Source organism: Suncus etruscus, chromosome 15 (assembly GCF_024139225.1).
Source record: "Suncus etruscus isolate mSunEtr1 chromosome 15, mSunEtr1.pri.cur, whole genome shotgun sequence".
In the NCBI taxonomy this organism is placed as follows: domain Eukaryota; kingdom Metazoa; phylum Chordata; class Mammalia; order Eulipotyphla; family Soricidae; genus Suncus; species Suncus etruscus.
In genome coordinates this window covers 79,583,459-79,727,637 of record NC_064862.1, presented here as the reverse complement: position 1 = coordinate 79,727,637, position 144,179 = coordinate 79,583,459, and the positions used below count along the sequence as shown (strand labels likewise).

Genomic DNA, 144,179 nt, shown 5'->3' with positions numbered 1-144,179 from the left:
AAATAGAAATGCCAGAGGATCGAACTGCGTTCTGTCTTATGCATGTCAGCACATGAAAGGCAAATGCCCTACCGAGTGAGCCACCGCTCCGGCCACTCAGAAAATTTGTTTCTGGGGCAGGAGAGATAGCATGGAGGTAAGGCATTTGCCTTGCATGAAGAAGGACAGTGGTTCGAATCCCCATATAAGCCCCTGAGCCTCCTGCCAGGAACGATTTCTGAGCATAGAGCCAGAGTATCCCCTGAGCACTGCCGGGTGTGAACCAAAATTTTTATTTCTGTAAGTTTAAAGCATTGACAAGTGAGTGCAACACAAAGCTCAAGTGGATTTTTCCAATCCTCCCAATATATTCTTCCTTTGCTGTAAGCTGATTTAGTATATGAAAATGACATGCATTCACTGCACCTATGCTGCAGTCTCAACCAGGTTTTATTCAACTAAGTCTTTCTTGTTGTTTTTTTGCCTTTGGTGTTTGGGCTATACCTGGAGGTGCTTAGGGGTTACTCCCCGCATTGTGCTCAGATATTATTCCTGGCAGGCTCAGGAGATCATATAGAATCTAGGTATCAAACCTGGGTTGGCTGCATGCAAAGCAAATGCTCTCTCCACTGTGCTATTGCTCCAGCCCCATCAGTCATTTAATTCTTACATTACATATTTTATTTTATTTATTTATTTATTTTTATTTTTTTTTTTTTTTTTTTTTTTTTTTTGTAGCTTTTGGGTCACACCCGGCAGTGCTCGGGGGTTACTCCTGGCTCCATGCTCAGAAATTGCTCCTGGCAGGCACAGGGGACCATATGGGACACCGGGATTTGAACTGATGACCTTCTGCATGAAAGGCAAACGCCTTACCTCCATGCTATCTCTCCGGCCCCTATTTATTTATTTTTAATATAGCCAAGTTGATTTGATTTTAGAATGTGGACCTCATCTATGGTCTCTGCTCTGTTGCGAGGATCCAGAGCCCAGTGTGGGGACAAGTTGCCCTTTAATCTCACCTGAATTCTAAAGTGAATTCAATAACTTCAATTATCATTAACTTCAATCTAAAGAAATTAAGAATGTTTCACATAAAAAGGAAAGACTAAGTTTTGTGGGGAATGGTGGGAAGAAATACGATATTGGTGTGATAAAATATAAGCTCAAATTTTGTTCAAACTGGCTCATTTCTGGCGCTGGATGTAAATTGCAGTGGGAAGTTCTCTTGCTGTGCATCATGATAGAAACCTGGGTTTTGGGGCCGGAGAGATAGCATGGAGGTAGTGCATTTGCCTTGCTTGCAGACGAACATTGGTTCGAATCCCAGCATCCCATATGGTCCCCCGAGTCTGCCAGGAGCGATTTCTGAGCATAGAGCCAGGAGTAACCCCTGATCGCTGACGGGTGTGACCCCCCCCAAAAAAAAGGGGGCCGGGCGGTGGCACTAGAGGTAAGGTGCCTGCCTTGCCTGTGCTAGCCTTGGACGGACCGTGGTTTGATCCCCAGGCGTCCCATATTGTCCCCCAAGCCAGGAGCAACTTCTGAGCGCATAGCCAGGAGTAACCCCTGAGCGTTACTGGGTGTGGCCCCCCCCCAAAAAAAAAAGAAAGAAAAAAACCTAGGTTTCATTCCCACAACTATACATGTGTCTCTGAACTCCACAAAGAATGACACAGCAGAGCACACAGCTCTGAGTAAATGAGCGTCTCCTGGTGGGAATCCCCAAAAAGTATATAGAAACAAATGAAAAGAAAAACTCATTGATGTTTGAGAGGATTATGCTTATAGTGAGCATTTTAATTTATATTTTGTTTGGTTTGTTTGGGGCCATACCTAATGTTGAAGCTCAGGGGTGCTTCCTGAATGCAAACTCAGGGATCACTCCTGCTAGTTTGGGATGCCTGGGATTGATACAGGGTCAGCTGCTTGCAGGGAAAGTGGTCGCTCCACTGTCCTATGGCTTAACCTTAAAGAGATATTTCAAATGGCCACCCCCAAAATCTGTTAGCATATCACAGCATTTTTCCTGTGACCCAGAATGGGAGTCCAGAAGCAGGGAAGTCTTTCCATTATCACAACACAGAGTGTCTTGCCTTTGATCTTCTCCTGGTCCTCTGCAGAAACTGGGTCAGATACAGAAAAGAGGAATCCAGAGAGGAGGCCCTGACTCACCTGTAATGAGCAAAACAAACTCTCTTCCCATAGTGATCAAGTTTCATTCACAATTAAGGAGACAGACACTCATTTCAATATTCTGGGGAGTGTCAGATGCTATCCCAGTGATGTCAGTACTGCTACTCCATTATACCCTACCATCCCCGCTACTGCCTGCTACCTTGAGAGGCACAGGACAAAGTTTGGAGGGTGCAGTTTAGATGTCATGTTCTTAGTGTTGTGGGGTCTGTGCTTTGAATTGAGAGTTACACGTACCCTCTCCCACATCACCAGGAAAACAAACCATAGCTTCAGGTTTTCCATCACTGCTCTTGCTCAACTCCTATCCCGCTTAGATTTCTTTCCTTTTCTGTCCTACTGCTTAAGCTCTGGGGTCAAGGGTGAGGCAGGCATGTAGACTATGCCAACACACATGTTCAAATATCATTTAGAAGACCCACGCTTTCCACCAATTGGTGAATTCCATTCTGAGCCCTTTTTCTTATGTACTATTATGTTCTTGTCATTGCATGTTGCTAATCACACAGAGCACACACCGTGCTTTAATTCCCTTTCACACGGAGTGGTTTCGCTGGCACAGAGTTCACACCTTCCTTTCCCCTAAAACAGGGGTTTCAAACTCAATTTACCTGGGGGCCGCAGGAGGCAAAGTCGGGGTGAGGCAGGGCCGCATAAGGGATTTCGCTTACCGAATATTCGCAATAAAAATCGCATAATCGCGGATACTGCGCTATTTGAAGGCCGGCCAGGGGCCACAAAATGTACGGAGGGCCGCAAACGGCCCGCGGGCCGCGAGTTTGAGACCCCTGCCCTAAAATAAAGTGAGTCATTCTCCAGAAGTGGCTGGTGGCTGCTTCTTTGTGGGAGAGCCCTATTTACCGGGACCCAGGACGTCTACATATTGGCATCTGACCTCATCAGTGAGGATTACAACTGTAGTATTTGTACAAGCGTCCCTAGAAGAATGCTTATTTGGGGGGGGTGCTTTTGTGCCACACCCTGCGGTGTTCGGGGTCTACTCCTGGCTCTCTGCTCAGGCTCAGCAATCATTTCTGGCAGGCTCAGGGGACCCTATGGATGCCAGTAATTGAAGTACAGTCTGGTCTGTCCTGGGTATGCCCTGTGCCAGGCAAACACCCCCAACTGCGGTGCTCCCTTGCCAGCCCCGAGACTGCTGCATTTATGAATAAAAAAAAAAATACTCTGTCCACCTCATGTCATCTGATTGTGGGGGGAGGTCAAACCCCTTTTTGATGGTCTCCAAGTCTAAGAATGACTCCCAGAAAGATAAATTGAATCCCATTCTTCCGTCCCCCCTTTTGGGGGAGACTTTGATAATAATATCCGGAGTAAATAATCAACGAATGCAAAAGATTAGGGGGACCAAAGGTTCAGCAAAGAAAGTCTTTTGTCAGTTGCAGCCAGCTCCAAAACGCAAACCGAACAAGCCGTCAGGTCAGTTCTGGCAAAAGAGCTCCCTATGCCTCCCCAACAAGCTATTTCTTTCTTTCCTTAATCACCCCCACCTGGAAGATCCAGGTGGGATGACAGGCAAAAACAATATTACAACAACAATTACTCAACATCTGAGCACCACCCCACTCTCATTTCCAGGGTTTGGAGAACCACAGCGATTTGGATCACCGGATCAGAGACACCAGGATCCACCCTCAGCCGGCCAGCAACTGCCTGGGGGTGTAGCTGCGTTCTGGCCCTCTAAGACGTCAGGGGGCAGGCTTGTGACGTCACAAGCCCGCCCCTTTCTGGCGCAGAACTGGCTGCAGCCTCTTTCGCCACGGCTGGAGAGCCGGCTTAGCGGTCCCCGGGATTCGGATCCTCTGCAGGGACGTTTCCGCCGTTCGGAGCGCCCGGAGCCGCAGGGTCCCGGCCAGGTGAGCGCGGGTCCCGGGGAGAATCGGGGTGGCGGCCAGAGACGGAGACGGGCGGACCAGGACGGGGTGACCCGAGGGCCTGGATTGCGCATGGGGGAGCGAGTTCGTGCCCCAAGCCCCGAAGTTAAATGGGGGATGGCGGGAGAACCCGGGTCGAGCAGACTCACGCCAAGAGTCTTAGAAATGACAGTCAAGAACCAAACGAGCTGGTGCCTGGGGTTGGGGGTTTCGGGGCTCCAGACTTGGGGGGACCAGGCCGCAGCCCCGGGAGGGAATCTGCCCCTTTCGCCCTCCCCGGGGGATCCAGGACTTGGGTTTGGGGAAAGTTGGGCCTAGACAGCGAGGGGGGCGACCAGGGTCCAAGCAGGCACCCCAGGGGGCCCACTAGGAGTGACCCCTGAGTGCAGAGTCAGGACTGGAGTTCTCAAACATCACTGGGAGAAGCAAGAGTCTTTTCCCTAGAGAGAGCTCAGGCTTCTCCAAAGGCAGAGCTCACCCCAATAACAGAGGGAAAGACTGGAAGCCTGAAAGTCCCCAGGTCAAAGGTAAATGCTCCCCACCAGGTCCCCAAGGTTCAAGTGGTCTGTTTCAAATGGGCTTTTATAGGGTTTTTCCTACCTGCCCTCCCCCCCAACCCCACTTTCCACCTAGTTAAGGTGTGTTAGCAGGATGATCACCTGGGGCAGAGTTGGGGGTTAATCCTCTTCCAGGCTTAGTTCCAGCTGGAGCCTCTCTGGGGTGGGGTGGGTCCAACCTTTTTAAGTCTTCAATCCCATCTCTGGGTTTCTGTGCATCTGAAGACTTCATTGTCGTGGGGGTCCTGCCCTGCCTGTTTCGTTCCAAATCTAGGGGCGAAATTTTAGTAGCCCCCCCCCCCCCCAAGGAGAGGCTGAAGCTAGCACGGCTGCCTTGTAAGCAGCCAACCCAGAACTGGTGGTTCAATTCCTGCCATCCCATATGCGCCCCCAGGTTGCTAGGAGTGATTTCTGAGTGCAGAGCAAGGGGTAACCCCTGAACGCCATAAGGGTGTGACCCATCCCCCCAAAAAAAGTCCCCCATGTGGAGCTCAGGAGTTTTAACTGGCTGTGTACTCAGAAATCTCTCCTGGCCTCCTATGGGGTGTTGATGACCTAAAACTGTGAACTTTATTCAATTCAAATGCCTTGTCCTTGTGCTTTTAGTCTCAAGCCCTGGGGGGTGGAGGGTTCTTTTTTGTTTGCTTAATTTCTCACCCATATTTGTTGAGGGCTGTTCAATTTAAATGCACTGCCCTTGTGTTTTCAATCACCCCTTGGTAGGAGGGAGGTGCTTTTTGGTTTGCTTGATTTTGTGCCTCACCCATTTTTGCTGAGGGTTGATTCCTGACTCTATGCTGAATAAATGGGATACAAAGATCCAAATCAAGATGCTTGCTTGTGGGCCCGGAGAGATAGCACAGCTGCTTTTGTCTTGCAAGCAGCCGATCCAGGACCGAAGGTGGTTGGTTCGAATCCCGGTGTCCCATATGCCAGGAGCTATTTCTGAACAGACAGCCAGGAGTAACCCCTGAGCACTGCCGGGTGTGGCCCAAAAACAAAAACAAACAAAAAGATGCCTGCTTGTAAGACAAAAGCCTTTCTTAGTGTACTATTCCTTTGCACCTGGACCATGAATACCTGGCATGGTGTGAGCACTGAAGAATCAATTGTGCTGATCAGGATTAGTTTAAAGCAGGAACCAGGGAGTTCAGGCCAGCAGAAGGAGCTGGGACAGTTTTTGTGTTCACCGTGGCCCTGGGTCCTGGATGGATGCACCCTGGTCCGTGTCCCCACCTGCCAGACAGGAGGGCAGAAGAGGGTTTCTAAAGCCTGAGTCCCTATGTTTTGTTACTTCTGGGTTATGTGCTGGGAGTGGTGCTGCTGCTGGCCTGGAAAGGGCATTGGTGTGAAGGTCCTGCCCCAGAGCCCTGTCCTAGGCTCCTAGGGTATGTGGGGCTCAGGGAGGATGCAGGACTCAGGACAGCAGTTTCATCTTTGTAGATCCCAACATGCTTCTGTGTCTCCAGGAAAGGAAGGAGCTTCAGGTGATGTCTCCTCATTGGGTCTGAGCTGGTGCCTGGCAGTGTGGCCTCAATGGCCCATCAGGGCCTTTCCACTCCAGTCCAGGCACTGTGTCCTCCTGGCAGGGAGTTGTACTTTTTTTGGTGCTCGTGGATGTGACTTTTCTCCAGGGCTTCTGCAAAGGGCCTTGCTGTTCTTTAGGAATAATCCAGAAGGAAGAAAATGAGTCCACACCATATGACATCCTGTCCCCAAGTAGTAGGTGAGTGTGGACTCTAAGAGGGACAGGGTGGATAGACAGGAGACTGCAGCCCCAAGGGTAGGGGTCCCCAGGGAGGAATCCTGAGTGTTGGGTGTGACTTTCTATAGGAACAAAAAGTCAGCTGTTTAAGTTTTTTTGTCTTTGTTGTGTTTAGTCTGTGGGCCCTATCTAGTGGTGCTCAGAATCTACTCCTTGCTCTGTGTTCTTGGAATTCCCCTGGTAGGTCTCAGACCCTATGGAAAGCTGAGATCTAGGGTTGATCTCCTGATAATATGGACCTGATATTGGTAAAAAAAATGAGTCCTTGATCTAAGATTGTTGCCATGAAACCTCATTTCTGTCTCGTCTGAGGAAAAAGGTCTTTCATCTTTCATTCTGCAGAATTGTGCCTTCTCCCTACAGCCACATTTCTCCTCAGGAATCAGGTTCCACTTTCAAAGCCTCCTCATCTGCAGTCACCTGTCTTTGTGGCTCTGAGAAAAAGGAGGGGAAAGAATCTTTCGAGAAGGCATGGAGGTTGGGAATCCTATCACTTCTCTGCCCCAGGAGGGATTTGTTTGGGGTGAACCAGGAGTGGTGATTTGGACAATGAGAGCTTTAAGTCACTCACTAGACCCTGGATTTTCCTACTTTTCCTACTACCAAGGGCATAGAGGGGCTTTGGGGATGGATTGGGCTGGTGTGGACTAAGCCTTGTGAGCCACTCCAGAGTTGATTTTTCAGCTTCTTATGGTTCTGTGCTCAGGTATTAACTCCTGACAATGTTCAGTGGACTGAGTGGTGCAGATACTGGCCCCAAGGTGTCTGTGTGTAAGGCAGCACCTCCAAGAAATTTCTAGAATAGTGATCCAGCTTCCTAGAGTGATGTTTGGGGCTCATCCCCACAGGAAGGCAAATCGATGCTGGTTCCTACCATGGAAAGAAGGAAGAGGACTGAGTCCTTCTTGGTTTATAAGGGGTCCTGTCCTCACCCTAGGACCCAGGGTGTCACTGTGCTCTGATGCCTTCCACTGTGTGCAGGTTCGGGACATGGTGACCTTCCCTGACGTGGCTGTGAGCTTCACCTCAGAGGAGTGGCCGTGCCTGGATGCCTCTCAGAGGAAGCTCTACAGAGATGTGATGCTGGAGACCTACCAGCACCTGTTGGCCATAGGTGAGAGCTGCCCAGGGGGAGCCTGTGTGGGCCACACCTGTGGGTGTCTGCTGGGAATAGACCAGAGATCTGGGCTCAACTGTGAGTGAAACTGCTCCAAGGACAAACTTCGTTTGTTGTTCTAACTGCCTACTTCCTAACTTGATTGCTTAGATGCGTACAATTTTGTATTTTTCAGTGTCATTTTACAGTTCTGAGAGATGGTACATTGTGTTATGTGTAGGTTCCTGGGCTCCACATTGGTCCTACTTTCTCAGATATTCTTGGGCCTTGGCAGTGCTTGAATTTAACTCCTGGCTCTGCACTTAGTACCCACTCCTGGGGGGACTCAGAAAACTACAGAGAATGCTGAGATTAGATGCACATTGGTCAAGTGCAAGGCCAGTGCTCTACTATTGCTTCCCCACTGGATTATCTGGCCTCATTCACTTAAACCTGGTCTTGCGCCAGAGCAATAGCACTGTTGTGAGAGCGTTTGTGTTCCTCACGACTAACTCGACCCAGGTTCGATATCTAGTTTCTTTTCTTTTTTTTCTTTTTTTTTTTTTTTTTTAGTTTTTGGGTCATACCCGGCGGTGCTCAGGGGTTACTCCTGGCTGTCTGCTCAGAAATAGCTCCTGGCAGGCAAGGGGGACCATATGTGACACCGGAATTCGAACCAACCACCTTTGGTCCTGAATCGGCTGCTTGCAAGGCAAACAGCACTGTGCTATCTCTCCGGGCCCCGATATCTAGTTTCTTATATGGTGCCCATAATTGTTCAGATATATCTCAGTGCACAGCCAGGAGTGCTCCTGAGTGCACCACATGTTGGCTCCCACTGGCACATAAAGAAACAAACAAACAAACAAAACTGGTCTCACCTGTGATCACCAATGTGGATATGGAGAGAAGAAATTCTGTTCTTCATCCCTTTCATGATTTTGTCACTTTCATTAGGGACCCAGACTCATACGCAGGGGGTGGTGTTCCCCTCCCTCTCTCTCTAACCAATGAATTGTTTCTTTGGGACAGGCCATGGAGGGGTGAAGCCTGCCTTGATCTCCTGTTTAGAAGGTGAGTCCTGGGAGGCTGCAGGGAGAAGTGTTTGCGGGTGAGTGTGGGAAGTGTCCTTTCCTAAGTTCATGCAGTGAGGCGGGTGTGGAGCCTTGTGGCACATGTGAAGTTCGGTGCTGGGTATTGGTTGCCATGTTCCCAAGTCAGTGTGCGGGGCGTCCACAATTCCATTCACTGCACTTGAGTCCTGGAATGATTTTGGATTTTTGTTGTTTTGGCTATGCTCTTTCAGGTTCCCTGTGTGGGTATTTAGAACAGAGCCTGAGATATCTGAGCCTTTATCCCCCACCATTCTTGCTCTTGGCCTAGCTGCACAGCCCCATGACTGGATGCCCCTCTTTCCTGTCTATCTCCACTTGCCATTTTCCTTGGCTAATTAGTGTGTTTTTGAGTTTCAAAAAGGCTTTTTAACATTTTTTATCTTTTTTTTTTTTTTTTTTTTTTTGGTTTTGGGGCCACACCTGGCAATGGTTAGGGGTTACTCCTGGCTGTCTGCTCAGAAATAGCTCCTGGCAGGCACAGGGGACCATATGGGACACCGGGATTCGAACCAACCACCTTTGGTCCTGGATAGGCTGCTTGCAAGGCAAACACCACTGTGCTATCTCTCCGAGCCCAAAATTTTTTTATCTTTTAATTAATTTTTGTTTGAGGCCCATTTGGGTGTTGCTCAAGACTTTCTTTTGCACCACTATTTCAGGAATCACTCCTCTTGGGTTCTGGGACCCTATGTAAAGGCCCATCACTTAGAACTCAATGTTCCTCACTGAAATTTGGCTCTGGACAATTTTTGATAATATGAAGAATTTTTTTTTAGGTTCTAGGACCATCCAGAAGGCTCTGTACTCAAGAATTACAGTTGCAGTTCCTGGGGAGTGGGAAGTATTGGGATGCAGGGAATTGAACTCAAGTCAGTCATGTGCAAGTCAAACACTTCCCTGCTGTACTCTCTCTCATGATTTTAATTTTTCAAATTTAGAAATAAATTGTATTATTTCATGGTTTAACATTGATGAATGAGCACATCACAGACTTAAGTTGGATTTTGCCATGATCCTAACCACAAACCTCCCAATCTGTCTTTCCTTGCCTTTAGGTTGATTTAGTACGTGAACACAACATGTACTCACTCCACCTATTTTACCTCATTTGGCCTTGGTTCATTTAACTGATTCTTACATTGCATATTTTGTTTGATTTCAGAGTGCAGACTACATGTTGAGGATGTGACATTTCAACAATTAGCCTTTGGATTGGGATCTCCAAAGAGGATCGAGATGGTAAGAGTTGCAAGTTAAAATCAGTATTACTATTGTGGTGGTGGGATAGGTCATTGTGCAAGCTCATAGTATTTGTAAAGTGGGGCCCTAGGTTCCATCCCCCTCACTGCATCTCTGGTCTTTGCAGTGCTGGGTGGGTAATAGCCTGGTGTTGGAAGAAGATGCCTGCCTGTTCAGTTTACCTGAGTTCTAACATAAGTTTGTTCAGTAATCTTTCCAACCTAAAGAAATTCATAATATTTTTCACATCCAAGGGAACTACTTTTGGTAAAGGCCGAAAAGGAATAATGTTTTTTTTTATTTCATAAAATGTAAGCTTGTGTTGTTTGAACTCATTTCTCAACTAGATCCATATCCTTCCTAACACTAGGAAGGTCCCTTGCTGTGTTTTGCAATGGCAAACTGGTTGTCGTTCCCACCAGTCTATATGGGCCACTGTACCCCAAGAGATTGCCTCAGAGAGCACATAGCTATGAATAAACTTTGAGAACCACCTGATTAGGTCTCCCCAGAAGTAAATAAGATGGAATGCATAAGAAAAAAATTCATTGATGTTTGGGTGGTATATATTTTAATCCAGATATTTTTTTTTTTTTTTGTGGTTTTTGGGTCACACCCGGCAGTGCTCAGGGATTATTCCTGGCTCCAGGCTCAGAAATTGTTCCTGGCAGGCACGGGGGACCATATGGGACGCCGGGATTCGAACCGATGACCTCCTGCATGAAAGGCAAACGCCTTACCTCCATGCTATCTCTCCGGCCCCATTAATCCAGATATTTTTCTTTCCTTTTTTTTTTTTGTGGGGCCTTCACATACTTATGTGTAAGGAATCCTCAGCAGTGTAAATTTAAGGATCACTGTGGCAGGCTCAGCCACCATGGCGATTCTGGATAGTGAAGATCAGTTTACAGTGTGATAGACGAGCTCCTTACTGCTGTTCATTCACTCAAAGCCTACTCACATACATTTTTGTTCTTTTTTAAATTTTTTTGGCCACACCCTGTGGCTTTCAAGGTTTACTCTTGGCTCTGGGCTTAGATTACTACTGGTAGGCTCTGGAGTCCATATGGGATGCTAGTGATTAAGTCCAGTGAACACAGCCCCCTCCAAGAGGACCTTCTCTATGGGGACAGTAATTGTTCACTTAGGCTCTTTGTTCTTCTGTTACCTAACTAAGGACATTTCTTTTTTTTTTTTGGTTTTTCGAGCCACACCCATTTGATGCTCACGAGTTACTTCTGGCTAAGCGCTCAGAAATTGCCCCTGGCTTGGGGGCACCATATGGGGCACCAGGGGATCGAACCGTGGTCGTGATCTTTTCTTGGCTAGCGCTTGCAAGGCAGACACCTTACCTCTAGCGTCACCTCGCCGGCCCCCTAAGGATATTTCTTTAGAGGATATCTGCATGCATCCATAGACAGTCACATGTTAAAATTTGTGTTTCTTTAATGGAAATATCCATACATGGATGGATTTAAACATGGAGACGACTATCGCAGGAGAGAAAAGTAATAGGACTAACCGTCTGCTGTTCCACAGGGAAGAAGCAAGTCTCCCTGGGATGGGGTTGATTCTGTGCTATTGGACACAGTATGGAGAGAACCGCCCTGCCCACATTCCCACGGGAGTGAAGATTCGGGGAACATCTGTTCTGGAACGGGGCAGAGTGACAAGAGCGTCATTTCTGCAGCACCACAATCCACTAGTGTTGCTCCCAAATCTGCTTCGCCCTATTTCTGGACAAAGACGCTCACTGTGGGGCCTCCCTGGGCCACACGAGCAACAATGTTTGCTCCTAGACCCTCACATCGACAGGCTCACAACCAATTACTCCATGGAGTGGCACCACCTGACTGTACGCAGTGTGGGAGTGCTTTTCCTTGTGCTCTGCACCCGGATGTGCCCTTGAAAACCCCCAGTACACAGGATCCCTCTAATTGTCAGCAAGGTGGACATGCTCTGGGTCAACTCTCACAGCCATGTGACCCTAAGGAAGTCTGTAAACGAAAGAAATGTCATATATGTCCCAAATCTGGGACGGCCTTCCCATCCAGTTCAGTCATTACTGTGCATATGAATACTAATAATGGAAAGAAGCCTTACATATGTAAGGAGTGTGGGAAGGCTGTCTCTCAGTCTTCCAACTTTATTCGCCACTTCATGAGTCATACTAAAGAGAAACCTCATATATGTAATGAGTGTGGGAAGGCCTTCAAATTAATTTCAAATCTTAGTAAACATAGGAAAAGTCATTGTGGAGAGAAACCTTATGCATGTGAGGAGTGTGGGAAGACCTTCCCTATTGCCTCACGCCTTATTAGACACTTGGTAGTACATAGTAGTGAGAAAATATGTAAGAAATGTGGGATTACCTTCCGTCGATTTTCAAGCCTTAAGGTCCACTGGAAAATTCATAGAGGAGAGAAACCATACACATGTCAGGAGTGTGGGAAGGGCTTCACTCAGTTGTCAAGCCTTTATGTGCACAAGAGAATTCATACAGAAGAGAGGCCTTATTCATGTCAGGAGTGTGGGAAGGCTTTCACTACTTCCTCAACCCTGTATGTGCACAAGAGAATTCATACAGGAGAGAAACCTTATTCATGTCAGCAGTGTGGGAAGGCCTTCACTCATTCCTCAGCCCTTTCTATACACAAGAGAATTCATACAGGAGAGAAGCCTTATACATGTCAGGAGTGCGGGAAGGCCTTCAGTTCTTCCGCAGCCCTTTCTCTGCACAAGAGAATTCATACAGGAGAGAAGCCTTATTCATGTCAGCAGTGTGGGAAGGCTTTCCGTCAATCCTCAGCCCTTTCTGTGCACAAGAGAGTTCATACAGGAAAGAAGTCTTAATTATATCAAGAGTGTGGAAAGGGTTTTGTTTATCCTTTGCTTTTCTAAACATAAGAAAGTTCATTCTGTAGAGCCATGTTAGGTGCCTAAGGAGTGTGGGAAGTCCTTCATTCCTGTTAAACCCTATTTTGAAATATGAAAATGAATACTGGATCGTCTGAGCAGTTAACATGGTTGGCATTGGCCATGCACACCACTGCCGGAGTTTGATCGCTGGTATCCTACAGTATTGCCAAAGCTCACCAAGAAGGAATCCTGAGTGGAGAGCCTGGAAGAGTTTTGTACCACCCCCAAATAAAGAGAAATAAATTTTAAACTGGTGAACATTCTTGACTTATGTTGGGATTGTGGGAAGCATTGTATATTTCTAAATATACTGCATAAAAATATATTTGCAGCTATAGCGATAGTATAGTGAGTAGGGCATTTGCTTATTTTTTTTTTTTTTGTGGTTTTTGGGTCACACCCGGCAGTGCTCAGGGATTATTCCTGGCTCCAGGCTCAGAAATTGCTCCTGGCAGGCACGGGGGACCATATGGGACGCCGGGATTCGAACCGATGACCTCCTGCATGAAAGGCAAACGTCTTACCTCCATGCTATCTCTCCGGCCCCAGGGCATTTGCTTTTAAGTAAGCCACCCAGGCTGATTCCCCAGCACCCCAGAAGGTCACCAGACTTTGCCAGGTGTAATATCTGAGTGCAGAAACAGGAGTATTTCCTGAGCACCATCTAGTGAGGTCTAAGGACAAAGAAAAAACATACTAGAGAGAAACTTATATAAAAGGATGTATACACTGTATGCATACATAATACAGTATTATTGTATGTATATGAGATTTCATACTGCAAAGACATATTGATTCAAAGCCTGGTTTTCTTTACAACTTATCCAACATAGTAATGACTAAGAAATCTTATAAATGTAATGCTTTTAGAAAGACCTTTCATTTATCCTTAAGTTTTCTATAGATTAAATCTTTCATTCTGCATTAAGTGTATATGGTATGACGGAAGGGCTTCAGTTCTCCTTAAATTATTAGACATAGCACAGTTCTACAGCAGAGAAGCCTGATTTGTGTAAGGAATGAAGGAAGTTCTTCACTGGATCCACAACCCTTTCTATGTAAAAGAAAATTCATTTTTGACAGATGTAAGAAATGTGGGAACATCAATCCTCAAGCTTGACGGTACATAAGAGCATTCATACTATTCAGACCTAAAGTCCAGTTAGTTGAGTGTTTGCTTTGCATGTGACTAACAGACTTTGATGTGTAGCATCCCACTCAGTCCTTCATGCACCAGCAGGATTGATTCCTGAGTTCGGAGCCAAGAGTAACTCCTGAATGTTGCCAAGTGGGGAAAAAGCAAATATAGTAGAGAGAATCCTTTGTAATCATGGAAGGAATGTGGGAAGGCCTTTGCTGAATGTGCAGACCGTAGTAATTATAGCAGAATTCACATTGGTGTGAAGCCCCACTCATTTGAAAAAAATCTAATGCTTGTTGGTCCTTTTGAGTTAAACACTGGAGCTATTTAAATCTATATTTCCTTCTGTGTGTGTGTGTGTGTGTGTGTGTGTGTTTTTGTCACACCCGGCAGTGCTCAGGGGTTACTCGTGGCTTTAAGCTGCGAAATTGCTCCTGGCAGGCTCGGGGGACCATACAGGATGCTGGGATTCGAACCACTGTCCTGCATGCAAGGCAAATGCCTTACCTCCGGCCCCTATATTTCCTTCTAAAGTATTAAATAAGATGCTGCGTTCTGACTTTGGAATCCAACGGGAGGGACAGATCCAAATTTTATTACCTAAGAGTATTTGAAAATCATCAAGAGTACTTAGATTTTTTTCAGATAAATAGAAATATTTTGGGGATACACTGAAGTATGCTCCACTACAAAGCCCAAGTATTGAAATGAGCACTAAGTATGGATATTTTACTGTGGCTTTTCTTTTTTTTTTCTTTTTTTTTTTTAAATTTATTTAAACACCTTAATTACATACATGATTGTGTTTGGGTTTCAGTCATGTAAAGAACACCACCCATCACCAGTGCAACATTCCCATCACCAATGTCCCAAGTCTCCCTCCTCCCCACCCGACCCCCGCCTGTACTCTAGACAGGCTCTCCATTTTCCTCATACATTCTCGTTATTAGGACAGTTCAAAATGTAGTTATTTCCCTAACTAAACTCATCACTATTTGTGGTGAGCTTCCTGAGGTGAGCTGGAACTTCCAGCTCTTTTCTCTTTTGTGTCTGAAAATTATTATTACAAGGGTGTCTTTCATTTTTCTTAAAACCCATAGATGAGTGAGACCATTCTGCGTTTTTCTCTCTCTCTCTGACTTATTTCTTTTTTTTTTTTTTGGGTCACACCCGGCAGTGCTCAGGGGTTATTCCTGGCTCCAGGCTCAGAAATTGCTCCTGGCAGGCACAGGGGACCATATGGGGCGCCGGGATTCGAACCAATGACCTCCTGCATGAAAGGCAAACGCCTTACCTCCATGCTATCTCTCCGGCCCCCTCTCTGACTTATTTCACTCAGCATAATAGATTCCGTGTACATCCATGTATAGGAAAATTTCATGACTTCATCTCTCCTGACAGCTGCATAATATTCCATTGTGTATATGTACCACAGTTTCTTTAGCCATTCGTCTGTTGAAGGGCATCTTGGTTCTTTCCAGAGTCTTGCTATGGTAAATAGTGCTTACTGTGGCTTTTCTTAAGCAGGAACCTGCAAGTATCTGATGGCAAATTCATTAACACATTGTAATTCTCTGAGTAGGACTGCCCATTTTAATGTCATCCATGCAATGAATCAAATATGACTGGGGGAAACTTTATGAGCTGAGCGTTAAACTGCATTAGCAAATTATTTACACATGGTGGGTGAGTTTCTCATGTCCCAAGGCATACCTGAAATTACTGCAAAGGGACCTTATAATTGAGAAAAGGATCAGAAAGGCAAAGCCCTTTCTATCTTTTGGGGAATAGGAATGTTATAAAAACAATCGTTTTAGTTGATTACTATCAAAAGCCAGTCTTTGAGGATGGCTACTGGTGAAAGCGAGCCATTCTGTAACTTTCCCATAGAAACAATTGAGAGATTTACAATTCTTTTTTTTTTGGGGGGGGGGGTCACACCCAGCAGTGCTCAGGGGTTATTCCTGGATCCAGGCTCAGAAATTGCTCCTGGCAGGCACGGGGGACCATATGGGATGCCGGGATTCGAACTGATGACCTCCTGCATGAAAGGCAAACGCCTTACCTCCATGCTATCTCTCCGGCCCCATGAGATTTACAATTCTTAAATCATATAAAAGTCTCCCAGATACCTAATTTTTTATTACAAATATTGGCAAGTTCCATTCAGGAACTGCATTCAGGAGGTTTCAATGTGTCCCAGTCTCAGGTCTTTGTTAAGTGAGTTTTTAAGCATCATTAGATTTGTGCTGTGAATGTGCCACTGGAGAATCCAGATTGGAATATCAATATTTTACTCAATAGTAATGGATTCTATGTGCTTTAACCCTAGTGGCCCCAAGTTAAATGGCAAAATCTCTGAGTTAATATACTGGGAGGTGTTTGGGTGAAAAGTTGTCATACACTGCTTCACACTTCTTAGGCAAACCATATTCATAGGTTCATAGAAACTGGAGCTCCATATATTAGAATTACAGTTTTTTGATTCTGTGATCCTACATACTTCAAATACCAAGCAGCATGATAAATAGAAATTCGAGTCAAGACCTCTCTCCCTTATAAGCTCTTTTGAATTTCTTGTAGGGCCCAATACAGGGCCAATCTTAAAGAAATCAGATTCTTCTGTGCCAGATTCAGACATTTCTTCAAACTTCCTGCCCTGAATTTCAAAAGTTAACATTGGATTTTTTTTTGTTTTTTTTTTGTTTTTTTTTGGGGCCACACCCGGCGGTGCTCAGGGGTTACTCCTGGCTCCAGGCTCAGAAATTGCTCCTGGCAGGCACGGGGGACAATATGGGACACCGGGATTCGAACCAACCACCTTTGGTCCTGGATCGGCTGCTTGCAAGGCAAACGCCGCTGTGCTATCTCTCCGGGCCCAGATTTTCTTCTTTAAGCTTAGCCTCAGGATTTGTATTTTCCACACACACTTCCCCAATGAGTTCTGATTTGCCAGGCAAAATATCAGAAAGTGGGGCCGGCGAGGTGGCACTAGAGGTAAGGTGTCTGCCTTGCAAGCGCTAGCCAAGGAAGAACTGTGGTTCGATGCCTTGGCATTTCATATGGTCCCCCCAAGCCAGGGGCAATTTCTGAGCCTTAGCCAGGAGTAACCCCTGAGCATCAAATGGGTGTGGCCCAAAAAACCAAATCAAAAAACCCTAAAATATCAGGAAGTAATAAAATTTGAGCTATGTTTTCACCTTTCCTGAGGCAAGAATTTTTATTTCCCTTACATGGTCAGCATCTATAATCCCTGGGTGAATTACTATTTGAGCATTAAACTGCTTCTTCCTAAAATCATCCCTAAAGTCCTTGAAGGGATTGCCCTGTTATGTCAGATCTAATTTTATAAGGGCATTGAGCTGGAAGGCCAGTAAAGTCCTCTGGATGGGATATCTAAACCATAGATTCCTGAAGTTCAGGCTTTAATGAGCTTAAACTGCAGAGTTCTTTTGGTCTGAGCTGGGAAGCTGAACTATTGATGAAAAGGGTCTCTGATTTTGAGGGGCAGGGATTTGTTCCTGATCCAGTTTCCTGAGATAGGTTAAGTCTTGGCCTTGAGGAGGGGTGTCATTGAGCAGAACAAAAAGAGGTTATGATCTGCTCTGTTTTCGTATTTGCCCCATATTGCCACAGTTAAAGCATCTGCCCTGACCTTGCAACATAGATTTTGGATCCCTCCCCCAGTTTCTGGGGAGATGGTGAAGAAATAAACTACAGTCTATTGACCAATGAAATCACTTTTACACCTCAAGCAACGACCAGGTGATTTCCTTGGGTAAAAAACTCACAATTTGATTCCCTAGAGTTTACATTTCAACAGCACGTAAACATTTTAAAGATGCAGTGTTGGGGGCTGGGTAGATAATTGTGAGTTCCAGCTTTCTACAAGCATATAGAAATTTCATGACATCTTCTCTCTCTCCCTAATTGGGCGGAAAATAGCCTGACAATGTTCATTGGCACTTTTAAACTCTAAGGTTTTGATCAGGAGTTTTTGAGTTTCCATATCTCTAACCTGCCTCTGTCAATTGCCTCACAAATATCTACCTATGGTTCTTTAGCTCCCTGAAAAATCTTTGTATAACTACTCTTATACTCAGTTTCTAACTCAATTTTTTTCCCCAAGATGTCAATGAAAATTTCCTGAGAAGTCTCAAAGCAGCACAGGATATTGTGCCTGTTTATTTACTTTTGTGAACTCCCCTTCTCCTATCAGTGTCTCATGAGACAATGTACTCTTACAACCATCCTTCCAGAATGATCAGAGCTATTCATTTTATTCTTAGAATTTTCAGAAATCCACAGTATCCACTGTAAATATTAAAAAGGGCTCAAACAGGTCTTTGCTACACTGTTGAATTCCTGGTGGCATCAATGTGCACCATGAATTTAGGTACCAAATTATTCAACACAAAACAGAAACAAAGCACCATATTCCTAGCACGCTTTCTTTTCTTTCCTTTTCTAATTTTTGGGCCACACCCGGTGAGGCTCATGGGTTAATCCTGGCTATGCACTCAGAACTCGCTTCTGGCTTGGGGGACCATATAGGATGCCGAGGATCAAATTTAATTCTGTCCTGGGTTAGATGCCAGCAAAGCAAAAATCCATATTTAAACCTCTATAGATTGAAATTTTGTTGTTTTCTTGATAGGGAGAATTTGTTTCTGATTCTGTGTTAGTACCAATTTCACTTGTGGGGGTGGTGGGTTCATTCCATACTGTCTAAAAATCTGTGGCCAGGGTTAGGTGAGAAACTACAGATTCGCCTTCTGATCGGCCCATTTTAATATCATTTGATTTGCTTTGTAAGCCAATATCATCATGTGAAACCACTCTACTGTCCTAGCACCAGTAGAGGGTGGCAGAACACAAACCTTAGGACTTTGGTCTTGACCATGTGTGATCACCAGAAATGCCTTTCTAATTTTTGGCTTTAAAAGCTTTTCAGAAACATTAGAAAACACTTCAGAAGCTTTTAGTGCAATCTTAGTGCATTCTGCACACGTTTCAGAAACTATTTTTTCTTTTTACGTTTTAGAAACTTTTCGTGTGAGGTTAGAGTAATTAGCGTCTCAAATTTTTTGCGTCTCAAAATTCATATTTAATTAAAAATTAAAGCCACCAGTAATTTTTATGTGAGGAAAAGCCAGGTTCAATGAAGTCCCACGCCATTGTCACCACTTAGAACCAAGTAGATGTAAGCTAAAAACAACCCAGAACTGTGAAATGCAATTAATAACCCACAAAATTAGCATCTCACTAATCACCAGCAGAGTGCTATTACAGGTCCCTCTTCAGGCATCATCTGTGAGGGAAGCCTCAGGCTCAAAACTAGGACCTGAAGAGACATGGGTCTGCAAAGAAACATCGACACAGGAAATAATCCACAGTGAAAGGGTACTAGAATGGGTTCAGGAACTCCTACACTTAAGCCAGGAACCTCACCACACAAGCCTTCTGATCCTAAGAAGGAAAGCTGCTTTGGTGGAGGAAGTTCAAAGAACGAGCCCCTGCCTTCCTGAAACCCGGGCTATTATTAGCAAGAATCAGGCCACATCCTAGGGTGGAGAAGGAATATTAAGTAGGAGGGACCAATCACCATATCACACCCTAGGGTGAAGTATAAATACTGAGTAGGGTAAGATCTAGGAATCCAACACACCAGGAGTGATTCCTGAAACATGAGCCGAGAGAATGCCTTGAGTATCACAAATGAGATCTTAAAAATAGATAGAAAAGGAAATAAAAAAAATCGAAATCTCGGGCTGGAGAGATAGCATGGAGTTTATGCCTTATATGCAGAAGGACGGTGATTTGAATCCCTGCATCCCACATGGTGCCCCGAGCCTGCCAGGAGCGATTTCTGAGCTTAGAGCCATGAGTAACCCCTAAGCGCCACCGGGTGTGACCCAAAAACCAAGTAGGGTTTCAAATCTCTGTCCCCAAAGATGGGCTTCATTGCCATCCTGGACATGAATGGAAAATGTACTTCATCTCGCCTGCTGGACAGCCTTTCTAGCATCTCTTTAAAGGTTCTCTGTCTTTGGATTACAGTTGAATGTTTTGATTACTTCTTGAGATCTCCCTAATTTACTAGATCTTTGGTCCTTGTATTCTGGCTACATCACTCGATCTTCTAAGGAAGAACCTATTTTGAATTCTTCAGCTTGTATGTCATGGATCGTAGATCTATCTTTTCTGGATCTTACAGTTGACCATTTGTCTCATATTTCTATTTATGGACACCCTGCTTTTAGGTTTAGAAGTTTTTCTTTACTTCTCCCTTGTGAAGCGCTTATGCAAACATCTGCTCCTTTCTTGTTTGCATAGTCTTTCCCTTTGTACTTATACGGCCTATTACTTAATTTTTGCAACTTATTAGTGTTGCTTTTACTTAAGAAGGTGGAATTGTTATATATGAAAGCATTTCCATAAGATTATCATCTCTGCATGTTGTCCCACCTCCTATCTTCCAGGTGGCGGCGCTGTTGAGAGCCTAATAGTTTGGGAGCGAGCTGCGGGTAGAATTTACTAGGTATTTTTGGAGCGGTTGGCAGGCTAACAAAGGACTCTGCATCTGATCTTCTTACCCCTTTACCCTTCTTTATGTGTAGATTATTTGCTGTGGGTAAATATTACAAGTATCTCCTCCCCCCAAGGGAATAGGGGAATTAAAATCATTTCCTCATTCTGGGAGCTCTTAGATGATCTATTGATAACAAATCAAGGTCTAAACGGGACCCAACAAATTCCCAAAGTAGCAGAATCTTGGGGCTGGAGTGATAACACAACAGGTTGGATATTTGTCTTGCATGCGGTCAACCCTTGATCAAGCCCTGGCATCCCATGATACTCCCAAGACTGTCAGAAGATATTTCTGAGTGTACAGCCAGGAGTATCCCCTGAACAACATTGGTAGTGACCAAAAACGAACAAAAATAAAAGCATATCAGGATCTGTTCTAAACACCTATAGATAGGGAACTCAAAAGAGCAAAGCCAAGACAGCAAAGATCCAGATCATCCTGGGACTTAACATCAAAGGCAGTGAACGTGAGTGGGACAGGTCTGCACCCCTGATCTAGAAAGCTGAAGCCCCACACCCAGCACCCACATTTTATATGTGCTCACTCTGCTTTGACTTGTGTTGACTGAGGATGTATAAAGAATCAGAGGCTGGCCCGGAGAGATAGCACAGTGGTGTTTGCCTTGCAATCAGCCGATCCAGGACCTAAGGTGGTTGGTTCGAATCCCAGTGTCCCATATGGTCCTCCGTGCCTGCCAGGAGCTATTTCTGAGTAGACAGTCAGGAGTAACCCCTGAGCACCGCCGGGTGTGGCCCAAAAACCAAAAAAAAAAAAAAAAAAAAAAAAGAATCAGGGGCACTTTTGGCCCCTGGTCAGCCATAAGTGTTACTGTCCCATTAAGGGAGATGGTGTCAGTTACCAGAAGCCCACCCATCTGCCCCAAGATGGCAACTGGCCAGAGGGTAAATAAAGCCCCTGGTTGAAGCACTAGAATGGGGGGGGCAGGAGACTCTGCACTCTGGTTTCTGCCTGATTGCTGGAGAAACTGTTTGCCGAACTCAGCTTCTGCTGCTTTTTGCCTTCTCTTCTACTGTGCTGGGTCTAACATTAACAGTTGGCACCTGAAATTGGTTGAGTAATGATCCTCTGGGTAATCTGAATTGTGGTTCTGTGAATAAAAGCCATGATTTCTTTGTGGATCAAAACCCTAATCCAGGGGCCAGAGAGATAGCATGGAGATAAGGCGTTTGCCTTGCATGCAGAAAGACAGTGATTGAAATCCCAGCATCCCATATGGTCCCTTGACCCTGCCAGGAGCGATTTCTGAGCGTAGCCCAGAAGTAACCCCTGAGCACTGCCAGGTGTGACCCAAAAAACAAAACAACAACAACAAAACAACCTAATCCAGTGGTGGATTAAATGTATGCTAGTCTCTTATATATTTAATGAAAGTCTTTTTCCCCATTCCATGTCTTTCAAAGATATATTGTTATTCCTGTTATTAGGGGTGATGACATGCTGAAATTTATATCTCCAAATAAAAAAAAAAACAATACAGAAGGGGCCTGCGAGGTGGCGCTAGAGGTAAGGTGTCTGCCTTTCCAGCGCTAGCCAAGGAAAGATTGCAACCGCAGTTCGATCCCCCGGCGTCCCATATGGTCCCCTCAAGCCAGGGGCAATTTCTGAGCGCTTAGCCAGGAGTAACCCCTGAGCATCAAACGGGTGTGGCCTGAAAAACCAAAAAAAAAAAAAAAAAAAAAAGAAAAAAGAAACAATACAGGGGCCGGAGTGATAGCGCATCTGTAGGCCATTTGTCTTGTATATGGATGAACCAGGAGAAACTGGGTTTGATCCCTGGTACCCCATATGGTCCACCAAGCCAGAATCGACTTCTGAGCGCATAACCAGGAGTAAACCCTGAGCATCACCGAGTGTGGTCCAAAAACCAAAAGTAAAATAAAAAAAAAACATAAATATAGGGGCCAGAGAGATAGCCAAAGTAGTAGGATATTTACCTTGCATGCGGTAGACCCAGGATGAATATGAGTTTGAGTCCCAGCATCCCATATGGTCACCTGAGCGACTTCTGAGTTCAGTTAAGAGAAAAAGGAAAAAAAGGACGGAAGGAAGGAAACACGGAAGGAAGGAAGGAAACACGGAAGGAAGGAAGGAAGGAAGGAAGGAAGGAAGGAAGGAAGGAAGGAAGGAAGGAAGGAAGGAAGGAAGGAAGGAAGGAAGAGAAAGAAAGTGAACCATAAATATACTGAAGTCTTCAGGTTCAAACACTAGAACATTGGAAAGACATGGGTCTGAAATCCAATTGCAGTGTGGAGAATACTTCACACACATGCATGAAGAGAAGAAAAGGATTTTCAGGAATTTCTCCATGTTTGCCCTTAGAACCTAAGAAGCAGCCAGCTCCCTGGAGGTCCAGAAACACAAGAGGGTGACTCCCTCTTTATCTGAGTATTTAATCTGAGAGAAAATGGCCATACCTGGAGGATGGGACCAGGTGATCTCAACACCAGTCCAAGGTGCTATATTCAAAGGTGTTTCCAGGGTCGGTAGAGATAGCAGGAAGACACAGTGTTTGCCTTGCACGCAGAAGGATGATGGTTCGAATCCCATCATCCTATATGGTCCCCTGATCCTGCCAGAGCAATTTCTGAGCATAGAACCAGGAGTAACCCCTGAGCGCTCCGGGTGTGACCCAAAAATAAAAACAAAAAAAGAGAGAAAAAGAAAGAGAGAAAGAAAAGAAAGAAAGAAAGAAAGAAAGAAAGAGAGAGAGAAAGAAAGAAAGAAAGAAAGAGAGAGAAAGAGAAAGAGAGAGAGAAAGAAAGAAAGAAAGAAAGAAAGAAAGAAAGAAAGAAAGAAAGAAAGAAAGAGAGAAAGAGAGAGAAAGAAAAGTGAAAGGAAAGGAGGAAGAAAAAAGAAAGATCTATTCTAGTAATTCCACACATGAAAGGTGCAAATGTATGGCAGTTGTACTTGGACATGCTCCTTGGATTCCCCCTCTTTGCAGTTGGACTTGGGCAGGCTCCTTGGATATCCCACTGTAATAACTGTTGAACCTGGACATGCCCTGTCATGCCAGGTATAAAAGGAAAAACTTGGACTGTTGGGGGGACAGAACAGTGGCCAGAACAGTTCATGTTGGCTTGCAGGGCAGAGGTGGGCAAGGGCAGAGATAGAGCATTGGAAAAAGGCTGCCTGCTTTGCTTCTATTCGCTTTTCTATCTTCTTTGAACTTGGGTTTCCACCCGGCTGCACTCAGGGGTTACTCCTGGCTATCTGATCAGAAAACGCTCCTGACACGCACGGGGTGAGGGGAGGGGGACCATATGGGATGCTGGGATTCCAACCACCAACCTTCTGCATGCAAGGCAAGCACCTTACCTCCATGCTATCTCTCCGGCCCCAGATCTATAAATTCTAAGGGAGAAGTAGATCCAATTGATGTTTCACAGCCATTTTTGTAAATAATTAAGAGTTCTGAGATCTTTCTGGTAAGAGGAGATGGGAGAGGTTTAGATCACACCTAGAGGCACCCAGGGGTTATTCCTGGCTGTGTGCTCAGAAATCATTCCTGTCATATTTGGAGGGCCAATGATATGCCAGGGATTGAATTTGGGTTAGCAGTGTGCAAAGCAAATGCCCTACTCACTGTACTATTGCTCTAGCCCCTATAGCCTTTTTTTTTGTTTTTGTTTTTGTTTTTGGGTCACTCCTGGCGGTGCTCAGGGGTGACTCCTGGCTGTCTGCTCAGAAATAGCTCCTGGCAGGCACGGGGGACAATATGGGACACCAGGATTCAAACCAACCACCTTTGGTCCTGGATTGGCTGCTTGCAAGGCAAACGCCGCTGTGCTATCTCTCCGGGCTCTGCCCCTATAGCCTTTTGTAACTTTAAATTATTTTGTTCTTTAAGGACAAAATTTCTGCAGTGAAAAAGCACGGGGAAAAGGCTAGTAATAAAATCCATATTTATCAACGTATTTGTTTTACAGGTGAAGAGAAAGGAGGAATAATTATGAAAGAGATTACAAAATGTGTCATTCTGAAGAAATATCAGGCTTTTCCAGTTGGATAGTGGGAGGAAATTTCTTCTGAGAAGTCACTTCAAGCTCTTTGAAGAGTGTCACTGAGGGACAGGATGGATTCCTTTTTTGGAATTGGCAGAACTATAACATGAGGGTCAAAACCTAATAGAGAAATAAAGAAACCACTTAGCTTCACTTTGATTATCATGGCAGCTATTAACTCTAAACTTGGCACAAATATGTGAGGTTGTTTGTTGTATAAATAGAGCCATTCTAGTGGTCCCAACAATTAAGCTATGGTGGTGGTGGAGGAGGACTGGGAGGTTTCAAAGATCAGCAGCCCACCTTTATCAGAAGAATCCAAGTGTGAACCTGGAAAGATAAGACTTGGAGCTAGTCCTTGAAAAATATAATCCCTTTGAGCTGCCTGGGCTAACTGTCTATGGCTATTCAAGGCAAATTATCCTTCCAGGGTGTGGAATAAGTTGCTGAATTCAGAGCTGGAAATTCCAGGGGAGAAGTGGGACCCAGTTGATGTTTCCCAGCCATTTTTGAAAATCATTAAGAGTTCTGAGACCTTTCTGATAAATGGATCTGGGAGGCGTTTGGATCACAACCCGTGGCACTCAGAAATTACTTGCCTTGGGCCTGGAGAGATAGCACAGCGGTTTGCCTTGCAAGCAGCCGATCCAGGACCAAATGTGGTTGGTTCGAATCCCGGTGTCCCATATGGTCCTAGGCTAGCGCAGGTAAGGCAGGCACCTTACCTCCAGCGCCACCGCCCGGCCCCGCCAGGAGCTATTTCTGAGCAGACAGCCAGGAGTCACCCCTGAGCACCGCCGGGTGTGGCCCCAAAACCAAAAACCAAAAAAAAAAAAAAAAAAAAGAAATTACTTGCCTTGCAAAAGGCTAGCCCAGTTCAATTTAGATCATCCCATATGCTGTATCCCTGAACACTGACAAGCATAGTTCCTGAGCAGAGAGCCAGGAATAAACCTGCATTACCCAATGTGGCACACACTTCTCCCAACATATAAAAAGATAGGGCAGACTCTGAGGTAACTTCTTTTTTTTTTTTTTTTTTTTTTGGTTTTTGGGCCACACCCTGTGTTGCTCAGGGGTTACTCCTGGCTGTCTGCTCAGAAATAGCTCCTGGCATGCACGGGGGACCATATAGGACACCGGAATTCGAACCAACCACCTTTGGTCCTGGATTGGCTGCTTGCAAGGCAAACGACGCTGTGCTATCTCTCCGGGCCCCTGAGGTAACTTCTTTTTTTTTTTTTCTGAGGTAACTTCTTACTGATATTTTTCAAAATTGAAAACACTAGGTATTTACTCATAAAAGAATGAAGCAATTTCAATTTTCTTGAGTAATCAGATAAGTGTGATGGTCTGCAGAGATTTGAGGGACTTGGGTCTGGCCCACATTCCCAACATCTACAGACATTTGATCCCAAAGATTTCTTCCATCCTTCCAAAGAGCTGGCATACATTTTCCCAACTCTATTCATAATCTCTCCACCTGAAGCACATTCACAGCCAGATATTCCTCTCAGAAGACATTACCTAAAAACTTACTCTTTATTCTGATGTGAACATAATGAAAAAAATCAACACTGGGACCCGGAGAGATAGCACAGCGGTGTTTGCCTTGCAAGCAGCCGATCCAGGACCTAAGGTGGTTGGTTCGAATCCCGGTGTCCCATATGGTCCCCTGTGCCTGCCAGGAGCTATTTCTGAGGAGACAGCCAGGAGTAACCCCTGAGCAACGCAGGGTGTGGCCCAAAAACCAAAAAAAAAAAAAAAATCAACACTGGATGGGGCTGGAGTGGCAGGATAGGGGGAAAGGCACTTGACTTGTATGCAGTTGAACAGGTTCAACTTCCAGAAGTCTGCTACAAAGGGGTGGATGTAGCACAGTCCCAGAAGTAATCCCTGAGTGCTGAGTTAATAGTAAGCCTTGAGCACAACCACATGCTTACTAAATATATATATATATATATATATATAGGGTCCAGAGGGAAAACAGCAGATAGTGCACTGATGTGAAATATGAACCACTCTATCTTCAGCACCCCTAAATTCCCAGGCATACCCAGGGAGTATATACCATTGAGCAAAGCCAGAAGAAATTTCTCAGCAGTGAAAAAAATGTGCCTCAAGCACAGTAAGAAACACTTTTCTAGAGTCAAATTCCCTGTGTAATAAAGGGTGTGTAGATCCAGTGAAGACCTTCCCCCAAACTCCTTCCACGTCAGGATGTCCTTTACACTGAGCTTTCTTAAATGGACAGGAAAGTCTGAGAAATGAGGTTTTGCCATTTTTCCCATTTCAAAGGACTAGACACAGAGATCAGAGCAACAGGACAACAGGGAGAGCATTTGTCTTGAGGAAGCCAAACCTGATCTGATCCTCAGCATCCAATACAGTCCCCAGAGCACTGCCAGAGGTAATTTTGAGTATTCTTTGAACACTGCAGGGCTGGCCACAAAACAAGAACAAAAGCATGTGTGTTGCTCACTACATAGAATCCTTAGAAAGGAGCCGGCGAGATAGCATGGAGGGATGGTTTGCCTTCCATGCAGAAGGACGGTGGTTCGAATCCTGGCATCCCATATGGTCCGCCGTGCCTGCCAGGGACGATTTCTGTGACCCAAAAAAAAAAAAAAAAAAAAAAAGAATCCTTGGAAAATCCTTAGCCCAGACATCAGGTACCAGAGTTGGAGAAAAGAATGACACACAGTGGCTTGACCTAATAGCCCCATTATGAGCTATATTTCCTTCTTTCTTTGGTTCCCAGTTTCCATCCTGCCGGAACTCAACTTTCAGACCTCTTCCATTAACACTCAGAGGAAGTGCAAAGGCTGAGACACTGACCTGGCTGAGGACAAGGCAACAATCCTGGTGTTGGTCCATTTCCTGCAGGGTGTTGAAGCCATAAAACCTTCTTGACCAGTGCCAGCACCAGCACTTCCACAGGCTACATTTTGCTTAATCCAGACTCCTTTTACAGTTAAACTCTTTCTAAAGTTCTGATATTTGTCCAAACCCACTTGATCATAAGGTATGTGATGTGACAACAGAATGTTCTGGCACGGGGTGCGAGAGGAGAGTGGAGCCAACAAAATGACAAAAGACAATCAAACCAATTAATCAAACCTTTGGCCAAATAAGCACCTCGAGTTAGCAACGTGGTAATGAAGTGACATAAAAATCCCTTTAGAACCTCTCCCCCTCGGAACCCTGAGCCGTGTTTGGAGAAGGAAGCTAAATTGAACTCTTGATTGGACATTGCCCACCACCCTATAACCCAAAGCCTAGCAACGCTAGAAATAAACTCAAACATCACCTTGGGAACCCCTCCATCCGGAACCCTGAGACGTATTTGGAAGAAGAACCTCTTGATTGGACATTAGCCTTCCCCCTACAGCCCAAACCCTATTAAAACCCTCTTGCTTTGCTGTTCGGGGCTCCCGTCCTCTGTCTCTTGACATGATCGCAGCCTCGCTAATCAGTCAATAAACCTGCCCTTGCTAATTGCATTCTTGGATTTGTCGTGGTCTCTAATTGAGTGGTGGGCGAGCACGGACCCTTTCAGTGGAATTTATGTGATGTGGAATGCTGGTATCCAATAAACCTTCTGCCTATGAACACATAACATGAGGTCAAGAGAATGAATAAAACATATTTTTGTATGGATTATAGGATTAGTCATGTTTAAGTGTTTTTGTATTGCTGCTGACCAACAGCAGCAATGAAAGATTTTCTCATTACTTTCTGCCAATGTTATTGATTGGTGTATCACAAAGAACTTTATGAATATAGTCATGATTTTTAAAAAATTGAATTTGTGAAGTTATAGGAAATCTTTTTTTTTTTTTTTTTTTTTTTTTTGGTTTTTGGGACACACCCGGTGACGCTCAGGGGTTACTCCTGGCTATGCGCTCAGAAGTCACTCCTGGCTTGGGGGACCATATGGGACGCCGGGGGATCGAACCGAGGTCCGTCCAAGGCTAGCGCAGGTAAGACAGGCACCTTACCTCTAGCGCCACCGCCCGGCCCCAACTATATTATTTAGGAAATCTTTTTTTTTTTTCTTTGGTTTTTGGGCCACACCCGGTAACGATCAGGGGTTACTCCTGGCTATTCGCTCAGAAGTTGCTCCTGGCTTGGGGGACCATATGGGACGCCGGGGGATCGAACTGTGGTCCGTCCAAGGCTAGCGCAGGCAAGGCAGGCACCTTACCTCTTGCGCCACCGCCCGGCCCCTATTTAGGAAATCTTACTATGTAAAGATTCAGACATTAGTCAAATAGTTTCAAGGATTTCTTTGTGTAAATTTGATAAGAACTTGTTTTTTTAAATAAATAATTTATTTTTGATAAATATTCATCAGTGATATCCTGGAGTCTATCATCCCTTTTTAAAATAATTTTTTAAGGAACTTGCTTTATATATCCTTAGCATTGTCAGTATTTTTGCTGTTGCATGGCATTATGTTGACTTGCATAAATACAGAGAGGAAGTTTTCCTCTCTGTAGTGGGGGCCACTCCTAATGCAGACAAGAAATCTTAATATTCAGGTAGGAGACCCCAGAGCCCTCTTTCAGAGGAACAGAGTTGAAAGGGGTTGAGGTTGAGTGACAAGCAGGTTCCTATTATTAAGCACTGGGCTGACATGACATGCAGATCATAGAAGTGGAATGGCCATAGAAAAATAGGAGATTTTCTCGTTGTTTCTGGATCTGCACTAACGGCCACAGCCTTGGCCCTGCTTTTACCCTATGGTCTCAGTCTCAAGAGAAAGAAAAAAAAAGTTCCGAGGACAGAGTCTTTCCCAACCCTGAATAGGAGTGAGGCAGGCTACATCCAGGACACTCCTATAGGGGGTTAGATGCCCAAGACCATCCTTCACATCATCATAATGAACTGACCTTTCATCTTTACATCGACTAAGTCTGTATAACCCTGACACAGCAGGTGAAGTGTTAAGCATCAGCTGTGTAAATGATGTGGTGCTCCTGATGGAGATTTTTTTAGTATTGTTGGGTTTATGGAAAGGAACATTCAGGATTATGTGGCTGTCTACAATGTTCAAGGTGATGGTGTAAAGAAAAACTATTTTTCTGCAGCTGATGATTGAATTAAATGCTCCAGGGCCTGATCAGTTTAAGTAATATTCCCCAGTCTAATTAAACTAATTCTTTTCATGTGGTTAGTTTGTTTGTTTGTTTGTTTTTAGTTTTTGGGTCACAGCTCAAAGCACTCCTGGCACTGTGCTCAGAAATTGCTCCTAGCAACCAAGAGGGACCATATAGAATGCAGGGATTCAAATCACCATCCATCCTGGATTGGCTTCGTGCAAGGCAAATGTTAGGTGTTGAAATTGCAGAGTCCAACCTGTCCATTGTTTCTTAATAATTAAGGTAGTAAAAAAAATAATAAGAAAGGTAGTATGTGGTGGGATCTATGGTCCCTTGCCAGCTTGAAGAAGTGACAGAAGATGGACCTCTGCCTACTCTACTTTTACCGACTCTAAGATAGTAAAATTTCTAGGGAAAATATGGAACAGGAAGGCTTCCAGGGAAATAAGGGCAAAGAAGGGCCATGGGAATTCAACTAGCAAAGGCCATTGACATCAGTTGGGAATTATATGATGTTATCTATCCCAGAGGTTGGCGAAGTGGAAAGAATTGACTGGACATTGCCATTCAAAGAGGATGGGTGGTATAAGAAAAGAAGGAACAAAGATTATGACTTCTAGAAACGTTAAGAATAACAGAAGCGGGCCCAGAGAGATAGCACAGTGGCGTTTGCCTTGCAAGCGCCAATCCAGGACCAAAGGTGGTTGGTTCAAATCCCGGTGTCCCATATGGTCCCCCGTGCCTGCCAGGAGCTATTTCTGAGCAGACAGCCAGGAGTAACCCCTGAGCACCGCCGGGTGTGGCCCAAAAACCAAAAAAAAAAAAAAAATCAACACTGGATGGAGCTGGAGTGGCAGGATAGGGGGAAAGGCACTTGACTTGTATGCAGTTGAACAGGTTCAACTTCCAGAAGTCTGCTACAAAGGGGTGGATGTAGCACAGTCCCAGAAGTAATCCCTGAGTGCTGAGTCAATAGTAAGCCTTGAGCACAACCACATGCTTACTAAATATATATATATATATATATATATATATATATATATATATATATATATATATATATATTGGGTCCAGAGGGAAAACAGCAGATAGTGCACTGATGTTAAATATGAACCACTCTATCTTCAGCACCCCTAAATTCCCAGGCGTACCCAGGGAGTATATACCATTGAGCAAAGCCAGAAGAAATTTCTCAGCAGTGAAAAAATATGCCTCAAGCACAGTAAGAAACACTTTTCTAGAGTCAAATTCCCTGTGTTATAAAGGGTGTGTGGATCCAGTGAAGACCTTCCCCCAAACTCCTTCCACATCAGGATGTCCTTTACACTGAGCTTTCTTAAATGGACAGGAAAGTCTGAGAAATGAGGTTTTGCCATTTTTCCCATTTCAAAAGACTAGACACAGAGATCAGAGCAACAGGACAACAGGGAGAGCATTTGTCTTGAGGAAGCCAAGCCTGATCTGATCCTCAGCATCCAGTATGGTCCCCAGAGCACTGCCAGAGGTAATTTTGAGTACAAAGATAGGAGTATTCTCTGAACACTGCAGGGCTGGCCACAAAACAAGAACAAAAGCATGTATGTTGCTCACTGCATAGAATCCTAGAAAGGAGCCGGCGAGATAGCATGGAGGTATGGTTTGCCTTCCATGCAGAAGGACGGTGGTTCGAATCCTGGCATCCCATATGGTCCACCGTGCCTGCCAGGGACGATTTCTGTGACCCAAAAACCAAAAACCAAAAAAAAAAAAAAAAAAAAAAAAAAAAGAATCCTTAGAAAATCCTTAGCCCAGACATCAGTGGCTTGACCTAATAGCCCCATTATGAGCTATATTTCCTTCTTTATTTGGTTTCCAGTTTCCATCCTGCCGGAACTCAACTTTCAGACCTCTTCCATTAACACTCAGTGCAAAGGCTAAGACTCTTGACCTGGCTGAGGACAAGGCAACAATCCTGGTGTTGGTCCATTTCCTGCAGGGTGTTGAAGCCATAAAACCTTCTTGACCAGTGCCAGCACCAGCACTTCCACAGGCTACATTTTGCTTAATCCAGACTCCTTTTATAGTTAAGCTCTTTCTAAAGTTCTGATATTTGTCCAAACCCACTTGATCATAAGGTGTGTGACGTGACAACAGAATGTTCCGGCACGGGGTGCGAGAGGAGAGTGGAGCCAACAGAATGACAAAAGACAATCAAACCAATTAATCAAACCTTTGGCCAAATAAGCACCTCGAGTTAGCAACGTGGTAAGGAAGTGACATAAAAATCCCCTTGGAACCTCTCCCCCTCGGAACCCTGAGCCGTGTTTGGAGAAGGAAGCTGAATTGAACTCTTGATTGGACATTGCCTCCCACCACCCTATAGCCCAAAGCCTAGCAACGCTAGAAACAAACTCAAACATCACCTTGGGAACCCCACCATCCGGAACCCTGAGACGTATTTGGAAGAAGAAACTCTTGATTGGACATTGCCTTCCCTCTACAGCCCAAACCCTATTAAAACCCTCTTGCTTTGCTGTTCAGGGCTCCGGTCCTCTGTCTCTTGACATGATCGCAGCCTCGATAATCAGTCAATAAACCTGCCCTTGCTAATTGCATTCTTGGATTTGTCGTGGTCTCTAATTGAGTGGTGGGCCAGCACGGACCCTTTCAGGGGAATTTATGTGATGTGGAATGCTGGTATCCAATAAACCTGCCTGTAAACACATAACTTGAGGCCAAGAGAATGAATAAAACTTATATTTTTGTATGGATTATAGGATTAGTCATGTTTCAGTGTTTTTGTATTGCTGCCATCCAACAGCAGCAATGAAAGATTTTCTCATTACTTTCTGCCAAGGTTATTGATTGGTGTATCACAAAGAACTTTATGAATATGTAAAGGAAAAATTTCCCCTGAGTTCCCTGACTGCCCTGATCACCTACCCCCCTTCACAATTGTGGGAACTTGTAGCCCCAGTTACAGTTTAACTTTCTTTCTGTTCCTACATGGTTTTAACCTGGTTGTGTTTAACCTGTAAGCTTGCACCTGCACCTTGCAAAAATGTGATTGAGCAAATGCCAGATGTCATGTACTTCCTAAAGCAAATCAATCTACTGTACCTTTCTATTGTTTGAAATGCTATATACAGCTTGTAAGCTCATGGCTCGTGGCTGGCAGTTTCTAGCTTATGCTGGATTCTAGAGCAGCCCCTGCATATGCTTGTAAGAAAATAACCCCCCTGGGGCCGGGCGGTGGCGCTAATGGTAAGGTGCCTGCCTTGCCTGCGCTAGCCTCGGACGGACCGCGGTTCGATCCCCCGGCGTCCCATATGGTCCCCCAAGCCAGGATCGACTTCTGAGCGCATAGCCAGGAGTAACCCCTGAGCATCACCGGGTGTGGCCCAAAAACCAAAAAAAAAAAAAAAAAAGAAAAAAAAGAAAATAACCCCCCTGCTTTTGCATGAGACTTACATGGTCTTGGTGTCTTTGAACGTCGCATCATTCTCCTGGACTTAACATTGGAGGTTCCACCGAGATATTCACGCCTGTTCAGGGACATCAACGCCTCGCCTCGGGGTTCTGAGAACACCGGCGCCTAAGAGGTAAAATTTGCACTTGGTGTGGGCAGTGTGGCTGCCGTAAGGGCCCGTGAGGGTTCTCGGTGGCGGCTGACAGACATGTCTAGAGGGCCACAGGTCACTGATCTGAGGGACGCCTCAGTGAGGTTTGGGGATTCTGAGGACGCTCGGAAGCCCCTTCTGTAAGTATACCCTTCTGTAAGTAAGTGTAGTATACATCTGTAAACTGCCCAAGAATTAGGACCTAGGTCAGACTTTGTCTGTCTGTCTGTCTGTCTGTCTGTCTGTCTGTCTGTCTGTCTGTCTGCTACTGTTTTGTGTGAGTTGTTTCTCCTTGTCTTGTGTGACTTGCTTTTATTGAGGAGCCCTAGGGAGAAATGGCCGGAGGGCCCCTTCTCATCAGGGAGGAGGTTGGGCGAGGCCTCCTCAGCAGGGAACAGGAATCTTGGCTCCAAAGAAAAACCTAAAAACTTTCTAAGTTTTTTTCTAGGAAGTTAGTTATGTGCGAAAACCCTAAATGTAAAAATCCTGTTCCCTCAGGTAAAAAAGAACCTTGATAGAAAAACAGGGCTTCTTGCTAAATCCTTTAATCTACATCAGAATTGATACTTAGGGCCTGGAGAGGAATAACTTTGAGATGTTAAAATTGACCCTCTGTGCTTTTGTTTTTATTTTTGTTTTTGGGTCACACCTGGCAGCACTCAGGGGTTACTCTTGGCTCTATGCTCAGAAATCGCTCCTGGCAGGCGCAGGGGACCACATGGGATGCTGGGATTCGAACCACTGACATTCTGCATGCAAGGCAAACACCTTACCTCCATGCTATCTCTCCGGCCTGGAACCTCTGTGCTTTTAATTGAAGTGTATCTATTCATAAGGTCTACAAACCACCTAGAGGCATATGAATTATTTTAAAGATCAGTGTATACATATAAAGCTTCTGTTAACAAGCTAGTTATGTTTTACTTTGCAAAGACACAAATGTGAGCTTTTTTTCCATACCATAAAAAACTGTGACTGGGAAAAACTCTTCCATATATAACCCCCAATAGTTGTTTAATAAACCAGAACATTGTTCTTCCACACTACATGTAGCTCCTGTTATTCACAATTCACCGACTCTGTGCATATACTATCCTGAGAAAATGCCGAGAAATTCCCTAAAGTATCTGGACCAAAACTGCCGTGGTAATGGAGAGCAGATATTCTGTTTTCATCTGTTCAGTGATTCAGCTGCTTTCATTATGGACCCAGACTTACATGGGGCTCTGTCCCCTTCCCTGAAACCAATCTTTCAATCCTCCCTCTAGGACAGGGCATTGTGGGGTGAAGCCTGGGCTGATTTTTTGGTTGGAAGGAAGAGTCCTGGAGACGCTGCAGAGAGGCAAATTTGCAGGTGATTGTGTGAGGAGTCCCCCAACCGTAAGCAAACTCAGAGCTTGGAATGGGTGTAGAGCATCGTGCCCACATTTGAAATATGGGTGCTGGGCACAGAGTGTCAGATAACGGATCAGTGGTCTAAGGCCTCTCATTGAGTTCACTGCCCCTTGTGCTGAATCCCACAATGATCTGGAGCTTTGCTGCCGTGGCTTTCCTTTTTCTGGTTCTGTGTCGTGGGCATTTAGAATAATCAGAGTCTGAGATTCTGAGCCTTTACACCCCCCTCCATCTCTTCTCTCAGCCCAGCTGCATAGGACTATTTAAGTAGGCCCTCACAGGGACTGCTGAACACTCCTCTGCCCTTTATCTCTAGCTTGGCTTTGCTTTGGACCATTCACAGGGGGGTTTGAGATCCTTCCAAAAGTCTTTTGTTCCTTTTTTTTTTCAAGTCTACTCAATGGTGGTGCTCAGTGTTACTCAAGGATTAAGTCCTGATTCCTCAGGATTGAATTCAGTTCTGGATTCATTCCTGGTGGGCTTGGGATGTGATATTAGATGATGGGGACAAACCTTGGTCCTTCACTTGCAAGTTAAATGTCCTCTCCTCTGTGGTATGGCTCTAGCCCTATTCTTGAGAACATTAAGAATTTTTGTTTCTTTAACTTTTTTTCAGGGGCCACATTTGATGTCACTAAGGTGTTACTCCTGGCTCTGCAATCAGAAATTAATTCTGGCAGGCTCAGAGGACCAAATGGGATGCTGGGGATCAATCTGGCCTTGCACAAGACAAACACCCTCCCTGCTGTGCTTTTTTGCTAGATCATAAATTGTTTTTCTCTGTGTCTTTAAGACATTGACAAGAGACGTCATCACAAAGCTAAGGTGGATTTTGCCAATCCTCCCAGCCGGTTCTTCCTTTACTGTAAGCTAATTTAGGACATGGAAAGGACATGTATTCACTCCTCCTATGCTGCAGCCTCAACCAGGTTTCATTCAACTAATTATTTTTCCTTCAGTGTTTGGGCAACACCTGGAGATTCTCAAAGGCTACACCCAGTTCTGCACTTAGAAATTATTTCTGGCAGGCTTGGGGAACCAAAAGGGATGCTAGATTGTTGAATATGAAAATATTTCCATAAGATTATTCTCTGCCTGTTGTCCCAACTTGACCTTCCAGGTGGGAGCGATGTTGAGAGCCCAATAAATAGTTTAGGAGCGAGGTTTTCAAGGTGTTTTGCCAGAGTTGGAGGGCTGGCTCAAGGTGTGTTTTGGAGCTAGCAGCAGGCTGAGAAAGGACTCTCTTCACCCAACCTTTTAACCCTTAACCCTCCTGTCAATGTGGATTATTCGTGCAGATAAATATTACGAAAATATCCCCCCAAAAGGGGACAAGGGTATGGGAATCAATTTCTCATTCTGGGAGCTCTTTGTGAATACACAATCAACATAGGAGAAAATGGACCCAACAAATGGGGCAACAGTAGATATCACACATGATTTGGCTGTGAATAATGCAGATGCTCTTCCTGCTGTGCTATTACTCCACCCCATCACTCATTTAATTCTTGCATTACACATTTGATTTGATTTTAGAATTTAGACCTATCTATGGTCTCTGCACTGCTGGGAGGATCCAGAGCCCAGTATGGGGAGAAGGTGCTCATTACTTAGTCATACCTGAGTGCTAAAGTGATTCAATGACTTTAATAATGTAAAGAAATTCAGAATATTTTACACACAAAAAAAGAAAGACTCAAGATGTGCAGGGAATGGTGGAAAGAAATATTGTGATTTGGATTTGGTAACATGGAAGCTCAAGTTTTATTCATACTGACTCATTTCTTGATGGATCTATATTCTAGTGGGAAGTTCTCTTGCTGTGCATGGGGATAGAAACCTGGGTTTCACCTTGTAACAATACGTATGTTCCTCATCTCCATGAAGAGTGACACAGAAGAGCACACAGTCATGATTAACATGACCACCTCCTGGTAGGAATCCCCAAAAATATATAGAAACAAATGAAAAGAAAAACTCATTATGTTTGAGAGGGTTATGCTTATAGTGAGTATTTTTATTTATAGTGTCTTTTGTTAGTTTGGGGCCATACCTGATGTTTAAGTTCAAGGATGCTTCCTGGATGCAAACTCAAGGATTACTCCTGCTAACTTTGGGGACCTTATGGGATGCTGGGGATTGAAAGAGGGTCAGCTGCTTGTAATGAAATTGCTAGCTCCACTGTCTTATGGCTCCAGCCTTATTGAGATATTTCAAATGGCCACATCACAAATCTGCTGGCATGTCAAAACATATTTCATATGACCCAGAATGGGAGTCCACAAGCAGAGGACTCTTTCCATTATCAATCCCTTCGTGTCTTGGCTTTGTTCTACTTCTGGTCCTCAGAAGAAACAGGGCCAGATGTACCAGAGAGGAATCCAGAAGGAGGCCCTGACTCAACTGTAATGATCAAAACATACTCTTTTCCCATAGTGATTGATTAAGTTTCCTTCACGATTAAGGAGGCGAACTTTCACTTTAATATTCTGAGGAGTGATAGATGCAATGCCAGTCATGTCAATATAGTTACTCCATCATGCCCCATCACACTCACTCCTACCTGTCACCTTGAGAGGGACATGGCAAATTTCGGTGGGTAAAGTGTGGTTGATTCTGTGCTTTGAATGTAGAGTTATGCCCTCTCCCACATCACCAAGATAGCAGAAGCTTTGGCTCCAGGTTCCCCATTACTGCTTATAACTTCTTCCTTTTGGGTGGGGGCACACCCATTTGATGCTCAGGAATTACTCCTGGCTATGCTCTCAGAAATAGCCCTGGCTTGGGGGACCATATGGGATGCTGGGGGATCGAACCATGGTCTGTCCTAGGTCAGCCACTTGCAAGGCAAATGCCTTACCCCTGTGCCATCTCTCTAGCCCTTTACTCAACTTCTATTCCATTTAGATTTTTTCCCTTTTCTGTCTTATTCCTTATGCTCTGCGGTCATGGGTGAGCTAGGCATATAGGCTAAGCCAACCCACCACATGCTTAAATATCATTTAGAAGGCCCCAGCCTAATTCTGAGTCTCTTCCCTTATGCAATATTACTCACTTACCACTGTATGTAGCTGATCACCTTATGCACACATCCTGTTTAAACATAGGGAGCACACACCATGCTTTCCCTAGTCCCCTGTACACTGTTTTCACTAAATACAGAAGAACACCCCTGCTTGAATCCCCTCTCACACCTTAAGTTTCCTTCACAATTAAGGGCATGAAGATTCATTTTAATATTCTGAGATGTGCCTCCCTTTCTCCCTCCCTCCCTCCCTCCTTCCCTCCCTCCCTCCCTCCCTCCCTCCCTTCCTTCCTTCCTTCCTTCCTTCCTTCCTTCCTTCCTTCCTTCCTTCCTTCCTTCCTTCCTTCCTTCCTTCCTTCCTTCCTTCCTTTCTTCCTTCCTTTCTTCCTTCCTTCCTTCCTTCCTTCCTTCCTTCCCTCCTCCTTCTTCCCTCTCTCCTTTCTTCCTTCTTTCCTCCCTCCCTCCCTCCTTCCCTCTGTTCCTTCCTTTATAGAAGATAAAAAAAAAGAAAAAAATATTCTGAGATGTGATAGACACAATGCCAGTCGTGTCAATATAGTTACTCCATCATGCCCCATTACACCCAGTCCTGCCTGCCACCTTGAGAGGGACACAACAAAATTCGGTGGGTGCACTGTGGTTGACTCTGTGCTTTGTACAGCTATGCCCCTATCCCACATCACCAAGATAACAGAAGCCTTGGTCCCAGGTTCCCTATTACTGCCCTTCCTCAACTTCTATTCCACCTAGATTTTTTTTCCTTTTCTGTCCTACTCCTTAAGCTCTGCGATCACAAGTGAGCTAGGTATGTAGGCTATGCCAACCCACCTACATGCTAAAATATTATTTAGGGGGCCGGGTAGGTGGCGCTGGAGGTAAGGTGTCTGCCTTGCAAGCGCTAGCCAAGGAAGGACCTCGGTTCGATCCCCCGGCGTCCCATATGGTCCCCCCAAGCCAGGGGCGATTTCTGAGCACATAGCCAGGAGTAACCCCTGAGCATCAAACGGGTGTGGCCCAAAAACCAAAAAAAAAAAAATATTATTTAGAAGACCCTAGCCTAATTTTGAGCCTGTTCCCTTATGCAATATTACACACTTACCACTGATCACCTTAAGCACTCGTCCTGTTTAAACATAGGGAGCGCACACCATGCTTTCCCTAATCCTCTGTCCACTGTTTTCACTAAATACAGAAGCACACCCTCTGCTTGAATCCCCTCTCACACTCGAAATGATTGGGCGACACTGAGTTCACACCTTACCTTCCCCTAATATAAATATCCCTTTTCCTCCAAAAATTAAATGAGTTATGCTTAGAAGTGACTTGTGGATGCTTCCTTGTGACGGCTCTAAGATCCAACCTCACCAGGATTTCTACATCTCAGGATCTGACATCTTCAGTGACTATTACAATTATACTATTGCGTGGGCCCCCAGGAGCATGCAATTTTTTTTTTTTTTTTTTTTGGTTTTTGGGCCACACCCGGCGATGCTCAGGGGTTACTCCTGGCTGTCTGCTCAGAAATAGCTCCTGGCAGGCACGGGGGACCATATGGGACACCAGGATTCGAACCAACCACCTTTGGTCCTGGATCGGCTGCTTGCAAGGCAAACGCCGCTGTGCTATCTCTCCGGGCCCGAGCATGCAATTTTTATTAAAAAAAATCGATACACCTCATGTCATCTGATATCTTACCCTTTCGTTTCCCTATGACCTGGAGAACCTCAGCGATTTGGATCATCTGATTAAGTCAATTAAAGCGAACTGGGCTTCCTGGACAGAAAGTGCCTGGGGCCTAACTGTGGACTGGCCCTGAAGGCAGGACGTCGCTGTGATGTCACAAACCCGCAGCCCAAGGTGCGGGGTGATCACGGATGAGGAGATGGGGGTTGAGCAGACTCACGCGGGAGTTTAAGACACGACAGAAAAGACCAACCGAGCTGGTGCCAGTAAAGTCCGGGGGCTCCCGTGACTTGGGGAAGAGGCGGCAGCCCCCGAGCTGACTCTGCCCTTTGTGCTCTCCGGCTCTGCCTTCCGGGAAGCCCTGGAGTCCCAGGCCTTGGGCTTTGCAGGAAAGGCAGACTGGACAGGGGCGAGCGGCCAGGGTCCAAGCAGGCACCCCATGGGGCCCACTAGGAGTGACCCCCCCTGAGTGCAGAATCAGGAATGGGTCTTAAACACCTTAGGTGCGGCTCAAATTTCAAAGAGACAAGGAAGAGTCGTTTCCCTAGAGAGAGCTCAGGCTTTTTCAAAGGCAGAGCTCACCCCAATTCCAGAGTTTGGAAAGTTTGAAACCTAAAAGTCCCCAGGTCAAAAAGGAGATACTGCCACCCCAGGCTGCAAGTGTTCGGTTCCAAGTTGGCTTTTCTAGGGTTTTCCCTACTTGCTCCCCTAGTTAAGTTCTGTGGGTAGGATGATTGTCTGAGGTAAAGTTGGGGTAGGTGATGGGCTTTGATATTCCTTTTTTTTTTTTTTTTTTTTTTTTTGGTTTTTGAGCCACACCCGGCAGTGCTCAGAAATCATTCCTGGCTGTCTGCTCAGAAATAGCTCCTGGCAGGCATGGGGGACCATATGGGACACCGGGATTCAAACCAACCACCTTTGGTCCTGGATCGGCTGCTTGCAAGGCAAATGCCGCTGTGCTATCTCTCCGGGCCCTGATATTCCTCTTTCAGGCTTAGTTCCTGCTGGAGCCTCTGAGGCGGGGTGGGTCCAACTGTCTCAGGTAAACGTCTTGTCTTGTCTTCAATCCCATTCTGGGTTTTAGTGCATCTTAAGACTTCACTGACATGGGGTCCCTTTCTTGTCTATTTGCTTCCAAAACTAGAGGAGAAATTTTAGTAGGTGGGTAGGTTGAGGCCTGCAGCACAGTAAGATTTTAGCTGAAATCCTCCAGGTCGAGCTCAGGAGTTACTTCCTGGATGTGTGTCCAGAAATCTCCCCTGGCCTGCTTGGAGACCCTACAGGGTGCCTAGGATCTTAGCAGGTCAACTTTGTTCAATTCAAATGCCCCTGTACTATCTATCACTCTCACCTCTTGGTGAGAGATTGCCTTATTTCTTTACTTGATTTTGTGCCTCACCCATCCTCACTGAGGGCTGACTTCTGACTGTTTTCAGGAATCACTCCTGGTGGGTTCCTGGGACCCAGAGGGATGCAGAGATCAAACCTATGATGCCTGCTAGAAAGACAAAATCCCTCCCCACTGTGCTTTTGCTTTCAACTGCATCATGTATATTTGAACATGGTGCGAGCTCTGGGGAATCAGCACCTTTGCAGGGACACTGGCTGTACAGGTTCACTTGTGCTGATCAGGATTAGTATACAGAAGGAACCAGAGAGCCGCCAGAGCAGTGGGAAGGAGCTGGGGGCACTTTCCTTGTTCACCAGTGCCCTGAGGTGGCCCTGGTCCCATGTGTAGGCACCCAGCCCATGTCCCCACCTGCCAGACAGGAGGGCAGCGAGTGTTTGTACCCTCTGAGTCCCTGTGTAGAGTCATTTCTGGGCTAAGTGCAGGGGGTGGGGCTTCTTCTAGCCTGCAGGTGGCGCTGCTGTCCTGGGCTTCCACACCAGAACCCAGAGCTTCCAGGGTTGTGTGGGCCCAGGAAGGATGCAGGACTCAGGGCTGCGGTTTACTTCTGTAGAGTGGGACCAGTGTTCCTGTCCCCTTCACAACCCAGATCTCAACCCCCTTCTTAGTCCCCTGGAGAAGAAGGAACTTCTGGCCATCTCTCCCCATCGGTTCTGAGGTGCTTTCTGAAGATGCGGTTCATCAGCATGTCGCCTGCCCAATCCAAGCATTGGGTCCTAGCCTGGGTTTGTGCTCTTCTCTATGGCTCTGACTTTCCTTCAGCGCTTCAGCAAAGGGCCTTGCTGTTGTTCTTCAGGGATAATTCAGAAGGAAGAAGATGGGGCCACACCATGTGACTTCCTTTCTCCAGCTAGTGAGCAAGTGTGGACAGGGTGGGGGACAGGAGTGCACAGCCCCCAGGGTAAAGTGGTCCAGAGGTATTTCCGGAAGGAATCCTGGATGAGGGATTGAGTCCCTGCCAGGACAAGAAACTTAGCTATTTATGGCCCTTTGTCTTTATTTCTTGTTTTTTTAGTTTGTGGGCCCTACCTGGTGGTGCTCAGGATCTGATCATGTACTCCTGGCCCCGTGCTCTTGGCAGATCTCAGACCAAAAGGAATGCTGGGTTCCAGGTTTGAACTCCTGATATGGACCCTGATGTGGGTGAGGAATGAGCCCTTGGTCTCAAGATTTCAGCCATGAAGCCTCATTCCCACCTCACCTGAGGGAAAGGTCTTTTGTCCTTCACTCTGCAGAATCTTGCCTCCTCCCTGCTGCCACATTTCTCCTCAGTAAAACAGTTCCACTTTCAAAGCCTCCTCATCTAGCTTTGTGGCTCTAAGAGGGAAAGGAGAGGAAAGGATCTTTCAAGAAAGACTAGAGGTTGGGAATCCTGTCACTTTCCCTGCTCCTGGAGGAATTTGTTTGGGGGTGAGCCAAAGTGCTGATTTGGACAATGAGAGATTTAAGTCACTCACTGGACCCTGGATTTTCCTACTTAGCCTAGTACCAATAGCAGAGAGGGGCTTTGGGGATGGATTGGATTGGTGTGGGTTTAGCATTGTGAGCCACATCTCACTTGATTTTTCAGCTCCTCCTGGCTCTCTGCTCAGACTCTGACAATGCTTACTGGACTGAGTGGTACAGATACTGGCCCTGAGGTGTCTGTGTAGAAGGTGGTAACTCCAAGAAACTTCTAGAATAACGATCTGGCTTCCTAGAGTGATATTTGGGACCCATCCCCTTGAGAAGGAAATCAATGTTGGTTCCTCCCACTGAAAGAGGGGAAGGCCAGAATTTTCTTTGAGAACCTGGGGTCCTATCCTCATCTGGGCCCTGATCCCCCCACTCTGTGTGCTGGCTCAGGACATGGTCACATTCCCTGATGTGGCTGTGAGCTTCACCCAGAGGAGTGGCCGTGTCTGGACACATCTCAGAAGAAGCTCTACAGAGATGTGATGCTGGAGACCTACCAGCACCTATTGGCCATAGATGAGAATCTGCCATGGGGCTGCTGTGGGCCACACCTGTGGATGAATCCTGGGAGTAGGACAGGGAACTGGGTTCAACTAGGAGTGAATCTGCTCTAAGGCTAAGCCCCTTTGATTCTTCTAACTCCCAATTCCTAAATGTACTGCGTAGATTAGTTCAATTCTATATTTTTACGTCATTTCACAGTCCTGAGAGATGGTACATTGTGTTGGCTGGTTCTTCCCTGGCTCCACATTGGTCCTACTTTTTCAGACATTCTTGGGCCTTGTTGGTGCTTGAATTTACTCCTGGATCTGCACTCAGTGCTCACTCCTGGTGGGGCTCAGATAACTACATAGGATGCTAGATCAGATTCACATCGGTCGGGCCCGGAGAGATAGCACAGAGGTGTTTGCCTTGCAAGCAGCCAATCCAGGACCTAAGGTGGTTGGTTCAAATCCCGGTGTCCCATATGGTCCCCCGTGCCTGCCAGGAGCTATTTCTGAGCAGACAGCCAGGAGTAACCCCTGAGCATCACCAGGTGTGGTCCAAAAAAAAGCAAAAAAAAAAAAAAAGATTCACATCGGTCAAGTGAAGGTTTACTGCTATAAAACTGCTTCCCCGCTGTATTGTCCAGCCTCTCAAATGTCTCTTTCCTTTAAACTTGGGCCAGAACAATAGGACTGTGGTGAGGGTGTTTGCCTCGCAAGTAGCTGATCTAGATTTTGATATCCAGTTTCCCATACAATCCCCAAAACTGTCCAAATAATTTTTCCGCGCAGAGCCAGGAGTGCTCGAGTGTCCCGTTGTGTGGGCCCCCTGGCAAATAAATATTTTTTTTCAAACTGGCTCACAACTATACAAATAAATAAATCTGGTTGTACCTTGTGATAACCAATGTGGATATGGACAACAGAGATACGGGGGGGGGGGGGGAAGCCCGTTTGCTCAGCACACAAAAATTACAGGAGAGTTCTAGAAACTACAGAGATTTAATAGATGTGGGAAGCTTTCACTGCAGCCTCACACCTAATTTGAGGTTTATTCTCAAATGTGATTGCTTGAGACAACTCCAAATTTACAATAGTCCCCCCTGAGTGAAACAAGTCCATTTTTCACATCCTGGGTAGCAAAACTGCTGCCTCTGGAAATGCTGCTGCTGGCATTGTAGGGAAGATTCCATGGGTTTAACACCCTGCAGGAAGATTGTTGCCCTGGTCTCAACTAATACATTATCCCAGCCTTTGAAATTCCCTAGTGTACTAACTGTAGAAATTTTTTTTTACTGTGTAACGAGGCACATTTTTCACTGAAGAGGACTTTCTCCTGGCTCTGTACAAAGGTTTATGCTCCCTGGGGTACCCCTGAAAACAGGGGCCCTGAGGATAGAATAGTTCATATTTTAAACCAGCATTCTATATGCTACTTTTCCTCTCTGGCACCAGTATTGAATTTTTGTTTTGTTTTTAAGCCAATTGGCTGAGCTCAGGGCTTACTCCTGACTTCACTCAAGGATCACTCCTATCAGACTGTTCTGGGAGTTCAATATGGGAATGGATATTCCTTCCTGCATTCCAGCTAGTGCCTTCTGCTGTACTGCCACTCCAATCCCATCCAGTATTCACTTTTTATTATATTCACATAAGCATAAAGGATATATGTTTAGGGGGTTGGAGAGATAGCACAGTGGTAGGGCCTTTGCATGCAGCCAATCCAGGACAGTGATTCAAATCCCAGCATCCTATATGGTCCCCCGAGCCTGCCAGGAGTGACTTCTGAGCACAAGCACAGAGTCAGGAGTAACCCCAAGTATCAATGAGTGTGATCACCCCCCCAAAAAAGAAAAAAGAGTAAGTGTTTAGGCAAAGTTTATTCTCTGAGAGGAATATTCCCTCTGGCTGGGTTTCCTAATATGCTTGATGTGAGAGAGTCTGAAATTGATTTAGGGAAATGTAATCATCTCATTGGAAGGATGGCCAACCCCATGTGCCCTCCTATCTCTGCAGGCCATAACACATATCTCTTATTCAAGAAAATTGAAATTGCTCCTTGCTTTTATGAGTAAATCTCTTGTATTTTCAATTTGGATAATTTTAGTAGAGATTACCTCATAGTTTGTCCTATCTTTGTATCTGTGGGACAGTTTGTGCCACATCAGGTGATGCTCAGGGGTTACTCATGGCTCTGTGCTCAGGAACTATGCCTGACAGTACTCAAAGGTATGGGATATGGATGTTGTGGATTGAACCTGCTCCAGAATTGTCCAAGGCAAGTAATATTCTGGACACTCTATTTTTTTGGCTTTGGGTCAAGGTTCAAGAAAATGAACCCCAAGTTCTAAAACAACAGGGCTCTTGCCTTGCAAGCAACCTTTCCAGGTTCAATACCCGGGCATCTCCATGGTCCTCCTGGTTTCTGCTGCAGACAAAAGTACCCTGAGCATCACATATGTGGCCCCAAAGCCAAACAAGGATGACAAATGAATAAAGACAAAAATGACCAAGAAAAATCATGAATATCTTAAAATGAATGACAGCATCATTATTTTATTGAAGTTTGGTTTTGGTGGAATGGCCTGGCCTTGGGTGTGGGGTGTTTTCATAGGAACCTTGTTGGTTTCTTTCCTAGGAGTTCTCCTGCTTCAGGCATTTCCCTTTCCCCTTCTCCATCTCTCTTAACACCTACTGTCTCCAGCTGATAAAACTGTGGGAAATTCCGTATTCAGCCCTAGAAATGCATTACTTGCTGGCTCCTAGCCCAGTAAGCCTCTGGCCGGAAATTGTATGACATCCAGGCCTGCTGGTCAAGTTCTGTTACTTTTCAGCCTTGAGCCTGGTGCCCTCACTCTTTAGCTCTGCAGAATCTGAGAGCAAGTGAAGGGTCTCTGCAGGCACAGGGAAGTCCAGAGGGACAAATGCATCTCTGGCCACTGCTGGGCTGTTCTGTCCAGTGAGGCCGTATGGGTCACTAGGAATAGAATCTGAGTCCACCATGTGCAATTAAGCAACCTTCAAGGCTGAATTACACATTGGACACCCATATTTAGATTTGCTTTATTATATTCACAAAACCAAATAGGGTAGTTATTTAGGAAAAGTGTCCATCAGGAAAATCCCTCCGGCAATGTCTTTAATATGTTGGATGTGGAGATAATTAAAAAGAAATTTTAACTGTGTTTGCCAATTTTTGAAAGAGGGAAGAGGCATCTGGGATTAAATGTTTTATAAGTGCTGGGAGCTTGTACTGACTCTCCCAACATCTTGTCTAGTCATTGTCTTTAGGTATAATTATGAAGCAGACACAGCACTTGCCATGCACTTAGAACTGACCCAGGTTCGAACCCCAGCATCCATAGATTCCCCGGAGCAGTCCTCAGACTGATTCCTAAATTCAGAACTGGGAGTAATCCCTAGCACTAATGGGTATGACCCCAAAACTTAAAAAGCATAGGGTCAGAGTGCTCATAACCTCACAGACAATGTTGACCTTGAAAACAGTATTTATGGGGCCGGAGAGATAGCATGGAGGTAAGGCGTTTGCCTTTCATGCAGGAGGTCATCGGTTTGAATCCTGGCACCCCATATGGTCCCCCATGCCTGCCAGGAGCAATTCCTGAGCCTGGAGCCAGGAATAACCCCTGAGAACTGCCGGGTGTGACCCAAAAACAAAAACAAAAACAAAAAAAAAAGGAAAAGAAAAGAAAACAGTATTTATTTATTATTTTATTTATTTTGGGCCATACCCATTTGATGCTCAGGGGTTACTCCTGGCTAAGCGCTCAGAAATTGCCCCTGGCTTGGGGGGGACCATACGGGATGCCAGGGGATCGAACCACGGTGCTTCCTTGGCTAGTGCTCGCAAGGCAGACACCTTACCCCTAGTGCCACCTCACGGGCCCCGAAAACAGTATTTATTATGTACGAGAAATTGGTGAGACAAATGAAAAAGAAAACATATCTATTCCAATCTATTGATCGATCAGACCACGCTCTTCTCTGTCTATGGGGTGTGAGATTTCAGGACCCTGAATCACCACATATCACTCCCTGATGGAAGTGTTTTGTGTTTTCTCTGGCATCTGCTCCTTCCACAAAAGATTTCCCAGCCTTTTGCAGTAGCTGCCACATTCCCTATAACAGGGAAAAGCTTAGATCAATCTATCAATAGATTGACAAATAGCTGATATGTTTTCATTTTCTTCCTTGTGTTTACTGGGTCTAAATTAAATACTGTACTTTAAGGTAGTCAGAGCTCAGTCCATAGGACTCTGGTCCCCCTGACCCAGGCTTTATTCTCTTATTTATTCCTTCTTTAAGTTTTGGGGTGACACGCAGAGTGTTCAGGGATTACTCCTGGCTTGTCACCCAGTAATTACTCCTGGCAGACTCTGTGGGTCAAATTGGATGCTGGGATAGAATCTTGGTTGGCCACGTGCAAGGCAAATGCCTTTGTCCACTATGTCATAACTCTGGCCCCTTTTCTTTCCTTAATACTCATGCTGTCTGCATTTGACCTGTTCACATGGGGGCAGTGTTTCAGGGATGGCATTTCTCTCCCTGTGCCAGGAGTAATTTCTAAGTACAGAGCCAGGAGTAATCCCTGAAATTTTATGGGTCTGACCCAAAAACACTAATCTTGAACACTGAGATGGTTAGAAAATGGTTGTTTTTGTGGGGTTGTTTTTTGATTAGTTGGGTTTTTTGTTTTCTGAAGTAGAATAAAGAAACCTTATAGATTTGGAAAGTCCTGATTTGGGAGAATGGAGTATTCCATCAAGTAAAGAAACAGGCATGGGAATGTATATCTACTCTTCCACTGAAGAAGAAAGGGAACCACTAGTTTCAATAGAACCTAAAACAAACCCATGTTAGGGTTTTTTTTTTTTTTTTTTTTTTTTTAGAGCATAGGGCTTTAGCCAGTGAGCTCACATGTGAAAGCCAGGGAAAATCTTTCACACACTGAAAGGAACTGCCATAATTACTAGTAAAGGTGTGTGACTAGTTTGGAATGATAGCATCTGGTAGGGTGCTTGCCTTGAATCTTGCTGACCTGGGTTCAGTGGTCGGCATCATATATGGACTCCAGAACCTGCCAGAAGTGATTTCTAAGTGCAGATCCAGGAGTAACCCCTGAAAATTTCTGGTTGTTACCCAAAATCAAAACAAAATGTATGTGAGTAGGGCCAGAGCAAATTGACAGTGGGGAAAACACTAGTCTTGAACACTGAGAACTGAGTTTTTCCCTAGAGGTAAGGCGTATACCTTGCCAGCATTAGCCTAGGACAGACCGCATTTTGATCCCCCAGTGTCCCATATGGTCCCCCAAGCCAGGAGTGATTTTGGAGCTCATAGCCAGTATAATCATTGAGCGTCAATGGGTGTGGTCAAAAAATTACTCTGTGGATCTGGAATGACAGCACAGCAGGTAGGGCATTTGCCTTGCATAAGGCCAACAATAGTTTTATCCCCAGCATTCCATATGGTCCCCAGAGCCTGAGAAATGCAGGTTTCTCTGGGGAGCCTCCAGTAGTATCTGAAATATTCTCAGACCTAGATTGGGTTTGAGATTGGATCCAAGTTTTTACTGGAAAAGATGTGTCTCCCCTCTGATGGCATTTTATTTGATGAAATTTTTTTACATTGCGTAAGTGGAAGTATCAAATCAATTGTATTTGATCTAGGTTCTGCAGGAGGAGCACTCTTTTGGAGTCATAGGCACAGGAAGGACTGTGAAGGTAACATTTGCATTAAAATTCATGTGGTCTCCTCTACTGGGAGATGGGTTTGGGGACCAAGAGGCACCAAGGGGTTAAGATTTTTAAATAATGATTGAGTACAGTATTGTTTCTTTTTATCATTATTTGGCGTTACATTCCAGCATGTCATCACCCCTAATAACAGGAATAACAGTATATCTTTCAAAGACACAAAATAGGGTAAATGACTCATTTATTTATTTTTATTTATTTATTTATTTATTTTGGTTTTTGGGCCACACCCGGCGGTGCTCAGGGGTTACTCCTGGCTGTCTGCTCAGAAATAGCTCCTGGCAGGCACGAAGGACCATATGGGCCAGCGGGATTCGAACCAACCACCTTTGGTCCTGGATTGGCTGCTTGCAAGGCAAACGCCACTGTGCTATCTCTCCGGGCCCAAATGACTCATTTAATATACAAGAGGCCAGCATACATTTAATCCACCACTGGATTAGGATTTTGATCCACAAAGGAATCATGGCTTTGATCCAGAGGATCATGATTTGGATTACCCAGGGGATCATTACACACCCAGTTCTGGGTGCCAACTATTAGTGTTAGGCCCAGAATAGTAGAAGAGAGAGGCAAAAAGCAGCAGAAGCTGGGAGTTTTTCCAGCAATCAGGCAGAGACCAGAGCGCAGAGTCTCCTGTCCCCTCCCAGCACTTCAACCTGGGTCTTTATTTACTCTCTGGCCAATTGTCATCTTGGGGCAGATGGACAGACTTCTGGTAACTAACACTATCTCCCTTAAAGGGACAGTAACATTTATGGCTGACCAGGGATCATAAGTGCCTTTGTTTCCTTATACACCCTCAGTCAATACAAGGGAATTCACACTATGGAAGCAGAGTGGGCATGGCGCTTCAGGCTCCCAGATCAGGGGTGCTTGCCTCTCCCACTCACGTTCACAGCCTTTGATGCTGAGTTCCAGAATGATCTGAATCTTTGTGGCTTGGCTTTGCTCTTTTGGGTTCCCTATCTGTGGGCATTTAGAACAGACCTTGATATACTTTTATTTTTGTTATTTTTGGACCACTCCCAGCGGTATTCAGATGATACTACTAACTGTGTGCTCAGAAATAAATGCTGGCAGTCTTGGGTGTACCGTATGGGATGCTGGGGGTCAAACCAGGATTGACAACAGGCAAGGCAACATGCTGTTATGCCTCTGGCCCAAGATCCTGCTATTTTGGGACTGCATTCTTCCTTCTGTGCTCTCAGATCACCTGTACAGTGCCATGTCAAGATTCCCTTCTCAATTCCCTCTGCCTTGTCTCCTCCCTTGTATTTACCTTTGGATCATTAGTTATATTTTCCTTTTTTTTAAACAATATTTGTTTCCTTCAATGATTTTTTTTATTGTAAGAATTTATTCAAGAGACAAAATTGATTAACATAATGAGGTAAGCTAACATTACATAATATAGTGACATAACATAACATAATATAATTGATATAATAATAATACATGTAAGTTAAAGAAAGTTTCTTATTAAAAACATATTTTTCCCATAATGGCTTACATATCTTTCACAGTAGTGTTTTAGGTACATATTAACATTGAATCAGGGGAATACCCATCACCAACTATGTCCTCCCCCATTCCAGTTCCCTTTCTACAACCCATATACCCCACCATCACCCCCCGGGCTGCTAGAGTAGGTGGACCCCTCTTTGTCTGGCTTACTATTAGTGATCTCATATCTGTTTGGTCCTGGAACCCTCGTTTCCCCTTCTATTTAAGAGGCAGAGCTAGAAAAATTGAGGTATGTGGTTTTGTTTGAAGGCAAGAAAAGCAATAGAATGGGGTACAAAATAAGAGGAAAAAAACAAGTCAAAAGTCAAATACGCTGAAAATGGGCTGAGTCTCTCTAGAGGCTTCCAACCTCAGTTTGAGAGAGGATGTGAAACAGGTAATTGAAATACCACAATTCAGAAAAAATTATTGAATTAAATAACCTGTGAGCACTACAGCAATAAAGATAGGCACCACACAATAGTCTCGGTTCTGAAATCAACTCATGCTCGAATGCAAAAAGAAAGAGAAAGACAAGACAAAATAAAATAAAATAATATTGGAGACATCAACCATAATCTCCACACCAAAATAAAGACGTCAAAAAATCGATCAATCGATAAATAAACATGTGGAAAAATGATTTTTTCCCCCTCCTTTTCTTTATCCCCCTGCATAGGCACAGTAACTATTGGGGTTATTGTAGAGGGAATTAATATTTTTATTTTTTAACTGAAATCCAACTATAGACATGTTTATAATCATGATGCTTAAACACACTATTATAAGAAAATAAGGGGCCAGAGAGATAGCATGGACGTAAGGCACCTGCCTTTCATGCAGAAGGTCATTAGTTCAAATCCAGGCATCCCATATGGTCCCCCAAGCCGGCCAGGAGTGATTTCTGAGCATGGAGTCAGGAGTAACACCTGAGCGCTGCTGGGTGTGACCCCCCCCTCAAAAAAAGAAAATAAATTAAATATAAATCTTCCACCTATTTTCCTTTCTTCTTCTATTTTGCACTTCTCTTATTCCTCTTCCTCCTCTACTTCTTCCTCTTCTTTATATTCTTCCTTCTTCCTCCATTTTACTTCCTCCTCTTCGCTTTCTTCTTTCTTTTTTTATTCTTCTTCCCCTTCTTCCTCTTCTCACACTTCCTCCAACTCTTCTTAATATTCTCTTCCTGAATCTCTGGGACTCCAATAATTCCTATGATGTTTCTGTTGAGTTGATCAAAGACTTCTATTTTCATCTACTTACATTAGCTGTATTTTTGAGACCCCAAAGAGGTTTTTGTTTTCTTTGAGATCCTGTTTCTTTTATTATTTGAAGGCCAGTTCTCAGGGTTTATTCTTGACCCTGTACTTCAGGAATTCCTGATGGTTTTGGTGAACCATATTTGATGATGATCAATGCTGGGTCCACCACTTGGAAGACAAATGCACTTTCAGCTGTACTATGTCTCTGACTCAATCTTTGAGAATACTAAGTAGTTATTTTTTATTTGAGCACAACCCAGTGATACTCAGGGCTATGCTGTCAGGAACTATTCTTGTCAGTACCTGGTGGAGTATATGGGACGCCAGGCACTGAAAACAGACCAGCCACTTGCAAGACAAACACCCTCTCTGCTGTGCTCTTTATCTGGCCCACTCAATGTTTTCATCTGTATGTTTTAACTTTTGTTGAATGAACCTTTCACAAAGCTAAATGTGGATTTTGTCCCGATGCGCTGGACACTTTTCAACGTGGGTATTTCTTGGTGGGAGCACAAGAATTAAAACAAACAGAAAAAATAACAAAGAGACAGAAAGAAACTGGGAAAAGAGTTCCATTTAATGAGGGAAGAGATTTAGTTTAAATACATTTTGAGGAGCAGGCTTATTTTCTGTGGGCAAGATTTTGCACCTATGCATGCAGACATGGTATAGATGCATTGAACAGACATAAATACCTAGATAATAAAACTCATCGCGAGTAGGTCAGAATGTACAGATAACAGGACCCATGTTGGGCAGGCCAGAATGTACAAAGGGGACTTCAGATAAATTAAACTCATTTTTCAATGGATACAATTCTATGTTCTCATTGTCTTTGTTCCAGGCTTAAATGGTTACATATACATAAACTTACTTCTCAGAGATCCTTGCTTTTAATGAAGTTCTTTGTTTATTACAAGGCCCCCAGCAGGATTTTACCAAGCTCTTTTTTTTTTTTTTTTTTGGTTTTTGGGCCACACCTGGTGACGCTCAGAGGTTACTCCTGGCTATGCGCTCAGAAGTCGCTCCTGGCTTGGGGGACCATATGGGACGCCGGGGGATCGAACCGCGGTCCGTCCAAGGCTAGCGCAGGTAAGGCAGGCACCTTACCTCCAGCGCCACCGCCCGGCCCCTACCAAGCTCTTAACATCAGTCTATATTTCTTTTTATGTTGGCTTATTTAGTACTTGAAACAATATGTGTTCTCTACATTTATACTGCCATATTCAACCATGATTTAGTCACCTAATTATTTTTCTGGGAGAGCCACACCTGGTAGTGAGGATTACTCCTAACTCTATGCTCAGGAATTACTCCTGGCAGGCTCTAACTTACCTATTTTCTGGCATATACGACAACTTTTTTTTTTTTGTGGCTTTTTGGGTCACACCCGGCAGTGCTCAGGGGTTACTCCTGGCTCCAAGCTCAGAAATTGCTCCTGGCAGGCACAGGGGACCATATGGGACGCCGGGATTCGAACCGATGACCTTCTGCATGAAAGGCAAACGCCTTACCTCCATGCTATCTCTCCGGCCCCTACGACAACTTTTTAACCCATGGTTTTGGTTTTTGGATCACACCTGGCAGTGCTCAAGGGTTACTCCTGGATCTATGCTCAGAAATCGCTCCTGGCAGACTCTGGTGACCACTTGAAATGCTGGAGAATCAGCCCAGGTGGTTTACTTACAAGGCAAATGCCCTACTCACTATACTATCACACTGGTTGCAAATATGCATTTTAATGCAGAATAAATATTTAGAAATAAACAATGCTTCCCACATTCCCTACATCTGGCAAGAATTCTGTCCAGTTTAGGACTTCTCTTTATTTGGGGGTGGGGAAGGGTGCAAAAATCTGTGGAGAAAAAGATTTCTCCTGGTTCTGCACTCAGGAATCCATCCTGGTCAGCTTGGGAAACACTATAGGATACCAGGGAACAAATTTCACCAGTGGTGTACATGCCAATGTCAACAATGTTGATTGCTCAGACCATCCAGTATTCACTTTCATATTTTCAAAAAATATATAACAGGAATATATAACAGGCCTTCCCATACTCCTTAGGCAACTAAGGTGTCTCTCCTGATGAACTTTCTTATGTGTATGAAAGAGTGCATAATGAGAAAAACCCTGTCCACACTCTGGACATAATTAAGGTCTCTTTCCTGTATGAATTCTCTTGTGTGCAGAAAGGGCTGAGGATTGAGTAAAGGCCTTCCCACACTCCTGACATGAATAAGGCTTCTCTCCTGTATGAATTCTCGTGTGCACAGAAAGGTTTGAGGATCGACTGAAGGCCTTCCCACACTCCTGACATGAATAAGGCTTCTCTCCTGTATGAATTCTCTTGTGCTCATAAAGTGTTGAGGATCGTCTGAAGGCCTTCCCACACTCTTGACATATGTATGGTTTTTCTCCTGTATGAATTTTCCAGTGGGCTATAAGGTCTGAAGATCGACTGAAGGCTTTCCCACATTCCTTACATATGTAGGGTTTCTCACCAGTATGGTTTCGCAAGTGTCTAATATGGCTTGAGGAATACAGGAATGTCTTCCCACACTCCTCACATGAATAAGTTTTCTCTCCACAATGACTTTTCCTATGTTTACTAAGACCTGAGATGAATTTGAAGGCCTTCCCACAATTATCACATACATGAGGTTTCCCTCTAGAATGACTCATGAAGTGGCCAAATAGGTGTGAAGACTGAGAGAAGGCCTTCCCACACTCCGTATATATGTAAGGCTTCTCTCCAGTATGAGTATTCATATGCACTCTAATGTCTGGAGGGGATGGGAAAGCCTTGCCACACTCGGGACCTATATAATGTTTCTTTCGTTTACTGACTTCCTTAGAGTCACATGGCTGTGAGAGCTGACCCAGAGATTGTCCACCTTGCTGACAATTAGAGGGATCCTGTGTACTGGGGGTTTTCAAGGACACATCATGGTGCCGAACACAGGGGAAAGCACTCCTAAATTGCTTACACTCAGGTGGCACCACTGCATGGAAAATTGGGTTGTGAACCTGTTGCTGTGAGTGGTTAGGAGAAAACACTGTTGCTTGCGTGGCACAGTGAGGCCCCACTGTGTGGGTCTCTGTCCAGAGATTGGGTGAAGCAGATTTGGGAGCACCAGCAGTGGATGGTGGTGCTGCAGCAATGACGCTCTCTTCACTCTGCTCTATTCCAGAACAGATGTTCCTAGAATCCTCACTTCTATGGGAACGTGGGCAGGGCCGTTCTCTCCAGACTGTGTCCAATAGCATAGGGTCAATCCCATCCCAGGGGGACTTGCTTCTTCCCTGTGGAACAGCATAGGATAATCCTATTACTTCCCTCTCCTGTGACAGTCTCCATGTTCAAAACCAGAAGTGCATGGGTGATTTCCATCACAAAAACACAATGTTCAACATGTGCATGTCTATGGACATATGCAGACACCATCGAAAGAAATGTCCTTAGTTAATTAACAGAAGAACAAATAGGCCAAAAAAGGTGACTCTAAGTGAACAATGACTAGTTCCCCATAGGGAAAATCCTATTGGTGAGGGTTCTGTGCTCACTGGGTTCAATCCCTGGCATCCCATATGGATCCCAGATCCTGCCCATAGTAATCTAAGCACGGAGCGAAGATAAACCTTGAAAGTCACTGAGTGTTGCCAAAAAATCAAACAAAGAACAAAAAGTATGTGAATAGGATCCAAGCGAATGAACAGCAGGAAGGAGCTTGTCTTGCACACTTTGAACTGAGCGTCTGTCTCCAGAATTGTTATGGTTGCTGAGCCTGCCACAGTGATCCTTAAGATTACACAGTGGAGGATCCCTTACACATAAGAATGTGAAGCCCCCACAAAAAAAAAAGAAAGAAAAATATCTTGATTTAAATATATTCCTCTCAAAATCAATGAGTTTTTTCTTATGCATTCTATTTTATTTACTTTTGGGGAAGTGGGCTTCCTGGTTCTTTTGAGAACCATCTGGTTCTCAAAGTTTATTCATAGCTGTGTGCTCTGTGAGACGATCTCTTGGGGCCCAATGGCCTATATACAATGGCCGGGATGACAACCCGTTTTCCATGGCAAAACACAGCTAGGGTCCTTCCTACTGCTAGGAAGGATATGGATCTAGTGGAGAAATGAATTGAAACAACACAGGCTTACGTTTTATGAAATAAGAAACACAGTGTTTCTTTTTGGCCTTTACCCACAAAGTAGATTCTCTTTGGTGTGAAAAATATTATAAATTAATTTAGGTTGGAAATATTATTGAATTAACTAATGTTAGCACTCAGGTGAACCGAACAGGCAACGTCTCCCAGCATGGAGATGTCTACCCACCCAGCACTGCAAAGACCAGAGATGCAGTGAGGGGGATGGAACCCAGGGCCCCACTTTACAAATACGATGAGCTTGCAGCAATGACCTATCCCACCAACACAATAATAATACTGATTTTAACTTACAAATCTTACCATCGTACTCCTATTTGGAGATCCCAGTCCAAAGGTTAATTGCTGAAATTCCACATCCTCATCGTGTAGTCTGCACTCTGAAATAAAACCAAAGGTGCAATGTAAGAATCAGTTAAATGGGGGCTAGAGAGATTGCATGGAGGCAGGGTGTTTGCCTTGCATGCAGAAGGATGATGGTTTGAATCCCGGCATCCCATATGGTCCCCCGAGCCTGCTAGGAGCAATTTCTGAGCGTAGTGCCAGGAGTAACCATTGAGCACTGCGGGATGAGACCCAAAAACCAAACACAAACAAACAAACAAACAAAAAGAATTAGTTAAATGAAGCAAAGCAACATAGGTGGAGTAAGAACATGTTGTTTTCAGGTACTAAATCAACCTAAAGGAAAGGGAAGATAGATTAGGAGGATTGTGGTGAGGAACATGACAACATCCAACTTAGCTCTGTGATGTGCTCATTCATCAATGGTAAACCACTGAACTGATAAGATTTATTTCTAAATTTGAAAAATTAAGATAGCAAGATAGAATACAGCAGGGAGGGTGTTTGCCATGCAGGTGGCTCGTGTGAGTTTAGTTTCCGGCATCCCATATACTTCCCACTCCCCAAGCACTGCAAGAGTAATTCCTGAGTACAGAGCCTTCTGGATGGTCCCAGAACAGAAACAAAAAGCTTCCTAATATTCTCAAACATTGTCCAGAGCCATATTTTATCTTTAGTTCTAAGTGGTAGGCCTTCACATTGGGTCCCAGAACCTAACAGGAGTGATTCCTTGAATAGAGGTGCAAAAGAAAGCCTTGAGCACCCCCAAAATGGGCCTCAAACAAAAATTAATTAAAAGATAAAAAAAAAATTTTAAAAACCCTTCTTGAAATCTCAAAAACCCACTAATTAGCCAAGGAAACTGGCAAGTGGAGACTGACAGGAAAGAGGGGCATCCATCCATGGGTCTGTGCAGCTAGGCTAAGTGCAAGAATGGTGGGAGATAAAGGCTCAGAAATCTGTTCTAAATGCCCAGACAGGGAATCAGAAAGAGCATAGCCAAAACAATAAAGCTTCCAATCATTCTAAAATTCAGCATCAAGGGCAGTGAATGGAATTGTGAAGGCTCTGCACACTGATTTGGAAACGCTACACCCAATACCCAGCACCCAATATCACACGTGCCACAAGGCTCCACACCCACCTCACTGCATGAACCAAGGAGAGGTCAATTCCAACTCTCACCTGGAAATACTTCTCCCTGCAGCCTCCCAGGACTCACCTTCCAAACAGGAGATCAACGCAGGCTTCATCCCACCGTTACCTGCCCCAGAGAAACAATATATGGATTAGAGGGAGGGAGGGAGAAAGCACCCCCAGTGTATGAGTCTGGGTCCCTAATGAAAGTGGCAAAATCATGAAAGAGATGAAGAACCGAATTTCTTCTCTTCATATCTACATTGGCTATCACAGGTGAGAACCAGATTTATTTGTTTGTTTGTTTATGTGTTGTTGGGAGCCGACATGTGGTCCACTCTGGAGCACTCCTGGCTGTGCATTGAAAAATATCCTGACAACTCTGAGCACCACATAGGATGCCAGATATCGAACCTGGGGAGTTAGACTCGAGGAATTCAAATGCCCTCACCAAGTGCTATTGCTCTGGCCCAAGACCAGGTTTAAATAAATGAGGCCAGATTATACAGTGGAAAAGCAGTAGTATAGCATTGGCCTTGTATTTCATCAATGTGATACTGATTTCAGCATTCTCTGTAGTTTTTTGAGTCCCACCAGCAGTGAGTACTGAGTGAAGAACCAGGAGTAAATTCAAGTAAGGCTCAAGAATATCTGAAAAAGTAGGACCAATGTCGAGTCCAGGGAAGTTACACATAACACAATGTACCATCTCCCAGAACTGTGAAATGACACTGAAAAATACATAACTGGACTCATCGAAGCAATAAAGTTAGGAACTAGGCAGTTAGAACAATAAAAGAAGCTTGTCCTTGGGGCAGATTCACTCCCTATTGAACCCAGATCTCTGGTCTCTTACCAGGAACCACCCACGTGTATGGCCCACACAGGCTCCTCCAGGCAGCTCTCACCTATGGCCAACAGGTGCTGGTAGGTCTCCAGCATCACATCTCTGTAGAGCTTCCTCTGAGAGGCATCCAGGCACGGCCACTCCTCTGAGGTGAAGCTCACAGCCACGTCGGGGAAGGTCACCATGTCCTGAACCAACACACAAAGGAGAAAATCAGGGCCCAGTGGCACCTGGGCCCTTGGGGTGAGGACAGGACCCCTCATTTCCCAAGAAAGACTCAGGCTTCTTCCTTCTGCCGATGGGAGGAATCAGCATCAATTTCCCTTCCTATGAGGATGAGCCCCAGAAATCAGTCTAGAAAGCTGGATCACTTTTCTAAAAATTTCTTGGAAGTGCCAGCTTACACAGAGATACCTTGGGGCCAGTATCTGCACCACTCAGTTCACTGAGCATTGTTAGGAGTAAAGCACAGAGACAGAAGAAGCTGAAAAGTCAACTGCAACTGTGGTGTGGCTCACAAGGGTAAGACCAAACCAGCAGAATTCATCTCCAAAGCCCCTCTCTGCCCTCACTACAAGGAATGTAGGAAAACCCAGTGTCTATTGAGTGATTTAAAGCTCTCATTGCCCAAAGCAGCAAACCTGGTTCACCCCTCAAACAAATCACTCTTGGAGCAGGGAAGTGACAGGATTCCCAACATCCATGCCTTCTCAAGAGACCCTTTCCCCTCCTTTTTCTCAGAGCCACAAAACCGGGTGACTGCAAATGAGGAGGCTCTGAAAGTAGGACAGAATTACTGAGAAGAAATGTGGCTGCAGGGAGAAGGCAAGATTCTGCAGAATGAAGGATGAAAGAGCTTTTCCTCAGATGAGATGGGAATGAGGCTTCATGGCAAATATCCCAAGATCAAGCACTCATTCCTCACCAATATCAGGTCCATATTACCCAGAGCTCAAGCCTAGAATTCAGCAGTCCAAAGGGTCTGAGACCTACCAGGGGAATCCGAAGAGCACAGAGCAAGGAGTAGATTCTGAGCACCACTAGCTAGGGCCACAGATTAAACACAACAAAGATAAAGGACCTTTAATAAATGACTTTTTTAGCCCTGGAGGGAGCCACATGCCATTTAGAATTCCTGCCTGGGAGGCCCTCCCCTTGGGGCTGTACTCTTCTGTCAACACCCCCCCCCCTCAGAGTCCACACATGCCTACTACCTGGGGGCAGGATGTCACTTCGTGTCGCCCCATTTTCTTCCTCCTGGATTATCCCTGAAGAACAGCCGCAAGGCCTTTTGCAGAAACCCTGGAGAAAAGTCAGTCATAAGCACCAAAAAGGAACATAACTCCCTGCTAGGAGGACACAGTGCCTGGACTGGGGTGGAAAACCTAATGGGCCATCAGGGCCACACTGCCAGGCACCAGTCCAGACCCAATGGAGAGACATTGCCAGAACCTCCTTCCTCTCCCGGAGACACAGAAGCAGGTTGGGATCTACAAGGAGAAAATTGCAGCCCTGAGCCCTGCATCCTCCCTGAGCCCCACACAGTCCTGGGAGCCCAGAATAGGGATCTGTGCAGAACCTTGTCCACCAACGCCCCATCCAGAATGGGAGCAGCACCACTATCAGCATTTAACCAAGAAGTGACAATGCACAGGGACTCAGTGTTCAAAAACCAACTTCTGCCCTCCTGTCTGGCAGGTAGGACACGGGACAGGGTGCATCAATCCAGGTCTAGGTCATTTCAGTCCTTGGTGATCACAAAAACTGATCCAGGTCCTTCCCGCTGGCCCAGGACGCCCTGGTTCCTGCTTTGTATGAATCCTTATCAGCACAGTGGACTTCTCAGTGCTCACACCATGCTCAGGAATACATGGTCTAGGTCTAAAGCAATAGTATACTAGAGTATACTTTTGCCTTACAAACAGGCATCGTGGGTTCTATCTTTGTATTCCATAGGTTCAGCAAAGAGTCAGGAGTCAGCAGCCATCAGCAAAGATGGCTTTAGCACAAAACCTTGCGATCAAAAAAAGGCAACCCCCTCCCACCAGGAGGTGACTATGAAAGCATAAGAGCAGTGCATTTGCATTGAACAACGTTGACCCTTTTAGATCCTCAACACCCCATAGGAGGTCAGGAGTGATATCTGAGAACACAGTCAGGAAATAATCCTGAGCTCCACACGGGGGATTTTTGTGGGGAGGAGTCAAACCCGCAGGCGGTCAGAGGTTACCCCTCGCTCTAAACTCAGAAATTGCTCCTAGCAAGCCTTGGGACCAGATGGGATGCCAGGAATTGAACCATCAGTCCTGGGTTGGCCGAGTGCAAAGCAAAAGCCCTACCACTGTGCTAGCTCTCAGCCTCTACTTTAGGGGAAGGGAGGTGTGGTTTGAACGCAAGCCATACTGTGTCTGCATACCTCAACCTATCCAACTAACATTTCGCCCCTAGATTTGGAAGCAAACAGGCAGACCAGGGACCCCTGTGTCAATGAAGTCTTGAGATGCACTGAAACCCAGAGATGGGATTGAAGACTTAAGAAAAGGTTGGACCCACCTCACCCCAGAGAGGCTCCAGCAGGAACTAAGCCTGGAAAAGGTCTAACCCCCAACTCTGCCCCAGGCAATCATCCTACCAACAGAACTTAACCAGGTGGAAAGCTTAGAGGGATCAGGTAGGAAAAACCTTAGGAAAGCCAACTTGGAGCAGAACTCTTGCAGCCTGGGGACACGGTGGCAGCGTCTCCAGTTTGACCTGGGCACTCTCAGGTTTCCAAACTTTCCCTCTGGACTTGGGGTGAGAGCTGCCTTGGGAGAAACTTGACCTCTCTTAGGCAAATGACTCTTCCTTCTCTCTTTGCCCAATCCGTGTTTTCCTCCATCACCTACTTCATTTCGGGGTCTGGGCATGAACCAACCCCCGACATGCACTCCAGGCTCTTGGCCGCCCCATCCCCCTCCCGGCCCACTCGCCTGTGTCCCCAAATAACACAGGTCTGGCCCATCTCCGCCTCTGGCCACCGCCCCGAACATCCCCGGGTCCCCACCGCTCACCTAGCTGGAACCCTGTGGCTCCAGGCGCTCTAAACTGCGGGAAACGTCCCTCCAGAGGCCTCCAATCCCTGGGGACCCCTATCAGGTTCCCCAGTCCCTGACAAAAGCGGCCACCGCCAGTTGCACGCCATAAAGGGGCGGGCTTGTGAAGTCACGCGACGTCTGTGGCATCTGAAAGGGCCAGTCCGATGCTAGCCTCCCCCCATGCGCTCTCTGGCCAGGTGGGTTGGATCCTAGAGTCTTGGATAGAAACCGCTGCGGTTCTCCAAGCCGTGGAGGAAGAGAGGAGGGTGGTGATCAGATGACATGAGGTGTATACATTTACATTTTTTTTTGGTGTTTGGGTCACACCCAGCAGTGCTGGGGGTTCCTCCTGGCTCTATGCTCAGAAATCTTTCCTGGCAGGCTCCGGGGACCATATGGGATGCCAGGATTCGAACCACAGTCCTGCATATAAGGCAAACACCCTACCTCCACAAATCTCTCTGGCCCCTATTTAACTGATTCTTACATTGCAACTTTGGTTTTATTTCAGAGTGCAGACTACATGATGAGGATGTGATATTTCAGCAATTAACCTTTGGACTGGGATCTCCAAATAGGAGTAAGATGGTAAAATTTGTAAATTACAATCAGTATTATTATTGTGTTGGTGGGAAAGGTCATTGCTGCAAGCTCATAGTATTTGTAAAGTGGGTCCTGGGTTCCATCCCCCTCGCTGCATCTCTGGTCAAGCAACAGCTTGATCTAAGATCTATCTCATCACCTATTGGTCTGATGCAATCAGGGGACATGACATCCTTTGCTCTGTGCAAAAACCAAATTCACTAAATACAGGAGACTGACCTTGAAACATGGACTGGGCAGAACCTATCGAAGGACCAATGTGAAAGATCTTAGGTGAGGATTCAGCCTAGGATTTGTACAAAAACCAAGATCTCTAATTCCAGAGGTCTGACTTTGACAACTGCAACTAAGCAGAACTTGTGGAACCATACTGAAGGACTCTATCCTAGAGTTCTAGGATCTGTTCTAGGATCTGAGCCAAAACCAAGACCACTAATTACAGAAGACAGACAGGGGTCTCAAACTCAATTTACCTTCGAACCGCAGGAGGCAAAGTCAGGGTGATCCTTGAGTGCAAAGTAAGTAGTAAGCGTTGAACATTGGGGGGTGTGACCTACAGGGTCTGAAAAACCCGATTTACAGCTGCCCGGCGCAGAGTAATGAAGACTCAAGCCCAGCAATAATGCAAGCGAGTTCCGTTTATTATCTGGCCGGTCAGGGTCCGAAACGTACTCGTGGCAGAGTAGAGGTTTGCAGACCCTTAGACCAGTCTCTTTTTATACAGAATTTAGACAGGCTGATTCATTCTTATCATCAAGGCACAATCTCAAAAGAAACAGGAATGAGCACTGACGTAGGAGAACTGCACCTGGGGTTGTGAGATAAAGGTGATTTTAAATTCCAAGACTTTAGGGCGGGTGGGCCACACAGGAACTTGTAAAACTGCAGGAAGCAGAGAGGCCAGGAGGCAGCATTTTCAAATCTCAAGGGCGGGTGGGTCACACAGGAGGTCAAGGGCAGGTGGGTCACACAGGAGCTCGTCGTAAAGCTGCGTGAAGCAGGGAGGCAGCTTCTGTAACTTGGCAGATAAGAAATATGCAGGCAGGCAGTTAAAGAAAACAACTTATGATTAGTTAAAATGAAACGGGAGAGAAAAACAACTTACGGCTGGAGTTTAATAAATTCATATCATATTTTAAAGCTTTCATTAAAAGTATGTTTTTCACTTCTTTCATTTCTCACTTCTTCTAGTACATAATTCTAACCCTAGAATTAGCACCGTAGTAACCACTGCTTTTATAAACCGGATTTAGGGCCGATGGTCATTCTTCCATAACTACTTCCTGCTGAGGAGGGGCGAAGGCTCACCTGGTTCATGGAGCAAGTGGTTACTCAGGGTTCCTCGGGGTACTGTTTGAGACTAGTTTAACCTCCCCTACCTGAGTGCAGATGAAAGTTGTAATGCGATTTATGATACAAGGTCCTAATGCAACTAGCAGAAGTATAATTATCAGTAGACCTAGTAAAGGTAATAGGTAGGGAAGGATTTCTCCCCACAGAGACCATAAGTGTTGCTCATAAAGTTCTTTTCGTCGTCTCGCTAATTCCTCCTGGTGTTTTTTTATTCTATCTCGCACTATTCCATATTTATTTACATAGAAGCAACATTCCTCATTTAGGGCTGCACAAAGTCCTCCTTTCTCAGCTGAGATTAAATCCAATCCCCTTCGTTTTCGAAGGATCACACGTGCCAGTGAGTCATGTTGAGAAACTTCCAGAGCTAAAGAATATATGTGATCAAATCCTGCATGCTCAAAGAGTACCAACCAAAAGAGACCCCAGAAAAACCACCCCAAGACACATCCTAGTCACAATGACAAATCCCAGATAGAGTCAGAATTCTGAAAACAGCAAGATCAAAAGGGGAAATTACATTCAAGCAAGCATCCTTGAGATTTACAGCAGACCTGTGACCAGAAACACTCAATGCCAGAAAGCAGTGGTGGGACATTGTGACAAGACTGAATAAAATGAATGCTTCACCTAGAATACTGTACCCAGCAAAACTCACTTTGCGGTTTGATGGAAGAATACATGGTTTCACAGACAAAAAACAGCTCAGAAACTTTACAGACTCAAAACCAGTCTTAAGAGAAAAACTGAAAGACCTAATTTAAGACAAGAGTAACCAAAAGACACACCAAATTTCGATATAAAGATGGCATTAAATCCCAGGACAATTCTTTCTCTCAACGTCAATGGACTAAATGCACCAGTCAAGAGACACAGAGTGGCTAAATGGATCAAAAAACTCAATCCAACCTTCTGCTGCCTACAAGAAACGCACCTGAATAGCCAGAACAAACATAGACTCAAAATAAAAGGCTGGAGAAAAATTATCCAAGCAAACAACACCCATAAAAAAGCTGGAGTGGCCATACTAATATCAGATAATGCAAACTTTATACTCAGGAAGGTTGTAAGGGACAAAGATGGACATTTTATATTAATCAAGGGGTATGTAGAGCAGGAAGAAATAACTCTCCTAAACATATATGCACCGAATGAGGGGCCAGCAAAGTATTTAATACAACTGTTGACAAATCTGAAAAATAATATCAATAACAACACAATAATTGTGGGGGACCTCAACACGGCTTTGTCAACACTAGATAGGTCAACCAGACTGAAACCCAACAAGAATATACTAGACCTGAGGAGAGAAATGGAAGAAAGAGGCCTAGTGGATATATATAGGACACTCCATCCCCAGAAACCTGGGTACACATTCTTCTCCAATGTACATGGGACATTCTCCAGGATAGACTACATGCTGGCACATAAAACATACCTCCATAATATCAAGAGGATAGAAATTTTGCAGACTACCTTCGCTGACCACAAGGCTCTGAAATTATTTGTGAATTCCAAAGGGACTCAGAAGAAAAACTTTAATACCTGGAAGTTAAACAGCCTCATACTCAATAACCAGTGGGTCCGAGATGAAATCAAGGAGGAAATCAAAAGGTTCCTGGAAACAAATGACAATAAAGACACAAACTATCAGAACTTATGGGACACAGCAAAAGCAATACTGAGAGGAAAATTTATAGCTTTGCAAGCGCACATCAGGAAGGAAGAAGGAGCTTACCTGAGTAGCTTAATAACACAGCTAATAGAACTAGAAAGTGCTCAACAAAAGGACCCAAAAATAGGGAGACAGAAGGAAATAACAAAGCTGAGAGCAGAAATCAACGAAGTGGAAACCCAAAAAACAATCCAAAAGATCAACGAAAGCAGAAGTTGGTTCTTTGAAAAAATAAACAAGATTGATAGACCACGGCAAACCTAACAAAGAAAGAGAGAGAGAGAAACTTGATAACTTGTATTAGGAATGAAAAAGGAGAGATCACTACTGATATGACAGAAATTCAAAGGGTAATCAGAAACTACTTTGAGAAACTCTACACCACTAAAAATGAGAACCTGGAAGAAATGGATAAATTCTTGGACTCTTATAATCTTCCACGGTTGAAAGAAGAGGATGTAGCATATCTAAACACCCCCATCTCCATCAATGAAATTAAAATGGTAATCAAATGTCTGCCCAAAAACAAAAGCCCAGGCCCAGATGGATTCACTAATGAATTCTTTCAAACTTTCCAAGAGGAACTACTACCAATCCTGGCAAGACTCTTTCATGAATTTGAACAAACACTTCCAAATAGCTTTTATGAAGCCAACATCACCTTGATACCTAAACCAGACAGAGATGCTACGAAAAAAGAAAATTACAGACCAATATCGCTGATGAATGCAGATGCAAAGATCCTCAACAAAATCCTGGCAAATAGGATTCAATGCCTCATTAAGAAGATCATCCGGGGCCGGGCGGTGGCGCTGGAGGTAAGTGCCTGCCTTACCTGCGCTAGCCTAGGAGACGGACCGCGGTTCGATCCCCCGGCGTCCCATATGGTCCCCCAAGCCAGGAGCGACTTCTGAGCGCATAGCCAGGAGTAACCCCTGAGCGTTACCGGGTGTGGCCCAAAAACCAAAAAAAAAAAAAAAAAAAAAAAAAAAAGATCATCCACGGGGCTGGAGAGATAGCATGGAGGTAAGGCGTTTACCTTTCATGCAGAAGGTCATCAGTTCGAATCCCAGCATTCCATATGGTCCCCCGTGCCTGCCAAGAGCAATTTCTGAGCACGGAGCCAGGAAATACCCTGAGCACTGCCGGGTGTGACCCACAAATAAAAACAAAAACAAAAAAAGAAGATCATCCACTATGATCAAGTAGGTTTCATCCCAGGAATGCAAGGATGGTTTAACATCTGTAAATCTATCAATGTAATACACAACATAAACAACAAGAAAAATAAAAACCACATGATCATATCAATAGATGCAGAGAAAGCATTTGATAAGGTCCAACACCCATTCTTAATCAAAACTCTCAGCAAGATGGAAATGGAAGGAACCTTTCTCAATATAGTTAAGGCCATCTACCATAAGCCAGTGGCAAACATTATCCTCAATGGAGAAAAACTAAAAGCCTTACCTCTAAATTCTGGCACAAGACAAGGCTGTCCTCTCTCACCACTCCTATTCAACATAGCATTGGAAGTACTTGCTATAGCGATTAGGCAAGAAAAAGATATCAAGGGAATCCAAATAGGAAAAGAAGTCAAGCTCTCACTGTTTGCAGATGACATGATACTCTACTTAGAAAATTCTAAAGACTCTACCAAAAAGCTTCTAGAAACAATAGACTCATATAGCAAGGTGGCAGGCTACAAAATTAACACACAAAAATCAATGGCCTTTCTATACACCAATAGTAATAAGGAAGAAATGGACATTAAGAAAACAACTCCAGGGGCTGGAGAGATAGCATGGAGGTAAGGCATTTGCCTTTCATGCAGGAGGTCATCGGTTCGAATCCCGGCATCCTATATGGTCCCCTGTGCCTGCCAGGAGCAATTTCTGAGCCTGGAGCCAGGAATAACCCCTGAGCACTGCCGGGTGTGACCCAAAAACCACAAAAAAAAAAAAAAAAAGAAAAAAAAAGAAAACAACTCCATTCACAATAGTGCCACACAAACTCAAATATCTTGGAATCAACTTGACTAAAAATGTGAAGGACCTATACGAAGAAAACTATAAAACTCTGCTCCAAGAAATAAGAGAGGACACACGGAAATGGAAACGCATACCCTGCTCATGGATTGGCAGGATTAACATCATCAAAATGGCAATACTCCCCAAGGCATTATACAGATTTAATGCGATCCCTCTAAAGATACCCGTGACATTCTTCAAAGAAGTGGATCAGACACTTTTGAAATTCGTTTGGAACAATAAACACCCTAGAATAGCTAAAGCAATCATTGGGGAAAAGAATATGGGAGGAATAACTTTCCCCAACTTTAAACTGTACTACAAAGCAATAGTTATCAAAACAGCATGGTATTGGAATAAGGACAGGCCCTCAGATCAGTGGAATAGGCTTGAATATTCAGAAAATGTTCCCCAGACATACAATCACCTAATTTTTGATAAAGGAGCAGGAAATCCTAAATGGAGCAGGGAAAGCCTCTTCAACAAGTGGTGTTGGCACAACTGGATAGCCACTTGCAAAAAATTGAATTTAGACCCCCAGCTAACATCATGTACGAAGGTAAAATCCAAATGGATTAAAGGCCTCGATATCAGACCCAAAACCATAAGATATATTGAACAACACATAGGCAAAACACTCCAGGACATTGAGACTACAGGCATCTTCAAGGAGGAAACTGCACTCTCCAAGCAAGTGAAAGCAGAGATTAACAGATGGGAATATATTAAGCTGAGAAGCTTCTGCACCTCAAAGGAAATAGTACCCAGAATACAAGAGCCACTCACTGAGTGGGAGAAACTATTCACCCAATACCCATCAGATAAGGGGCTAATCTCCAAAATATACAAGGCACTGACAGAACTTTACAAGAAAAAAAACATCTAATCCCATCAAAAAATGGGGAGAAGAAATGAACAGACACTTTGACAAAGAAGAAATACAAATGGCCAAAAGACACATGAAAAAATGCTCCACACATCACTAATCATCAGGGAGATGCAAATCAAAACAATGATGAGATACAACCTCACACCCCAGAGAATGGCACACATCACAAAGAATGAGAATAAACAGTGTTGGCGGGGATGTGGAGAGAAAGGAACTCTTATCCACTGCTGGTGGGAATGCCATCTAGTTCAACCTTTATGAAAAGCAATATGGAGATTCCGCCAAAAACTGGAAATCGAGCTCCCATACGATCCAGCTATACCACTCCTAGGAATATACCCTAGGAACATAAAAATACAATACAAAAACCCCTTCCTTACACCTATATTCATTGCAGCACTATTTACCATAGCAAGACTATGGAAACAACCAAGATGCCCTTCAACAGACGAATGGCTAAAGAAACTGTGGTACATATACACAATGGAATATTATGCAGCTGTCAGGAGAGATGAAGTCATGAAATTTTCCTATACATGGATGTACACGGAATCTATTATGCTGAGTGAAATAAGTCAGAGAGAGAGAGAAAAAAACACAGAATGGTCTCACTCATCTATGGGTTTTAAGAAAAATGAAAGACATTCTTGCAATAATAATTTTCAGACATAAAAGAGAAAAGAGCTGGAAGTTCCAGCTCACCTCAGGAAGCTCACCACAAATAGTGATGAGTTTAGTTAGAGAAATAACTACATTTTGAATTGTCCTAATAATGAGAATGTATGAGGGAAATGGAGAGCCTGTTTAGAGTACAGGCGGGGGTCGGGTGGGGAGGAGGGAAACTTGGGATATTGGTGATGGGAATGTTGCACTGGTGATGGGTGGTGTTCTTTACATGACTGAAACCCAAACACAATCATGTATGTAATCAAGGTGTTTAAATAAAAAAAGAAAAAAGAAAAAAAAAGAAAAAAAAAAGATTCCTCCAGGGCAGGGCCACAAAATGTTGTACGGAGGGCTGTTTGCGGCCCGTGGGCCACGAGTTTGAGACCCCTGCATCCAACTCGAATGGAACAGAACTTCTAGAACTGTAAAAAAAAAAAACTCTCCTAGCTTTCATCCTATGACCTACGCAATAACAAGATCTCTAGCTACAGAGGCGTAAAGTCATCATCCACAGCTAACTGGTAAGTTCCCTGGCATCATAAAAAGGGTATGAAAATGAGTGTGTATGGCGTATGAAAATGAGTGTGTATGGAGTCTAGTTATTCCCATGAGACAGTATGCTTTAAGGATGGACAAACCCTGTATCTCTTAGGCCAAGGGAATTCCCATCTAATTTCTCCAATATTTACTGTGCCTTTGGGAGAAGAAGAAGAAGAAAGAAGGAGGAGGAGGAAGAGCACAAATCTTTTTAAGTTGTTACTGGTTTGGGGTTATTTTTTATTTTTCTTTGCTTTTGTTTTATTCTGTTTTGTTTTGGGGGGTTACCTTTTTTGTTGTTCTTATTTGTACTTTTGTTATTACTGCTCTATTGTTTTTTATTTCTGCTTTATTCCACCTTTCTCCTTCTAAAGGGAAATTAATAACACGTAGACAGATTCCTCCCAATTCCTTATTTTTCTCCTTTTGCTTTTGTTTTTCTTTTCTTCTCCCTTATCTTTTTGTGTATCTCCAATTGAATCACATTACTGCAGTCATCTTGTTCAGCCTCACAATTTGAGGTGGAAAAATAAATGGTACCAAGACCAGATAGTCAAATGGACATTTAGTGGAAATAGAAAATGGTCAGATTTGAACATCAAACACATAGTCAACAACAACAGAATCAACACACAATTTTAAAAAATCTGTACAAGTGGGGAACAGTTATAGTGGCATTATGGGGAGTAAAGGAGAGAGATAAAGATGCATTCTGGGAAAAGGGGTGCAGGGAAGACAGCACTAGTGGTGGGAATGCCCCCCATTCTTTGTCACTATGTACTTTAATTATTTCTGTGAAAATAATTGTAATTCACTATGACCACAATAAAAAATTTTTTTTAAATTAAAAAAAGGAAAATATTTTATGGTTTTGGGGCCACACTCACTGAATTCCATAGAACCTTGGAGTCCAGGACAGGGCTCTAGGGAAGGAGCCGGGCACACCAACTCCCTCTCCAGGCCGGTAGCCATACCACTTCCAGCACTTAACCCAGAAGTGACAACGCTCAGGGATTCAGTGTTTAGAAACCTTCTTCTGCCCTCCTGTCTGACAAGTGGGGACATGGGCCAGGGCGCATCCATTTCAGGACCAGGGTCACCTCAGGGTCCCGGTGAACACAAAAATTGCCCCAGCTCCTTCCCGCTGGCCTGGGACTCCCTAGTTCCTGCTTCATACTAATCCTAATCAGCACACTTGATTCCTCAGTGCTCGCACCCACCATGTTCAGGAATATATGGTCTAGGGCTAAAGAAATAATACACTAGAGAGGGCTGTTGCCTTGCCAGTAGGCCTCTTGGGTTCGATCTTTGTGTCCCATAGGGCTCAGTAGAGAGAGCCAGGAGTCAGCCCTCAGCAAAAATGGGTGAGGCACAAAATCAAGCAAACAAAAAAGAAACCCCCTCCCAGCAGGCCTTGAGAGTGAAAGCACAAGAAAAGCATTTGAATTGAACAACTTTTGATCCTCAACCCCCATTGAAGGCCAGGAGTGATTTCTGAGAACATAGGCAGGTAAGAACTCCTGAGCTCCAGATGGGAGATTTTTTTTTGTGGGGGGAGAGGGGCACACTGGCATCCTTCAGGGACTATTCCTGACTACTTGCTCATACATCGCTCCTGGCAAGATCGGGGGACCATATGGGATGTCAGAAATTGAACCATCAGTAGTTGTGGGTTGGCTGCGTGCACAGCAAAAACCCTACCACTGTGCTATCTCTGCCCCCACATTGGGGCAGGGGGGTTGAGTTCAAACCTTACTGTGTCTGCATGCCTCAACCTATTCAGCTACTAAAATTTCACCTCTAGATTTGGAAGGAAGCAAGCAGGTCAGGGACCCCTAATGGCAATGAAGACTTGAGATGCACTAAAACCCAGAGATGGGATTTGAAGGCTTAAAACCTTTACCAGAAAGAAAAGGCTGGACCCCACCCTCCACCCCCAGAGTAGCTCCAGCAGGAACAAGCCTGAAAGAGGACTATCAAAGCACAACAATTCCCCAACTCCGCTTCAGGCAAGCATCCTATGAACAGAACTTAACCAGGTGGAAAGCCTCAAGGGGGTCAGGTAGGAAAAACCCTAGAAAAGCCAACTTGGAACCAAACCCTTGCAGCCTGGGGACATAATAGGAGCATCTACCTGGGGACCTGCAGGTTTCCAAACTTTCCCTCTGGATTTGGGGTAAGCTCTGCCTTTGGAGAAGCCTGGCCTCGCTTGGGATCTCTCTAGGGAAGTGACTCTTGCTTCTCTCTTTGTTGTTTGAGGACTCAGTCCTGACTCTGCAATCAGGGGTCACTCCTAGTGGGCCCTAAGGGGTGCCTGCTTCAGAACCTGGTCTCCCCAGTCGTTGTCCAAGCCCGACTTCCCCAAGCCCAAGTCCTGGAGCGAAAAGGGCCAATTCCCTCCAGGGGCTGCGTCCAGGTTCCTCAAGTTTGGAGCCCCCCATCCCACGGGCACCAGCCTGGTCACTTCTTTTCTGTGGCGTCTGAAACTCCTGTGTGAGTTTGCTCCTCCATTGCCACCTTCATTCTGGAGTGTTCGCACCGAACCCCGCTCCCCCACATGCACTCAATGCCCTCGGCCCCCCTTTTCCAGGTCAGCTCGCTTCTTTCCCTTGCAGGGATCCAGATCCGGCCCCTCTCTGTCTCTGGCCTCCGCCCCCGAAGCTCCCAGGAGCCCCCGCCGCACACCTGGCAGGGACCCTGTGGCTCTGGTGCTCAGAACGGCGACAAACGTCCCTCCAGACACCCCCAAGCTTGGGGGACCCCCAGAAAGACTCTCAAGCCCTTGAGGTTGGATCCTAGAGTCTCTGATCAGGTGATCCAAACCACTGCAGTTCTCCAAGCCTTGGAGGGATGAGAGTAGGATGGTGACCAGACATGAGGTGCAGAGAGTATATATTATTTATAATAAAAACAGCATTCTCGAGGCCTGTGCGATTGCACAGCAGTAGGGCGTTTACCTTGCACTCAGCCTACCCAGGACGAACCTTGGTTCAATTCCTGGCATCCCATATGGTCCACTGAGCTTGACGGAAGCGAATTCTGAGCCAGGAGGAACCCCTGAGCACCACAGGGAGTAGGACAAAAGCCAAAAAACATCAGCATTATCCTAGAGAGCAAGCAATAATAAGTACAGTTGTAATTTTTCAGAAGCCAAGATGTCAAAGTCCTGGATCCTGGCAAGTAGAGCTCTCTCACAAAGAAGCAGCCAAGAGTCCTTGCTGGAGAATAACTCACTTTATTTATTTCAAAGCACAGACCCAAGGTCAGTGAGAACATGACATCTACACTGCACCCTCTAAACTTTGCCTTGCGCCTCTGAAGGGGGCAGGCAGGAGTGAGCGTGAATGGGTATGATGGAGTAGCGATACTGACCTGACTGGGATTACATCTGTCACTCCCAGAATATTTTTTTTTTTTTTTTGGTTTTTGGGCCACACCCATTTGACGCTCAGGGGTTACTCCTGGCTAAGTGCTCAGAAATTGCCCCTGGCTTGGGGGGACCATATGGGACGCCGGGGGATCGAACCGCGGTCCGTTCCTTGGCTAGTGCTTACAAGGCAGACACCTTATCTCTAGCGCCACCTTCCCGGCCCCACTCCCAGAATATTTAAATGAGTGCCCCTCCCCTGAATTGTGAATGAAGCTTAATCACTATGGAAAGAGTATGTTATGATCATTACAGGGGAGTCAGGGCCTCCTCTCTGGATTCTTCTTTGGTGCCTCCTGCCCTGTTTCTGCAGAGGACCAGAAGCAGATCAAAGGCAAGACACTCGTGATGTGATGATGGAAAGACTTCCCTGCTTTTGGATTCCCATTGTGCGTCACACGAAAAATGCTCAACAAATTTTTGTAGTGGCCATTTGAAATAGTTCTATAAGGCTGAGCCATAGAACATTGGAAGAGCACTTTCCTTGCAAGCAGCTGACCCTGTTTCAGTCCCAGGCATCTCACGAGGTCCCCAATCTAACAGGAGTGATCCCTGAGTTTGTATTAAGGAAGTACCCCTGAACTTCAACTTTAAAGTATGGTCCTAAACAAACCAAACAAAATATAAATAAAAATGCTCACTATAAGCATGTTCCTCTTAAATATCTATGAATCTTTGTTTTCATTTGTTTCTATATATCTTGTGGGGATTCCCATAGGAGGCGGTCATTTCCTCAGGGCTGTGTGCTCTGCTGTGTCATTCTTTGTGGAGTTCAGAAACACAAGTAGAGTTGTGGCGATGAAACCCAGGTTTCTATCCTTATGCCCACTGCAATATAGAACCAGCCAGATACAAGTTGGTTTGAACAAAATTTGAGCTTATATTTTATTTTTGGTTTTTGGGTCACACCAGGCAGTGCTCAGAGGCTACTCCTGGCTTTACACTCAGAAATCACTCCTGGCAGGATCGGGGGACCATATGGGATGCCGGGATTCGAACCATCGTCCTTCTGCATGCAAGGCAAATGCCTTACCTCCATGCTATCTCTCCGGTAGTGAGCTCATATTTTATCAAACCAAATCACAATATTTCTCCCCAACATTCCCCACAAAACTCTTTCATTTTTATGTGAAACATTTTTAATTTCTTTAGATCGAAGTTATTCATTATTAAAGTTATTGGATTCACTTTAGAAAGCAGGGGAAATTCTCCCCACACTGGGCTCTGGATCCTCCAAATAGTGCAGAGGCCATAGATGGGGTCTACATTCTAAATTCAAATCAAATATGTAAGAATTAAATGACTGATGGGGCTGGAGTGATAACACAGTGAAGAGAGCATTTGCAGCCAACCGGGTTTGATACCTAAATCCTATATGGTCACCTCAGTCTGCCAGGAATAATTTCTAAGCACAGTATGGGGAGTCACCCCTAAGCACCTCCAGGTGTAGCTATAACACCAAAGAAGTAATTTCAAAGTGCAGACCAGGAGTAGCCCCTTAGTACCACCAAATGTGGCTCCCCAAAAAAGTTAAACAAAATTTTATTAGTATTCTGAAAAATAGGGGCCCGGAGAGATAGCACAGTGGCGTTTGCCTTGCAAGCAGCTGATCCAGGATCAAAGGTGGTTGGTTCGAATCCCGGTGTCCCATATGGTCCCCCGTGCCTGCCAGGAGCTATTTCTGAGCAGACAGCCAGGAGTAACCCCTGAGCACTGCCGGGTGTGGCCCAAAAACCAAAAACCAAAAAAAAAAAAAAAAAAAAAAAAAAGAAAACAATCCCATTCACAATTGTGCCACACAAACTCAAATATCTTGGAATCAACTTGACTAAAAATGTGAAGGACCTATACAAAGAAAACTATAAAACTCTGCTCCAAGAAATAAGAGAGGACACACAGAAATGGAAACGCATACCCTGCTCATGGATTGGCAGGATTAACATCATCAAAATGGCAATACTCCCCAAGGCATTATACAGATTTAATGCGATCCCTCTAAAGATACCCATGACATTCTTCAAAGAAGTGGATCAGGCACTTTTGAAATTCATTTGGAACAATAAACACCCTAGAATAGCTAAAGCAATCATTGGGAAAAATAATATGGGAGGAATTACTTTCCCCAACTTTAAACTGTACTACAAAGCAATAGTTATCAAAACAGCATGGTATTGGAATAAGGACAGGCCCTCAGATCAGTGGAATAGGCTTGAATACTCAGAAAATGGTCCCCAGACATACAATCACCTAATTTTTGATAAAGGAGCAGGAAATCCTAAATGGAGCAGGGAAAGCCTCTTCAACAAGTGGTGTTGGCACAATTGGATAGCCACTTGCAAAAAATTGAACTTAGACCCTCAGCTAACATCATGTACAAAGGTAAAATCCAAATGGATTAAAGACCTCGATATCAGCCCCAAAACCATAAGATATATAGAACAGCACATAGGCAAAACACTCCAGGACATTGAGACTACAGGCATCTTCAAGGAGGAAACTGCACTCTCCAAGCAAGTGAAAGCAGAGATTAACAGATGGGAATATATTAAGCTGAGAAGCTTCTGCACCTCAAAGGAAATAGTGCCCAGAATACAAGAGCCACCCACTGAGTGGGAGAAACTATTCACCCAATACCCATCAGATAAGGGGCTAATCTCCAAAATATACAAGGCACTGACAGAACTTTACAAGAAAAAAACATCTAATCCCATCAAAAAATGGGGAGAAGAAATGAACAGACACTTTGACAAAGAAGAAATACAAATGGCCAAAAGACACATGAAAAAATGCTCCACACATCACTAATCATCAGGGAGATGCAAATCAAAACAACGATGAGATACCACCTCACGCCACAGAGAATGGCATACATCACTAAGAATGAGAATAAACAGTGTTGGCGAGGATGTGGAGAGAAAGGAACTCTTATCCACTGCTGGTGGGAATGCCGTCTAGTTCAACCTTTCTGGAAAGCGATATGGAGATTCCTCCAAAAACTGGAAATCGAGCTCCCATACGATCCAGCTATACCACTCCTAGGAATATACCCTAGGAACACAAAAATACAATACAAAAACCCCTTCCTTACACCTATATTCATTGCAGCACTATTTACCATAGCAAGACTATGGAAACAACCAAGATGCCCTTCAACAGACGAATGGCTAAAGAAACTGTGGTACATATACACAATGGAATATTATGCAGCTGTCAGGAGAGATGAAGTCATGAAATTTTCCTATACATGGATGTACACGGAATCTATTATGCTGAGTGAAATAAGTCAGAGAGAGAGAGAAAAAAACACAGAATGGTCTCACTCATGTATGGGTTTTAAGAAAAATGAAAGACATTCTTGCAATAATAATTTTCAGACACAAAAGAGAAAAGAGCTGGAAGTTACAGCTCACCTCAGGAAGCTCACCACAAAGAGTGATGAGTTTAGTTAGAGAAATAACTACATTTTGAACTGTCCTAATAATGAGAATGTATGAGGGAAATGGAGAGCCTGTTTAGAGTACAGGCGGGGGTCGGGTGGGGAGGAGGGAGACTTGGGACACTGGTGATGGGAATGTTGCACTGGTGATGGGTGGTGTTCTTTACATGACTGAAACCCAAACACAATCATGTATGTAATCAAGGTGTTTAAATAAAAAAAAAAGAAAGAAATTGAACTGAAAAAGAAAAAAACTCTTGCATCAGCTAAGACAATAACTTGACACAAAGTAGTAATGATAATAAAGTTGGACTAATCTAATAAAGTCAGGGGCTGAGGAATTAGAACATTAGAGGGATTTGTCCTTGGGGTTCTTCAGAAACATCTCCCCTGTTGAACTTAGATCCCTGGCCTGATCCTGGGGTCCCCCATGGTGTGTCCTATACAGCTGCCTCCAGTATGGCTCTCACCTAAGGCCAGCAGGTGCTGTTAGGGTCAGGTTTCTGTACAGCTTCTTCTGAACTCTGAGGAGCACTTAAGAAGCTAAGGGCCACATTAGGGATGGTCACTGTGTCTAGATCCAGCACACAGAGAAGGGGTCAGGTCACAGCCTAACCCCTGGCCCCTGTGGTGAGCCCCCAGCCCTAAAGAAGTTCAGGGCCTCTCCCCTCAGTATTAGGAGGAACCAGCTTCAACCCCTTGAACAATATGAAATACCTGGGGCTGGAGCCAGAGTACTGCACAGAGGGCATTTGCCCTACAAGCAGTTGGATCTCTCCATCCCATAGATTTCCCTGAGTCCACCAGGAGAGATTCCAGAGCACACAAAAAGGCAAACAAAAAAGGTATTCCTAGCTCTGTCCTCCCTGTCCCACCCCCAGCAGGCTTTTCAGAAAATTAAGGCTATCCCAAGGTTCTGGGACTAGGCTTTGAGCTTCAGCCCCAAATGCTGCAGATCTCTACCTATGCAGCTTCTAAAATTTAACCCTCTAGATTTGGTAGCAAATCTAGGCTGGCAGGAAGGAGACCCCCAGGGTAATGAAGTCTTGAGATGCACTAAAATCAGGAGATGGGACTGAAGACAATACCTTTACCTGGGGCCACTGCAGGCCCAGAGAAGTCAGGACCCTCCCTCTCCTCCCAGAGAGGCTGCAGCACTCCAAGAGAAGAATATCAAAGTCCATCACTACCTCCTACCCTGCCCTTGACAACCACCCCAGCAACAGGATTCTTACTCAAGTGGAAAGCTCCAGGGGGCCAGGTTGGGAGTAACTCTAGAAAAGCCAACTTGGAACAAAGGACACCTGTTGCCTGGAGACATGGTAGTAGCACCTCTCCTCTGACCTAAGTCTTTCAAGCTTTCCTAGTTTTTGGAGTGCTCATGTCTTGTTCTGGAATCTGGAATCACTCTGGAATCAATCCAAGCAACCTCAGGGGACCTTAAGTGGTGATGGGGATCAAACCCGGTGGCCCACATGCAAGATCGGCTCTTTCCCAGCTGTCCAGCTGACTTTCCTTTAGCAATTCTCCAGTCCTGGATCTCCTTGGTGCTTCAAGGGGATTCAGAGCTGGAGAGAGCCAAATATAAGGAACAATTCGTACTCTTGTTTGGATTAAGTTTGATGATACATGGATTGCTGGCTATCTCCTCATCAGAGGGAGAGGATATGCTTATGTTTGCACATATAACAATTCTGCCAAGAAATTCTGGGTTTCATAATGCCCTGTCAAGAACCGGGTACTTGGTACGGAGCAGTGGCACAAGCGGTAAGGTGTCTGCCTTGCCAGCGCTAGTTTAGGATGAACCTTGGGTTGATCCCTCCACATCCCATATGGTCCTCCAACCCAGGAGCAATTTCTGAACACATAGCCAGGAGTAACCCCTCAGCATCACCGGGTGTGGCCCAAAAAACAAACAAACAAACAAAAACAAAAAAAAGAATGGGGTACTGACAAATGACAAAAAATCAGACATCTGGGCCCGGAGAGATAGCACAGCGGCTTTTGCCTTGCAAGCAGCCGATCCAGGACCAAAAGGTGGTTGGTTCGAATCCCGGTGTCCCATATGGTCCCCCGTGCCTGCCAGGAGCTATTTCTGAGCAGACAGCCAGGAGTAAGCCCTGAGCACTGCCGGGTGTGGCCCAAAAACCAAAAAAAAAAAAAAAAAAAAAAAAAAAAATCAGACATCTGTAACTGCAAACCTTCCATCAGATTGAACACAAACCACTCGAAAGCCTGAGGCAACAGTAAAATTGCTGACGGTGAGAGCCAAGGGCAGTGAATTTGAATTGAACAACCCTCAGCAAAGATGGGTGAGGCACAAAATCAATCAATCAATCAAACAAACAAACAAAGGCATCCCCCAGCCAACAGAGTTTGAGAGTGAAAGCACAAGGGCAGTTCATTTGAATTGAACAACATTGACCCATTTAGATCTTCAACACCCCATAGGAGGCCAGGAGTGATTTCTGAGAACTCCTGAACTCTATATGGGGGATTTTTTTTTGGGGGGGGTAGTCAAAAATGGCAGGGAGATAAAACGGAGCTGAGGCGTTTGCCTTTCATGCAGAAGGTCATCGGTTCGAATCCCAGCATCCCATGTGCCCCCCCCCCCCCCGTGCCTGCCAGGAGCAATTTCTGAGCATGGAGCCAGGAGTAACCCCTGAGCACTGCCTGATGTGACCCAAAAACCACACACACAAAAAAAGTTGGCAGCGTTCAGGGGTTATTCTTGGATCTGTGCTCAGAAATCGCTCCTGGGAAGCTCAGGGGATGCCAGGAATTGAATCACCATCAGTCCTGAGTAAGCTGTTTGCAAGACAAAAGCCCTACCGCTGTGCTATCCCTGTGGCCCTACGTTGAGGGAGGGGGCATTGAGTAAAAGCCTAGGGTGTCTGCAAGCCGCAAATTATCCAGCTACTAAATTTAAGCCTCTACATTTGGAAACAATCAGGGCAGGATCCCATTGCAATGAAGTGTTGAGATGCACTGAAACCCAGAGATGGGATGGTAGACTTAAAACCATTACCAGAAAGAAAAGGCTGAACCCACCCACCAGAGAGGCTCCAGCAGGAACCAAGTCTGGAAGAGGACTAGCAAAGCCCAGCAGATCCACAACTCCGCCCCAGGCAGTCACCCCAACAGGTGGAAAGCCTGGGGGAGCGGTAGGAAAAACCCTAGAAAAGCCAACTGGGAACCAAACACTTGCAGCCTGGGCACATGGCTGCAGCCTCTCCCCTTTGACCTGGGGACTTTGAGTGTTGGGGTCAGGGCAATGTGCCCCTCCGTCCTTTCGGCGCCTTGAGGGTTTCAAAGAGACACAGACCATGCACGAGCAAAAGGTGAGATTTTATCTGACCGGTCAGGGTTTCTGCTGAGACAGATCTCAGAGCAGAGACCCCGAGGCTCTTTTCTGCAGAGTTTATATAGGAATTTTCAAGCAAAAACAGCACTTTTCCTTATCAGTCATAGACGCAGCTATGAACAAAGGCTTACATTAAAAAGCATCATAACTTTGAGAGACACATTCAATGAACAAAGAGATGACCATTAAAACTTATCAATCCTAGTGTTACATATTGCAGGTGTCAGCTTATCACAGTGGGCCAGGACCCTGGCCTAGTTAGTTGTAGAGAAGAAAGGGGATTATTAAAACTCAAGGTTCAAATGTAGCTAATGGTTAGAGCTCTTGGCACAGAGTGGCACATACGTCAGCCTTAGAAGCATGGGAGTTGGGCTTTCTGTCGCCAAGAGCCCCCTCTGGCTGGTACTGCTTGAATCACTCTAGGCTTATAATAATTAGTAATAGTACATGAGTACTTATCAATTAACTTAACTTATTGACATATCCTATAAAGCTCAAAACTTACTTCAAGTGGCAATTATAAACTAACAGTGAGCATAAATGGGTATTGATCTCACATGCCCAAGACTGCTTGCTGTCCTTGGAAGCTGTAAAGCAGACCTTGCTTATCTTTAGTTCAAGCTAGCTGTCTGAAACCTCTTCCTAACTGTCTGAGGCATCTTTCTTACTGTCTGAGGCCTCTTTGTTTCTGTAGCTCCCACTTCTCTGGCAGATTTCTGTTAGCAGGCTAGAATTCTAAAATGGAGCAGTCCTTTTAAAAATGAGAAGTTAAGGGGCTGGAGAGATAGCATGGAGGTAAAGCGTTTGCCTTTCATGCAAGAGGTCATCGGTTCGAATCCCAGCGTCCCATATGGTCCCCTGTGCCTGCCAGGAGCAATTTCTGAGCATGGAGCCAGGAGTAACCCCTGAGCACTGCCGGGTGTGACCCAAAAACCACAAAAAAAAAAAAAAATGAGAAGTTAAAAAATATATATCCTAAAAACATTTAAGAAATCTTTTCCTCATCAGAGGTTGCCCAACTTTCCCTAGGAATTGGGGTGAGCGCTGCCTTGGGAGAAACTTGACCTCTCTCTTAGGGAACTGACTTTTCCTTTTCTCTTGGCCCAATCCGTGTTCTCCCTCCATCACCTGCTTCATTTTGGGGTTCGGGCACGTACCCCGCTCCCCCACGTGCACTCCAGGCCCACCTCCCCGGGGACCCCGCGCTCACCTGTCCGTACCCTGATGCTCCGGGCGCTCCGAACGGTGGAAAACGTCCCTCCAGACGCCCCCAATGCCGGGGGACCCCCAGACCGGCTCACGAGCCCAAGGGGAAACGCTGCAGCCAGTTGCGCGCCATAAAGGGGTGGGCTTGTGACGTCACGCTCCGACCCCGGCCTCTTAAAGGGCCAATCGCAGCTAGGCCCAGGCTCTCTGGCCAGGTGAGGGTGGATCCAAACCGCTGCTGTTCTCCAAGCAGTGGAGGGAAGAGAGTTAGTTGGGTGGTGATCAGATGTCATGAGGCGGACAGAGTATTTTTTTAAATGTAAATAGCATTCTCAGGGCCAGACTGGTGGCACAGCAGAGGGGCCTTTGCCTTGCATGCGCCAACCCAGGACTAAAAGACCATGGTTCAATTCTCAGCATCCCATTTGGTCCCCTGAGTCTCCCAGAAGCGATTTCTGAGCCTGAGCAGAGAGCCTGGAGTAACCACTGAGCGCCAGAGAGTTTGGCACAAAAGCAAAAAATAAATAAAAAAGCATTCTCTAGGGGCCATGAAATAATAGTAATCCTCACTGGTGAGGTCAGATCGTAAGATGTCGAAGTCATGGATCCCGACAAGTAGAGCTCTCTCACAAAGAAGGAGCCAAAAGCTACTTCTGGAGAATAACTCACTTTATTTTAGGCAAAAGTTAGGTGTGAACTCTGTGTCAGCGAATCTGGTAGGTGTAAGAGGAAATTAAAGCACAGTGTATGCTCTGTGTGATTAGCTACATACAGTGACAAGAGCATGATAGATCATAAGGGAAGAGGCTCAGAATAGATTTCACCAACTGGTGAGAAGGGTGGGTCTTTTAAATGACATATGAGCATGTGTGTTGGCATAGTCTACAGGCCTGCCTCACCCTTGACCTCAGAGCTTAAGCAGTAGGACAGAAAAGGAAAGAAATCTAGGCAGGATAGAAGATAAGCAAGAGCAATAATGGAAAGCCTGAGTCTGCAGCTTCTGTTATCTGTTATGGTGATGTGGGAGAGGGTATGTAGAAATCTAAATTCAAAGCACGGACCCCACACACTGAGAACAAGACATCTAAACTGCACGCTCCAAACTTTGCCCTGTGCCTCTCAAGATGGCAGTCAGGTGTGAGGGTGATGAGGTATGATGAAGTAGCAATGCTGACATGACTGGGAATGCATCTCTCGCGCCCCAGAATATTTTTTGAATTTGTTTAAAGAAAATATATCACATAGTCGATACAATTGATCATAATACATTTGTTTCATGAAGAACAAAGGCAAAGTTATTTTAAAAAAACTAGAAAGACTAGCGAGATGGAAGAGAAAGAAAAGGTTCAGTAGCAAGTATATTTTTGAAAATCATTCAATTCCCCAGAATATTTAAATGAGTGTCCATTACCTTAATTGTGAATGAAACTTAATCAGTATGGGAAGAGAGTATGTTTTGGTCATTATAGTGAGTCAGAGCCTCTTTTCTGGATTCCTCTTTCGTGCATCCAGCCCTGTTTCTACAGAGGACCAGAAGCAGATCAAAGGCAAGATACTCATTATGTGACCATGGAAAGAGTTCTCTGCTTCTGGACTCCCATCTCAGTCGTACAAGCAATGCTGTGACATACCAACAGACTTTGGGCGACAAAGGTGTTCAGATGTCCCTTAGAAGGGCCCCCAGAAATGGTTCTGTGTAGCTGGGCTGAGAGAACAGGCAGAGGGGGGATATAAAGGGTTAGAATCTCAGGCTCTTTTCTAAATACCCACAGACACGGAACCAGAAAGAGAAAAGCCAAGACAGCAAAGCTCCAGATCATCTTGGGAATTATCATCAAGGGCAATGAACAAAGGAGAGGCCCCACATCACCTATCTGGAGTCTGACAGCCTGTCCAGCACCAACATTTCACATGTGGTCTAAATGCTCTTCATTCATTCCAAGCTTTGAACTCTCGGGGCTGGGGCTCTTGCCACATTCACCTGCAAACTTTCCTCTCTGCAGTCTCCTCAAGGGCTCCTCCTTCCAGCCAGAAAATCAAGGCAGAGTTCACCCCCATAATTCCCTGCCCCACAGGTTTGGCAACAGGTAAAGGGACTGCACCCCCATGTGAATCTGAGACCCTAGTGAAAGCAGCTTTATTACTGAACAGATGAACAGAATCTTCACTTCACACAGATGAAACCAGATTTAAACAAAAGAGTACAATTTGGGGCCGGGAAGGTGGCGCTAGAGGTAAGGTGTCTGCCTTGCAAGCGCTAGTGTAGGACGGACCAAAGTTCTATCCCCCGGTGTCCCATATGGTCCCCCCAAGCCAGGGGCGATTTCTGAGCCCATAGCCAGGAGTAACCCCTGAGCGTCAAACGGGTGTGGCCAAAAAAAAAAAAAAAAGAGTACAATTCAGGGGACCAGATAATACAGGGGAAGGCAATGATATAGCTGCGGGGCTTGCACATAGCTAATATTCATTTATCTCCCCACCTTCTGGAATTCCCTGAGCCCCTCTTGAGTAATAAGCATTGAGTGCTCAGCCAGAAGCAAATCCAAGCACTGCCAAGGATGGCAAGGCCCACAGATATCTGAAAAAGTTGGGAGTGGATGGGGCCAGAGTTATAGCATAGTGGATAGGTTTTTACTTTGTATGTGGCCAACCTGGATTTGATCTCAGCATTTCATAGACCTGCAGGACTAATTTCTTAGTGCAGAAGCTGGAAGAAACCCCTAATTGCTGCAGGATTTGGCCCAAAAACAGAAAGATAAAAGTAGGTGTTGGAGTGATAATACAGTTGAGAGTACTCTTCCCTTTCACAGGGGCCACCCTGGGTTGATCCCCAAGACCACCAAACCCAGGCAGGGTGACTCTCAGGGCAGAGCCATTAGGAAGCCTAAGTCCTGCTGGGTGTAGGTGTAACAAACAAACAAAAAAGTCAAACTGATTTCTAGGAAACAACACAGTGGGTTGGAGAACAGAGTTTGCATGTAGGAACCTCAGATTTGATCACACACACACACACACAATCCTCCAAGAAGATTGGGAGGGACTGATGTTGGGTGGCCATTAACAAATCATGAACAACACTTAAGTCACACTAGCTCACATTTACTTAGACTTAGCAAGGGTTGGGACACTTGTACAGAGAAGTCACTTGCACAAGGATGACTCAAGCTAGATCAATGACACCCCCAAGTGAACTCTGAATAATGCAAGGAGTGATCCTTGAGGCCAGAGCCTAGAGCAAGCCCTACGCAAACTGAGGGGAAGCCAAGAGTCCCATACCAAAATTAACTGACTTAGGACCAGAGCAATAGCACAACTGATCCAGGACAGACCTGGATTCGATCCCTGGTGTCCCATATGGTCCCCCAAGACAGGAGCGATTTCTGAGCACATAGTCAGGAGTAACCCTGAGCATCATTGGGTGTGGCCTGAAAACCAAAAACAACAACAAAATTAAGTGACTTATTGGGGGAAATTTTTGGCCATACCTCACACAGTGGTCATCACTTCTCTCTGCTGACTCAGGAATAACCCTGGGCAGGCTCAGGGGAGAAATATAGATCTGGGATCAAACCTGATGCACGCCAGCTAAGGCAATCACAAATGACACAAAGTAGCATCTTTCAGGACTGTGAAATGACATTTAAACTACAATAAAGTTGGACTACTCTAATAAAGTCAGTGGTCAGGGAATTAGAACAGTAGGGAGATTTGTCCTTGGGGTTTTCAGAATCATTTCCCCTGAAAAACTTAGATTCCTGGCCTGATCCTGAGTCCCCCCCATGGTGTGTCCTGTACAGGTGGCCCTTGTGTGGCTCTCACCTAAGGCTGGCAGGCCCTGGTAGTTCTCCAGGATCAGGTTTCTGTACAGAGTCCTCTGAACTCTGATGAGCATTGGAAAATCTCACAGCCATAATAGGGAAGGTCACTGTGTCCTGAGCCAGCAAACAGAGGAGGGAGGCTCAGGTCAAAGCCTACCCCCCCACCCCTGTGGTGAGTCCCCCCAGGGCAATAAAGAGGCTCAGGGCCTCTCCCCTCTGCCTTAGGAGGAACCAGCTTCAACCTCTTGAACAATATGAAATACCTGGGGCTGGACCAGAGTACTGCACAGAAGGCATTTGCCTTGCAAGCAGTTGGATCTCTCCATCCCATACATTCCCATGAGCTCACAAAGGAGAGATTCCAGAGCACACAAAAAAAGGAAACAAAAAAAGGCCTTCCAGGCTCTGTCCTCCCTGCCCCACCCCCAGCAAGCTTTCAATGAAATTTAGGCTATCCCAGGATTCTGGGTCTAGCTCCAGCCCAAGGTGCTGCAGGTCTCTACATATCCAGCTTCTAAAACTTTACTCTCTAGATTTCGGAGCAAACAGGCTGGCAGGAAGGAGACCCCCCAGGGTAATGAAGTCTTGAGATGCACTAAAACCAGGAGATGAGATTGAAGACAAAACCTTTACCCTGGGGTCACTGCAGGCCAAGAGAAGGCTGGACTCTCCCCCTCCTCCCAGAGAGGCTGCACCACTCCAAGAGAGGAATATCAAAGACCCTCAACTATCCATTACCCTGCCCTTGACAACAACCCTAGCAACAGGATTCTACCCAAGTGCAAAGCTCCAGGGGCCAGGTTAGGAGAAATTCTAGGAAAGCCAACTTGGAATAAAGGACACCTGCTGCCTGGGGACATGGTGGTAGAACTTTTCCTCTGACCTACGTCTTTCAAGCTTTCCTAGTTTCTGGAATGCTCAGGTGTAACTCCTTGATCTGGAATCTCTCTGGATTCTCTCCAAGCAACTTCAGGGGACCTTAAGTGGTGATGGGGATCAAACCTGGCAGCCCACATTCAGCTCTGTCGCAGCTGTGCAGGCAGACTTTCTTTTTGTAATTCTCCAGTCCTGGATCTCCCTGGCGCTTCAAGGGAGCCAGGGCTGGAGAGAGTCAAAGGAGCAGATTCCCTCTCGGGGCTGCTGCCTGCCTCTTTTCCCCAAGATCCTCAAGACCACCAAACCCAGGCAGGGTAACTCCTCAAAGGGGATTAATAAGACTAGTAGTCCAGAGGGCAAAGGGGAGAAGTATGCTATGTATGTTGGGAATAGGGCAAAGGGAGGTCAACAGTGGTGGTCGGGAATTGCCCTAATTCTCTATCACTATGTACCTTAAATATAACTGCTAAAGACTTGTAATTCACATAAAATTCTTTTTTTTTTTTTTTTTTGGTTTTGGGCCACACCTGGAGGTGCTCAGGGGTTACTCCTGGCTATCTGCTCAGAAATAGCTCCTGGCAGGCATGGGGGACCATATGGGATGCCAGGATTCGAAACAATCACCTTAGGTACTGGATCGGCTGCTTGCAAGGCAAACACTGCTGTGCTATCTCTTCGGCCACAAATTCAATAAAAATTAAAAAAATAATAAGTATTACCTGAGAACCACCAGGTGACTCAAGGCTAAATAAAGAAATGAAAAAAACCTTTTGTTATTTCTTCAATTATTTGGTCATCACCACTACTTGATGCCCATGTGCTTTATGTGACTGAATCTTCATAGGGAAAGGGATGTCTATTGGGAACTTCGCTGAAACAACAGTTTTTACAATTTACAAGTCTGCTCAACAGGTGGAATTAGCCTCCCTGATTTCTTTGCTCTCCCACATAACAGGAACATATAACATTGTAAGCAACTCTGCTTACATGGTGAGTTTATTCCCTGTCATAATTACAGACTCCCAAATGCCAATAAACAGATAATACAAAATTTACTTAAACAATACTCTCTAGAATATTCTCCAGAAACATTCTGAGCCCTATTTTATCACTCACAATAGAGCTCACTCAGGTATTGGAGGATAAATGACTCAAGGGAATAAGACTGCAGATCAATTGGCAATAGCTATATTTAAAATACCTGCTGAAGAGCATACAGCTCTTCATACAACTGCCCGCCATTTTACATGTGAATTATCATATTCCATGGAGGCAAGCCAGCAAATTGTAGAAGAATATACCATTTGTGCACGTCTAAATAAAAAAATTTCTGTTGCTGAAGCAAACCCTCAAGGTTTACAGAATAATGAACTTTCGCAGATTACTTATATAGACCCCCCCCCCAAATACTATCTCCATGTGGTTGTGGACACATACTCTTAATTTGTATGGGCAATATCTATGTCTTCACAGAAAGCTAAAGCAGTTTGTACTTTTTAATGCAGAGTTTTTCAGTGATGGTAATTCGTAGTCCATTAAGATCGATAATGGCCCGCCTACATCAGTAAAACTTTTGATTACTTTTTTTTTTTTTTTTTGGTTTTTGGGCCACACCCGTTTGACGCTCAGGGGTTACTCCTGGCTATGTGCTCAGAAATCGCCCCTGGCATGGGGGGACCATATGGGACGCCGGGGGATCGAACCGCGGTCCTTCCTTGGCTAGCGCTTGCAAGGCAGACACCTTACCTCCAGCGCCACCTACCCGGCCCCAAAACTTTTGATTACTTTTTATTTCTTGTGTAAGGTGTGTCAAATTAAGCACATAAAAGGAATACCCCATAACTGTTGCGAACAAGGCATAGGGAAAAAGGCACACAGGAATTTAAAATCTCAATTACTAAAATACAGAAAGAGGCAGCAGCCCAGAGAGGGGGATCTGCCCCTTTAGCTCTCTCCAGCCCTAGATTCCTTGAAGGCCCAGGGAGATTCAGGACTGGAGAATTGCAAAAAAAGGAAAGCTGTCCCTGGACAGCAGGGACAGAGCTGACCTTGCATGTGGGCGACCAGGTTCGATCCCCATCACCACTTAAGGTCTCCTGGGGTTGCTTGGAGTTATTCCAGAGTATCTCCAGACCCAGGAATAAGACCTGAGCACTCCAGAAACTAAAAAAGCTTGAAAGACTTAGATCAGAGGAAAGGTGCTACCACCATGCCCCCAGGCAACAGGTGTCCTTCGTTCCAAGCTTGCTTTTCTAGAGTTTCTGGCCCCCTGGAGCTTTCCACTTTGGTAAGAATCCCGTTGCTAGGGTGGTTGTCAAGGGCAGAGTAGGGGGTAGTTAATGGTCTTTGATATTCCTCTCTTGGCGTGCTGCAGCACTTCTGGGAGGAGGGGGGTCGAGCTTCCCAGGGTTTAATAAAGGTTTAGTCTTCAATCTCATCTTCTGGTTTTAGTGCTTCTCAAGACTTCGTTGCCCTGAGGATCCGATTTCCTGCCAACCTGTTTGCTCCCAAATCAAGAAAGACAAGTTTTAGAAGCAGCTGGAACTCAAAGCCTAGACACAGAACCCTGGGATAGCCTAAATTTCCTGGAAGGCCTGCAGGGGGTGGGGCAGGTAGGACAGATGGAGGAATGCCTTGTTTTTGCTTGTTTTGTGTGCTCCTGGCTATGTGCTCAGAAATTGCTCCTGCTTGGGAGACCCTATGGGCCACCGGGGATGAAATCCAGCTCTCCTGGGTCAGCTGTGCTATTGCTCTGGCCCCAAGTCCGTTATTTGATATGGGGCTCTTGGCTACCCCTGAGCGTGCTCAGGGCTTGCTGTAGGCTCTGGCCTCAGGGACCACTCCTTGCATTATTCAGGGTTCACTTGGGGTTGCTAATAATCAAACTTGGGTCATCCTTGTGCAAATGATTTCTTCAGCTCTGTACTATTATTATCTCAGCTCTCATTGAGTCTAACTCAGTGTGAGTTAGTGTGACTTGAATTTTGTTCATGGGCCACCCAGCATCAACCCCCCCAATCTTCTTGAGGGATTATGTGTGTGTGTGTTGAGTGATCAAATCTGAGGCTCCTTAGGCTACTGTGTTGATTCTTAGACATCAGTTTGACTTTTGTTTGTTTGTTTTTGTTTTTCGGCCACACCCGGTGAGGCTCAGGTATTATTCCTGGTTCTGTGCTCAGAAATCGCTCCTGGCTTGGGGGATCATATGGGATGCTGAGGGATCAAACCAATGTCTGTCCTAGGTGGTGCTCACAAGGCAGACACCTTAAGGCTTGTGCCACCACTCAGGCCCCTATATGTTTGTTTTTTTATCTGTGCTATACTCAGCCGGATTTAGGCTTTCTACTGGCTCTACCCTGTGGAGTCATCCTGCCTGAGTTTGGTGGTCTTGAGGATCAAGCCTTTGGCCTTTGTGAAAGAAAAGTGCACTCCCAACTGTATTTACACTCCAACACCTACTTTTTTTTTCTGTTTTTGGCCAAACCCGTCAGCACTTAAGCATTTCTCCTAGCTCTGCACTAAGAAATTAGTTCTATCAGGTCTATAAAATGCTGGGATTGAACCCAGGTTGGCCACATGCAAAGCAAAAACCTATTCACTACGCTATTGTTCTGGCCCCATCCAGTCCCAACTTTTTCAGACATCCTTGGGCTTGCCATCCTTGGCAGTGCTTGGGTTTACCGGCATATAAGACGACTTTTGAAATGAAAAAAATTCAACCGAAAATCGGGAGTCATCTTATACTCCGAGTATATCCCGAAAAACATCTTGATATGCCACTAAACGAAAATCATCTGGATATTGCCACGAAACGAATTTTTCAACTCGATCCTGCACTAATCACTGCAAGGCTGCTCAGCCCGCCTCTCTAACTCCGCCAATCTAAGCAGGCTTTTGATGCATGCAAATTAGACAATGTTCTGGACCCGAATCTACACTGTCAAAAGCCTGCTCAAATGGGCCAGAGTCAGAGAGGAAGTCTATTACAGTATACCCTTTGAACCTTTGCTTGTTGTGATTTTGCTTTTGTGAACCTTTGCTTGTTGCAGCACAGGAACGTTCTGTCTTATACAGCGAATATGGCCTAAACCTATGTTTTAACTGTAAAATAAGGGGGTCGTCTTATACTACCAGTCGTCTTATACGTCGGCAAATACGGTACTTCTGGCTCTGCACTCCGTGCCCATTCCTCAACAGGAACTCAAGGAGTTCCTGCGGGTGGGGAGACCATTTGGCACATTGGCCATGTGGAAGCCAGCAGCTGTAGTATTCCCCGCACGTATTATCTGGCCACCTGCATTGTACTCTTGTAGCAGGTCAGCCCCTGAAGAGGTTGACTGATGGAGGGATGGAGAATGAGGCCCTTTTCTTCCAGCTCGGAGCACGCGTCTGCCACCCTGTCTAGCCCACGGTTCTGAGGTGAAACGGCGGGTAAACAGCTCGCAGACAATCAGGCTCGTGGAAATATTTGCTTTATTCGGATGGACAAAACTGAAGTCCAAAGACTCAGATTCAGTTCCAGCCAGCAAAAAAGCTCCCGCCTTCCACAGACCCTTGTTCTTATACTCCAGAGTCAGGTCCCACCCCATGGTGGGATCAGATACCAACCAATGGTGGAAGCAGAATCAGGTCCTACCTTAGGGTGGGGGCAGAATGCCAGGTCACACCCTAGGGTAGGGCACAATCACCTAATCAGATTAGGGTGAGCAACATAGTAATCTCCCCAAATATTTACATACACAACAATTCCCCCTTTTGTTTTTAGTAAACAAACAATATTGTCTACAATTATTAAAAGAAAAATTAGTCACTAATAAAAGAGCGGCTGTTTGCATAAGCGCATCACAGGAAAATATAAAGAAAAACTTCTAACCTAAGCACAGGGTGTCTAAAACCAGAAACATGTATCAAGGAATCAACTACAAGCTCCTGACAAGATAAATCTAAGACGTACATAGATCTTTCGAAGAGACACCAGAAAGGTTGTGTAGCAGGCAAGGAGAAGCACCTTTTCTTTATTTGTTGTTGTTGTTGGTGGTGGTGGTGGTCGTTTTTGGGTCACACCTGGCAGTGCTCAGGAGTTACTCCTGACTCCACGTTCAGAAATCGCTCCTGGCAGATACCGGCATTTGAACCAATGACCTTCTGCATGAAAGGCCAACGCCTCGCCTCCATGCTATCTCTCCAGCTCCATTTTCATTCAAGTTCAGGTAGACCAGAAAGCCCATCTTTGAGGGCATTGAACTAGGCCTTTATTTCGGAAGAAGTGGCACATACACCCTCTGCACAGTGGGGAGCCACTGCAATGATGATCAATAGGTATCTGAACTTAGTCCAAGTTCTTAATCCGGTCTGAAGTCCATAAGATGTCTGAAATTGATGTCGACTATTTATAGATGGGAGCTTAAGTCACAAACCAAAACAAAATGTTTAAGGCAGAGACCCTCCCTGTGTAAATAAACAACTTGAGGGCCCATCCAAAATGGATGGAACCTTCTATAAACCTAGTATTTTGCCTATGATGCGCCCACGCAAAAAACCCTGAGAACAGACAAAAATATCATTTGGGAAATTATAGACAATAATATCTAACTCACAAACCTAAAGTCAAGAAAGCAAAACCTTAATGTAATACATCGATTCCTAATATTAAAAACTAAAATAGAAAAACATTAATTACGATAGTCAAAAGAAGTGTAGTACCAAATATAACTTCAAAGGATTACAGTTATAGGAAAAACAACAGATGTAATTTCTACAGAGTTCAATACCAATCTGTAAATATGAGGGGTCTGGAACTCCAAAAAGACCGGCAGAAGACACTTGATGGGTCTGGAAAAGCGGGTTGAAGCCTTGTACAGGAGATAACATCAAGCTGAATGAAGAAGGAAGGCCAGTACAGTCATCCATGTGTTGGGGCATCCCCAAGCATTACATCATTACATCATAAGTTGGTTGGGCTTCTGTATTTCCTTTGGGATCGGTGCAATCTTGGGGTAGCCATTGTAGAAACGGTCAACAATAGCATTCTGTATGTGGATGGAAAACCAGAAATTCAGATAGCACAGTTTAACTGGGATCCAGCGACTGTGGGTCTTGTCCATGGATCTTTTCTCTGGTGTTACATTGTGACACAAATCCCAGGTGGCTTCATTTCCAACAAGTTTGCAGCATATATGGTGTAAAACTCCAATAGTCATGGATTTCTTCTTCCCGCCGAGATCAGGAAGCTTGTAGTTGTGGGTGAAGGAGATGGGTTGCACATGTGAAATCCTGAAAATTAAAATGTTAAGGACTAGGAAGAGAGAAGGAAGGATAAGGAAGACTAATTTGGGGAAGATAAAGTTAGGAAAAAGGAAACTATATACAAAATATGTAGAACAGACAGACACTAAACAAGACATACACACACAGACTTCACAAAAAATATGGCCATAACACTCACTCATACTAAAAAATATTTGTTGGAAAGGATCCAAAATAAAGCAAAAGAAAAGAGAATTCAGCTGAATCAACTAAAAGCTCCTTAAAATGTAATAGCCGGCAATTGTTTAGATAAATCATTTCAAATTCAAAAAAAAATTTTTTTTTATGGTTTTGCCTAGCAGATCTGAAAGAGAATTTCATGCGTAATACAAACATGGAAAACTCTACTATACATGTATATCAGTATATATACAAAGTTATTGTATAACAGTAACTTTATGATAATCAATCATAGGCAAGAAGCACTGTGAAGAAAGTCCACCTAAAATTATCATTATGTCAGCGTCTTAAAACCTAAATTGAGGGAAATAAAGCAATGATGTTAAAATAAAAAGAGTGAAAGTCGTTAAATGAGTATACCTAGAAAGAAAAACAACATTAATATGATGAGAAATTTCTCTTTCAGGTGAACCTTGACTAAATTAATTTGTAAAATTTCATGATTAACTGAGACCTAGAGCAATAATGAAATTAAGACATAAATCCATCCTACAAGGAAACACATTGGGGATTCATGATTTTCAATCTATATTCATTGATCATGCCTGTGGAAAGAATCCTAGAGCATTAATAGCAACTGATAAGGAAGTAAAATGATTATCTGGTGTTCATTGTAGATCTCTAAGAAGTATAAAACAGGATGTATGCTGCTGTGGATTTCACCAATGTATTAGGGACTTTTTTGATCTTCTTGTCATCAAAATTGATCCAGTGTTGTTTTGCAGCAATTTTACAGTATGAAGTACAGTGTCCACAGTGAACTTTACCATAATGGTTTGACACCGATGATAAGTTGTATTTCTTAATCTTGCTTTTATTCTCTGAAGTGAATTCCTCTAAATTGAGGTCTTCTAAAGGAAAATCTACATAAGTATGCAATTTTTTTATTTGTTTGCCATCAAAAGCAAAACGTTTCAAGTGTATTATAAGTACTGGTGGCAGTTTCCATAAGTACGTTTTCTTTGAAAAATCCCTTCTATTTTTGCAACTGTTGCACAGAACTTTGTTGTCATTTCTTAATTCTTCTTCTTTAAAAAATTCAGAGAGGCATTCCTGTAATGTACATTTATCTGTAGATGTAACAGCCAGAGACAAATGAACAAATGTCTCATAAACCTCAGACTTTTGGTGGCAAGTGAGACACTGGAGTATAGATTAGAATTGTCCTTGAAAGAGATCATAAATAATAGATTTATGAGCCTTTTGGTGTTCTGGACTAAATTGTTCATAATTTTCATTTCCCATGAGATGTGTAGTTTTGTCTGTCATTAGATTTACAGTAAGCAAGTCCTGATGTAATCCCTCTATTAGGAACATCAGTAGTTCGTGAGGATCCTGCTGATTGTGTCCAGCAAACTGGTCATTAAGTAAACCAATTGTTACTTTGAAGCTTTCGGGGTTAATATATCTATGAAATCCATTTCCCATGGTTTTGATGAGCCGACCAAATTCTTCGGCTAATTTACCTTCATGCCCCATCGGATTTTTCTTGTTAATATCCTTTTTATAATGATCTTTATAAAAATACTTAGTTAAGTCTGAAATATTATACAAGCATTGCAATATTGAGTTCATGTAGCAAGAGTTTCCTATATTTTGGAGCCCAGTTAAGACAGGTTCCTGTCTTTCCTTTTGCATCTCGGAGTGTAAGGGTTTATCACTACCATCAGTCTCACTCATTGTATGGTGTGTGACAGCTAAATCGTTCCCTGCCCCAGAGACCTTAGTAATATTACTGCTGTTAGTGTCTGAAGTATTCTGTTTTTTCTCTGAAGGGGAGTTTGTAGTCTGAACCTGATCATTTGTGCTAGCCCGATTTCTAACAAGATGTAATGGAACCCAAAATTTCTTGGGAGGGTCATCATTTATAGAAACATAGGCATAACCCCTTCCTCTTAGGAGAAGATAGCCAGCTATCCATTTTTCATCCTTCTTGATCCAAATAGGTTTATGGGTTGTTTCTTGTCTCTGAATATCTTCTTTAAAATGTCTTTCCGCTGCAGTGTAGCTTTCCCCTTGGGGTAAGTTAAAGTAATTTAGTGTGATAAGAGTCAAAGACAGCAAATCCGTTGGTGGTAAACCTCTTTTTCTATTTTTTTGCAATTGAGTTTTTAAGGTTCTGTGAGTCCTTTCTACAATGGCCTGTCCCCTACAATTGTAAGGAATTCCTCTGAGATGTCTTATCTGCCATTCCTTACAAAAAAATTCAAAAGTTTTGCTAACATAGGCTGGCCCATTATCAGTTTTTATAGAATATGGAATACCCATCACAGAGAAACATTGTAAAAGAAAACTACAAGCAGCCTTAGATTTTTGAGAAGACATGGGAATTGCCCACATAAACCGAGAATAAGTGTCCACCACAACATGAAGATAAGGTTTCCTTGGAAATAAATCTGTTTGAGTTATATCCATTTGCCAAAGTTCGTTAGACTGTAAGCCTCTTGGGTTTGCTCCTGCTATGTGAGTCTTTTTTGTTAACGGTGCACATACGTTGCAGTTTTCTACGATTTCTCTAGCTTGCCTCCATGGAATTTGGTAATTCACATGTAAACGGCGAGCATTTGTGTGTAGGGCTGAATGTTCCTCTATAGGTGATTTAAATATAGGCATTGCTAGCAAGTCAGCAGTTTTATTTCCTTGAGCCATAGGTCCTGGAAGACCTGAGTGGGCTCTAATATGTGTGATGAAGATGGGCTCAGTTCGTTTTTGAAGAAGCTGCTGTAATTGTTTAAGTAAGTCCTGTATGATCGGGTTATTAGCATTAAGGGATGCAGTGGCTATCACATGACATAAATTTACCACATACAAAGAATCAGAAACTATATTCATGGCTTCAGATACATTTTCTAATAGGTAAATTAACGTTGCTAATTCAACTTTCTGTGCAGATTTATATTTGGTATCTATGGTCATATTAATGTTGTCTCCAGTTATTCCTCCTTTTCCATTTTGGGATCCATCAATGTAAAAAACCTTGGCATTGGGAATAGGGGAATCCCGAACAATTGAAGAAATAACAAACTGAGTTTTCTTTAAAAAGTCCCAAATTTTTCCTGCTGGATAATGGGAGGATATTTCTCCTGTGAAATCTGAGAGGGCCCTTTGTAGAGATTCATTAATTGGCAATATTGACTCAATTTCCTTTTTTGGTACTGGCAAAACTATTATATCTGGATCAAAACCTAGTAAAGATATAGATCTGAGTCTTGCCTTGATAATAATCTCTGAAATCAGTTGTAAGTAGGGGACAAGTGAGCGAGGTTGTTTGTTATGTAAATACACCCATTCCAAAGGTCCTGACTGTTGCATCAAGGCCCCTGTGGGGGTTTCTATAGTAGGGAAGATTAACAGTAATACCTTTTCTCCTGGGATGAATCTTGAGAGAAACGATTTTTGTAATCTGCTCAAGAAGATGTCCAATTCATTTTTTGCAGCTGTTGTTAAATTTCTCGGGCTATCTAAAGCAGGATCACCCTCCAACGTTTTAAACAGATTAGATAACTCTGCATTTGGGATTCCTAGTGCAGGGCGGAGCCAATTTACATCACCTAAAAGTCTCTGAAAATCATTAAGCGTTCTGAGGTTTTCTTTTTTGATAGAAAATTTTTGTGGACGTATAGACGTCCGGTCCAAAATAAAACCCAAATATTGATACGGTGGCATTATCTGTATTTTTTCTAAAGCTATTTTCAGTCCTGATGTTTGTAAACAGTCAGTAACATAAGAGTATAATTCCTGTAAATCTGTTTCGTTGTTCATTGTGAGCAAGATATCATCTGTATAATGAAATATCATGGCTTGAGGAAATTTTTCACGAGCAGGGCTCAAAACCTTATCTACAAAAAACTGACACATGGTTGGTGAATTCAGCATGCCTTGGGGGAGAACAGTCCATTGGAAACGTCTGCAGGGATGGGTATTATTGAGAGAAGGAACTGAGAATGCAAAACGTTTTTTATCATCTGGGTGGATAGGAATATGGTAGAAGCAGTCTTTCAGATCAATTATAATTAGTGGCCATCCCTTTGGAATAACTACAGGTGATGGTAAACCAGTCTGCAATTTGCCCATAGGTATCATGGATAAATTTATAGCTCTAAGATCCATCAAAAGTCTCCATTTACCGGATTTCTTTTTTATAGTGAATATAGGTGAATTCCATTGAGAAAAAGATGGTTCAATATGTCCTAAACTTAGCTGTTCCTCCACTAATTCTGTCAGCACCTTTAATTTATCAGTTTTAAGGGGCCACTGACCTGTCCAAATTGGTTCATCAGATTTCCATTTTATTTTTATTGGTGCTGGTGTTTTTACGGTAGTGGCCCCCACTAAAAATTTTTGGTTTTTAAATCAAAAAAAGGTTCGGGCTCTTCTGGAGCTAATGGGATGTGGAATTCTGCTTTCCACTGTTTGTGTAGGTCACGGCCCCACAGGGATGGTGAAAAGGGCCCACGTGAGGTCTGATTATTGCTTTTTGATTTTCTGGGCCGTAAAATAGTATAGTCCTCGTACTCAACAGACAGGAACTCAGGCCTCCTATTCCTTCTAGGGAATACGGGATTTCCTGAAGAGGCCAATTTTCTGGCCATTCTTTATCAGAAATTACGGTAACCTGAGCACCCGTATCTATCATTCCATCAAAGGGTTTGCCTTCCAAGTGAAGTTTGATCATTGGGTGTTCATCTTTACATTTAGTAACCAGAGCCACGATTGGGTTTTGAGCAGCATCCGGATCTGTGCTTCCAAAACCTCCAATTCTAGTCTTTTTTTTTTTTTTTTTTTTTTTTTTTTTTTTTTTTGTGGTTTTTTTTTTTTTTTTTTTTGGGTCACACCCGGCAGTGCTCAGGGGTTTTTCCTGGCTCCGTGCTCAGAAATTGCTCCTGGCAGGCACGGGGGACCATATGGGACACCGGGATTCGAACCGATGACCTTCTGCATGAAAGGTAAACGCCTTACCTCCATGCTATCTCTCCGGCCCCTCCAATTCTAGTCTTATCTGAAGTCCCAAATTTGACATAAGGCACTATTACTATCTGGGCAATCGCTTCTCCTTTTTTAAAGGTCCATGTAACTGGTACAGTAATAACTACAATGATTTCTCCCATGGAATCTGAGTCAATGACACCCTTTATGTTGAGGGAACTTCTGCCAAGAATCAAACCCATGGTATCTGGGGGTGGCGGGCCTACAATGCCAGTTTCTAACATGTAAGGGCATGCTCCTGGGTAAATTGTAATGTCCTCTGGGCATAATATGTCTAATCCGGCACTCCCTGAAGTAGAGTGGATTAATTCCCTTATCGTGATGAATTTTCTTGGGCTGGGCTTGGAAGGATTATTGTCTGTGAACTTTGCCCCTGATTTGGAAGGGCCTGGGGGGAGGCCCTGTGGGCGTTTCCCTGCATCTTGTATGTGTGTTCTTGGGGAGCTGAATTTATAAGGAGACGACAATTTCTTTTGATATGTCCCTGTTTTCCACAATGGTAGCAGGCGATTTGCCTCCTGGGGACTGTGTTGAAACCTCTACTTAGGTTATTATTAATGAGGTTTCTGGATCTGCAATCTTTCGCCCAGTGGCGACCCCTTTTGCATTTTGGGCAAAGACCTGGTTTCTGGAAAGTGTTCTGTCCCCGAGGGGAGTAAGGCATTGTTCCCTTGGTAACTGGGAAGGTTTGTACTGAGTCTGAGTGGGGTGGGGGTTGGGGTTCCACATAGACATTCTGGCAGGCATAAAGGTAATCATTCAGATCTGACTTTTCATTTAATGTATTCAATACTAATCTACAGGCTGAATTTGCATTATGATAGGCCAAAGATTTTACTAGGAAGTTTCTAATCTCCTCATCTTCCACCTGTAACTTCAGAGCATCTTTAATCTTACCTACAAACTCTGCAAATGACTCATAAGGCCCTTGGGTAATTTTTAAAAAGTTTCCTCTACCAATGCTGTTAGAATCAATTTTTTCCCATGCTGACAATGCAATCTCCCTGATTAAATTTAAGATTTCCTTAGGTAAAGCTGCTTGTGCCTGAATATTTGAAAATTGATTTTCTGCCATCAATAATTCATACGATAGAGTAACACCTGCCACTTGCTTTTTCATACCATCCGGACTATATAATTTAGCTTTTACGCCTTCTGAATAGTACATTTCCCATTCAGTTCGCTGTTTAGACGACAGGCATATTTCAGCGATTCTTTTAAAATCATACAAAGTCCAAGATGAGTTATGACTCCAAAGTCTTAATAACTCCACACTGTATGGCGATTTTGGCCCATTTTCTTTACATGATCTTTTAAACCGATCTAATTCTTCCATCTGATAGGGTACATAGTTAGAAACATTTACCCCGTCTATAGGGGATAAGGCCTGATTAGCAAAATTACTCTGAATAGAGCTCTGAGACCGAGCATGTGGTTCATCGTTTGAATCTGCTCTGCTCTGCGATTCAATTTTGTGACTAGAAGGAGGCATACTTCGTGGAGTTAGCACTGGAGGTAGATCATTATCTGAGTCACTACTGTCAAGCAATTCACTAGAATCAGGCTTAACATTCTGAGTTGTTTTTCTTCCAGCAAAAATTTCTATATTGTTGATGGTGGGCTGGATTCGTCAGCCTGCACCTTGGTCTGAGTTTTCGTCAGATAAATTTCCTTATTATCTATACTGGTTTTAGCCTCACCATTTCTACACTTTCTATTTCCTAAATAGAAATAACAGCAAATAACTATGCTCATAATAATAACGTTAGTCAACACAGAAATTCCACAAACTATGATGGCTAGAGACACTACACTTTTCATTTGAAATATAGACCACAACCATCCAACTGCAGTGATTGTCCTTAGATCAAAACCAATTAGTTTTAAACAAAATGGAATGATCCACTTGTATACTAGAGCACCAATGTGTAAGACTAAGGGTGGTAAAATCCACATGACTGGGGCCGGGAAGGTGGCGCTAGAGGTAAGGTGTCTGCCTTGCAAGCGCTAGCGTAGGACGGACAGCAGTTCGATCTCCCGGCGTCCCATATGGTCCCCCCAAGCCAGGGGCGATTTCTGAGAGCATAGCCAGGAGTAACCCCTGAGCGTCAAACGGGTGTGGCCCAAAAACCAAAAAAAAAAAAAAAAATCCACATGACTAACCACAGAAACCATTTGATGGTCAGCATAGGAAATTTCCAATGAAATATTTCACTTACAGTTCTGAGGGTCCAGGGTTCAGGTCCCTGTCCGGGCGTCATTATGTAGCAGGTCAGCCCCTGAAGAGGTTGACTGATGGAGGGATGGAGAATGAGGCCCTTTTCTTCCAGCTCGGAGCACGCGTCTGCCACCCTGTCTAGCCCACGGTTCTGAGGTGAAACGGCGGGTAAACAGCTCGCAGACAATCAGGCTCGTGGAAATATTTGCTTTATTCGGATGGACAAAACTGAAGTCCAAAGACTCAGATTCAGTTCCAGCCAGCAAAAAAGCTCCCGCCTTCCACAGACCCTTGTTCTTATACTCCAGAGTCAGGTCCCACCCCATGGTGGGATCAGATACCAACCAATGGTGGAAGCAGAATCAGGTCCTACCTTAGGGTGGGGGCAGAATGCCAGGTCACACCCTAGGGTAGGGCACAATCACCTAATCAGATTAGGGTGAGCAACATAGTAATCTCCCCAAATATTTACATACACAACATACTCTTTTATTTAAACCTGGTTTCATCTGTGCAAAGTGATGATTTTGTTCATCTGTTCAGTGATTCAGCTATTTTACGAGGGGCCCAGACTCACATGTGGGTGCAGTCCCTTTCCCTGTTGCCAACCCTTCAATACTCCCTCTGGGGCAGGACATTGTGGGGATGAAGCCTGCCTTTATTTTATGGTCGGAAGAAGGAGCCCTGGGGAGACTACAGAGAGACAAGTTTGAGTGTGGGAAGAGCCCCCCACAACCCACAGGAGCTCAGAACTTGGGTGATAAACATCACGTTCACATGGGAAATGCTGGTGCTGGATAGGGTGTCAGGCACCAAATTGGTGATGTGGGGTTTCTCCTCCCATTTACTGCCCTTGATGCTATGTCCCAGGATGATCTGGAGCCTTGCTGTCTTGGCTTTCCTCTTTCTGGTGCTGTGTCTGTGAGTATTTAGAACAGAGACTGAGATTCTGACCCTTTACATCCCCCTCTGTCTGTTCTCTCAGCCCAGCTGCACAGCGCCATTTCTGGGGGTGGGGGCTTCTAATGGACAGCAGAATATTTCTGGCACTGTATGTCTCTGCTTAACTTTGCCTTTGGAACATTTATGGGGATTTTTGCAATTCCCCCAAAATGTTTTGTTCTTTTTTTCAATCCCTTGCAGTGGTGGTGCTCGTGGTCGTCAGGATTGAATTCAGTTCAGGATTCAGTCCCAGTAGCCCCTGTCAGTGATACTGGATGATAGGACAAACCTTGGTCATCCACTTGCAAGATAAATGCCCTCCCTCCTGTGGTATTGCTCTAACCCTATTCTTAATAATACTAAAAAAATTTTGTTTAATTTTTGGAGGCCACATTTGGTGGCACTATGGGGTTACTTCTGACTCTGCACTCAGAATTTACTCCGGGGGGAAGACTGCACAGTGGTAGGGCTTTTGCCTTGCAATCTGCTGACCTGTGAGGAAGCAGATTCGATTCTTGGTATCCTATGTGGTACCCCAGCCTACGGTGGGCTATTTCTGAGTGCTGAGCCAAGAGTAACCCCTGAGCACCACTGGGTGTGTTCCAAAAACCAATCAATCAATCAATAAATAAATTTTAAAAAATTACTTCTGGGAGTGCTTTAGGGAGTATAAGGGATCCTGGGAATTAACCTTTGATCTGCTTCTAGCAAGGCAAACACCAACCCTGCAGAATTTATTCTTTGGCTTAGTCAGAAAAAAATTTTTTTTTGGTTTTTGGGATACACCCAGTGAGGTTCAGAGGTTACTCCTGGCTCTGTGCTCAGAAATCACTCCTTGCTTGGGGGACCATATGGGATGCCGGAGGATTGAACCGAATTCTGCCCTAGGTCAGCGCATGCAATGGAACCGAATTCTGCCCTAGGTCAGCACATGCAATGCAAAAGCTCTACCACTTGCGCCACCAATCAGGCCCCTCAGAAAATTTTTTCTGTAGATTTAAGGCATTGACAAGTGAGTGCATCACAAAGCTCAAGTAGATTTTGCCAGTCCTCTCAATATATTCTTCCTTTACTATAATCCGATTCAATACATGAAAACAACATGTATTCACTCTACCTATGGTGAAGTCAACCAGGTTTTATTCAACTAAGTGTTTATTGTTCTGTTTTTTGTTTTTTTCTTGATTTTGGGGTCACATCCAGGAGCGCTCATGGGTTACTCCTGGTTCTACATTCAGAAATCGCTCCTGGCAGGCTCGGGGTACCATATGGGATGCCAGGATTAGAATTAGAACCACCGACCTTCTGCATTTGAGGCAAATGCCTTACCTCCATGCTGTCTCTCCAGCCTGTTGTTCTTTTTGTTTCTTTGGTGTTTTGGCTACACCTGGAGGTGCTTAGGCATGAATCTCCATACTATGCTCAGAAAATATTCCTGGGCCAGAGAGATAGCATGGAGGTAAGGCGTTTGCCTTTCATGCAGAAGGATTGTGGTTCGAATCCTGCCATCCCATATGCTTTCCTGAGCCTGCCACGAGTAATCCCTGAGGGCTGCTGGGTGTGACCCAAAAAAAAACTAAAAAAATAGAAAAAAAAAAAAGAAATTATTCCTGGCAGGCTCAGGTAACCACATAAGATTTAGCACAACCCAGCAAACCTGGGTTGGCTGCATTTAAGGCAATGCTCTCCCTGCTGTGCTATTGTTCAAACCCCATCAGTCATTTAATTGTTACATTACATATTTGATTTGATTTTAGAATGTGGACCCTATCTCTGGTCTCTGTAATGCTGGGTGGATCCAGAGCCCAAGGTAGGGAGGGACAGGTTGCCCTTTACTCTCACCTGAGTTCTAAAGTGAATCCAGTAACTTTAATAATGAATTACTTCAATCTAAAGAAATAAAAAATTTTTCACATAAAAAGGAAAGACTGTTTTGTGGGGAGCGGTGGGAAGAAATACTGTGATTTTTTTTGATAAAATATAAGCTCAAATTTCGTTCAAACTGGCTCATTTCTGGCTGGGTCTATATTCCAGTGGGAAGTTCTCTTGCTGTGCATGAGGATAAAAACCTGGGTTTCATTCCCACAACTATACATGTGTCACCGAACTCCACAAAGAATGACACAGCAGAACACAGCCCTGAGAAAATGACAGTCTCTTGGTGGGAATCCCCAAAATGTATATAGAAACAGATGAAAAGAAAAACTCATTGATGTTTGAGAGGATTATGCTTATAGTGAGCTTTTTGTTTGTTTGCTTGTTTGGTTTTTGGGCCACACATGGTGACATTCAGGGGTTACTCTTGGCTATGCTCTCAGAAATCACTCCTGGCTTGGTTGACCATATGGGACACTGGGGGATCGAACCACGCTCCTTCTTAGGCTAGCACGAGCAAGGTAGTTGCCTTACACCTTCGTGCCACCGTGCCACCACTCCGGCTCCTATAGTGAGCATTTTTATTTATATTTCGTTTGGTTTGTTTTGGGCCAAACCTAATGTAGTAGTTTAGGGGTGCTTCCTGAATGCAAAGTCAGGAATCACTCCTGCTAGATTGGGAATTTTAGGGAATGCCTCAGACTGAAAAGTGTCAGCTGCTTGAAAGGAAAATGCTCTCTCCACTGTCCTGTGGCTCAACCTTATAGAGATATTTCAAATGGCCACCCCAAAAATCTGTTGGCATGTCACAGCATTTTTCCTATGACCCAGAATGGGAGTTCAGAAGCAGGGAACTGTTTTCATTATCACATCACTGAGTCCCTTGCCTTTGATCTGCTTCTGGTCTTCTACAGAAATAGGGCCAGAGGCGCCAAAGAGGAATCCAGAGAGGAGGCCCTGACTCACCTGTAATAATGACCAAAACATATTCTCTTCCATAGAGTTTAAGTTTCACTCACAAATAAGGGGATGGGCACGCATTTACGTAATCTAGGGATCATGCTCGCTTTGGCAGCACATATACTAAAAGTATTCTGGGGAGTGACAAATGCAATCTTAGTCATGTCAGTATTCCTAATCCATCTTATCCCATCACCCTCCCTCCTGCCTGCCACCTTGAGAGATACAAGACAAAGTTTGGAGGTTCAGTTTAGATCTCATGTTCTCAGTGTGGTCGGGTCTGTGCTTTGATTTAGAGTTATACATACCTTTTCCCGCATCACCAGGATAACAGAAGTCGAAGCCTCAGGTTTCCATGACTGCTCTTGCTCAACTTCTTCTTTTGGTTTTTGGGTCACACCCGGCAGCGCTCAGGGGTTCCTCCTGGCTCTATGCTTAGAAATCGCTCCTGGCAGGCTCAAGGGACCATATGAGACACGAGGATTCAAACCACCATCCTTCTGCATGCAAGGCAAACACCTTACCTCCATGCTATCTCTCTGGCCCCTCTTTTCAACTTCTTTTTTATTTGTTTTGTTTTGTTTTTCGGCCACACCCGTTTGATGCTCAGGGGTTACTTTTGGCTAACACTCAGAAATTGCCCCTGGCTTGGGGGGACCATATGGGACACCGGGGGATCAAACCGCAGTCCTTCCTTGGCTAGCGCATGCAAGGCAGACACCTTACCTCTAGCGCCACCTCACTGGCCCCTCTTTTCAATTTCTATCCTGCTTAGATTTTGTTCCTTTTCTGTCCTACTGCTTAAGCTCTGGGGTCAAGGGTGAGATTATGCCAAAGCACACATCTCAAATATCATTTAGAAGACCCACCCTTCCCACCAATTGGTGAACTCCATTTTTAGCCTCTTCCCTTATGTACTATTATGCTCTTGTCACTCATTGTATGTAGCTAATCACACAGAGCACACACTGTGCTTTAATTCCCTCTCACACCTATGGGATTCCCTGACACACAGTTCACATCTTACCTTCCCCTTAAATAAAGTGTGTTATTCTCCAGAAGTGGCTGGTGGCTGCTTCTTTGTGGGAGAGCTCTACTCGCCGTGATCTAGGACTTCTACGTCTTGGGGTCTGACCTCATCAGTGAGGATTACAACTGTACTATTATTGCATAAACCCCTAGAAGAATGCTTTTTTTTTTTTTGGCTTTAGTGTCACACCCTGATGCGCTCAGGTTTGGAAATTGCTCCTGGAGGGGCCAGAGAGATAGCATGGAGGTATGGCATTGCCTTGCATGCAGAAGGATGGTGTTTCGAATCCTGGCATCCAATATGTTCTCCCGAGCCTGCCAGGTGCGATTTCTGAGTGTAGAGCCAGGAGTAACCCTGAGTGCTGTCGGTGTGATCCCAAAACAATAAAACAAAGCAAAAAAATACAACAACAACAACAAAAAACCAAAGAAACAAGAAATCACTTCTGGAAAAGAAGATATTTTTGTAATAATTTTTAGAGACAATAGAGATGAGGGCTAGAAGGTCAAGCTCAGGACATGAAGCTCACCACAGAGTGTTTAGTGAAATTGGAGACAAATAACAAATAACATAACAATGTGAATGAATGTGGGAAGTAGAAAACCTGTCTCAAATACAGGCGGAGGTGGGGTGAGGAGGTGGGAGTATTGGGGCATTGGAATGTCACATTGGTGAAGGGGGTGCTCTTTTTATGACTGAAATCTATAATCAACTATAATCAAGTTTGTAATCAAATTGTATAAGTGAAGACATTAATGAAGAAAGAAAAAAACATTCATTTCACTTAAAGAGAGCTAAGATGGCATATTGTAGGATGTAAAAATATATCAAAGAAGTCTGAACCTTATTTCTGAAGCTTGAAATCAGTTTTCTTTAGCTGAGAAATATTAATAAAGTGACAAAACTAAAAAAAAAATTGAAGGAAAAAGAAAGAAATCACTTTTGGGAGGCTCAGGGGACCAGGTGGGATGCCTGGAATTGAACCATGGTAAATCATGGGTAGGCGGCATGGAAGGCAACGCCCCCTGCTGTGCCACTTCGATGGCCCTGATAATGCTATTTTTATTAAAATAACAACAACAACAAACCTCTGTCCACTGTTCTATATGAAAATATTTCCATAAGATTATTATGTTGCTGATCTGCTGATCTGCATTCTGGTGTGTGTAAGCAAGGGTCTGTGGAAGGCTGGGGCTTTTTTCAGGGGCTGATTTGGGGCTTTTGGCTTCGGCCTTGTCCTCTGAATAAAGCTGAGATGTCCTGAAGCCTGACTGCCTGTGAGTTTTCTTTTTTTTTTTTTTTTCTTTTTTTGGTTTTTGGGCCACACCCAGCGGTGCTCAGGGGTTACTCCTGGCTGTCTGCTCAGAAATAGCTCCTGGCAGGCACGGGGCACCATATGGGACACCGGGATTCGAACCAACCACCTTTGGTCCTGGATCAGCTGCTTGCAAGGCAAACGCCGCCACTGTGCTATCTCTCCGGGCCCCCTGTGAGTTTTCTACAAGCCGTTATCACCGCAGAACTGCCGGCTGAATAGGGTGGCAGACGCGTAATCCGAGCTGGAGGAGAAAGACCTCATCCTCCATCCCTCCAGCAGCCAGCCCCATCCAGGGCTGACTTGCAGCAGTCCACCTCATGCCATCTGATCGTCACCTACTCTCATCCCTCCAGGGCTTGGAGAACCGCAGCGCTTTGGACCACCTGATCCAAGACTCTCGGATCCACCTCGCCTGGCCAGAGAGTGGCTGGGCCTGGCTGCGTTCTGGCCCTTTAGGACGGACTGAGACGTCACAACCCGCCGCTTTGGACGCACTCCTGGGGCCTGGACGCTTTTGCCTTGGACTTGTGAGCCGGTTTGGGGATCCCCGGGCTCGGGGGCGTCTGGAGGGACGTTTCCGCCGTTCGGAGCGCCCGGAGCCGCAGGGTCCCGGCCAGGTGAGCGCGGGTCCCGGGGAGAATCGGGGTGGCGGCCAGAGACGGAGACGGGCGGACCAGGACGGGGTGACCCGAGGGCCTGGATTGCGCATGGGGGAGCGAGTTCGTGCCCCAAGCCCCGAAGTTAAATGGGGGATGGAGGGAGAACCCGGGTCGAACAAACTCACGCAGGAGTCTTAGAAAGGGCAGTCAAGAACCAAACGAGCTGGTCCCGGTGGGGTTGGGAGACTCCAGACTGGGGGGGATGAGGCCACAGCCTCAGTGCAGAGACACCCCTGAACTTGAAAAGGAATGCAGGGAAGGACTTTAGTGGATCCTCAACTCCCCCTCCACAGAGAATCTGACTCCAAAAAGAAGTTTCTTTACTGTATAGTGAGGCACCTTTTCACTGCTGAAGACTACCTTCTGGTTCAATACAATGGTACACGCTCCCTTGGGTACCCCTGAAAACTTAGGGGTGCTGAGATTAGAGTGGTTTATATTTCATGCCAGTGCACTATCTGCTACAAATGGTCTTTTTCATTCTTGGCCTCACCATCCTTGGCGATGCTTGAGTTTACTCCTCACTGCACTCTATGATCACTCTGGTGGTGCCCAGAAAACGACAGATGATGCTGAGATCAGATGTATGGCCAGCACTGTTTTGTTTCTTTCCTGCTGTATTATCTAGTCCCTCAATTGGACACTTTCATTTAAAATTGGTCTTGGCCACAGTGATAGCACCGCATGGAGGGCATTTGCCTTGCAACTGACTGTCCTTGGTTCAATTTCTGGCATCCCATATGGTCTCCCAGCCCACCAATACTATTTGTCGAGCGAAGAGCCAGAAATGCCCCTGAGTATCACAGGGTGTGGCCACCCATATAAAATTAGGCTTACCTGTGCAATAACCAATATGTATATGGAGAGCAGACATTCTCTGGTTCATCTGTTCTGTGATTCGGCCACTTTTATTAGTGACACACAGATATGAGGCTGATGTCCCCTTCCCTGTTGCAAACCCATGAATAGTGCCTCTGGGGGAGGGCATTCGAGTGAAGCCTGTGGTGATCTGGTTGGAAGGAGCCCAGGGAAGGCTGCACATGAGTGTGGAAAGAGCCCTCCGAACTCAACCTTGGGATGTGTGTGTATATCATGTGTATCTGGTGGATACATATGGAATCTGGACGCTGGTATGTGATGTATTGGTCCCTGACATTGGGTGCCCGGCTTCTCATGCTTCTGTGCACTGTCTTGATTCTGAGTCCTAGAATGATCTGGAGGTTTGCTGTCTTTCTTAGCTTTGCTCTTTGTGGTTTCCCATCTGTGGGTGTTTAGAGCAGAGCCTGAGATTCTGAGCCTTCATCCCTTGCCCTCTACTTGTGCTCTTATCCTGGGTGCACAGTCCTCAGTTAGGGTGCCCTTCTTAAAGGGATCTTGATGCCTTTCTTCCCTAACTATCTTACCTTGCCTTTTCTTTGGCTTTTTAATGGGTTTTTGAAAATTTCAATGCTCGAGACTGTGAAGACCAGACCCTGGTTTTTTTTTGTTTTGTTTTGTTTTGTTTTACAGATATGTATGTCTTTTTTTAAGGTTTTGGGTAACATCCTGCCATGCTCAGGAGTTACTCCTAGCTTTGAACTCAGTATAAATACTCCTGGTAGACTCCAGGGACCATGTTGGATGCTGGGGATTTAATGCAGGTTGGCACCGCAGAAGGCAAATGCCATTCCCATTGAGTTATCAGTCTGGGTCCTTCTCTTCCTTTCTTAATTCTGATGTCACCCCTGCATTTGGCCTATTCACCAATGCAATGTTTCTGAGATGGGCATCCAACAAAAATGGTTCTTTGATTTTGTGAACTAGTAGGACAAGTAAACTTTATAGATCTGGAGAGTGCTGGCTTGGGAAAATATCTCTAATCCATTCAGTAAAGGAAAAGTCACTGGAATGTAAATCTATTCCTCCATGGAAACTGAAACACCAGTATTAATCAACCATGAAACAAATCTATGTTGAAGTTTGGTTAAAGCATACTGTGTAGCATGTAGGCCCATCTGTGAAGTCCAGAAAAAAATCTCCCAAACAACTGAAAGGAACACCATATTTAACACTAAAAATTTGTGAGTAGATTGGCCAGAGTCATGGCTTGGTGAGGGAGGGCATATGACTTGCCTGCGGTTGACCTGGGTTCAATCCCTGGCATCCATATTGTTCACTGGCAGGAGTTCTGAGTGCAGAACCAAGAGTAATCTTTGAGTGCCTTGTGTGACACCAGAACAAAACAAAGATTGTTGGTAAGTGGCCTGAGTGATAGCACCATTGGTAGTGTGCTTGCCTTGCATATTACTTTCCTGGGTTCAATTTCCCGGCATCCCAGATGGACACAATAGCCTTCCAGGAGTAATTTCTTAGTGCATAGTCAGGAGTAACCCCTGAAAGCCAATTGGTGAGGCCCCAAAACAAACAATAAAAATATATGACTAGGGACAGAGTAAGTATTGCACTCTGCAAACTCAGTTTTGATTGCCAGCATAGCATAGGGTACTTGAGCAATCCAGAAGACACCCCTGAACATCACGAGGTTATGCCCCCACAAAGAAAATTATCTCAATATCCCTCTCAAACATCACTGAGCTTTTTTTATACATTTGATTTTATTTATATTGGAAGATCCACACCAGGCAGTGCTCAGGATTTATTTTATTTATTATTTATTAATATTTATTTATTATTACTTTGCTCTGCAAAGTAATCACAGGCTCAGGCCCACATACAGTGGCAGGGATAAAACCCAGGTTCACAGCCCCAAACGAAGCAAGGTCTTTCCCATTCTTGGGAGGGATATGGATCCAGGTGATAAATAATCAAGTTTCAACAACTCAAGTGTACATTATATCAAATAAAAATCATGGTATATTTTTTTCATTTTCTCCACAAATCAGTCTGTTTGGTGTGAAAAATATTATAACTTTCTTTATTTTGGAAAATTATTAATTCACTTTAGCAATCAGATGAAACTTACATGGGACTTCTCCCAGCACTGGGCTCTGGATTCTCCCAGCAGTGCAGAAACCATAAATGGGATGATGGGGTAGGAACTACTTATCATGACCTACTATACAAATAACATGAGCTTGCAGCACTGACCTATCCCACTATCACAATAATTTTTTGTCCCCCAATTAATTCACAATACAGACCAGGCAAAGGGCCTGGGTTCGTGTATATGGGGTGCATTTACTGTACCTCCTCTTTTTATATGGTCAGTGTAAAGAACACAGCCTGTGGTAAGAATTGGGAGGCCTTATCTTTTCTTTTTTTGTGTGATTTTAATATATATATCCTTCACCAGTGCAACATTCCCATGACCAAAATCCCAAGTGTCCTTCCTTCCCACCCCACACTGGCCTGTACTCTAGACAGGCTTTCTACTTCCCTCATTCAGTCACATTTTGATATAGTTCTCAGTTTAATTATTTCCTTGACTGCACTAAACGATCCCTGTGGTGAGCTTCATATCAGGAGCTGAACCCTCCAGTCCTCTATTTTGTCTCTGAGAATCATTACACAAATGTTTTTCATTTTTCTCAAAACCCATAGATGAGTGAGACCATTCTGTGTTTATCTCTCTCCCTCCGACTTATTTCACTCAGCATAATAGATTCCATATACATCCATGTAGGAAAATTTCATGACTTCATCTCTTCTGATGGCTGCATAATATTCCATTGTGTATATGTACCATAGTTTCTTTAACCATTCATCTATTGAGGGGCATTTAGGCTGTTTCCAGAGTCTGGCTATTGTAAACAACACTGCAATGAATATAGGTGTGAGAAAGGGATATTTGTATTGTATTTTTGTGTTCCTAGGATATATCCCTAGGAGTGGTATAGCTGGATCGTATGGGAGTTCAACTTCCAGCTTTTGGAGAAATCTCCATATCGCTTTCCACAAAGGTTGGACCAGATGGCATTCCCACCAGCAGTGAATAAGAGTTCCTTTCTCTCCACATCCCCGCCAGCACTGCTTGTTCTCATTCTTTCTGATGTGTGCCAATCTCTGTGGTGTGAGATGGTACCTCATAGTTGTTTTGATTTGCATCTCCCTGATGATTAGTGATGTGGAGCATTTTTTCATGTCCCTTTTAGCCATTTGTATTTCCTTTTTGTCAAAGTGTCTGTTCATTTCTTCTCCCCATTTTTTGATGGGGTTAGATTTTTTTGTAAAGTTCTGTCAGTGCCTTGTATATTTTGGATATTAATCCCTTATCTGATGAGTAGAGGGTGAATAGTTTTTCCCACTCAGTGGGTGGCTCTTGTAATATGGGCACTATTTCCTTTGAGGTGCAGAAGCTTCTCAGCTTAATATAGTCCCATATATTTCTGCTTTTACTTCTTTGGAGAGTACTGTGTCCTCTTTAAAGAAAAAACTTTAGTCTCAATGTCATGGAGTGTTTGACCTACATGTTGTTCTACATACTTTATGGTTTGAGGTCTGATATCTAGGTCTTTAATCCATTTGGATTTTACCTATGTACATGATGTTAACTGGAGGTCTAAGTTAGCTTTTTTACAAGTGGCTAGCTAGTTGTGCCAACACCACTTATTGAAAGAGCCTTCCCTGTTCCATTTAGGATTTCTTGCACCTTTATAAAAAATTAGATGACAGTATATCTGGGGAACATTCTCTGAGTACTCAAGCCTATTCCACTGATCTGAGGGTCTGTCTTTATTCTAATACCATGCTGTTTTGATAACTATTGCTTTGTAATACAGTTTAAAGTTGGGGTAAGTAATACCTCCCATATTCCTTTTCCCAACTATTGCTTTAGCCATTCATGGGTGTTGTTCCAAATGAATTTCAGAAGTGTTTGATCGACTTCTTTGAAAAATGTCATGGGTATCTTTAGAGGGATCGCATTAAATCTGTACAAAGCTTTGGGGAACATTGTCATCTTAATGATATTAATCCTGCTATTCCAAGAACAGGGTATGGATTTCCATTTCCATGTGTCTTCTCTTATTTCTTGTAGCAGGGTTTTATAGTTTTCTTTGTATAGGTCCTTCACATCCTTAGTCAAATAGACTCCAAAGTATTTGAGTTTGTGTGAGACTAATGTAAATGGGGTTGTTTTCTTAATATCCATTTCTTCCCTATCATTATTGGTGTATAAAAAGGCCATTGATTTCTGTGTTAATTTTATAGCCTGCTATGTTGCTATATGCATCTATTGCTTCTAAAAAATTTTTGATAGAATCTTTAGGTTTTCTATGTATAGTATGTCATCTGCGAACAGTGAGAGCTTGACTTCTTCCTTTCCTATCTGGATTCCTTTGATATCTTTTTCTTGCCTAATTGCTATAGCAAGTACTTCCAGTACTATGTTAAATAGGAGTGCTGAGAGGAGGCAACCTTGTCTTGTACCGGAATTTAGAGGGAAGGCTTTCAGTTTCTCTCCACTGAGGATAATATTTGCGATTGTGATATTGTGTAATATTGGCTTGTGATAGATGGCCTTGACTAGATTGAGAAAGGTTCCTTTCATTCCCATCTTGCTGAGAGCTTTTTTTTTTTATCAAGAATGGGTGTTGAACCTTATCAAATGTTTTCTCTGCATCTATTGATATGATCGTGTGATTTTTATTTTTCTTCCTGTTTATATTGTGTATTATGTTGATGGATTTACGAATGTTAAACCATCCTTGCATTCCTGCGTCACAATAATATTGATATGGAACTTTCAAATCTTACCATCTTACCCTATTTGGAGATCCCGGACCAAAAGCTAATTTAACTGAAATGTCAAATCCTGAACTTATGGTCTGCATTCTAAAACTGAACCAAAAATGCAATATCAAAATGTTTTTCCTTCCTGGGGGCCCGAAGGTTCTGCCAGCATAGGGTTTGACAGCCCTCTACCATGCCAAAGGCCTCTCTAATCAGGCCTAGGAAAGGGTGCGGGACATGGGTCACCCAGTACCCCTCTACCTCCTTCCTCTGGAACTCAAGGGCTTCCTCTGGGCCACATGCCTGGGCAAGCCAGCGAGGTGGGTGCCTTGGAGGAGCTTTTTGGTTACCCTAGGCTTTCCCCATTTCCCTCCTGGCTCCAGAGGGAGGGTCTGGGTGGGGGCTTTGAACTTCAGGCCTCCCAGTTCTTGACGGATCTCTTTCCTTCCTGGGGGGCGGGAGGTTCTGTCAGCATGAGGTTTGGCAGCCCTCCGCCATGTCAAAGGCCTCTCTAATCAGGCCTAGGAAGGGGTGTGGGACATTGGTCACCCCAGCACCCCTCTACCTCCTTCCTCCGGAACTACAGGGCTTTCCCTGGGCCACATGCCTGGGCAAGCCAGTGAGGTGGGAATGGCAGCACAATAGTTTATGGCTTCAGGAAGTCCCAGGGAAGTTTCCTTACTAAACCTGTGCATTGACATATTGACAAATATTTGGATATCATTGTGTTTAATCTGTCATAATCTGAAAGCCGCCCAGGAGCTCGTTTTATTACTTTACTCCCTCACTCCCACCTTCTATTACCCCACATTTAACCATTTTTCTGTACTAATGATTTTTGTTTTGTCCAAGGTGGATTACATATCTTTCACAGTAATATTTTGGATGGAGTCTGAAGCTTCAACAGACAACACATGGATGGCTTGGCTCCATGCTGTAGGCTTTTTGGCCAAGCTAAGGGGAAGATGCAGGCTTGGCTGCCCCCCACAGCCTTCTCTCTCTTTCCTCCTGGTCCCCTTGGTTATTCCCGGACACCTGCTCAGGGTCCCAGCAAGTAGGTTCCGGCGAGGAGCAATTTTTTTTTTTTTTTTTTTTTTTTTTTTTTTTTTGTGGTTTTTGGGTCACACCCGGCAGTGCTCAGGGGTTATTCCTGGCTCCAGGCTCAGAAATTGCTCCTGGCAGGCACGGGGGACCATATGGGATGCTGGGATTTGAACCGATGACCTCCTGCATGAAAGGCAAACGTCTTACCTCCATGCTATCTCTCCAGCCCCGGCGAGGAGCAATTTAAAGGAGACTCCAGGCTTCTTCGTTCCTGTAAGGGGCTGGGAGGGGAGTGGTGAACTTCTGACTTCCAGCAATTAGGAAGCAAATGCCTCTCTGGGAGATGGAAGCTTCAGCAGGAAACACGGGGAGGACATGGCTCCATGTGCTCTTCGCTTGTCCAAATCACAGACCAAAGTGGTGTCTCAGAAATAATACCCTCCCTCTTGACTATTTCTATAACATAAAAGGGACACGTGTATCTCCTTTGTATATCTCAGATGTATTCCCTTAGCATCTATAACTCTTTTCTAACATCCTCATATTGTGAAAATTTTGCCCACTGGTTTTGTTATTTGATTGGTCGATTTTCTCCCTTTGAGAACTATTTTATAACAATACTGGTAGAAGAGTATCTCTGTATAGATTTCATGTTTGAACCAAGTTACGGGGAATGTTGGACTTTATTCTACATGGTGACCGTTTTGATCTGCAGCTTCACAATTGGTCCTTGAGAGCACCAGGAGTGATTCTTGAAGCACAGGACCAAGAGAAAGGCCTTTAAAACAAATTTTAAAAAAGGCATTGAAAGTCTCAAAAATCCATTAATAAGCCAGAGAAAAGGGCAAGCGAAGATAGTCAGGGAAGAAGGGCATCCATCAATCTTGCACTGAGAAAGGAACCCTAACTGAGGACTGTGCACCCAGGCTAAAAGCACAGGTAGAGGGCAAGGGCTGAAGGCTCAGAATCCCAGGCTCTGCTCTAAATACCCACAGATGGGAAACCACAAGGAGCAAAGCTAAGACAGACAGCAAACCTCCCTATCATATTAGGACTCAGAATCAAGGGCAGTGCACAAAAGCATGAGAAGCCGGGCACTCAATGTCAGGGAACATGACATCACATACCAGCATCCACCAGGCTACACAAACACACACACACACATCCCAAGATTGAGTTTGGGGGGCTCTTTCCACACGCATCTGCAGCTTTCCCTGGGCTCCTTCCAACCAGATCACCACAGGCTTCACTCAGAATGCCCTGCCCAGAGGCACTATTCATGTGTTTGCAGCAGAGATGGGGACATCAGTCTCTCCATATACATGTTGGTTATTGCACAGGTAAGACTAATTTTTTTTAAGATTTTTTTTTTGTTTTTTCGGGCCACACCCGTTTGATGCTCAGGGGTTATTCCTGGCTAAGCGCTCAGAAATTGCCCCTGGCTTGGGGGGACCATATGGGATGCCGGGGGATCGAACCGTGGTCCTTTCCTTGGCTAGCGCTTGCAAGGCAGACACCTTGCCTCTAGCGCCACCTCGCCGGCCCCAGGTAAGACTAATTTTATATTGGGGGCCACACCATATACTCAGGAGCATTTCTGGCTCTTTGCACAACAAATAGTTTTAGTGGGCTGGGAGACCATATGGGATGCCGGAAATTGAACCAAGGACAGCCAGGTGCGAGGCAAATGCCCTCCACTCTGTACTATCACTATGGCCAAGACCAATTTTCAATAAAAGTGTCCAATAGAGGGAATGTATAATACAGCTGGAAAGCAACAGAACAGTGCTGTCCATGCTCTTGACAAACGTGCAGCTGATCTCAGCATCATCTGTAGTTTTTCTGGGCACCACTAGGAGTCATCATAGAGTGCAGAGAGAGGAGTAAATTCAAGTATTGCCAATAATGGTTAGGCCAATAATGAAAAAGACCACTTGTAGAAGATACTGTACTGGCATGAAACATAAACCCCTCTATCCTCAGCACCCCTAAGTTTTCAGGGGTACCCCAGGGAGCGTATACCAGGTGTTGAACCAGGAGGTAGTCTTCAGCAGTGAAAAGGTGCCTCACTACACAGTAAAGAAACTTTTTAGAGTCAGATTCTCTGTGGAGGGAAATTTGAGGATCCACAAAAGTCCTTCCCTGCATTCCTTTTCTTAGTTCAAGGGTTTCTCTGCACTGAGCTCTCTCAAATGCAGGAAGACCTGAGAAATGGGATTATGCAGTTTTTCCCATTTCAAAGGACCCCATGCAGAGGTCAGAAAAACTGGACAGTTGGGAGAGCATGTGCCTATCAGGAAGTCAAATCTGATCTGATCCCCAGCATCCCATAGACTTCACAGAACACTGTCGAAGGATTATGTTAAACAGAAGAGACAGGAGTAACCTCTGAACACTGCAGGGGTTGAGGAGAAAGCACGCACAGAGCACATGTGCTGCTCACCACATAGACTCCCTGGAAGCAATCCAGGCACAGGACCCACAGTTGGAGCAAAGGATGATGGTGACTAGACCCGAGAGCCCTGATGCTTGGACTATTTTTGCTTTATTTGGTTCGCAATCCCCAATCTGCCTGCCCATCACCTAGGCCCCTTCTTTCCATTAGCACACCAGGGAGTTTCAAAGGCTGGGATAATGGCCAGGTTGTAACCAAGGCGATCATCCCTGTGTCAGCCACTTTCCTGCTGAGGCCATGGAACAATTCCAATGGTGCCAGCACCAGCACTTCCAGAGGCTGTATTTTTGCTGCCCCAGATGTGAAAGATATCTTTGTTTCATTCAGGGGCACTATTGTGACCTTGGAGTTGCTCTCATGCAACCGCAGGTGAAAATGAACTTCAAATTAGATGGGACTGCAAGGAGAGCTTCCCACATCATTGAATCTCCTGTGATTTTTGAGTGCTGAGCAAGTGTCCAAGGCTTCCTCCTACTCCAACTTGTGGGACTTCACAGCAATGTGAATTCTGCCATAACTGTTAAGATCTGTACCTAGAGCAAAAGCCTCCCCACATTCCTTCCATATGTACTAAGGTTTCCCTCCAGTAGATTTGCTTTTGCCCAGTTGACAATGCTCAGGAGTTACTCTTGGCTCTGTACTCAGGTGGTGTATGAGGGACCGAGTGGGATGCTACACATCTAAGTCTATTAGTCATATGCAAAGCAAACACCCAACTGGACTCTTGCTCTGACAAGTATGAATGTTCTTACGTACAAGTCAAGCTTAAGGATTGAACAATTTCATTCCCACATTTCTTACAGGTCTGTCAAATATGAAATTCCTTTACATAGTAAGGGCTGGGAATCAAGTAAAGGTCTTCCTTCATTCCTTACACAAATAAGGTTTCTTTTCTGTAGATCCATGCTATGTCTAATAGTTGAAGAAACTGAATAAATTCCCACATACCACAAACACTGCAGAATGAAAGATTTGATCTACATAAATGTTAAGGATAAAGTGAAGGCCTTTCCAAAAGCATTATTTATAATATTTCTTAGTCATGACTTTTCCTATGTTGACTAAGTTATGAAAAGAAAATCTGAAGGGGGCCGGGCAGTGGCGCTAGAGGTAAGGTGCCTGCCTTGCCTGCGCTAGCCTTGGATGGACCACGGTTCGATCCCCCGGTGTCCCATATGGTCCCCCAAGCCAGGAATGACTTCTGAGCGCATAGCCAGGAGAAATCCCTGAGCGTCACGGGTGTGGCCCAAAAACAAAAACAAAAACAAAAAAAGAAAATCTGAAGGTTTTGAATAAGTCTGTCCAGTAAAAAATCTCATATAGATACATTATGTGTTTAGTAAAGGCCTTGCCACCCTTCTTTTATATAGGTTTCTCTCTAGTATGTATTTATTTTGGTACTTAGGCCACACTAGATGATACTCAGGCAATACCCCTTTCTCTGCATGCAGATATTACTCCTGGCAGACTTGGGTGACCATTTGGGATGCGGGGGAATCAGCCCAGGTCGCTTATATACAATGCAAATGCCCTACTCACTATACTATCACACTGGCTCCAAGTATACATGTTTTGAATGCAGAGGAAATATTTCAAAGTAAGCAATGCTTCCCATATTCGCCACATACGACAAGAATACCCTCCAGTTTAAAATCCTTTATTGTCGGGGAGGGGAGGGTACAAAACCTGTCCTGCAAAAGACTACTCCTGGCTCTGTACTGAGGAATCCCTCCTGATGAGCTTTGGCAATCCTTTAGGATGCCAGAGATAAAACTTGGGCAGTGGTGTACATGGACAATGCTCACCATGTTGATTGCTCAGAACATCCAGTTTTCATTTTCATATCTCTGAAAACATTCTAATAGGAATGAAGGCCTTCCCACAATCTTTAGGCACATAATGTGTCTCTCCAGAATGAATTTTCTTATGATTATGTGTTGGGAGCCAGTGCTTCCTTGCAGAAGCTTGACATGAGCACAGCCATTTTAGACTACAGCAGCCATTATGCTGCAAACCTGTCCTCTAGTGAACTGTAACTTGAATACATGTCAGATGGCCATGAATCAATGCAGACCACTAATTGCAAGCCTGAGAAATTCGCTGATGGCATCTAGATACTCCCTAATGAGATGTTCTGGACAACTTCAACACAGGAGCTGTTAAGATTGTGCTAGGTACGGGCTAACATTTGGAAAGAATGTAAAGCATTGCACACGTGACCCTCCCTTTGTGATTTCTTACTATATAAGCTTTGTTAGTTCTGAAAATAAATGCTACCTTGATCAAAATTTTTGCCTTGGTGGTCCCCCTTTCTCTCCCATTCTCTTCACAGGTGTAGGCCCTTTCCACGACCCGCGAATAAACTGAGGCTGCAAGCTGGCTCAATTATGAGCAAAAGCCTTCCCACGCTACTGACATCACTCAGGCTTCTTTCCTACATGAATTCTCTTGTGTGCAGAAAGGGCTGAGGATGTAGTGAAGGCCTTCCCACACTCCTCACAGGAATAAGGCTTCTCTCCTGTATGAATTCTCTTGTGCCCAGAAAGGGATGAGGATCTAGTGAAGGCCTTCCCACACTCCTCACAGGAATAAGGCTTCTCTCCTGTATGAATTCTCTTGTGCTCAGAAAGGTTTGAGGACTGACTGAAGGCCTTCCCACACTCCTGACATGTATATGGTTTCTCTCCTGTATGAATTTTCCAGTGGACTGTAAGACATGAAGATCGACTGAAGGCTTTCCCACATTCCTTACATATGTAGGGTTTCTCACCAGTATGGCTTCGCAAGTGTCTAATAAGGCTTGAGGCAATAGGGAAGGTCTTCCCACACTCCTCACATGCATAAGGTTTCTCTCCACTATGACTTTTTCTATGTTTCCTAAGGTCTGGGAAGAATTTGAAGGCCTTCCCACAATCATCACATACATGAGTTTTCTCTTTAGTATGACTCATGAAGTGGCAAATAAGGTATGAATACTGAGAGAAGGCCTTCCCACACTCCTTACATCTGTAAGGCTTCTCTCCAGTATGAGTATTCATATGCACTCTAATTTCTGAACGGTTTCGGAAGGCCTTCCCACATTCGGGACATACATGATGTTTCTTTTGTTTACTAACTTCCTTAGAGTCACAAGGCTGTGAGAGTTGACCCTGAGCATGTCCACTTTGCTGAGAATTAGAGGGATCCTGTGAACTGGGGGTTTTCAAAGGCACATCATGGTGCCGAGCACAAGGGAAGGTACCCCCACACTGCTTACACTCAGGTGGTGTCACTCCATGGAAAATCTGGTTGTGAGTCTGTCGCTCTGAGGGGCTTGGAGCAAACACTGATGTTCGCTCAGCCCAAAGAGGCCCCACTCTGGGGGTGTCTGTCCAGAAATTGGGTGAAGCAAATTTGAGCATGCTATGCCCAGTGGATGGTGGTGCTGCAGCCATGACGCTCTCTTCACTCTGTCCCATTCCAGAACAGACGTCCCCAGAATCCTCACTCCCATTGGGGTGTGGGCAGGGCAGTTGTCTCCAGGCTGTGTCCAATATCACAGAATCAACCCCATCCCAGGGGGACTTGTTTCTTCCCTGTGGAATATCAGATGGTTAGTCCTATTGCTTCTCTCTCCTTTGACAAATCCAGCCAGGCATGGGCATTTCCATCACAGAAACACAATTTCCAACAATGTGAATGTCTATGGACACATGCTGACATCAGCTAAAGAAATGTCCTTAGTTAGGTAACAGCCAGAACAGAGAGACAAAAAAAAAAAAAGGTGACTCTAAGTGAGCAATTACCAGGTCCCCATTACGTAGGCCCTCTTGGTGGGGGTTCTGTGTTCACTGGATTCAATCCCTGGCATCACATATGGACCCCAGATTCTGCTAGTAGTAATGTAAGCACAGAGCCAGAAGTAAACGTTGAGAGCCACTGGGTGTGGCCAAAAAATGAATAAAACAAAGATAAAAAATGTATATGAGTAGGATCCAAGCGTATGAACAGCAGAAAGGAACTAGTCTTTCACACTGACAACTGAACTTCAGTATCCAGAATTAGTATGGTCCCTGAACATGCCACAATGACTCTTAAGTATACACATAAGAATGTGAAACCCCCACAAAATATATATATAATATATATATACCTCAATTTAAGTATATTCCTCTCAAACTTCCATGTGTTTTTTCTTATGCATTTCATTTTATTTACTTTTGGAGAGACACTATCAGGTGGTACTCAATGTTTATTCATAGATGTGTGAACAGTGGCCCATATATAATGGCGGGGATGACAACCATGGCATGGCATGTTTTCCATGGCAAAACAAAAAAGGGTCCTTCCTACTCTTAGAAACTATATGGATCTAGTTGAGAAGTGAGTTGAAACAACTCAAGATTACATTTTATCAAATGAAAATAGAAAGATTTCTTTTTCAGTCTACCCACGAATAGCCTCTCTTTGGTGTGAAAAATACTATGAATTTCTTTAGGTTGGAAAAATTATTGAATTAACATTAGCCCTCAGGTGAATGGAACAGGCAACTTCTCCCAGCACGGGCTTTCTACACACCCAGCAGTACAAAGATCAGAAAGCAGTGATGTGGATAGAACCCAGAGCCCCAATTTAGAAATACTATGAGCTGACAGCACTGACCACAATAATAATATTGATTAGAACTTGCAAATCTTGGGCCCAGAGAGATAGCATAGCGGCATTTGCCTTGCATGCAGCCGATCCAGGACCTAAGGTGGTTGGTTTGAATCCCGGATATGGTCCCCCGTGCCTGCCAGGAGCTATTTCTGAGCAGACAGCCAGGAGTAACCCTGAGCACTGCCAGGTGGGACCCAAAAGCAAAAAAAAAAAAAAAAAAAAAAAAAAAAAGAACTTGCAAATCTTACCATCTCACTCCTATTTGGAGATCCCAGTCCAAAGGCCAATTGCTGAAATGTCACATCCTCAACATCTATTCTGCACTCTGAAATCAAACCAAACATGCAATATAAGAATTCGTTAAATGAAGCAAGGCTGAATGAGGCCACATAGTAAAGTGGGTACATGCTGTTTTTAGGTACTAAATCAACCTAAAGGCAAGGATAGATAGGGAGGTTTGTGGTGAGGAGCATGACAAAATTCAACTTAGCTCTGTGATGTGCTCATTCATCAATGTTAAACCATTGAACTGAAAGATTTATTTCTAGTTAGAAAAATTAAGAAAGCAAGACAGAATACAGCAGTGAAGGTTTTTGCCTTGAACATGGCTGACTCAAATTCGATTCCCTGCATCGCATGTACTTCCCACTCCCCAAGCACTGCAAAAGTAATTCCTGAGTACAGAGCCTTTTGGATGGTCCTAGAACAAAACCAAAAAAAATTCTAAATACAAATATTGTCCAGAGCCATATTACAGTGGGGAGCATTTAATTCTTTTTCTGGTTTTGGGTTTTGGGTTTTGCATCACACCAGGCAGCACTCGGGGGATACTCCTGGCTCCATGTTCAGAAAACATTTATGTCGGGTTGGGGGAACCATTTGGTATGCCAGGATTCTAACCACCGTGTTTCTGCATGCAAGGCAAACGCCCTAACTCCATGCTATATCTCCAGCCTCAAGGGAGCATTTAGTACTGAGTGGTGGGCCTTTTAAGTCCCCAGCTTCATATAAGGCCCCAGAATTCAACAGGAGTGATTCTTGAAGTAGAGGTGCAAAAGAAAGTCTTGAGCACCACTCAAATGGGCCTCAAACAAAAATGAATTAAAAGAGGAAAAAAATTTAAAAAGCCTTCTTATAATCTCAAAAAACCCAGTAATTACGCAAGGAAAATGGTAAGTGGAGATAGATAAGAAAGGGGGAGCATACAGCCATGGGGTTGTGCAGCTAGGCTAAATGAAAGAATGGGGGAGATAAAGGCTCAGAAATCTCAGGCTCTGTTATAAACACCCAGACAGTAAACCACAAAGAGCATAGTCGAAACAACTAAGCTCCCAAACATTCTTGGACTCGTCATCAAGGGTAGTGAATGGAACTGTGGAGGCACCACACACAGATTTGGGAATATGACACCCAATACCCAGCACCCAATTTCATACATGCCACCCGGCTCCACACCCGCCTAAGTGCATAAACCAAAAGGTCACTTTCAACACTCACCTGCAAGCACCACTCCCTGAAGCCTCCCAGGACTTACCTTCCAAACAGGAGATCAACGCAGGCTTCACCCCACCATGCCCTGTCCCAGAGAAACAATTCATGGGTTAGAGAGAGGAAAGAGAATAGCACACCCCTATGTATGACTCTGGGTCCCTAGTGAAAATGGCAAAATTATGGAAGACACGAAAAGCAGAATTTCTGTTCTCCATATCTACATTGGTTATCACAGGTGATACCATATTAATTCATTAATGCACTCATGGCTGTGCAATGAAAAATACTCCAGACAATTATTGGCACCATATAGGAAACCAGATATTGAACCTGGGTTGTATCAGTTGTGAGGAATGCACATGCCCTCACAAGAGTGCTATTGCTGTGGCCCAAGACCAGGTTTAAATGAAAGAGGCCACATAATATAGTGGAGAAGCAATACCACAGCACTGGCCTTGCACTGGAAGAATGTGCATCTGATCTCAACATTCTCTGTAGCTTTCTGAACCCACCAGGAGTGCAGAGCCAGGAGTAAATTCAAGCACCGCCAAGGCCCAAGAATATCTGAAAAAGTAATACCAATGTGGAGCCCGGAGAGCAAACATACAACACAATATACCATCTCTCAGGACTATAAAATGACACAAAAATACAAAGTTGGACTCATGTAAGCAATAAAGTTAGGAACTAGGCAGTTAGACCCACAGAAGAAGCTTGTCCTAGAGTAGATTCACTCCCAGTTGAATCCAGATCACTGGTCTATTCCCAGGAAACACCCACAGGTGTGGCCCACACAGGTTCCCCCGGCAGATCTCACCTGTGGCCAACAGGTGCTGGTAGGTCTCAAGCATCACATCTCTGTAGAGCTTCCTCTGAGAGACATCCAGGAACGGCCACTCCTCTGAGTTGAAGCTCACAGCCACGTCGGAGAAGGTCACCATGTCCTGAACCAGCATAGAGGAAGAAATCAGGGTCCAGCAGCACTCTGGGCCCTAGGGGTAAGGACCAGACCTCTCATTTCCCAAAAAAGACTAGGCCTCTTCCTTCTTCCCATGGGAGGAACCAGCATCGAATTCCCTTCCCGTGGGCATGAACCCCAGAAATTACTTTAAGAAGCTGGATCGAGGACATTTCTAGAAATTTCTTGGAGGTGCCGCCTTACACACAGACACCTTGGGGCCAGTTTCTGCACCACTCAGCCTAATCAGGATTCTCAGGAGTAAACACCTGAGAACAGAGACAGAGGAGCTGAGAAATCAACTCTGGTGTGGCTCACAAGGCTAAGTCCACAAAAGCCCAATCCATCACCAAAGCCCCTTTCTACCCTCAGTACTCAGGAATGTAGGAAAACCCAGGTCCAGAGAGTGATATAAAGCTCTTTGTTCAAATCAGCACTCCTGGTTCACCCCCAAACAAATCCCTCCTGGAGCAGGGAAGTGATAGGATTCTCAATTCCCATGCCTACTAGAAAGATCCTTTCCCTACTTTTTCTCAGAGCCACAAAGCCAGGTGACTGCAGATGAGGAGGCTTGGAAAGTGGAACTGTGTGGTCCACCAGGGACCCTGACCAGCGGGTAAAGCTGGGGACCACGTCAGTAATTCGCAGTTCTCGAAGAAGAATCCGGCCTGAAATAGAAGAGGGACTGGGAAATAAAGAGACTCGAGACGAAGGGTTCCGATCAGGAGTCCATTTAATAAAGGGAAAAATAAACCTTTTTTTTTTTTTTTTTTTTTTTTTGGTTTTTGGGTCACACCTGGCAGTGCTCAGGGGTTATTCCTGGCTCCAGGCTCAGAAATTGCTCCTGGCAGGCACAGGGGACCATATGGGGCGCCGGGATTCGAACCGATGACCTCCTGCATGAAAGGCAAACGCCTTACCTCCATGCTATCTCTCCGGGAGGGACTGGGAAATAAAGAGACTCGAGACGAAGGGTTCCGATCAGGAGTCCATTTAATAAAGGGAAAAATAAACCTTTTATAGACAATGCAAAACAAAGAGAGTAGGGGCAAGGCGCAATAGGAATGGCTGAAACTTTCCATGGGAACATCTTGATTTTCCAAGGTTAATAAGATTATCATCAGACAAGAGATCCACATTATCTTTGAGCAACAAAATACAAAATCTAATCTCAGCTTGGGCCTTTTGATCTTTACAAGGACATCTTGGAGCCTAGTGACTCCCTAGCTCTAGGCTATTTCTATTTCTTTGGGTCCAAGGGCAAAAAGGCCACATCTACTTGCATGCAGCTTGTCACTTAAGCACTTTGGCTCAGACTTTCAGAAACTCCATTTTGATTAGTGAGAGGGCTTTTTAATTATTCCAAACAGTCCCCAACAGAACTGGTTTACTGAGCGAATTGTGGCTGCAGGGAGAAGGCAAGATTTGGCAGAATGATGAAAGAGCTTTTCCTCAGATGAGGTGGGAATGAAGCTTCATGGGAAAAATCCTGAGATTAAGGGCTCATTTCTCACCAATATCAGGTCCCTATTATCAGGAGCTCAACCCTACAATTCAGCATTCCATTGGGTCTGAGACCTACCAGGGGAATCCCAAGAGCACAGAGCAATGGGTAGGTCCAGAGCACCAATAGCTAGGGCCCACCAACTAAACATAACAAACACGATCTTAAATACCTGACTCTCTTATTCCTGCAGGGACCACATCCACCACTCAGGATTCCTTCTTGGGGTCCCCTCCCATTGGGTCTGCATTCTCCTGTCCACCCACCCTGTGCCTCTCTGAGTCCACACTCGCCTACAACCTGGGGGCAGGATGTGACATGGTGTGGCCCCATTCCCTTCCTCCTGGATTATCTCTGAAGAATAGCACAAAGCGCTTTGCAGAAGCCCTGGAGAAAAGTCACATCCATGAGCTTCAAAGAGCTCCAAAAAGCTCCAACTCCCTGCCAAGAAGACACAGTGCTGTACTGGGGTGGAAAGGCCCTAGTGGGCCTTCAGGGCCACACCACCAGGCACCAGCTCAGGCCCAATGGGGAGACATCGTCAGAAGCTCCTTCCTCTCCTAGAGATATAGAAGCAGTTTCAGATCTACACGGAGGAAACTGCAGCCCTGAACCCTGAATCCTCCCTGAGCCCCACACAGCCCTGGGAGCCCAGGACTGGGATCTGGGGAAGGACCCCCCCCCCAACACCAGCGCCTCCTCCAGGCAGGCAGCAGCGTCGCTCCAGCACGTAACCCAGAAGTGACAATGCACAGGGACTCAGTGTTTAAAAACCCTCTTCTGCAGTCTTGTCTGTCAAGTGGTGACATGGGATACATCCAGACCAGGTCACCTCAGGGCCCCGTTGAACATAAAAAGGGCAGCAACTCCTTCCTGCTGGCCTGGGACTCCATAGTTCCTGCTTTATAAGAATTCTAATCAGCACACTTGATTCCTCAGTACTCACACCCACCATGCTCAGGAATACATGTTCCAGGTCTAAAGCAATAGTACACTGGGAGGGCTTTTGCCTTACAAACAGGCATCTTGGGTTCGATCTTTGTATCCCATAGGGTTCAGCAAGAGCCAGGTGTCAGCCCTCAGCAAAGATGGGTAAGGTACAAAATCAAGCCAAAAAAAAAAAAAAAGAAAAAGGGGGGAGGGCGGAAAGATAGCATGGAGGTAAGGCATTTGCCTTGCATGCAGAAGGTCGGTGGTTCGAATCCCAGCATCCCATATGATCCCCTGAGCCTCCCAGGTGGAATTTCAGAGCCTAGAGCCAGGAGGAAACTGAGTGCTGCTGGGTGTGACCCAAAAACAAAGGAACAAAAAGGCAACCCCCTCCCACCAGGGTGGGGGGAGAGTGAAAGCACAAGGGCAGGGCATTTGAAGTAAACAAAGTTGACCCTTTTAGATCCTCAACACCCCATAGGACGCCAGGAGAGATTCTGAGAACACAGCCAGGAAATAACTCCTGAGCTTCACATGGGGGATTTTGGGTGAAGGGGGTCACAACTGGCAGCATTCAGGGGTTATTCCTCGCTCAGAGCACAGAAATCGCTCCTGACAAGCTCGCGGGACCTTATGGGATACCAGGAATTAAACCACCATCAAGTCCTGGGTTGGCTGCGTGCAAGGCAAAAGCCCTACTGCTGTGCTATCTCTGAGCCCCCACGTTAGAGTGTGGTGGTGGTTTCACTGTGTCTGCATGCCTCAACGTACCCAGCTACTAAAATTTCGTCTCTAGGGCCCGGAGAGATAGCACAGCGGTGTTTGCCTTGCAAGCTGCCGATCCAGGACCAAAGGTGGTTGGTTCGAATCCCGGTGTCCCATATGGTCCCCCGTGCCTGCCAGGAGCTATTTCTGAGCAGACAGCCAGGAGTAACCCCTGAGCACCGCCAGGTGTGGCCCAAAAACCAAACAAAAACAAAATTTCGTCTCTAGATTTGGAGCAAAGAGGCAGGGTAGGGACCCCTAATAGGAACGAAGTCTTGAGATGCATGAAACCCAGAGATGCGGTTGAAGACTTAAAACCTTTTCCAGTAAAGGCTGGACCCACCCACCGGAGAGGCTCCAGCCTGGAAGAGGACTAGCAAAGCCCAACACCTCCCCAACTCGCCCCAGGCAATCGCCCCACAAACAGAACTAAACCAGGCGCAAAGCTTCAGCGGGGGCAGGTAGGAAAAACCCTAGAGAAGCCAACTGGGAACCGAACACTTGCAGCCTGGGGACATGGTGGCAGCGTCTCCCGTTTGACCTGGGACTTTCAGGTTTCCAAACTTTCCCTGTTATTGGGGTGAGTTCTGTCTTGGGAGAAGCCTCAGCTCTGTCTAGGGAAAGGACTCTTGCTTCTCTCCTTGATGTTTGAGGACTCAATCCTGACTCTGCACTCAGGGGTCACTCCTTCTGGCCCCTGTGGGGTGCCTGCTTCGGACCCTGGTCGCCCCCCTCGCTATCCAGGCTCGACTTTCCCGAAGCCCAAGTCCTGGATCCCCCGGGGAGAGCGAAAGGGGCAGAGTCCCCGCAGATTCCTTCAGCCTGGTCCCCCAAGTCTGGAGCCCCCCAACCCCACCGGCACCGGCTCGGTCGGTCGGGTCTTTTCTGTCGTTTCTGAAACTCCTGCCTGAGTTTGCTCGACCCGGGTTCAGCCTCCCTCGGCCCCTGTCATTCTGTAGTGTTGGCACCGAACCCTGCTCCCCATGTGCACTCCAGGCCCTCGGATCGGGTCCCCCCGTCCCCCTCCTGGCCCCCTCGCCTCTTTCTCCCGGAGATCCCGGTCCGCCCGTCTCCGTCTCCGGCCGCCCCCGAACCTCCCGGGGACCCCGCGATCACCTGACCGGGACCCTGCGGCTCCGGGAGCTCCGAACGGCGGAAACGTCCCTCCAGACGCCGCCCTGACCGGCTGTCAGGTCCAAGGCTAAGCGCCGCCTCCAGTTGCACGCAATAAAGGGGCGGGCTTCTGACGTCACGCGACGTCCCCGGCGTCTTAAAGGGCCAGAACGCAGCCAGGCCCAGGCACTCTCTGGCCAGGTGAGGGTGTGGATCTTAATGTCTCTGATCTGGTGATCCAAACCGCTGTGGTTCTCCAAGCCTTGAGGAGGAGAGCAGGGTGGTGGTGATCAGATGGCAGAGGTGTACAGAGTACTTTTTAGTCATCAATGTAGCAGTCTCGGGGACGGCGAGGGAGCACCGCAGGGCGGTGTTTGCCTCTCACAGGACATACCCAGGACAGTCCAGACTGTGCTTCCATTACTGGCATCCATCTGGTCCCCGGAGCCTGCCAGAAATGATTGGTACCATGAGCAGAGAGCCAGGAGTAACCCATGAACACCGCAGCGTGTGGCACTAAAAAAGCAACCTCTCCAAATGAGCATTCTTCTTGGGGCCCTTGTAATAATAGGACAGTCGTAATCCTCACTGATGAGGACAGATCCCAAGATGTATCAGTCCTGGATTCCAGCAAATCGGGCTCTCTCATAAAGAAGCAGCCACGAGCCACTTGTGGAGAAGGAGTCACTTTATTTTAGGGGAAGGGAAGGTGTGAACTCAGTGCCAGCGAAATCACTCTGTGTGAAAGGGAATTAAAGCACGGTGTGTGTGCTCTGTGTGATTAGCAACATACAATGACAAGAGTATAACAGTACATAAGAAAAAGGGCTCAGAATGGAATTCAACAATTGGTGGAAAGCGTGGGTTTTCTAAATGATATTTGAACATGTGTGTTGGCATAGTCTACATGCTTGCCTCACCCTTGACCCCAGAGCTTAAGCAGTAGGACAGAAAAGGAAAGAAATCTAAGCGGGATAGGAGTCAAGCAAGAGCAGTGATGGAAAACCTGAAGCTACGGCTTGTTTTCCTGTTGATGTGGGAGAGGGTACGTATAACTCTCAATTCAAAGCACAGACCCCACAACACTAAGAACATGACATCTAAACTGCACCCTCCAAACTTTGTCCTGTGCCTCTCAAGGTGGCAGGCAGTAGCGGGGATGGTAGGGTATAATGGAGTAGCAGTACTGACATCACTGGGATAGCATCTGACACTCCCCAGAATATTGAAATGAGTGTCTGTCTCCTTAATTGTGAATGAAACTTAATCACTATGGGAAGAGAGTTTGTTTTGCTCATTCCAGGTGAGTCAAGGTCTCCTCTCTGGATTCCTCTTTTCTGTATCTGACCCAGTTCCTGCAGAGGACCAGGAGAAGATCAAAGGCAAGACACTCAGTGTTGTGATAATGGAAAGACTTCCCTGCTTCTGGACTCCCATTCTGGGTCATAGGAAAAATGCTGTGATATGCTAACAGATTTTGGGGGTGGCCATTTGAAATATCTCTATAAGGTTAAGCCATAGGACAGTGAAGCGAGCACTTTCCCTGCAAGCAGCTGACCCTGTTTCAATCCCAGGCATCCCACAAGATCTCCAAACTAGCAGGAGTGATCCCTGAGTTTGCATTCAGGAAGCACCTCTGAGCTTCAACATTAGGTATGGCCCCAAACAAACCAAACAAAATATAAATTAAAATGCTCACAATAAGCATAATCCTCTCAAACATCAATGAGTTTTTCTTTTCATTTGTTTCTATGTACTTTTTGGAGATTCCCACCAGGAGACACTCATTTACTCAGGACTGTGTGCTCTGCTGTGTCATTCTTTGTGGAGTTCAGAGACACATGTATAGTTGTGCGAATGAAACCCAGGTTGTTTTTTTTTTTTGGTTTTGGTTTTGGGGTCACACCCGTCAGTGATCAGGGGTTACCCCTGGCTCTATGCTCAGAAATCGCTCCTGGCAGGCTTGGGGACCATATGGGATGCTGGGATTCGAACCAATGTTCGTCTGCATGCAAGGTAAACGTACTACCTCCAGGCTATCTCTCCACCCCCTGAAACCCAGGTTTCTTTTTTTTTTTTGGTTTTTGGTTTTTGGGCCACACCCGGCGGTGCTCAGGGGTTACTCCTGGCTGTCTGCTCAGAAATAGCTCTTGGCAGGCACGGGGGACCATATGGGACACCGGGATTCGAACCAACCACCTTTGGTCCTGGATCGGCTGCTTGCAAGGCAAATGCCGCTGTGCTATCTCTCTGGGCCCGAAACCCAGGTTTCTATCCTCTCTTGCACAGCAAGAGAACTTCCCACTGCAATTTAGACCCAGCCAGAAATGAGCCAGTTTGAACAAAGTTTGAGCTTATATTTTATCACACCAAAATCATATTTTTCCCACCATTCCCCACAAAACTTAGTCTTTCCTTTTTATGTGAAACATTCTTAATTTTTTTAGATTGAAGTTAACGATAATTGAAGTTATTGAATTCATTTTAGAATTCAGGTGAGACTAAAGGGCAACTTGTCCCCACACTGGGCTCTGGATCCTCCCAACAGAGCAGAGACCAGAGATGGGGTCCATATTCTAAAATCAAATCAAATATGTAATGTAAGAATTAAATGACTGATGGAGCTGGAGCAGTAGCACAGTGGAGAGAGCATTTGCTTTGCATGCAGCCAACCCAGGTTTGATACCTAGATGATACCTATATGATCACCTGAGCCTGCCAGGAATAACATCTGAGCACAGTGTGGGTAGTAACCCCTAAGCACCTCCAACCCCTAAGCACCTCCAAGTATAGCCCAAGCACCACAGGCAAAAAAACAACAATACTTAGTAGAATAAAACCTGGTTGAGACTGCAGCATAGGTGCAGTGAATGCAAATCATTTTCATATACTGAATTAGCTTACAGCAAAGGAAGAATATATTGGGAGGATTAGAAAAATCCACTTGAGCTATGTGTTGCATTCACTTGTCAATGCCTTAAATGTACAGAAAAAAATTTTGGGGTTCATACCCGGCAGTGCTCAGGGGATACTCTAGCTCTAAGTTCAGAAATCGTTCCTGGCATGCAGCTCAGGAGATTATATGGGATGCGGATTTGAATCACTGTCCTTCTGCATGCAAGGCAAATGCCTTACCTCCATGCTATCTCTCCAGCCCCAGAAACAAATTTTCTGAGTGGCGGAGCGGTGACTCACTCGGTAGGGCATTTGCCTTTCATGTGCTGACAAGCATAGGACAGAACGCAGTTCGATCCTCTGGCATTTCTATTTGCCTCGTGAAAGTAGCTGAATCACTGTACAGATGAACAACAGAATCTTCACTTCGCACAGATGAAATCAGGTTTAATAAAAAGTACAATTGAGGGGCCGGAGAGATGGCATGGAGGTAAGGTGTTTGCCTTTCATGCAGGAGGTCATCAGTTCGAATCCCGGTGTCCCATATGGTCCCCCGTGCCTGCCAGGAGCAATTTCTGAGCGTGAAGCCAGGAATAACCCCTGAGCACTGCCGGGTGTGACCCAAAAACCACAAAAAAAAAAAAAAGTACAATTGAGGGGGCCAGATAACAGGGGGAGGGGCAATACTACCACAGCTGGGATTACACATAGCCAATGTGCATTTGGTCTCCCCACCTTCTGGAACTCCTCTAGTCCCTCTTGAGGAATGAGCATTGAGTGCAGAGACAGAAGCAAAACCAAGCACTGCCAAGGATGGCAAGGCCCAAGGATGTCTGAAAAAGTTGGGACTGCATGGCCCACAGTGAAAGCATAGTGGATAGATTTTTGATTTGCATGTGGCCAACCTGGGTTCGATCCTGGCATTTCATAGACTTAATAGGACTAATTTCTTAGTGCAGAGCTAGGAAAAACCTCTAAGGGCTACAGGGTTTAGCCCAAAAACTGAAGGAAAAAATGTAGATGTTGGAGTAATAATACAGTTGAGAGTGCACATTCTTTTCGCAAAGGCCACCCTGGCTGGATCCCCAAGACCACCAAACCTAGGCAGGGTGATTCTCCAGGGTAGAGCCAGTAGGAAGCCTAAGTCCTGCTGGGTGTAGCACAGATAAAAAAGAAACTAGGGTTGTAGAGCTAGCAAGGAGTTAAGGCATTTGCCTTGCATGCAGAAGGTCGGTGGTTCAAATCCCAGCATCCCATATGGTCCCCTGAGCCTGCCAGGAGCAATTTTTGAGCATAGAGCCAGGAGTAACCCCTGAGTGCTGCTATGTGTGATTCAGAAACCAAAATAAAAACAAAAAACAAACGAAAGTCAAACTGATACCTAGGAAACAACATAGTAGAATTGGGAACATAGTTTGCATGTAGCAGATCAGATTTGATCAACCAACACACATAATTCCCCAAGAAGATTGGGAGGTGTCAGGGACCTGAGAGCCCCACACCCTTGGTCTGCTTCTGCTGCTGCTTTGCAGAACTTCCTGGCATAACTGCCTTTGAGGCCTCCCGCCCTGGGGCTTAGGAAATGAGTAAATCAAGAAAAAGTTAGCACAAATTGTGCTACCTAACAGGATGCCTGAGGAGGTTTGCTAAACTATGTTGTCAGCCTTGTTCCTGCTGACCTTTCAAGCAGGAGTTAAGATCTAGGTTTAACTTTATGTGTAGTAAAAACATTGGGTAATTGTAAATGTTTTAATGGTAAATGCCTACATGTTACACATTTCTTTCCCTGCAGGCCCACCCCCCTGCCTCTTTGTGGCTTGGTATATAAGCTCTGTGAACTTTGCAATAAGACTCTTGATCAGATTCTTGAGTCCTGTCTGTTCCCCTCCCCAATTCTTTTACAGAGCCACCAGAATGGGGGCCCAATTTTCTAAGGAGGTGACTTTCTTAAAATAAGTAAAGACAACATTACAGGATAGACATATCAGAATTAAGAAAAAGGATTTAGCTAGATTTTTTGTTTTTGTTGTTTTTGTTTTTTTGTTTTGTTTTGTTTTGGGGTCACACCCGGCAGTGCTCAGGGGTTACTCCTGGCTGTCTGCTCAGAAATAGCTCCTGGCAGGCACGGGGGACCATATGGGACACCAGGATTCGAACCAACCACCTTTGGTCCTGGATCGGTTGCTTGCAAGGCAAACGCCGCTGTGCTATCTCTCCAGGCCCAGATTTTTTGTTTTTTATTAAGGACGTGTGTCCCTGTTTTATCTTAACACGTCCCCAAATAAATGTGAGTACTTGGGACAAATTGGGTAGGGAATTGTCCACGTACTTTGACAAACATGGTAGCAGGGCACAGCAGGAAACCATCTTTTCTTATTGGGGTCTCTTATGCAACATTATTTCTGATGCTAACAATGACCCAGTTAAATCAGGTCTCTTAAAAATGGCCGCTCAGCATATGGAGGAAGCCTCCAGAAGTCTCGATGGTTGCCAGAAACACTAATTAAGCTTTATAACCCACCCAGGGAAGATATCCCTGAGAGCGATGTTCTTTCTCTTTCAGATGCTGACCATGAAAATGCAAATCTGCCTGAAGACTGTGCTGATAATAACTCTTTTCCTTCTCCTTTTGACATGACTATTAAAAAACCAGGCTGGAGATGTTGTAGCCACTGACACTGGAACAGGCATCTACTCCCCGGTGCATACTCAGGGCCAAATATCTGCCTTAACACAAACTGTTGTTCGGGATGTAGAAGAGTTGAAAATGGGACTTGACTATCTCCAACAAACTGTGGGCTTTCTTGCTGAAGTTGTGTTGCAAAATAGGCGGGGTTTGGATCTATTGTTTTTGAAAGAAGGGGAATTGTGTACTGCCCTCCATGAGAAATGTTGTATTTTTAAAGATAAACTGGGTCTGGTAAAAGACAACATACGCAGAGTAGAAAAGAGCTTGGAAGAGACAAAAAGAGGTTTAGGCAAAGAGGAAGCCTGGTACAAAAACTGGTTTGCAACCTCCCCATGGCTCTCCACCTTGTTGCCCAGTATTTTGGGACCCATAATTGGCCTTCTTTTGCTCATTTCCTTTGGCCCATGGGCGTTTCATAAGCTGACCGACTTTATTAAACAGCAGGTTGATTCTATCGGTGCCAAACAAGTGGCTGTGCACTACTCTAAGCTGAATGCTTCAGAGCAGGACCAAACTGATTAAGCTGAGCTGCAAATAGAGGGCTCCCAGAGACTTGCCCGCACAGGCCTCTCGGAAAGACCCTGGCTGTGGTTCTGCCAATGACGAGTAAGTTTGCTGTCTGTCTGCAGCAACAACCTAAGACAGGCTTTGCCACCCTTTTTCTCTTTCGCAGTCTACAGTAGAGGGGGAACTGTCAGGGACCTGACAGCCCCACACCCTTGGTCTGCTTCTGCTGCTGCTTTGCAGAACTTCCTGGTATAGCTGCCTTCGAGGCCTCCCACACTGGGGCTCAGGAAATGAGTAAATCAAGAAAAAGTTAGCACAAATTGTGCTACCTAACAGGATGCCTGAGGAGGTTTGCTAAACTATGTTGCCAGCCTTGTTCCTGCTGACCTTTCAAGCAGGAGTTAAGATCTAGGTTTAACTTTATGTTTAGTAAAAACATTAGGTAATTGTAAATGTTTTAATGGTAAATGCCTTCATGTTACACATTTCTTTCTGCAGGCCCACCCCCCTGCCTCTTTGTGGCTTGGTGTATAAGCTCTGTGAACTTTGCAATAAACGACTCTTGATCAGATTCTTGTCTTGAGTCCTGTCTGTTCCCCTCCTCAAGTCTTTTACAGGTTAAGTCCTCTTCGTGACCCACGAATACCTGGCGACCCCCGTCCCTGCGGGCAGGTTTGGGTGGTCGCAGGGAGGGTTGGTGTTGGGTACCCTTAACAAATCATGAACAAAATTTAAGTCACAGTAGCTCACATTCAGTTAGAATCAGTGATGGTTGGGACAATAGTACAGAGCTGAAGAAATCACTTGCACAAGGATGACCCAAGTTTGATCAATAGCACCCCCATGAACCCTGAAAAATGCAAGGAGTGATCCCTGAGGCCAGAGCCTAGAGCAAGCCCTGAGCACACTCAGGGGTAGCCAAGAGCCCCATACCAAAATAACTGTTTTGGGACCACGTAACTTGAACTAGCTAGTCCTGCCCCCCAGTTAGAGGGGGAAATAAGGGAGGCACCAGGACCAAACAGGTGCAAGACTACTAAGTAGTAGGCTAGGTACAGAGGGGACCACATATTCTGGCAGCCCTGGGGGTGAGGGAAGAGCATATGGGAGGTAGGACAAAAACGGAGGTGTAGGGAGGACAAATTGGTGATGGGAATCCCCCCTGATTTTATGTAAATATGTACCTAAAATATTGTCAACAATATGTAAGCCACTATGATCAAAATAAAAATTATATTAAAAAATAACTTTTGGGGCCCGGAGAGATAGCACAGCTGCGTTTGCCTTGCAAGCAGCTAATCCAGGACCAAAGGTGGTTGGTTCGAATCCCCGTGTCCCATACGGTCCCCCGTGCCTGCCAGGAGCTATTTCTGAGCAGACAGCCAGAAGTAACCCCTGAGCACCGCCAGGTGTGGCCCAAAAACAAAAACAAAAAACAAAAACAAAATAATAACTTTTGGGGCCAGAGCAATAGCACAACTGACCCAGGACGACCTGGGTTCAATTCCCAATGTCCCATGTGGTCCCCCAAGCCAGGAGTGATTTCTGAGCACATAGTGAGGAGTACAGATTCCAGTGCACACAAAACAAGCAAACAAAAAAGACATTCCTGGCTCTGTCCTCCCACCCCATCCCCAGCAGGCCTTCCAGGAAATTTAGGCTACCCCAGACTTCTGGGACTAAGCTTTGAGCTTCAGGCCCAAGTGCTGCAGGTCTCTACATATCCAGCTTTTAATACTTTTCCTTCTTGATTTGGGAGCAAACAGGCTGGCAGTGCAATGAAGTCTTGAAATATACAAAACTAGGATATCAGACTGAAGACGAAACCTTTACCTGTGGGCCAGAGAGGTGGCGAAAACAGTAAGGCATCTGCCTTGCCTGTGCTAGCCTAGGACAGACCACATTTCAATCCCAGAGTCCCGGTGGTCCCTCAAGAAAGGAATGATTTCTGAGCATATAGTCAGGAATAATCCCTGAGCTTCACTTGGACGTAATTGGTCACCAATAGACCAAAACTGCAGGTATTTGTGCTTCTATCAGCTGGACTTTGTGGGAGTGCTGGCATGTGGCTCCTACTTCTCAAATTACCTGAAAATCTGGCAGGTAAAAAACAAAAGTAAAAAACCTTTACCTGGAGCTAGAGCAGGCCCAGAGAAGGCTTGACACTCCCCTCCAGAAAGAATGCAGCAATCCAAGAAAGGAATATCAAAGACCATCACTACCCCCTACCATGCCCTTTCAACCACCCCAGCAACAGGATTCTTACCCAAGTGGAAATCTCCAGGGGGCCAGGTTGGGAGAAACTCTAGAAAAGCCAGCTTGGAACAAAGGACACCTGTTGCCTGGGGGCATGGTGGTAGGTCCTTTGCTCTGACTTAAGTCTTTCAAGCTTTTTTTAGTTTCTGGAGTGCTCAGGTTTTATTCTTGGATCTAGAAATACTCTGGAATCACTCCAAGCAACCTCAGGAGACCTACAGTTGTGATGGGGATCAAACCTGGTCGCCCACATGCAGGGTCAGTTCTGTCCCTGCTGTCCAGGCTGACTTTCCTTTCTGCAGTTCTCCAGTCCTTGATCTCTCTGGCCCTTCTAGGAATCTAGGGCTGGAGAGAGCCAAAGGGGCAGATTCTCTCTCAGGACTGCTGCCTCTTCCCTCCAATTCACATGCACCACCCAGGGCTCCTCCCCACATCAGTTTGTTCATTTTTTTTCCTCTAAGACTAAGTAGACACCAATCTGACTGAAACTTCAGGTATTTGGCCTTATATCAGCTGGATTTTCTGGGAGTGCTGACACCTGGCCCCCTCTTCTCATATTTCCTGAAAATCTGGCAGCTAAAAACAAGTCCCAGTAAAGCAGCTCAGGAAATCAATGGTGTAAGGGGAATGAATTTAGGTTGGCTGAATGGAAGGCATGTGGACTGCCTGCTGTACTAGCTCCCTGGAGCTGTTGTGTTGTTGTTGTTGTTGTTGTTATTGTTGTTGTTCTCCCTCCTCCTCCTTTTCCTTCTCTTTTTTTTTTTTTTTTTTTTTTTTGGTTTTTGGGCCACACCCAGCATTGCTCAGGGGTTACTCCTGTCTGTCTGCTCAGAAATAGCTCCTGGCAGGCACGGGGGGACCATATGGGACACCGGGATTCGAACCAACCACCTTTTGGTCCTGAATAGGCTGCTTGCAAGGCAAACGCCGCTGTGCTATCTCTCCGGCCCGATGCTGATTTTGAGATGCACTAAAATCCAGAAATGAGATTGAAGATAAGACCATGACCTGGGGCCACTGCAGGCCCAGTGAAAGCTGGACCACCCCCAGGGTCCTGAGTGATAGTCCAGAAGTGGCTCTTGATTCTTTCGTGAATATTTACTCTCCCAGATGCACCCTCAAAAACAACTTCTGCATCTCGAATCTGACCTCATCACGATTATTTCAGCTGTACAATTGGATGGGCCCTCGGGAAAATGCTATTTTTATTTTAAAAAATCTCTATACCTCATAGGATCTGATCAGTCCCCACTCTTTCTGACCTAGAGAATTGCATCTGTTGGATCACCTAACCCAAGTAAAGGAAAGTAAACAAAGCTATGTTCCAGGTTTCGGATGCTAGCTTGAAACTGTTCCTTAAGAATTCTGGCCGGGGCCCGGAGAGATAGCACAGCATGTTTGCCTTGCAAGCAGCCGATCCAGGACCAAAGGTGGTTGGTTCGAATCCCGGTGTCCCATATGGTCCCCCGTGCCTGCCAGGAGCTATTTCTGAGCAAACAGCCAGGAGTAACCCCTGAGCACCGCTGGGTGTGACCCAAAAACCAAAAACCAAAAAAAAAAAAAAGGAATTCTGGCCGGAAGTCGCTGTGACTTCACCAGCCACGACTTGATTTCGAGGAACTGGCAGTTGGTGGGCTCCTCTGCAGACCTGAGAACCTCTCTTGGGGTCCTGAGGCTTATGGCATTTGGAGGAACATTTTTTGCAGTTCTGAGCGCCCTGCAGCTCCTGTGTCACGTTCAGATGACACATTAACTCTCCCCAGCTCTGCCTCCAGAAGGCCCAGGAGATATCTAGGACTTATGCTTTGATCTCCTCTGCTCGGTACTATTATCTCAACCCTCGATGAGTCTAACTGAATGTGAGCAGGTGACTTAAGTGTTGTTCATGATTTGTTAAGGGCCACCCAGCATCAGCTCCTCCCAATCTTCTTGGAGGATTATGTGTGTGTGGGGGGGGAATCAAACATGAGGCTTCTGCATGCAAACTATGCTCCCCAATCTACTGTGTTGGTTCCTAGACATCGGTTTGACTTTTGTTTCTTTGTTTTTTATCTGTGCTAACCCAGCAGGACTTAGGCTTCCTACTGTCTTTGCCCTGAGCATCACCCTGTCTGGGTTTGGTGGTCTGGGGATCAAGCCAGGCTGGCCGTTGTGAAAGGAAACTGCACTCTCAACTGTATTATCACTCCAACACCTACCTTTTTTTTTTCCTTACTTATTTTTTACTTTATTTTTGAAGAGAAATCCTGCAATGCTTCGGGGTTTCTCTCACCTCTGCACTAAGAAATTAGTCCTGTCGGGACTATGAAATGCTGGGAGCAAACCCAGCATTTGGCCACATACAAAGTAAAAATCTATCTATTATGCTATCACCCTGGCCTCATCCAGTCCCATCTTTTTCAGGCATCTTGGGCCTTGCCATCCTTGGCAGTGTTTGGGTTTACTTCTGGATCTGCACTAAGTGCTCATTCCTCAAGAGGGACTCAGAGAGTGGGCATGACACAGTATTTTTTCTATGACCCAGAATGGGCATCCAGAAGCAGGGAATTCTTTTAATCATTACACCACTGAGTGTCTTGCCTTTGATCTGCTTTTGGTCCTCTGCAGAAACAGGGGTGGAGGCACCAAAGAAGAATCCAGAGAGGAGGCCCTGACTCACCTGTAATGACCAAAAGAGACACTCTTCCCATAGTGATTTTCATTCACAATTAAGGGGACGGACACTCATTTAAATATTCTGGGAGTGACAGATGCAATCCCAGTCAGGTCAGTATTGCCGCTCTATCATACTCCATCACCCTCACTCGTGCCTGCCACCTTCAGAGGCACATGGCAAGGTTTGGAGGGTGCAGTTTAGATGTCATATTCTCGGTGTCCTTGGGTCTGTGCTTTGAATTTAGAATTATACACACCCACTTCCACTTCACCAGGATAACTGAAGCTGCAGCATCAGGCTTTCCATTACTGCTCTTGCTCAACTTCTATTCCGCTTGGATTTCTTTCCTTTTCTGTCCTACTGCTTAAGCTCTGGGGTCAAGGTGAGGCAGGCATGTAGACTGTGCCAACACACATGCTCAAATATCAATTAGAAGACCCACCCTTCCCACCAGTGGGTGAAATCCATTCTGAGCCTCTTCCCTTATATTCTATTATGCTCTTGTCACTCTCTGTAGCTAATCACACAGAGCACAAACCGTGCTTCAGTTCCCTCATACCTACTGCACTCGCTGACACAGAGTTCACACCTTACCTTTCCCTAAAATAAAATGAATCATTCTCCAGAAGTGGCTCGTGGCTGCTTTTTTTTTTTTTTTTTGTGAGAAACCTCTACGTGCTGGTATCCAGGATCTGAAAGATTACAACTTTAATATTACTGCATGGCTCCTAGAACAATGCTAATTTTTAAATTTATTTTTTTGGCTTTTGTATCACACCTTCGGTGTTCAGGTGTTACTCCTGGCTCTCCGCTCAGGTTCACAAATCGCTTCTGGGAGGCTCTTAGGGAACCATAGGGGATGCCTGGAATTGAACCAGGGTCCATCCTGGGTAGGCCGCATGCAAGCCAATCGCCCTTGCTGTGATACCTCGGCGGCCCAGAGAATGCAATTTTTATTAATATATACATACATATATATACATATATACATATACACACATATATACATATATACATATACACACACACACATATATATATATATATATATATACTCTGTCCACCTCATGTCATCTGATCACCTACTCTCCTCCCACCAAGGCTTGGATCACTTGATCAGAGACACTAGGATCCAACCCACCCGGCCAGAGACTGCCTGGGCCTGGTTGCGTTCTGGCCCTTTAGGACGTCGGGGACGTCGCGTGACGTCACAAGCCCGCCCCCTTTATGGCATGCAATTGGCAGTTGGGCTCTTCCCCGCGGCCTTGCGAGCCAGTCTGGGGGTTCCGCGGACGTGGGGGCGTCTGGAGGGACGTTTCCGCCGTCCTGAGCGCTCAGAGCATCAGGGTCCCGGCCGGGTGAGCGCGGGGTCCCCGGGGAGCTTCGGGGGGCGGCCAGAGACGGAGACGGGCCTGACCAGGGTCCCCTCGAAGTAAAGAGGCGCGTCGCCCCTACAGGGACATGGCGACCCTAGGGCCTGGAAGGCTCATGCTTGAGCGGGGTTCTTGCGCTCTCCCGCCACTGCCTCCCGAGGCCCGGGGATCCAGGACTGGGGCTTGGGGAAAGTTGGGCCTGGACAGCGAGGAGGGAGGCCGGGGTCCAAACAGGCACCCCACAGGGGCCACTCGGAGTGACCCCTGACTGCAGAGTCAGTCATTTCCCTAAGAGATCAGAGGCCTCTCCAAAGGCAGAGTTCACCCCAATTCCAGAGGGAAAGTTTGGAAACCTGAAAGTCCCCAGGTCAGTGGTAGATGCTGCCACCATGTCCCCAGGCTGCAAGTGTTTGGTTCCAAGATGGCTTTTCTAGGGTTTTTCTACCTGACCCCCTTGAGGCTTTCCACCTGGTTGAGTTCTCTTGGTAGGATGATTGCCTGGGGCGGAGTTGGGGAGGTGTTGGGCTTTGATAGTCCTGGTCTAGACTTAGTTCCTGCTGGAGCCTCTTCCGGGGTGGGGAGTGGGGTCCAGCCTTTTCTTTCTGGTAAAGGTTTTAAGTCTTCAACCCCCATCTCTGGGTTTCAGTGCATCTCAAGACTTCCTTGCTATTAGGGGTCCCTGCCCTGCTTGCATGCTTCCAAATCTAGAGGCGAAAATTTAGTAGCTGGATAGGTTGAGGCATGCAGACACAGTAAGGCTTGAACTCAATCTCCCTTACCCGAACATGGACAGCGATGAGGGAGGACTCAGGGCTGCAGTTTCCTCCTTGTAGATCCCAATCCTCTTCTGTTTTTTCCAGGAGAGGAAGGAGTTTCTGGGGATGTCTCCCCATTGGGTCTGAGCTGGTGCCTTGTTGTATGGCCCTGATGACCCATCAAGGTCATTCCACCTCAGTCCAGGCACTGTGTCCTCTTGGCAGGGAGTTGTTTTCCTTTTTGTTTGTTTGTTTTTTGTTTTGTTTTTGGGCCACACCCGGTAACGCTCAGGGGTTACTCCTGGCTATGCACTCAGAAGTCGCTCCTGGCTTGGGGGACCATATGGGACACTGGGGGATCGAACCGTGGTCCGGTCCGTCCTAGGCTAGCGCTGGCAAGGCAGACACCTTACCTCTAGCGCCACCGCGCTGGCCCGTTTTCCTTTTTGGTGCTCATGGTTTTTTTTTTTTTTTTTTGTGGTTTTTGGGTCACACCCGGCAGTGCTCAGGGGTTACTCCTGGCTCCATGCTCAGAAATTGCTCCTGGCAGGCACGGGGGACCATATGGGACGCTGGGATTCGAACCGATGACCTCTTGCATGAAAGGCAAACGCCTTACCTCCATGCTATCTCTCCAGCCCCGGTGCTCATGGTTGTTTATTTTCTCCAGGGCTTCAGCAAAGGTACTTGCTGCAGGTCTTCAGAGATAATCCAGGAGGAAAACTATGGAGCCACAGTTTATGTCGTCCTGCTCTCAGGTAGTAGGCGAGTGTGGGCTCTGAGAGGGACAGGGTGGGTGAAAAAAATAGTGCAGCCCCCAAGGGGAGGGCCCCCCCCCAAGGAATCCTGAGTGGTGGATGTGATCCCTACAGGGACAAGGAAGTCAGCTATTTAAAGCCCTTTGTCTTTATTGTATTTACTCTGTGAATCCTAGCTAGTGGTGCTCTGGATCAACTCCTTGCTCTGTGTTCTTGGGATTTCCTGGTCGGTCACACACTCTGTGGAATGCTGAGTTCTAGGGTTGATCTCCTGATAATATGGAACTGATATTAGTGGGGAATTAGCCCTTAATCTTAGAATTTTTGCCATGAAGCTTCATTCCCGCCTCATCTGAGGTAAAGCTCTTTCATCCTTCATTCTGCAGAATCTTGCCTTCTCCCTGCAGCCACATTTCTCCTCAGTAAACCAGTTCCACTTTCCAAGCCTCATTTGCAGACACCTGACTTTGTGGCTATGAGAAAATGCAGGGAAAGGATCTTTTAAGAAGGCATGTAGGTTGGGAATCATATCACTTCCTTGCTCCGGGAAGTAATAGTTTGGGGGTGAACCAGGAGTACTGATTTGGACAATGAGAGCTTTAAATCACTCACTAACCCTGGGTTTTTCCACTTTCCCTAGTACTGAGGACAGAGAGGGGCTTTGGGGATGGATTGGTCTGGTGTGGATTTAGCCTTGTAAGCCACACCAAGTTTTGATTTCTCAGCTCAGTATGGTTCTGTGCTCAGGTGTTAACTCCTGACAATGCTGAGTGGTGCAGATACTGGCCCCAAGGTGTCTGTGTGTAAGGCAGCACCTCAAGTAATTTCTAGGAAAGTGATCCAGCTTTCTGGGGCTCGTCCCCACAGAAGGGAAATTGGTGCAGATTCCTTCCATGGGAAGAAGGAAGAGGACTGAGTCTTTCTTGAGAAATGAGGGGTCCTGTCCTCACCCTAGCACCCAGGGTGTCACTGGGCTCTGATGTCCTCCACTGTGTGTTGGTTCAGGATGTGTTGACCTTCTCTGATGTGACTGTGAGCTTCGATATAGAGGAATGGCTGTACCTGGACCCCTCTCAGAGGAAGCTCTATAGAGATGTGACGATGGAGACCTACCGGCACCTGTTGGCCATAGGTAAGAGCTTCCCAGGGGAACCTGTGTGGGCCACACATGTGGGTGGTTCCTGGGAATAGACTAGGGATTGGGGTTCAACTGGGAGTGAATCTGCTCCAAGGACAAGCTTCATTTGTTGTTCTAACAGCCTAGTCCCTAACTTTATTGTGTAGATGAGACCAATTTTGTATTTTTCATTGTCATTTCACAGTTCTGAGAGATGGTACATTGTGTTATGTGTAGTTTCCCTGGGCTCCACATTGGGCCTACTTTTTCAGATATTCTTGGGCCTTGGTGGCCTTGAATTTAACTCCTGACTTTGCACTTAGTACTCATTCCTGGTAGAAATCAGAAAACTACAAAGAATGCTGAATTTAGATGCCCATTATTCAAGTGCAAGGGCAGTGCTGTCCTATTGATTCTCCTCTGTATTATCTGGCCTGATTCACTTAAACCTAGTCTTGGGCCAGCGCAACAGCACTGTTGTGAGGGTGTTTGCTTTCCTCTCTACTAACTCGACACAGGTTCGATATCTGGTTTCCTATATGGTGCTCCTAATTGTCCGGATATATTTCAGTGCACAGCCAGGAGTATTCCTGAGTGCATCACATGTTGGCTCCCACTGGCACATAAACAAACAAACAAACAAACAAACAAAAAAACTGGTCTCACCTGTGATAACCAATGTGGATAGGGAGAGAAGAAATTCAGTTCTTCATCTCTTTCATGATTTTGCCTCTTTCATTAGTGAACCAGATTCATACAAAGGGGATAGTGTCCCCCTCTTTCTCTCTAATGCATGAATTGTTTCTTTGGGACAGGGCATGGTGGGGTGAAGCCTGCATTGATCTCCTATTTGGAAGGTGAGTCCTGGGAGGCTGCAGGGAGAGATGTTTGTAGGTGAGTTTGTGGGAAGTTCATGCAGTGAGGTGGGTGTGGAGCCTCGTGGCATATGTGAAGTTGCTGGGTATTGGATGTCCTGTTCCCAAGTCAGTGTGCGGGGCCTCCACAATTCCATTCACTGCCCTTGAGTCCTTGAATGATTGGGAGCTTTGTTGTTTTGGCTATGCTCTTTCTGGTTCCCTATCTGGGCATTTAGAACAGAGCCTGAGATATCTGAGCCTTTATCCCCCACCATTCTTGCTCTTGGCCTCGCTGCAAAGCCCCTTGCCTGGACGCCCCTCTTTCCTGTCTGTCTCCACTTGCCATTTTTCTTGGCTAATTAGTGGGTTTTTGAGATTTCAAGAAGGCTTTTTACAATTTTTTATCTTTTAATTAATTTTTGTTTGAGGCCCATTTCAGTGCTGCTCAAGTCTTTCTTTTGCACTTCTACTTTAGGAATCACTCCTGTTGGGTTCTGGGACCCTATGTAAAGTAAAGGCCCATCACTTAGAACTGAATGCTCCCCACTGAAATATGGCTCTGGACAATTTCTGACAGTATTAAGAAGTTTTTTGTTTTTGTTCTAGGACCATCCAGAAGGCTCTGTACTCAGGAATTACACTTGCAGTTCTTGGGAAGTGGGATGTATTTGGGATGCAGGGAATTGAACTCAAGTCAGTCACGTTCAAGGCAAAAACCCTCCCTGCTGTACTCTCTCTCTCTCGCTATTTTAACTTTTCAAATTTAGAAATAAATTTTATCAGATCAATGGTTTAACATTGATGAATGAGGGCCCGGAGAGATAGCACAGCGGTGTTTGCCTTGCAAGCAGCCGATCCAGGACCAAAGGTGGTTGGTTCGAATCCCGGTGTCCCATATGGTCCCCCGTGCCTGCCAGGAGCTGTTTCTGAGCAGACAGCCAGGAGTAACCCCTGAGCATCGCCGGGTGTGGCCCAAAATCCAAAAACAAACAAACAAAAAAAAAAACATTGATGAATGAGCACATCACAGAGCTAAGTTGGACTGTGTCATGCTCCTCACTACAAACCTCCCAATCTATCTTTCCTTGCCTTTAGGTTGATTTAGTACCTGAAAATAACATTTACTCACTCCACCTATATTGTCTCCTTTAGCCTTGCTTCATTTAACTAATTCCTACATTGCCTATTTGGTTTGATTTCAGAGAGCAGACTACGTGATGAGGATGTGACATTTCACGAATTAACCTATGGACTGGAATCTCGAAAGAGGCGCAAGATGGTAAGGTTTGCAAGTTATACTCGGTATTATTGTGATAGTGGGATAGGTCATTGTGCAAGCTCATAGTATTTGTAAATTAGGGCCCTAGGTTCTATCCCCATCACTGCATCTCTGGTCTTTGCATTGCTGGGTGGGTAGACAGCCTCATATTGGGAGAATTGGCCTATTTGGTTCGCCTGAGTGCTAACATTAGTTTATTCAATAATCTTTCCAACCTAAAGAAATTCATAATATTTTTCACACCAAAGAGAAATTACTTTATGGGGAAAGGCCGAAAAGAAATAATGTGTTTTTATTTCATAAAATGTAAGCTTGTGTTGTTTGAACTCATTTCTCAACTAGATCCATATCCTTCCTAATACTAGGAAGGTCCCTTGCGGTGTTTTGCGATGGAAAACTGGTTGTCATTCCCACCTGTGTAAATGGGCCACTGTGCCCCAAGACATTGCCTCACAGAGCACATAGCTATGAATTAACTTTGAGAACCACCTGGTTGGGTCTCCCCAAAAGTAAATAAAATGGAATGCGTAAGAAAGAACGCATTGGGGGCCGGGCGGTGGCGCTGGAGGTAAGGTGCCTGCCTTACAAGCGCTAGCCAAGGAACGGACAGCGGTTCGATCCCCCGGCGTCCCATATGGTTCCCCCAAGCCAGGGGCGATTTCTGAGCACATAGCCAGGAGTAACCCCTGAGCGTCAAACGGGTGTGGCCCAAAAACCAAAAAAAAAAAAAAAAAAAAGAAAGAACGCATTGCCATTTGACAGGAATATATATTTTTTTTTGTTTTTGTTTTTGGGCCACACCCGGTAACGCTCAGGGGTTACTCCTGGCTATGTGCTCAGAAGTTGCTCCTGGCTTGGGGGACCATATGGGACACCGGGGGATCGAACCGCGGTCCGTCCAAGGCAGCACTGGCAAGGCAGGCACCTTACCTTTAGCGCCACCGCCCGGCCCCGACAGGAATATATTTAAATCAAGATATTTTCTTTTTTTGTGTGTGGGGGGGTCTTCACATTCTTATGTATAAGGGATCCTCCATTGTGTAAACTTAAGGATCACTGTGGAAGGTTCAGCGACCATAAGATTTTGGATACAGAAGATCAGTTTGCAGTGTGCAAGACTAGCTCCTTCCTGCTGTTCATTCACTCGAATCCTACTCACATTCTTTTGGTTCTTTGTTTTATTTTTGGCCACAGCCAATGGCTTTTAAGGTTTACTCTTGGGTCTGGCCTTAGAATAGTACTGATAGACTCTGGAGTCCATATGGGATGTGAGGGATTAAATTCGGCGAACACAGCCCCCTCCAAGAGGACCTTCCCTCTGGGGACCTA

The 144,179-nt window shown here is 45.1% G+C and overlaps 3 protein-coding genes and 1 non-coding gene across 4 annotated transcripts; 2 read left to right on the top strand and 2 right to left on the bottom strand.

The window, feature by feature from the left end:
• Positions 1 to 7,276: 7,276 nt before the first annotated feature.
• Positions 7,277 to 10,032, top strand: LOC126029985 (zinc finger protein 747-like). Its single transcript, XM_049788204.1, has 4 exons — positions 7,277 to 7,503; positions 8,518 to 8,559; positions 9,763 to 9,839; positions 9,967 to 10,032. Exons 1-4 carry the CDS (start codon positions 7,380 to 7,382, stop codon positions 10,030 to 10,032), a joined length of 309 nt encoding a protein of 102 aa, XP_049644161.1. The 5' UTR covers positions 7,277 to 7,379.
• A 1,880-nt stretch (positions 10,033 to 11,912) lies between these two features.
• Positions 11,913 to 12,692, top strand: LOC126029984 (zinc finger protein 678-like). Its single transcript, XM_049788203.1, has 2 exons — positions 11,913 to 12,180; positions 12,259 to 12,692. The coding sequence occupies exons 1-2, from the start codon at positions 11,913 to 11,915 to the stop codon at positions 12,690 to 12,692; spliced, it is 702 nt and encodes a 233-aa protein (XP_049644160.1).
• Positions 12,693 to 53,365: 40,673 nt separating this feature from the next.
• LOC126029983 (zinc finger protein 239-like) lies at positions 53,366 to 121,379 on the bottom strand. The gene is made up of 4 exons (XM_049788202.1): positions 121,256 to 121,379; positions 116,775 to 117,193; positions 100,401 to 100,411; positions 53,366 to 53,735 (listed from the first exon to the last, which is right to left on the bottom strand). Exons 1-4 carry the CDS (start codon positions 121,377 to 121,379, stop codon positions 53,366 to 53,368), a joined length of 924 nt encoding a protein of 307 aa, XP_049644159.1.
• On the bottom strand, positions 108,250 to 108,384 carry LOC126031987 (small nucleolar RNA SNORA51). The gene has a single exon (XR_007503790.1). It is a non-coding gene; the product is annotated as a small nucleolar RNA SNORA51 (small nucleolar RNA).
• Positions 121,380 to 144,179: the final 22,800 nt, after the last annotated feature.

Coding starts and splice junctions, on each gene's coding strand:
- LOC126029984 (XM_049788203.1), top strand. CDS start 11,913: ATGAATACTAATAATGGAAAGAAGCCTTACATATGTAAGGAGTGTGGG. Junction 12,181..12,258: donor ACACTTGGTAGTACATAGTA/GTGAGAAAATAT, acceptor AAATTCATAGAG/GAGAGAAACCATACACATGT.
- LOC126029983 (XM_049788202.1), bottom strand. CDS start 121,379: ATGGTGACCTTCTCCGACGTGGCTGTGAGCTTCAACTCAGAGGAGTGG. Junction 117,194..121,255: donor CCAGCACCTGTTGGCCACAG/GTGAGATCTGCC, acceptor AATTCTTCCCAG/ACCTTAGGAAACATAGAAAA.
- LOC126029985 (XM_049788204.1), top strand. CDS start 7,380: ATGGTGACCTTCCCTGACGTGGCTGTGAGCTTCACCTCAGAGGAGTGG. Junction 7,504..8,517: donor CCAGCACCTGTTGGCCATAG/GTGAGAGCTGCC, acceptor TCTTTGGGACAG/GCCATGGAGGGGTGAAGCCT. Junction 8,560..9,762: donor CTTGATCTCCTGTTTAGAAG/GTGAGTCCTGGG, acceptor GTTTGATTTCAG/AGTGCAGACTACATGTTGAG.